General features: G+C 43.1%; 8 protein-coding genes across 20 annotated transcripts in view; 5 read left to right on the top strand and 3 right to left on the bottom strand.

The window, feature by feature from the left end:
- Window positions 1–2,455, top strand: part of LOC142655980 (nmrA-like family domain-containing protein 1) — a 5,603-nt gene extending 3,148 nt beyond the window's left edge. The window contains exons 4-5 of the mRNA XM_075830752.1: window positions 1,065–1,255; window positions 1,944–2,455. Coding sequence (XP_075686867.1) covers window positions 1,065–1,255; window positions 1,944–2,123 — 371 coding nt within the window. The 3' untranslated portion in view covers window positions 2,124–2,455. The remainder of the gene's footprint in view (window positions 1–1,064; window positions 1,256–1,943) is intronic.
- Window positions 2,456–3,381: 926 nt separating this feature from the next.
- On the bottom strand, window positions 3,382–14,966 carry CDIP1 (cell death inducing p53 target 1). Its single transcript, XM_075830753.1, has 5 exons — window positions 14,879–14,966; window positions 10,321–10,422; window positions 9,290–9,400; window positions 8,300–8,594; window positions 3,382–6,929 (listed from the first exon to the last, which is right to left on the bottom strand). The coding sequence occupies exons 2-5, from the start codon at window positions 10,403–10,405 to the stop codon at window positions 6,818–6,820; spliced, it is 603 nt and encodes a 200-aa protein (XP_075686868.1). The 5' UTR covers window positions 10,406–10,422; window positions 14,879–14,966; the 3' UTR covers window positions 3,382–6,817.
- Window positions 14,824–39,527, top strand: C6H16orf96 (chromosome 6 C16orf96 homolog). 4 transcript variants are annotated; one of them, XM_075830750.1, is made up of 18 exons: window positions 14,824–15,009; window positions 15,778–15,890; window positions 18,925–19,337; window positions 19,857–19,961; window positions 20,159–20,239; window positions 22,178–22,264; window positions 23,080–23,230; window positions 31,364–31,449; window positions 31,528–31,638; window positions 32,420–32,494; window positions 33,305–33,469; window positions 34,577–34,695; window positions 35,102–35,164; window positions 35,912–35,983; window positions 37,155–37,305; window positions 38,824–38,917; window positions 38,987–39,076; window positions 39,167–39,527. In XM_075830750.1, the coding sequence occupies exons 2-18, from the start codon at window positions 15,881–15,883 to the stop codon at window positions 39,313–39,315; spliced, it is 2,022 nt and encodes a 673-aa protein (XP_075686865.1). In that variant the 5' UTR covers window positions 14,824–15,009; window positions 15,778–15,880; the 3' UTR covers window positions 39,316–39,527. The 4 variants fall into 4 exon arrangements, with proteins under 4 accessions (XP_075686865.1, XP_075686863.1, XP_075686864.1 ...); XM_075830748.1 differs by having other exon boundaries at window positions 14,825–15,009; window positions 38,984–39,076; XM_075830749.1 differs by lacking the exon at window positions 14,824–15,009 and adding an exon at window positions 15,110–15,268 and having other exon boundaries at window positions 38,984–39,076.
- A 693-nt stretch (window positions 39,528–40,220) lies between these two features.
- On the bottom strand, window positions 40,221–43,338 carry LOC142655978 (UBA-like domain-containing protein 1). 4 transcript variants are annotated; one of them, XM_075830744.1, is made up of 4 exons: window positions 43,253–43,338; window positions 42,846–43,032; window positions 42,381–42,440; window positions 40,221–40,950 (listed from the first exon to the last, which is right to left on the bottom strand). In XM_075830744.1, the coding sequence occupies exons 2-4, from the start codon at window positions 42,963–42,965 to the stop codon at window positions 40,684–40,686; spliced, it is 447 nt and encodes a 148-aa protein (XP_075686859.1). In that variant the 5' UTR covers window positions 42,966–43,032; window positions 43,253–43,338; the 3' UTR covers window positions 40,221–40,683. The 4 variants fall into 4 exon arrangements, with proteins under 4 accessions (XP_075686859.1, XP_075686858.1, XP_075686860.1 ...); XM_075830743.1 differs by having other exon boundaries at window positions 43,246–43,306; XM_075830745.1 differs by having other exon boundaries at window positions 43,259–43,288.
- Window positions 43,339–49,190: 5,852 nt separating this feature from the next.
- MGRN1 (mahogunin ring finger 1) lies at window positions 49,191–62,556 on the top strand. 3 transcript variants are annotated; one of them, XM_075830742.1, is made up of 18 exons: window positions 49,191–49,302; window positions 50,914–51,004; window positions 51,857–51,975; window positions 52,927–53,015; window positions 53,104–53,250; window positions 53,369–53,486; window positions 53,773–53,839; window positions 53,967–54,010; window positions 55,402–55,449; window positions 56,773–56,841; window positions 57,121–57,280; window positions 57,445–57,554; window positions 57,641–57,822; window positions 57,910–58,027; window positions 58,611–58,656; window positions 58,756–58,842; window positions 59,345–59,388; window positions 61,154–62,556. In XM_075830742.1, exons 2-17 carry the CDS (start codon window positions 50,917–50,919, stop codon window positions 59,383–59,385), a joined length of 1,533 nt encoding a protein of 510 aa, XP_075686857.1. In that variant the 5' UTR covers window positions 49,191–49,302; window positions 50,914–50,916; the 3' UTR covers window positions 59,386–59,388; window positions 61,154–62,556. The 3 variants fall into 3 exon arrangements, with proteins under 3 accessions (XP_075686857.1, XP_075686855.1, XP_075686856.1); XM_075830740.1 differs by having other exon boundaries at window positions 49,192–49,306; XM_075830741.1 differs by lacking the exon at window positions 49,191–49,302 and adding an exon at window positions 49,359–49,481.
- An 11,753-nt stretch (window positions 62,557–74,309) lies between these two features.
- LOC142655975 (E3 ubiquitin/ISG15 ligase TRIM25-like) lies at window positions 74,310–78,857 on the top strand. The gene has a single exon (XM_075830739.1). It carries the CDS (start codon window positions 75,089–75,091, stop codon window positions 76,652–76,654), a length of 1,566 nt encoding a protein of 521 aa, XP_075686854.1. The 5' UTR covers window positions 74,310–75,088; the 3' UTR covers window positions 76,655–78,857.
- Window positions 78,858–80,799: 1,942 nt separating this feature from the next.
- IGFALS (insulin like growth factor binding protein acid labile subunit) lies at window positions 80,800–119,298 on the bottom strand. 4 transcript variants are annotated; one of them, XM_075830732.1, is made up of 6 exons: window positions 119,137–119,298; window positions 118,935–119,039; window positions 118,703–118,843; window positions 118,191–118,241; window positions 117,301–117,403; window positions 80,800–83,118 (listed from the first exon to the last, which is right to left on the bottom strand). In XM_075830732.1, the coding sequence occupies exons 1-6, from the start codon at window positions 119,296–119,298 to the stop codon at window positions 81,302–81,304; spliced, it is 2,379 nt and encodes a 792-aa protein (XP_075686847.1). In that variant the 3' UTR covers window positions 80,800–81,301. The 4 variants fall into 4 exon arrangements, with proteins under 4 accessions (XP_075686847.1, XP_075686849.1, XP_075686851.1 ...); XM_075830734.1 differs by lacking the exon at window positions 118,191–118,241; XM_075830736.1 differs by lacking the exons at window positions 117,301–117,403; window positions 118,191–118,241; window positions 118,703–118,843; window positions 118,935–119,039; window positions 119,137–119,298 and adding an exon at window positions 102,483–102,710.
- On the top strand, window positions 98,664–116,044 carry CCDC78 (coiled-coil domain containing 78). 2 transcript variants are annotated; one of them, XM_075830738.1, is made up of 15 exons: window positions 98,664–98,743; window positions 103,784–103,915; window positions 104,215–104,301; window positions 104,570–104,749; window positions 105,090–105,248; window positions 106,175–106,225; window positions 106,367–106,455; window positions 106,536–106,614; window positions 106,875–107,000; window positions 111,247–111,449; window positions 111,700–111,874; window positions 111,960–111,994; window positions 112,282–112,357; window positions 112,742–112,842; window positions 115,282–116,044. In XM_075830738.1, the coding sequence occupies exons 2-15, from the start codon at window positions 103,844–103,846 to the stop codon at window positions 115,403–115,405; spliced, it is 1,557 nt and encodes a 518-aa protein (XP_075686853.1). In that variant the 5' UTR covers window positions 98,664–98,743; window positions 103,784–103,843; the 3' UTR covers window positions 115,406–116,044. The 2 variants fall into 2 exon arrangements, with proteins under 2 accessions (XP_075686853.1, XP_075686852.1); XM_075830737.1 differs by lacking the exon at window positions 98,664–98,743 and adding an exon at window positions 102,414–102,794 and having other exon boundaries at window positions 115,282–116,043.
- Window positions 119,299–144,179: the final 24,881 nt, after the last annotated feature.

Genomic DNA, 144,179 nt, shown 5'->3' with positions numbered 1-144,179 from the left:
CAGCAAGCAGAGACCTTCAAAATGGTAACACCCAGAAGTTAAAAACTCTGTACATATTTAATACTTCCAGTTAAAGGTTCGTTACAATTGCACCCAGTCTAGATACCTTTTACCTGCACTGATACATTGTAACAAACTATGAGGAAAGCAATTTGTGCTGTTGACACGTGTAGTTTAGAGGGCGGTCTAGGGTATTTATAGTAGCAAACCCTCATCTGTCAGAAGTAATAAGTCACTGATGGCAAGCAGAGATCTTGAAAATGGTGGTGAACTGAAAAACAAAGTATATTAGAAAGGAGCAGAACTTGTCGTTCCACAATGATTGAGCTCGATTTACGGAAAACTAGAAAGTTCCATTAACCACTTAATGACCTCCAATTCACCTTTTCACAGTCGATGACAGCCGGGCTCCTGCTCCAACGGTAGCGATCGGAATTTCCTTCCCAGTGACTGCTGCATCTGAGTAGTTTAGAGGGGGCCCCCTCCGTCACCAATCGTCGGCATACAAATGTGATAGCGGGTCGCCGATGTGTTGCCATGGCAGCCGGGGGCCTAACAAAGGCCCCCAGGTCTCCCCTGGCTATATGCCTATGAGGCCATGCCTTCGGCACGTCCTAATAGATGCCTGTCAGTTTTACACTGACGGGCAGTGATGCTTTGGTGTACGAAGTATAGCAAAGCATTATATAAGTGATCAAAAGATCGCACCGTGAAGTCCCTGGTGGGACTAAAAAATGTTATGTGAAAAATTATTAATAAAAGGGACTCAGAAAAAAATAGAACCATTATTTTTAATATAAAAAGTAGTTTCAGTTAGGAAGTGTGAAGACTCGCCCTATATGGTATCCCCGCGACCGTAATCACCCAAACAATAAAGTTGGCATATTATAAAAACGGCGAGGTGAGCGTCGCAAAAAAACAAGTCCTCGTGTCGATGGGAGAATAATAAAGTTATTGCACTTTGAATGTGACGATGGAAAAACTCAAAAAATGACGCTGGGGGGAAGGGGTTAAGGTCGAGCGACTTTTACCTGCTGCAGTTTCACGACTCCATTTCTTTCCAGCCATGCCGATGGGGGACGTTCTCCTGGACGGGATGTCCGTAAAAGACCTGGGTGGTGTGGTAGTCAGCATCCTGAAGTCCCCGTCACCGTACAAGGGCAAAGACGTCGGACTCAGCACCGAGAGGCTGACGGTGGAACAATACGCGGCCATAATGTCCAAAGTCACCGGCAAGGACATCAAAGACGCCAAGGTGAGATCGGTCGATCGGTTCCTTCAATGATCAGCACATCTACCCATAACCGTTTTTTTTTAAATGTAAGCCCCTCCCTTATTTATGTTGGCCACGCCCCTATAATTTGTCTAGGTGGTTTGGCTTTTCTCAGAGTAGACAAGTGGAATTAAATGGCCGCTACGCTAAATGTAGGCTCTCCGTTATACAACTTTAATATTGTGACATTGTTTGTGCAGTTTTTTATGCTCCAGTCGCAACCGGAGCTGCATTCACAATTCTGCTGGCTTCCCGTTGGCTCTCGGCATGCAGGACTTACTGGTAAACCGTGAGATTTACGTAGAGCGGTGTTCTATACGCCCGTCTACAACCAAAACATGTTGCAGTAAGATGCGCCAAATTTGAGGCTAGCGTCTCAATAAGTTTGGCGCACCATTCGCTGGCATGCAGCACAGTTTAGATCTTCGTTTTGCTATGAGCAGGCGTAGATATTGCCGTCATTTACTTATTTCTGGCGTATTTTACGGTGTATGTCAGATTGATGGTGGTCTTGCCCCTCCCGCTAATCAATTCCACCTCTGGGAAAAGTGGCACGAGAAGCAAAAAAAAAGCAAGTCAAATTTCGCAAGTGTGTCATTCGTCGTAATTTGCGACTTTTTCAATACCGGTTTTGTAGCAAATTCCCTAAACCTGTATGTGTTACCTGCAGATCACCCCTGAAGCGTATGAGAAGCTCTGCTTCCCCGGAGCCGGAGAACTGGCCAACATGTTCCGATTTTACCACATGAAGCCTGAACGCGACGTGGAGCTCACCTTAAAACTCAACCCCAAGGCCAAGAAATTCCAGCAGTGGATGGAGGAGAACAAGGAGGCGTTCAAGGACTTGTAAACTAATTTATGGGACCTTCCCTGCAAGGGGACAAGAAAGGAATGTGAAATACCAGAAAACATTTGGGCAGATTCAGCAAAACTAGTGCATGTATCCATAGCGACCAATCAGATTCGAGCTCATTTCTCAGATGACCTGTGGGAAACATGAAAGCAACAACCTGATTGGACGATATCGGCCACTCTTTCTATACACTAGTTCTGTTGAATCTGCCCAAATGTTCTCTGGACTATAACTGTCAAACACTGAACTGTAGAAATCCGTGAACCGGTCTGTCAGCCAGCGGCCCGTTTTCTATATTTTGTTAATAAAATAACTTTACTGAATCCTGACACTGGCGTCTGTTTAAAAAAAATGTAAGAGGTGGCAATTGCAGCGGGGCCTCAGAGCACCGAGTCATCTGTCCATAGCAACCAATCGGATTTCAGTTGTTTTTTTGGAAAATGAAAGCCGCGATCTGGTTGGTTGCTATGGATAAATTCTCCATTTTAACAAAGCCCATAACTGCCAATCAGAGAGCAGCTTTCATTTATTATACTTTACAAACAAAATGTAAAGTGGACTCTGATTGGTTGCTGTAAGTCACCAGGCCGCATATCCACAACTAACCTTGTTGCTCCTAGCAACCAACCAGAGCAGCTTTAGGAATGAAGTTGAGCCTAGATTGGTTGCTATGGGTAACCAGGCCAGCTCTGGCAGGGAGTTTGAGCGCTTTCCCTCCATGTGAGAACCGCTGTCCACACGCCCTATTAGGGCACATGGACGTCATAGAGGCTTAAGGGCGGTCTGATCCATTGACCTTTCATGGTTGGTCATCACTTTGAATTGATGCCATATAATACTAGTGGAAGGAGCCCTACATCTCCCACAATGCTATGCAGCAGAGTCTAATATGTGGGAGGGTTATGTCTGGTCTCCAGGAAACTGCGGCTTCATCTACGTCTAGGCCATTAGCGGGTGTCCTTTTACAACCTCTATGGCTGCCAGTATAACTCCTACAGGGCTAGTCACCCAGCTTTCCTAGGACTCTATAGACAGACTTGATGATCAGAGTGACCTAAACTCAGGCGGACAGATCACCGGGCATCTAGACAAGCATGCAGGACTCTAGGAAAGCTGAGTGACCACTACTGTGGGAGCTGTATGGGCAGCCATATTTGTAGTCACCCAGCTTTCCCAGGAACTGATGAGTTGTTAGACGTTACTTGAGACGGTCGTGAAATAAATACGATCTATATGAGAAAAAAAAATAAGAGTCTTAAGGTCAGTAGTGGTTTAATGCTTTAACTTCCTATTAAATAAACCGTGGACATAGTTACGAGGATCGGACGCCACAACCTCTGCGTGGCCTGGAGGAAGTCACACAAGGGTTAAATTGGCAAAACTAGATTTTTTTATTTTGACCTCTTATTCTGCTGGTGATGACATCAAGGCGTTTGGAAGATCTGCCGCCGAGGTGTAGAAGCGTGACTACTGCCACATGCACAGCGCCGGTAGCCCATGCCCAGCGCTATAGGAGAACAGCCGTGCTGCGGCCTATTAATATAGACATTGACCCTGGCCAAGTACATAAGTTGTTTTAGTGAAGCAGGGAGATAAGCGGCTGCCAGGCGCCACTTTTCCCAGGAGGTAAATAAAAGATCAGACCAGGAAAAAAAACCTTGTCAGATCCTTATTCCCTGACAGCAACCAAGGGTTGGGGCGAGGCCTTGGACATCAGAAGATTAGTGGATTCCAATGAAACCCCCCAAAAATCTGTCTATAGACAGTTTAATTCTTCCTTTGCACAATGCTTCACCATTTTTCTGAAGATCTCTGCCTGCTGTCAGTGAATGGAAACAGCGTAAAAACTTGTCCTGATTGTGTCCAAGTGACACACAGGTACAGGGCTTGGGACAGTTGGTCAGCTTAATATGATCAATGTTTTCATTCACTGATAGCAAGCGGAGATCTTTAGCAATAATGAAGAATGGTAACACCAAGCATATTAAAAAGCTGTATAACGTTTCATTAAGGGGAAGCCTGTACGACCGCCGCCCCCCCCCCCCCGCTGTTGTGTCTCAGCTTTTCCGTAGAACGTTATCTGAGAAAACTAAGAAAAAATAGGAGCGTTGTCCCAATTAAGGACGAACTTCGTTAGTAGAAGATGTTCCGCAGCGATTACTACTTGTATGCAAAAAAATCTAAAATTTGCGGCAAATCGGCAAAATGCACAAGCCTTACACGCGGCTATAGATGGGCAAACCTGAGAAAATTAGAATTCATTCCATTACACCCGACGCCTGCGCTGACAGATTCATAAAACGTCACGATATAAAAACAAAAACTAACGACGCCGATAATTAAACCGCCGCAGGACGTGATGTCCCCAGACGCGGCTTTTCCAAGAAACGCAACCCGATTCTGTACAGGAAAACCAGCCACGGAAGCAAGTTCCATATATAGTGTCTTATATATACAATGAATAAACTATACTACTCAATGAGATTCAATTAAAGAATGGTGTGCCCCCCCATAAGATGCAAAGAAATGGAACATTCCAAATAGGTAAGTACAGACCAAGGCAGCAGGTGTATGCAGTCTCGCAGGATTGTGCCATGCACTGCAGGAGAAGGGGGGGATTTAGAGTTTGACACTTTCATTTTCACAAGATGCTAAGCATAAATTATTAGTGTTTCCAGTAGATCCTGTCAACCAGCAAATCTTCAAGAGGAAACTTTCTCAAGGACCGATCCCTTTAAAGAGGTTCTCCACCCACTTTTAGGAAAAAATCTGATTAATAACGCAGTAGCAAGACTGGGAACGGCCGAGCTGCTTTTCGCCTTCGCTACCGCCAGCCCCGTGCCACGCCAGTTATGAATCATTTGAGATGATCTAGTTGCTATGGATACACTGCATAACAACCAGACTGATGAGGTTGTCAGGCAGCATAACCAAGCAACCAGTCTCTCTCAGATTACTAAGGTTTTGAGCTCAAGCCTGAATTGGCAAAGGAGCAGCTTAGAGGGACCAGATTTTTTATTTTATTTTATCTTTTACTGTTGAGTAATCAGATTTTTGGCAAAATAAATTTAAGGAGGATGTCACTAGGTCATAATTTGAACTGACCTGAATATCGTGGTCTCCCTGATTCCAGCGCGGTTTTTCTTTTTTTTTCTGGACCCCCCCGGTCTGGAGATATGGCCCACTATTGTGTTGGCTCCCTATATGCTGTAGTTAGCCAACAGGGCATGAACTGTCTTCAAGCTGCCTCATGCTGATTGGTCAGCATCAGAGGCAGGGAAACTAGCTCCACCCCATTGGCTAACTACAGCAAATAAGAATATAGGGAGCCAGCACAAAAGGGAGCCATATCTCCGGAACAGGAAGGTCAAGGAAATAAACAGTGCGGGAATCGGGGAGACAGCGCTATTCAGGTCAGTTAACCAGTACAACTTATATGAACTAATGACCGATCCTCTTTTAAAGAGGCGGTCTCCTAAACACAACCCCCTTCCATGTCATTAGGACATATGGATGTCATAGTAGGAGGTTGATTTATTAGCCAGAGCTCTACATGGTCGACCGTACAATTGTATGGCCAGCTGCAGGTGCGGTGAGAGATCGCCGGGGGGTTTCTGAAGCCGGTCCGGCCGTGATCAGTTTATCGTCAGTCCTGCTTTAATTGAGACAACCCCTTTAAGTGGAGAATTCCTTTAAATGGGTCCATCGACTAAGGCTGTATTATAGGATACACTAAATAGCCCTGGAAAGAGTCAATGAAGGACTGGAATAAAGGCGCAAGTGAGCATACATGGCGGCCCTCCTCTCCGGGATGAGTCCTCAGCCAATCAATAGCGCCAAGCAGGATCATAGCGCGCACCGGACTCCTTGAGAACATCCTGCCTAGGAGTCCAGGGAGTAAAAGCTGCTACAACAATGGAGGGTGGAGGGCACGGGATGTCAATCACAATATGGTAGACTTTACGCCAGACCCCACTGGCACTTTGATGGATGACGTCCCGTTGACAGGTTCCCTTTAACAAAACGACCTAAAACCGTCATGAGGTCGGTAAATCACTGTAGTCTTCCCATAAACGTGTAGCGGCGACGTCCTATAACTATGCACATGCAGCCCGTTATATTCTTCCCATGAATGTCATGTACAACCTCCGGAGCTCCGCCTCAATCCACCGTTCTACAATGTCCTATGGACCGAGCAGCCAAAACAATGACCAGACCACCAAGACATGAAATCATATTCGGACCGGAAAAGGCAATGCATAAATAATAGCACCCCCCTCCTATCCTTCAGTGCCCTGCTTCACAGCTAACAGAACGGATTCATATCATAAACTAAAATGTACGACATAAGCGTGAATGATCCGATAAAGCCTTCACGCCACCGGCCTTGACACACTTGGGTAGAGAAGTCATTCAGCACTAAGGTGAGACGGTAAATATGACACTTTGCACCCCCCCCCCATGTGTGAGTAATCCTAATAAGCGTTACATGTCCTATTCAATGACGACCACCAGGGGGAGACACGCTATGAGCATCAGTCTGACATGAATTCTTGCTTCATTTTCAATGGAGACCGCAGAATATTGTACCCAGTCTTAGAATTCACGGCTTCTTAGTGTTGATGTGCGGACGGAGGACGAGATGAGATAGTAGCTCTGAGATGAACGGGATGCGGCACCGGAGGTCGTCATTAGCCCATCCTCCGATAAGTGTAGATGTACGCCTTGCAGTTGGGGCAGGTGTGGGTCACATCTTTTAGGTCGTTGATCATACACGGGATGAGACAACAGCCCAGGTCACATCTGAAAAGGATGAAAATATTTAGATAGGTCTTCCTAAACCCCCCACTAAGTCCTTGAGGCACCTGAAAACAAACAAGATAACCATATGGGGATAATCACTGAGGCTGCAAGAGCACTCATAGAAACACTGCCACCTTGTGCTAGGCTGAAGATCCTGCAATGATGACAGTGCCACCTTGTGTTAGGCTGGAGATCCTGCAATGATGACACTGCCACCTTGTGTTAGGCTGAAGATCCTGCAATGATGACAGTGCCACCTTGTGCTAGGCTGAAGATCCTGCAATGATGACACTGCCACCTTGTGTTAGGCTGGAGATCCTGCAATGATGACAGTGCCACCTTGTGCTAGGCTGAAGATCCTGCAATGATGACAGTGCCACCTTGTGTTAGGCTGAAGATCCTGCAATGATGACAGTGCCACCTTGTGTTAGGCTGGAGATCCTGCAATGATGACAGTGCCACCTTGTGTTAGGCTGAAGATCCTGCAATGATGACAGTGCCTCCTTGTTTTAGGCTGGAGATCCTGCAATGATGACAGTGCCACCTTGTGTTAGACTGGAGATCCTGCAATGATGACAGTGCCTCCTTGTTTTAGGCTGGAGATCCTGCAATGATGACAGTGCCACCTTGTGTTAGGCTGGAGATCCTGCAATGATGACAGTGCCACCTTGTGTTAGGCTGAAGTTCCTGCACTGATGACACTGCCACCTTGTGTTAGGCTGAAGTTCCTGCACTGATGACACTGCCACCTTGTGTTAGGCGGAAGTTCCTGCACTGATGACACTGCCACCTCGTGTTAGGCTGGAGATCCTGCAATGATGACACTGCCACCTTGTGTTAGGCTAGAGATCCTGCAATGATGACACTGCCACCTTGTGTTAGGATGAAGTTCCTGCACTGATGAGACTGCCACCTTGTGTTAGGCTGTAGTTACTGCAACGATGACACTGCCACCTAGTGTTAGGCTGGAGATCCTGCAATGATGACACTGCCACCTAGTGTTAGGCTGAAGTTCCTGCAATGATGACACTGCCACCTAGTGTTAGGCTGAAGTTCCTGCAATGATGACACTGCCACCTAGTGTTAGGCTGAAGTTCCTGCAATGATGACACTGCCACCTAGTGTTAGGCTGAAGTTCCTGCAATGCTGCCACTGCCACCTAGTGTTGGTCTGACGTTACTGCCCAGATTCTGACATCCCCTACACTCCCCATTGCTTGCATACCCATGAATACAGACTGAGCTTACAATATGGCTGCCTCCGCTGTCTGGATGTAAGCGGATAACTCCTCTGGTCCAGTGACCCCTCCACAGACTTAACACTAACCTAAAACGAGACCACCCCCTCCCCCACCCGGCCCCTTCACTTACCCTACAAAGCAGCAGAAGCAGCACAGCAGAAAGTTCATAAGCCCGATCTCGTGGGTGATTTTGGTGATAATGGGCTGCTGGCAATGTGGGCACACCGTCTGTACCGGGGATCCCTGGAATATTTCTCCCTGCAGGACGGTGACTGTAGTGGTGGTGGCGGAGGCGGGACTGGCGCCAGGTGGAACAATGACTGTAGTGCCATGTGCACCAGGGGACGGAAACTGCTGTGGATACGGGCAAGTAGGTGGTGGGTAGTAGCCCATAGGTGCATAAGGCCCAGGTGGAGGGAAATAACCTGGAAGAGAAGAAAGGGTTAATCACCTGGTCAATGCAACCAGTACCACCCGACCTCACCCTCTCTAGCATTTCCAAAAACAAGGGGCGCAGCACTTGCTAAAGAATCTGAACCCCCCAATATGGGATTTTTAGGAAGCACCATGGAGTCCAATGGAGCTGTACTAACTGCGGAGGGGTTGGGGTGATTTTCTGGGAACCAGCTCTGTACGCAGCTCTCCTGCCAGTCTCTGGGGGAGGGGCTGTACGCCACCCCTGAGGACTGTATTCCTGTCCATTGTTTCCCCATGTAGCGTCTCAGGGCGGTAGGAGACCCATTAAACCCTCGGATACACCCATTATATGTTTCCAGGTAGGTCAGAGATAAGCGGCTTCTGCGTTCCCATCTATCCATTCATTAACTCCGCCCCCTGATTGCCACGATCCACTCATTAGCTATGATCATTTAAAGGGGAACTCCAGTTTATTAGATTGTGACCCATATACAGATGTGTTTTGTATCTATCTATCTATCTGGGACCCAATTATTGACTCAGTGCCCCCTCTACAGGCCAGAGCGGTGAGTGGCACCCACTATAGAGAACACCACAGGACAGGGGCACGCAGTGATCTCATTGGCTGGCGCTGCTTCACTTGATCCCTTTGCTCCAGACAATTTCCCTTAAGTTTTTTCCATATAGAATATTTGGACGTCACCTGGACTTGGGACAATGTAACCTGGATTTGCTTCATACGGAGGGGGTCCTGAATCTGGGGGTACGAATGGCATGCCGGGGGGGTAGGCGCCTGCAGGTTGTCTGTTGTGATCTACAAAACAAGAAAGAAAGGAGAATATAAGAAAAGTGCAGGAGACGGCGTGTATTGGACGTGTTTCTGCTGCGTTTTACGTGCCGAAAAACCCGTGCTTTATGCTTCCTATTGACATCGATGGAAAAACGCATTGTAGCGCATACGCGTGCGTGTTAAAAAAAAAACTGCGTCGTGTAAAAAAAGAAGAATCCGGTCAATTCCTGCCGCGTAAAACCCCCCGCGCCTAATTCCCATAGTCAACGGGAGTCCTAATTACGCATTAAAAAAAACACGCCGAAATCACGTCAAAAAACGCCTATTTTAAAAAGTGCTTTACAAAAAGCGCTAGCGTTTTTGACGCGTTTGCACGTAGTTTTTTTTTTAGCCCCGTGTGAACAAGGCCATAATATAATAAAGGGGTTGAAAAGTTCTGCAGCGTTCTAACATACTTTGTGTTTCAAGATCTCTGCTTACGGTCAGTGAATAGGAACCTCTAGAAGTCCTAATACTTCTCACAGCTGAGAGGTTTTTTTACAATGGTATTCGGTCTAAAAACAAAAAAAACCTGTAGGAGGTAAAGATTGTAATAAACGATCAGGACAGGAGAGATTTGTGCCGCGGATGTGTTCACCTCACAGAGGATTGTCTAGACTGGATACAATTGTAACAGACCCTCAGCTGTGAAAAGTGTCAAGTTATGTATCTTCAGTCCGTTTCTGAATGTAAACAATGAATACTTCCGTTCACTGACAGCAAGATCTTAAAAATGTTGAGGAACTGAAAGCTGCAGAACTTTCCTTCTACAACGATCACGATTTACTTTGAATGTGGAGACGTTGAGGTTTCTGGGATCGACAATAATCTGCAAGAAATATAAACCCGGTCATATAACACTATGGAGAATCCCTCGAAATAAACCGGTGACTACCCCACTGTACCTTCCATGTTGGGTGATCCATGCTTGTCCTCCAGCAGCGGAGCTGTGGGACCCCCGGGATAAGGAGGGGGAGGGTCACTCGCCATTTCTTAAATCAATGTATCTGGTAATGAAAATAAACGGTGTGTATGTTACACCCACTGTCACATCCCCCGCATGCCTGTCCACATGACAGCCCACAGGCACCCTGGAAACTAGCGATGCCAACCACAACCACTTAGGGTTTCCATTATTCCAATGTAGAGAGTGCGGTCAGATAGGAAAGTGCTAGAATGGGCGACCCGGGATCATATCTGTGCCGCACCCCTTCTTCAGCAGCCACATGGTGCACTCCTGCTCCCCCCTCACTATACAATGGAATGTTCCGTGTCTGACAGCAGCGCAGCAGCCGCCGTGATAAAAGGGATTTTCTGGTGTTCTGTAAATTCATTCTATAATGTCCTTTGTATTTTAATTTTTCATAATTTCTGCTTGCTGTCAGTGAATGGAAACATATTATACATGCAGAGGCTGAAAACCTGCATGGTCTTCACAATCCTCTGTGAGGGGAACACATCAACGGCATAAATCTCTATCCAGTCCCGGCAGTTGGTTATCTGGGTGTCAACAAGAATATTTCCATTCACTGACAGCAAGCCAATATATCTTGAAAATGGTAAGGAAATGAAACTGCAATTGCAGATCTTTTCATTATACAATAATTAAGTTTTATATTAAATCAGAAAACCCTATTTAAGGGGATGGAGCGGTGATTACCCCACATTGAGATCCATAACACTACACTTAAAGGGGTACTCCATCACAGACACGTATTTTACATCCATGTAATATGCCATCAATTCCCAACCCCGACCCTTTTGATGAGGCGACCACCGCACCATGTAGGACTAAGGTCAAAGAACCCCCATTCTCCACCTAGGTGCGGGTCCCAGAACTGGGACTACTCCTTTAATGGCAGAGCCCCAAACCCTGGGATGAGATGATATCCGAACACTATAGATGTAAAAAACGCTGCGCACATTACCGGACTGTGGACGGAAATATAAATAATTAATATTCCCCACAACTTCCGTATTATGACAAAGTCCACAAGACGCCTCCAGCAAACAAATGGTTAAATAGAGGATTTATTTATTTATTTTTCCTTGATCAGCAAATATTTTTCCAATATATATGACATGGTCCCCAGATAGTGTTCTCTGTTATCAGCCACTGCCCATGTATGGTCACGCTGTATGATATGTATAAAGACGTTCCTACACCCAGGCCCCACCGAGCACAAACACTACATCTCCCACAATGCAATGCAGCCGTGAGTATAAATAGAGCACAAGCCTCCAGATTTATTACTACAGGTCATGACGGATACAGCAGAGGCCTGGGGGGGGGGCGATACCCCGGTCACTCGTCTCATGACTTTATTATGTCTCTAACTGGGAAAGTTGGGGACAGACAAAAGTCACATAACAGCTCCTTAAAGGGTTAACACTCAGCTTTCCCAAACTGGAAAAACAGAAAAGCTGGGTGATACAGAAACAGAGACAAGACTAATGAAAGTCACCACCTCGGGGAAGAGCTGAGGGTTTGTTATGGTGACAACAAGCAGCGGAGACCGAACACGTGACAAGTATGTAATTATACAAACACAATTCAGCCCGTAACCAGAGCGACCGCAGTCAGAGCCGCACAATGGCGCCAGGAGCTGCCGATCACCCATAGCGGCCCGGCACTATATAGAAGAGCAAAGGAGGAAATAAACCCCACCGAACATCAAGGTTCACGGGTGCAAGAGCCACACAGTGGGGGGGTTCATGAGGTCTGGTAGATCCCAATAAAGCATTCAGCAAGTATCAGGACTACAACACAGTGGATAAAACGCAGCTCCGAGGTTACATCCTGTATTATACTCCAGAGCTGCACTCACTATTCTGCTGGTGGAGTCACTGTGTACAGACATTACATTACTTATCCTGTACTGATCCTGAGTTACATCCTGTATTATACTCCAGAGCTGCACTCCCTATTCTGCTGGTGGAGTCACTGTGTACAGACATTACATATCCTGTACTGATCCTGAGTTACATCCTGTATTATTATACTCCAGAGCTTCACTCACTATTCTGCTGGTGGAGTCACTGTACATACATTACATTACTTATCCTGTACTGATCCTGAGTTATATCCTGTATTATACTCCAGAGCTGCACTCACTATTCTGCTGGTGGAGTCACTGTGTATATACATTACATTACTTATCCTGTACTGATCCTGAGTTACATCCTGTATTATACTCGAGAGCTGCACTCACTATTCTGCTGGTGGAGTCACTGTGTACATACATTACATTACTTATCCTGTACTGATCCTGAGTTATATCCTGTATTATACTCCAGAGCTGCACTCACTATTCTGCTGGTGGAGTCACTGTGTACATACATTACATTACTTATCCTGAGTTACATCCTGTATTATTATACTCCAGAGCTTCACTCACTATTCTGCTGGTGGAGTCACTGTGTACATACATTACATATCCTGTACTGATCCTGAGTTACATCCTGTATTATTATACTCCAGAGCTTCACTCACTATTCTGCTGGTGGAGTCACTGTGTACAGACATTACATTACTTATCCTGTACTGATCCTGAGTTATATCCTGTATTATACTCCAGAGCAGCACTCACTATTCTGCTGGTGGAATCACTGTGTACATACATGACATTACTTATCCTGTACTGAGCCTGAGTTACATCCTGTATTATATTCCAGAGCTGCACTCACTATTCTGCTGGTGGGGTCACTGTGTACATACATGACATTACTTATCCTGTACTGATCCTGAGTTACATCCTGTATTATACTCCAGAGCTGCACTCACTATTCTGCTGGTGGAGTCACTGTGTACATACATTACTTATCCTGTACTGATCCTGAGTTATATCCTGTATTATACTCCAGAGCTGCACTTACTATTCTGCTGGTGGAGTCGCTGTGTACATACATTACATTACTTATCCTGTACTGATCCTGAGTTACATCCTGTATTATACTCCAGGGCTGCACTCACTATTCTGCTGGTGGAGTCACTATGTACATACATTACATTACTTATCCTGTACTGATCATGAGTTATATCCTGTATTATACTCCAGAGCTGCACTCACTATTCTGCTGGTGGAGTCACTATGTACATACATTACATTACTTATCCTGTACTGATCCTGAGTTATATCCTGTATTCTACTCCAGAGCTGCACTCACTATTCTGCTGGTGGAGTCACTGTGTACATACATTACATTACTTATCCTGTACTGATCCTGAGTTACATCCTGTATTATACTCCAGAGCTGCACTCACTATTCTGCTGGTGGGGTCACTGTGTATATACATTACATTACTTATCCTGTACTGATCCTGAGTTATATCCTGTATTATACTCCAGAGCCGCACTCACTATTCTGCTGGTGGAGTCACCGTGTACATACATTACATTACTTATCCTGCACTGATCCTGAGTTACATCCTGTATTATACTCCAGAGCTGCACTCCCTATTCTGCTGGTGGAGTCACTGTGTACATACATTACATTATTTATCCTGTTCTGATCCTGAGTTACATCCTGTATTATACTCCAGAGCTGCACTCACTATTCTGCTGGCTGATATTGGAAACCGTCAGCAAGCTTGTTTACTGACATCAATGACTGCTTTGCTGAGCTCCTACAATGCAGAGGGGCAGTTCGTTTTACATCAGATGACTGTTTTATGCCGGCTGTGAGGAGTGTCCCAGAATGTAAATCACCATTAGTAGCTTTATGCAGACACTGAACAAGCAGGCGGTTACTGGGAGATTTCAGCTCCGCAGGATATTGTGAACAACCTGCACGTCTGATTGGTTCATCAAAAAGGTATTCAGCGATGTCCTTTTCTTAGGATAAGCCATCAATGTTTGAATGATGGGGGTTGAACCCCTGGGACCCCCACCAATTAGCAGAATTAGGGGGCACCTGTGTCTGGTATTGCTAGTGAATGGGACCGGGCAGCAGTACATGGCATAGCCGCTCATATAAACGGGGTGCTGCGCCTGGGTAGGCAGTGAAGCGGACACCCCCCAAACGCCTTTTGTCTTCTGATCGGTGGGGGTCCCCTCAACACCAATTGCAAGTATTATGAATTCATTTGGTGATCAGTCTATATTCAACACAAGCCATAATAAGGTCCATAAACATCAGCTATTCTGCTTGCTGATGGTTTCCAGGTAAAAATAAATTTGTTCTACACCACAAAGAGTACAAAAAAATAGAGAATTGAAATGCGCTAAACATGTCTGAGAGACAGAACATGCTGGGAGTTGTAGTGTCCATGTTTATTATGTGAATTCCATATTAAAATAAACATAGCAGCGTAACATACAAAAAACAGCAATGATGACAGCAGCAGTGACAGCAATAGTGACAGCAATAGTGACAGCCCCCCCCCAGTCTATATATGAGGCGGACATATAATAACGGCCCATACACCGGGGACAGAGACGTCCGCGCAGCCCCCGCACTCACCTCCACTCTCCCCGGCTGCCGCTGCTACTGCTCCTGTTTACTCCTCGCACTGCACATTGGGATCTGTAGTCCCGCCCCTCCATCCTCGAACTACAACTCCCGGTGGCCAACGGGCACACTTCCGTTTCCAGGTATAATCAGGCTCATTTACGAACAGTGGCGTTTTTTTTTATTGAATAACTTTATTGTCCATTGCTTGTTACATTAACACTATTATCCATGCTGTATAAATCAATAATAACTTATTATATGACACGTCAGCACTGACTGTTCCAACTTGCCATAGAGATAGAAAAAAGAGTTTTTTGACGTGTTGCCAAGGGCAACTGCACCATTGCCTTTAATTCACTGGTTTTCTTAGATGAGGCCTAGCGTCGTTACTGCAAATGGGTTCGTTTGCAGGACTTGTCGTATAGAAGACGATTGCTGAAAAAGCGCATTTAAAGGCGCATGTGGGAATCATTAGGACCCCACGAAACTAAAAAACGAAAGTGCCCGTATACTTGAGCGTCGGCGGGCTACAGAAATTTCCAATAAAATGCTGCGCGCCCGGGTGTCCATATACCCTTATTCTAAAAGGTGGCGGTTTCCTTTAAAGTAAACGACTTGAATACCATATAAGCTGCCGTACGATTGGTTGCTTTACAGCCAATCACAGCGCAGCATGCAGCTGCCAACGTTCAAATTCCAACCCCATAAAATGTGAATAATTGTAACGAAATTTGATGTTTTAGGGCGTAAGTCAACACCCTCATTAACGAATTCAGGCACCCGGATCGCATATAATAATACGTCCGTTTTTAAAAATAGCGTCATGGGGGCACATACTTATATCATTGCAGGGAATGAATGTACTTTGACATCCTGTAATCCTGATTTTGTTCGAATTACTTTCACAGACGCCAAAAGTTATGGAACGTATAAGCTGTACGTACAACCGGACGGATCGTGGATGGCGTTTTGGCGGCCGGTGCGTTTATTAGTCCACTTTTGTGCTGTAAAATGTCATCAGGTATGTAACAGCGTTAAAGCGTGGTGGGTAAAGGGGGCGTTAACCGCTAAGATGACGTGTACGATTAGAATAATTACAATCGGCGCTTTTGAGAGTCGCGGCTTGTAAAGGTTTCCACGCCGCTGTCCCAAAGATGCGATCGCGAATCTTATGGTGCGCTAAAAATGTGTGACTGTAAAATCGTGTTGTCTAAATATAATCGTGCAATGGGGTTGACATGGATTGCTACACGTTAAAAACCGCCTATATTTAGAATTACCCATCCTGGTCATGTGACCGTAATCGCGATAATTATCTAACGCCTCCTTACGAGTCATCCTAAGCGCGTATGGATGCAGGCGTATAAAGTAACAATGTCCCCGCGCCCTCCTGGTGTAGCCCCGCAATATTTCCATTGCAAAGATTCGACCCTAAATGCTGAAAGTAGTGTGCCCCTTTAAGGCTACGCATACATATAGTAATTCTTCTAATCCCTTGCTTTAAGGCTATGTTCACACACTTAGGGTATGTGCACACACACTAATTACGTCCGTAATTGACGGACGTATTTCGGCCGCAAGTCCCGGACCGAACACAGTGCAGGGAGCCGGGCTCCTAGCATCATAGTTATATACGATGCTAGGAGTCCCTGCCTCTCTGCAGGACAACTGTCCCGTACTGTAATCATGTTTTCAGTACGGGACAGTAGTTCCACGGAGAGGCAGGGACTCCTAGCGTCGTACATAAGTGTGATGCTAGGAGCCCGGCTCCCTGCAGTGTGTTCGGTCCACTACTTGCGGCCGAAATACGTCCGTCAATTACGGACGTAATTAGTGTGTGTGCACATACCCTTAGCCAAAAACGTCTCAAAATACGGAGCTGTTTTCAAGGGAAATTAGCTCCTGATTTTCAGACCTTTTTTTAGCAACTCACATTTTTTGCTGAGTTTTTTACGGCCGTTTTTGGAGCTGTTTTTCAATAGAGTCAATGAAAAACGCCTCCAAAAACCTCTCAAGAAGTGACATGCACTTCTTTTTCGTGGCCGTTTTTTACGCGGCCGTTTTTCAAAACGGCCGCGTAAAAAACGCCTCGTCGGAACAGAACGCCGTATTTCCCATTGAACTCAATGGGTAGATGTTTGTAGACATTCTGCTTCAGATTTTTTTCGGGCCATTTACGGCCCAAAAAATGGCCGAAAATAGCCCGTGTGAACGTAACCTAAAAGTGTATAAGAAATAAATCTATAAAATAAAATAAATTCACAAAATATGATTGCACGCCATTAATAAATTTGGCGCATTTTACGACTCCTCTTGCCCTTGTCCTATTCAAAACCGTAGATCGAGACCTAATAAAGTGTCTAAAACATAATAAATTTGGCGCACCCCAATTATGCCACTTTTTGGCGCATTTTTATTCAGGCGCATTTTTTCAAATCAAAATCTAAAGTAAGACAGGAACTACAAGTACAAGCATGTCCTGAACGATATACAGAGGCGTGACTTGAAACACCAGGGGCCCAATGCAAAATCTAAAACGGGGCCCAAACTTACTATGCGCTATTTAGGGTATGTTCACATAGATTATTTTCGGCCGTTTTTCGGGCCGCAAACGGCCGAAAAATCGGAAGCAGAACGCCTCCAAACATCTGCCCATTGATTTCATCGGGAAAAACAGCGTTCTGTTCCGATGGGCCGTTTTTTTACGCGGGCGTTTTGAAAAAACGACGTGTAAAAAGATGCCCGGTAAAAAAAAGTGCATGTCACTTCTTGAGTCGTTTTTTTCGAGCCGTTTTTCATTGACTCCATAGAAAAACAGCTCCAAAAACATCCGTAGAAAACGCTGCGAAAAACGCGAGTTGCTAAAAAAAACGGCTGAAAATCAGGAGCGGTTTTCCCTCCAAAACACCTTCGTATTTTCAGACGTTTTTTAGTCACTGCGTGTGAACATACCCTAATACAGCACTGGACCCCTGGGGTTCAACAGCAAGAGGTTATAACAAGATCCGTCAGCATGTGGTAGTGACAGGATCCGTCAGCAAGTGTTAAAGGGCACCAGTCTATTTTTTTTCTTCTGGCCCCATTAGGGCTAAAACGGAGTGATGTACTAATATATATATATATATATCGCCTCTCGTCCGCTTGCTACGTGCTGACTGAATGCAGAGGTCCATTATGCAATGTGTTACAGGGCAGGAAACGTGGGGTTAAGTTACCAGCAGCAGAGGTAGCAACAGGGACATAAACACTAGACCAGAAGTGTCCTCTACAGATTACCAGGCGTTTCTTGGTCTCTTAGCAACCAGTGAAAACTTCCCGGCACAGTCCGGGAGTCAGCAGGCATGGCTGGTTTCGAGGGTTGCTAGGAGGGTTCAATGTGGGACAGAATGAATTCCAGCATGCATGAGCTAGACTGAAGAGCTTGCACTCTACGTACAGCTATCTGGAGACACCTGCCGCCTCTGTTTCTTCATCAGGTAAGCTATTGAGATTGACCTGCTGTTTATGGATCCGAATTAGCTCTAATTCTTCCATAATTTCCTGATCTTATCTGGACACCTCACACGTGAATCAAAGCCATCCCTGAGATCCCCGCAGATCCGGCTGCTGAGACCCCCGATGATCAGATGATCTCTCCGAGGGAAGCTGCCGGTGGCCAAACATCTCCCCTACCGATCAATGATCGACCATGTAAAACATTAACACTTTGAGTCCTCCTGAGCGGTGGCTGCTCTTATCAGGGAGTCCGAAGAACGGGGCTTTATGATGTCCATGTGCCCTAACAGGGAATATGTAAAGAGGTTGTCCTGAGTGGACAACCCCTTTAAGTGTCACCGCATCAATTTGAGTACATCTCCCCTAGCGAATAGATGTGTTGTGATCGTTGCGGACTTCTGATGGAGGAGCACATGCGGTTTGTAGGTTCATTTATGGGTCACGAAGTTGTGGTGTCTACACGTTCCTATACAATGAAGATGTTTTTTGAGGATCTTCTGCTGGGTTTCTGTTTTCTGTATATTGGGTATTTACGCCAGTCTATTTTTTATTTCCTTTAGACTCCGTCTTCTTCGCCATGTCGGGCTCCGTGTCCTTCAAAGAGCTTCTGAACTTGGCTATAGGTTCTCCAGAACTTGGGGCCGTCAACTTCAACGCACTTTACTCCTTGCTCTATGGCCTCCTGGAACACCTGCAGGTTGAGGACGTACGGAGGAAGTTGTCCCAGGAGGAGAAGGAGTTCATACAGCCGGGGCAAATAAATGTGGACGACTCCGAAAAACCATCCACGCTATTCCACCATCTGCAGGACAAGCTCTCTCAGATGGAGGCCAAGCTCCAACACCTAGATGCTCTACCCAGCTCCGCCAGTCTTCTACAAGCCAGTCAATCCCAGAAGAGGCCTGTAGAGGAGATGTGGCAACTAATGCAGCTCAAGAAGAAGACCGAGATGAATGAAGATGGAGTCAGCAAGGTGAGACATGGACATCTTCTGTCTCGTATGTTAGGAGCAAGGGTGGACATGCCCTAGAGAAAGCCCCAGAAGCTGCTAAGGGTCCCATAGAATGGCACCATAGCTTAGATTGGCCACATGCCCCTATGCCGTAGGCATTGTGAACCTGAGCAGGGTCCCCAAACTTGTGAGGGAATCGGCCTGAGGATCACGCCGCCCTACTCACCACAAAAAGCAACCTGGGTCAAAAAGCAACCTGCGTTTAGACCCTTGACCCTAGTGACCAGGACACCTCGAATGTTATTGGGGTTTCTTGGTGGAATAAGGAAATACATCAAATAAGTAGGTTGATCACAAGACTCCTAGTCATATTCTCATGTAGCAGAGCTAAGCTTGTTCATTTATTAAAGATGAGTTTGTCACTTGGCAGAGCTCATGTTGATATCACAATGTCTCATCTGTGGTTTTCCATAGGACTGTAGGTCAACTTTTTAAGACGAGTCCTGTAAGTAACCGCTTATATCTATATTCCTCTGCTAGGCCATGAACGCCTTCCAGGAACTACTCAGCACGTTCAACACCCTCAGGCAGGCCAACGACTTGATCCAAGAAAGACTGGCGTCTCTCGGTGACCAAGTGTCCAAGGTGAGATCCCAGGCGACATTATAAAATCAACGAGACTCATTTCACAGATGGTCGTTCCTCAGGGGCCGGCGGATCAAGAACTGGAGACGTTGTGTGAGGAACAAACACAAACAATCCAGCCCGGCCGATGCATTTTCTCCTCTGAGGGATCTCGTCAGTCGGACGCACCACGTCTTATGGTCTTTATTTTTTTACAGATAAATATCCGGGAGGTTGAGAGGAGACTACAAGACCTGGATGGGAGGACTCAAAATATCCCCCTGCTAGAAGACAAGCTGGTAAGAGCCCCCAGGGAATGGCAGGATTATATACCAGACACACGGTTGAGGAGTCCCGCTTCTAAGTTATCCCAGATGCTGGGTGACAACCACTAATGGCCGCAATTGTGTCACCCATCCGTCCATAGGCCAGAGCAGCACATTAGTCTTCTGTTTTATGCAGATTTCCATCTACCGCCCTGTCTTGGTAAGTGTCAGTCTTCACTGTAATGATAGCATTGTATTCATGAATTTGGAGCTCAGGATGAACAGAGCTCAAGGTCCTGTCCATATAAGAGGAAAATCTGCGTATCTGTGCCTTCAGCCTATAGAGGCTCCTAGATTAGACTTTTTTTTTTTAAGATGACCCTATAAATCCCTCTTACTTCTTAATTCTTTACTTTCTATATGGGGTGTGTGGTCTATATGGGGTGTGTGATCTATATGGGGTGTGTGATCTATACGGGGTATATGGTCTATATGGGGTGTGCTGTCTATATGGGGTGTGCGACCTATATGGGTGTGTGGTCTATATGGTCTATATAGGCTGTATATTGTCTATATAGGGTATGCCATTTATATGGGGTATGTGGTCTATATGGGGTGTGTGGTCTATATGGGGGGTGTGGTCTATATGGGGTGTGTGGTCTATATGGGGTGTGCGGTCTATGTGGGGTATATGGCCTATATAGGATGTATATTGTCTATATAGGGTATGCCATTGTTATGGGGTATATAGTCTATATGCAGTGTGTGGTCTATATGTGGTAGATGGTCTATGTGGGGTGTGTGGTCTATATGGGGTGTGTGGTCTATATGGGGTGTGCGGTCTATATGGGGTGTGCGGTATATATGGGGAGTGCAGTCTATATGGGGTATATGGTCTATATAGGATGTATATTGTCCATATAGGGTATGCCATTTATATGGGGTATATAGTCTATATGCAGTGTGTGGTCTATATGTGGTATATGGTCTATGTGGGGTATATGATCTATATGGGGTGTATAGTCTATATGACGTATATTACCCCCTGACGAAGCCTGGTGCAAAACGCGCGTTGGGTTTTGGACAGTGTATGGGCAGTCACGATGGCTTATGGTGGGTGAGGTCTCTTGTGATGCACGGTCTGAGTCTGGACAAATTATTGCCATTGAATAGGTGTTACCATGACTCTATGTAGAGTCATCTTTGTGCATATAGTGGATATAAGTACAAGGTAGGGTATGAGATTTAGTGATTCTGACCTATGTCACCACCATATATGTCCTGCCTTACGATTATACACTGTCCTCTTCCTGTATTATTTTTGTACATGTGTTTTTAAATGGTATGTACAACTATTTTGTGTCTGAATAAAGAATTTTATACTTTTTGCTACATTGGATGGATTACATTTATTATAGCATTGAGGGAAATTTTGTCAGTTTATTTATGACGTATATGGTCTATATGGGTGTGTGGTCTATATGGGGTATATCAACAATATGGGGTATAGGGTCTATATGGGGTGTGTGGTCTATGTGGGGTGTATAGTATATAGGACGTATATGGTTTAAATTAGGTATATGGTCCATATAGGGTGTATGGTATGTATGGGATTTATGGTCTATACGACATATATAATCTAAATGGGTTGTGTTGTCTATATGACGTATATGGTCTATATGGGGTGAATGGTCTATATGGGGTGTGGGGTCTATATGGGATTTATGGTCTATATTTGGTATGAGGCCTATACGGGGTATATGGTTTATATGGGGTGTGTGGTCTATATGGGATATATGGTCTATATTTGGTATGAGGCCTATATGGGGTATATGGGGTGTGTGGTCTATATGGGGTATATGGGGTGCGTGGTCTATATGGGATATATGGTCTATATTTGGTATGAGGCCTATACGGGGTATATGGTTTATATGGCTTATGCAATTTTATGATCTTTCCTTATCGTTACAGGAGAATTTGCAGAAAAAGCTTTATTCTTATCCCGAGCAGTCTGACCTGGTGACCTGGCCATCACTACATGATACTATGACCAACAAGGTAGAAGTATATTATATATACAGTATGTATATATTATATGTATATTGAGTTTTGAATTGCAAATATTTCTGAAGTCTTTATTCACAAATGTTGCAGGTAAATGTGGAATTAAAGAGGACCAGCAGCTCTCCTGACATGTCTGTTATAGTAAGTGCTTGTATTCCTCAAAGGCATCGATTTTTTTTTTAAATATTTTTTTTTAGAGCTCAATGTTCCTCTGTTAATCCTCCTGGAAATGTATGAATAAACTGATAACTAGGTGTTACTATTCCCCTTGTCAATGGAGTGTGTCCCTATGAAGTCTGACACTGTCCAAACGGTGCAGAGAGTATCAGACTGTGCAAGGACACACCTAATTGACAAGGGGAATGGTAACCCAATTGTCAATTTATCCATATATTTCCAGGAGGAATAATAGAGGAACTAGATGCACCAGAATTGTTATTTCATGGAAAATACAAGTATTTACTAAATCAGACATGTCCGGAGACATTTATACTTTATAAGATCATTTTCTCTGTATTCGAAGAGATTTTCTGGGGGCTAAAAAGACTGTAAGAAATAGACGACCATTCACTCCAATGATCATCTTAACTATAGGAGCGACTCCCCCACCGCAAACTGCTGAATAGTGGAGAACGGCTCCTAGTTTCTATGTGGGCGACTCGATATAAGAAGGTGTTTTCATTGTATTTAACTGATCACTGATTCCCATTTTGGAATTTCCATGGTAACTGTAATTAAAAAAAAAAAACGGCAAAGACATTTCAGTGCCATTCATTGTGTAAAACGTTATATTCCTGCATCATCGACAGAGTTCAGACTGGGCCCTCAGCAATGAAACGAAACAGCGCAACGTCAAAAGAATCATGAACGGCCTGGGAACCCTCCCTGCAAGACATGAAGGTCTGGAGAGCCGGGTACAGGATATCGAACAGGAGCTGAAGCGGCTGGACCTAGAAATGGGTGCGTGACAAAAAACAATGTACAATAACTAAATGTGAGCAAGGGACATGGCTGTCATTTTGCAAACCTATTCCGACACTGTTCTGACAAATTAAGCGGAACATTTTTACTCTACCAGCACTAGAGACTGCAATACTGCCCCCTATGTACAAGAATATAACTACTATAATACTGCCCCCTATATACAAGAATATAACTACTATAATACTGCCCCTATATACAAGAATATAACTACTATAATACTGCCCCCTATATACAAGAATATAACTACTATAATACTGCCTCTATATACAAGAATATAACTACTATAATACTGCCCCTATATACAAGAATATAACTACTATAATACTGCCCCTATATACAAGAATATAACTACTATAATACTGCCCCTATATACAAGAATATAACTACTATAATACTGCCTCCTATATACAAGAATATAACTACTATAATACTGCCCCTATATACAAGAATATAACTACTATAATACTGCCCCTATATACAAGAATATAACTACTATAATACTGCCCCTATATACAATATAACTACTGCCCCCTATATACAAGAATATATCTACTATAATACTGCTCCCCATATACAAGAATATAACTACTATAATACTGCTCCTATATACAAGAATATAACTACTATAATACTGCCCCATATACAAGAATATAACTACTATAATACTGCTCCTATATATAATAATATAACTACTATAATACTGCTCCTATATACAAGAATATAACTACTATAATACTGCTCCCTATATACAAGAATATAACTACTATAATACTGCTCCCTATATACAAGAATATAACTACTATAATACTGCCTCCTATATACAAGAATATAACTACTATACTACTGCCCCTATATACAAGAATATAACTACTATAATACTGCCCCTATATACAAGAATATAACTACTATAATACTGCCCCATATATACAAGAATATAACTACTATAATACTGCCCCTATATACAAGAGTATAACTATTATAATACTGCCCCTATATACGAGAATATAACTACTATAATACTGCCCTTATATACAAGAATATAACTACTATAATACTGCTCCTATATACAAGAATATAACTACTATAATACTGCCCCTATATACAAGAATATAACTACTATAATACTGCTCCTATATACAAGAATATAATTACTATAATACTGCCCCCTATATACAAGAATATAACTACTATAATACTGCCCACTATATACAAGAATATAACTACTATAATACTGCCCCCTATATACAAGAATATAACTACTATAATACTGCTCCTATATACAAGAATATAACTACTATAATACTGCCCACTATATACAAGAATATAACTACTATAATACTGCTCCCTATGTACAAGAATATAACTACTATAATACTGCCCCCTATATACAAGAATATAACTACTATAATACTGCCCCCTATATACAAGAATATAACTACTATAATACTGCCCCTATGTACAAGAATATAACTACTATAATACTGCTCCTATATACAAGAATATAACTACTATAATACTGCCCCCTATATACAAGAATATAACTACTATAATACTGCCCCCTATATACAAGAATATAACTACTATAATACTGCCCCTATATACAAGAATATAACTACTATAATACTGCCCCCTATATACAAGAATATAACTACTATAATACTGCCCCCTATATACAAGAATATAACTACTATAATACTGCCCCCTATATACAAGAATATAACTACTATAATACTGCCCCCTATGTACAAGAATATAACTACTATAATACTGCCTCCTATATACAAGAATATAACTACTATAATACTGCCCCCTATATACAAGAATATAACTACTATAATACTGCCCCTATATACAAGAATATAACTACTATAATACTGCCCCTATATACAAGAATATAACTACTATAATACTGCCCCTATATACAAGAATATAACTACTATAATACTGCCCCTATATACAAGAATATAACTACTATAATAATGCCCCTATATACAAGAATATAACTACTATAATACTGCCCCCTATATACAAGAATATAACTACTATAATACTGCCTCCTATATACAAGAATACAACTACTATAATACTGCTCCTATATACAAGAATATAACTACTATAATACTACCTCCTATATACAAGAATACAACTACTATAATACTGCCCCTATATACAAGAATATAACTACTATAATACTACCTCCTATATACAAGAATATAACTACTATAATACTGCCCCCTATATACAAGAATATAACTACTATAATACTGCCTCCTATATACAAGAATACAACTACTATAATACTGCTCCTATATACAAGAATATAACTACTATAATACTGCCCCCTATATACAAGAATATAACTACTATAATACTGCCCCTATATACAAGAATACAACTACTATAATACTGCTCCTATATACAAGAATATAACTACTATAATACTGCTCCTATATACAAACATATAACTACTATAATACTGCTCCTATATACAAGCATATAACTACTATAATACTGCCCCTATATACAAGAATATAACTACTATAATACTACCTCCTATATACAAGAATACAACTACTATAATACTGCCACTATATACAAGAATATAACCACTATAATACTACCTCCTATATACAAGAATATAACTACTATAATACTGCCCCTATATACAAGAATATAACTACTATAATACTGCCCCCTATATACAAGAATATAGCTACTATAATACTGCTCCTATATACAAGAATATAACTACTATAATACTACCTCCTATATACAAGAATATAACTACTATAATACTGCCCCTATATACAAGAATATAACTACTATAATACTACCTCCTATATACAAGAATATAACTACTATAATACTGCCCCTATATACAAGGATACAACTACTATAATACTGCTCCTATATACAAGAATATAACTACTATAATACTACCTCCTATATACAAGAATATAACTACTATAATAATGCCCCTATATACAAGAATATAACTACTATAATACTGCCCCCTATATACAAGAATATAACTACTATAATACTGCTCCCTATATACAAGAATATAACTACTATAATACTGCTCCTATATACAAGAATATAACTACTATAACACTGCTCCTATATACAAGAATATAACTACTATAATACTACCTCCTATATACAAGAATACAACTACTATAATAATGCTCCTATATACAAGAATATAACTACTATAATACTACCTCCTATATACAAGAATACAACTACTATAATACTGCCCCTATATACAAAAATATAACTACTATAATACTGCCCCTATATACAAGAATATAACTACTATAATACTGCCCCTATATACAAGAATATAACTACTATAATACTGCCCCTATATACAAGAATATAACTACTATAATACTGCCCCTATATACAAGAATATAACTACTATAATACTGCCCCTATATACAAGAATATAACTACTTTAATACTGCCCCTATATACAAGAATATAACTACAATAATACTGCCCCTATATACAAGAATATAACTACTATAATACTGCTCCTATATACAAGAATATAACTACTATAATACTGCCCCTATATACAAGAATATAACTACTATAATACTGCCCCCTATATACAAGAATATAACTACTATAATACTGCTCCTATATACAAGAATATAACTACTATAATACTGCCCCTATATACAAGAATATAACTACTATAATACTGCCTCCTATATACAATAATATAACTACTATAATACTGCCCCTATATACAAGAATATAACTACTATAATACTGCCCCTATATACAAGAATATAACTACTATAATACTGCCCCTATATACAAGAATATAACTACTATAATACTGCCCCTATATACAAGAATATAACTACAATAATACTGCCCTTTATACAAGAATATAACTACTATAATACTGCTCCTATATACAAGAATATAACTACTATAATACTGCCCCTATATACAAGAATATAACTACTATAATACTGCTCCTATATACAAGAATATAACTACTATAATACTGCCCCTTTATACAAGAATATAACTACTATAATACTGCCTCCTATATACAATAATATAACTACTATAATACTGCACCCTATATACAAGAATATAACTGCTATAATACTGCTCCTATATACAAGAATATAACTACTATAATACTGCTCCTATATACAAGAATATAACTACTATAATACTGCCCCCTATATACAAGAATATAACTACTATAATACTGCCCCTATATACAAGAATATAACTACAATAATACTGCCCTTTATACAAGAATATAACTACTATAATACTGCTCCTATATACAAGAATATAACTACTATAATACTGCCCCTATATACAAGAATATAACTACTATAATACTGCTCCTATATACAAGAATATAACTACTATAATACTGCCCCTTTATACAAGAATATAACTACTATAATACTGCCTCCTATATACAATAATATAACTACTATAATACTGCGCCCTATATACAAGAATATAACTGCTATAATACTGCTCCTATATACAAGAATATAACTACTATAATACTGCTCCTATATACAAGAATATAACTACTATAATACTGCCCCCTATATACAAGAATATAACTACTATAATACTGCTCCTATATACAAGAATATAACTACTATAATACTGCCCCCTATATACAAGAATATAACTACTATAATACTGCCCCCTATATACAAGAATATAACTACTATAATACTGCTCCTATATACAAGAATATAACTACTATAATACTGCCCCCTATATACAAGAATATAACTACTATAATACTGCCCCTTTATACAAGAATATAACTACTATAATACTGCCTCCTATATACAATAATATAACTACTATAATACTGCGCCCTATATACAAGAATATAACTGCTATAATACTGCTCCTATATACAAGAATATAACTGCTATAATACTGCTCCTATATACAAGAATATAACTACTATAATACTGCTCCTATATACAAGAATATAACTACTATAATACTGCCCCCTATATACAAGAATATAACTACTATAATACTGCTCCTATATACAAGAATATAACTACTATAATACTGCCCCCTATATACAAGAATATAACTACTATAATACTGCCCCCTATATACAAGAATATAACTACTATAATAATGCCCCTATATACAAGAATATAACTACTATAATACTGCCCCCTATATACAAGAATATAACTACTATAATACTGCCCCCTATATACAAGAATATAACTACTATAATAATGCCCCTATATACAAGAATATAACTACTATAATACTGCCCCCTATATACAAGAATATAACTACTATAATACTGCTCCCTATATACAAGAATATAACTACTATAATACTGCTCCTATATACAAGAATATAACTACTATAACACTGCTCCTATATACAAGAATATAACTACTATAATACTACCTCCTATATACAAGAATACAACTACTATAATACTGCTCCTATATACAAGAATATAACTACTATAATACTACCTCCTATATACAAGAATACAACTACTATAATACTGCCCCTATATACAAAAATATAACTACTATAATACTGCCCCTATATACAAGAATATAACTACTATAATACTGCCCCTATATACAAGAATATAACTACTATAATACTGCCCCTATATACAAGAATATAACTACTATAATACTGCCCCTATATACAAGAATATAACTACTATAATACTGCCCCTATATACAAGAATATAACTACTTTAATACTGCCCCTATATACAAGAATATAACTACAATAATACTGCCCCTATATACAAGAATATAACTACTATAATACTGCTCCTATATACAAGAATATAACTACTATAATACTGCCCCTATATACAAGAATATAACTACTATAATACTGCCCCCTATATACAAGAATATAACTACTATAATACTGCTCCTATATACAAGAATATAACTACTATAATACTGCCCCTATATACAAGAATATAACTACTATAATACTGCCTCCTATATACAATAATATAACTACTATAATACTGCCCCTATATACAAGAATATAACTACTATAATACTGCCCCTATATACAAGAATATAACTACTATAATACTGCCCCTATATACAAGAATATAACTACTATAATACTGCCCCTATATACAAGAATATAACTACAATAATACTGCCCTTTATACAAGAATATAACTACTATAATACTGCTCCTATATACAAGAATATAACTACTATAATACTGCCCCTATATACAAGAATATAACTACTATAATACTGCTCCTATATACAAGAATATAACTACTATAATACTGCCCCTTTATACAAGAATATAACTACTATAATACTGCCTCCTATATACAATAATATAACTACTATAATACTGCGCCCTATATACAAGAATATAACTGCTATAATACTGCTCCTATATACAAGAATATAACTACTATAATACTGCTCCTATATACAAGAATATAACTACTATAATACTGCCCCCTATATACAAGAATATAACTACTATAATACTGCCCCTATATACAAGAATATAACTACAATAATACTGCCCTTTATACAAGAATATAACTACTATAATACTGCTCCTATATACAAGAATATAACTACTATAATACTGCCCCTATATACAAGAATATAACTACTATAATACTGCTCCTATATACAAGAATATAACTACTATAATACTGCCCCTTTATACAAGAATATAACTACTATAATACTGCCTCCTATATACAATAATATAACTACTATAATACTGCGCCCTATATACAAGAATATAACTGCTATAATACTGCTCCTATATACAAGAATAGAACTACTATAATACTGCTCCTATATACAAGAATATAACTACTATAATACTGCCCCCTATATACAAGAATATAACTACTATAATACTGCTCCTATATACAAGAATATAACTACTATAATACTGCCCCCTATATACAAGAATATAACTACTATAATACTGCCCCCTATATACAAGAATATAACTACTATAATACTGCTCCTATATACAAGAATATAACTACTATAATACTGCCCCCTATATACAAGAATATAACTACTATAATACTGCCCCTTTATACAAGAATATAACTACTATAATACTGCCTCCTATATACAATAATATAACTACTATAATACTGCGCCCTATATACAAGAATATAACTGCTATAATACTGCTCCTATATACAAGAATATAACTGCTATAATACTGCTCCTATATACAAGAATATAACTACTATAATACTGCTCCTATATACAAGAATATAACTACTATAATACTGCCCCCTATATACAAGAATATAACTACTATAATACTGCTCCTATATACAAGAATATAACTACTATAATACTGCCCCCTATATACAAGAATATAACTACTATAATACTGCCCCCTATATACAAGAATATAACTACTATAATACTGCCCCCTATATACAAGAATATAACTACTATAATACTGCCCCCTATGTACAAGAATATAACTACTATAATACTGCCCCCTATATACAAGAATATAACTACTATAATACTGCCCCCTATGTACAAGAATATAACTACTATAATACTGCCCCCTATATACAAAAATATATCTACTATAATACTGCCCCTATATACAAGAATATAACTACTATAATACTGCTCCTATATACAAGAATATAACTACTATAATACTGCCTCTATATACAAGAATATAACTACTATAATACTGCCTCTATATACAAGAATATAACTACTATAATACTGCCCCCTATATACAAGAATATAACTACTATAATACTGCCCCCTATGTACAAGAATATAACTACTATAATACTGCCCCCTATATACAAGAATATAACTACTATAATACTGCCCCCTATGTACAAGAATATAACTACTATAATACTGCCCCTATATACAAGAATATAACAACTATAATACTGCTCCTTTATACAAGAATATAACTACTATAATACTGCCCCCTATATACAAGAATATAACTACTATAATACTGCCCCCTATATACAAAAATATATCTACTATAATACTGCCTCCTATGGACTAGCATATAAGCACCAGTTTCCTCTGATTGCAGGTAAGATGGGGGTTCCTGAGGATTTACTTCAGCAGCTGCGGAGCCTGAGACAGGATGTGGAGAGTCTTTTCTCTGAGAATAAGAAGGTCGGTGTCTGGAGATGTTCCTCGTGATTCCTCGGCGCAGTCTTCAGTAGCTTTACCTTTACTTTTCATCACTTTCAGGACAAGGTGGACATGAATGCTCTCAGGAGTGGACTCCATGACCTGAATATGGCTCTACAACGTCTCGACACCAAAACTGACAAACTGGCCGCAGATCTGTCCGAGACCGCGGTGAGGAAGCAGAAAGGACAGGGTTAATAATGGTTGTAAGGTGGGAGCAAGAAGCACAAGCAGCAACGGTACATCCGCGATAATGGCCTCAACACTGCCATAATGACCAACATTATAAAATAATCTCTAGGGGGCAGTGTGTTGAGCTGTGTATCTAATCCCATCATGTGTGATACTGTCTGTTGAGCTGTGTATCTAATCCCATCATGTGTGATACTGTCTGCTGAGCTGTGTATCTAATCCCATCATGTGTGATACTGTCTGTTGAGCTGTGTATCTAATCCTATCATGTGTGATACTGTCTGCTGAGCTGTGTGTCTAATCCTATCATGTGTGATACTGTCTATTGAGCTGTGTATCTAATCCTATCATGTGTGATACTGTCTGCTGAGCCGTGTATCTAATCCTATCATGTGTGATACTGTCTGCTGAGCTGGTGTATCTAAGCCCATCATGTGTGATACTGTCTGCTGAGCTGTGTATCTAATCCTATCATGTGTGATACTGTCTGCTGAGCTGTGTATCTAATCCTATCATGTGTGATACTGTCTGCTGAGCAGTGTATCTAATCCTATCATGTGTGATACTGTCTGCTGAGCCGTGTATCTAATCCTATCATGTGTGATACTGTCTGCTGGGCCGTGTATCTAATCCTATCATGTGTGATACTGTCTGCTGAGCTGTGTATCTAATCCTATCATGTGTGATACGGTCTGCTGAGCCATGGATGTAATCCTGTCATGTAATGCTGGTCTGATACAATAATAACATCTCCTTGCAGACGCTTCAGAGTCAGATTGATGAGCTGGAGAAGAAGAAGTTGGATCGGGAGGAGTTCATGCTGGAAGTGAATCTGGTGAGGACGTGTTTTGGGGTCTCAGACATCATTAGGTGGTAGACCATGATCAGCAGAACTAGAGAGGGGGCTCTGGTCCTAAATGAACTGGCACAGGGTATTTGATAAGCTGTGGTGGTCCTCTAGATGGACAATCTCCGGCCATATATCTGGCCCTGGTCTCAGTTATTGAGACCTCAGATCACCTTCACAGATCTTGAGGGTCTTATACTCCAGTCACATCCAGAGCTGCCAGAAAGAGCTGAGTGGGGAGATTGTGAGTGGCGGAATGACAGTAAAGCAGCTCTGTAAGAGCTAGCATGGCTGACTGTGGTCACTGTCAGACAGCTACTTCCTGTCCCCAGAAAAGTAAATACCTGAAATACAGAGTAGAAATACATGGACAAGATCAGGGGAGTAACTAGAGAATGCTGGACCCCATGCCACTCTTTTAAATGGGACCCCCCCCCCCCCAAGCATGGACTTCAAGATCAGACCCCAGATCAGACAAAGAAAAAGGCGTCTACCCACCGCCCCGGTTTTCATGTCTTTAGGACCCAGTCCCCACACGCTGCCACATCGGGCCCCGATGCACAAGGTCGTGACGCCGGGCAGTGCAGGACGTTGTATGTGGTGCAGCGCAGACCTTGTGTGCCAGGGCCTGATCTGGCGGGCTGTAGGGAACCAGGACGGGCCCGGTTGGCACGGAGATTGTTATGTTACCGCACAAGATGGTTGGTAAAGACCACGGGAATGGGCGGGGAAGGGCAATGGTCAACATGTTTACGATAAGTCGCAGTGAAGACGTTTTCCGCTCCATCTTATTTGCAGAAAGCTGACAAACGGGCGCTGGAAACCAAGGTGGGGCACGCTCAGCTGGAGGCCGCCATCGGTGACGTCAATTCCGTACTGGAGGATCTGATCAAGAAACTGGCGGCACAGGAGTCCGAGTGGCAAAACATGCTGGCCAAGCTGCTGGCGGGACTGGAGGCCAAGGTAACATATATATATATATACACACGTACACTTATATACACCCCTGATACCGGCACAACATAGGGTCAGGCCTTGCGGGAAGTGAAATGATTACAACGGCCATGAAAATAAGAAACACCTTTCAATAAACTTTATTTATATTTTGTCCATCTCCATCCACCTCTGGGCCCGTGTCAGCGGCAGGACGGGCCCGTGTCAGCGGCAGGACGGGCCCGTGTCAGCGGCAGGACGGGCCCGTGTCAGCGGCAGGACGGGCCCGGAGGTGGATGGAGATGGGCGCGCGGCTCTCGAGCCTCTCAGCAGCTTCTATGGCTGAGACCTTTGTCCCGGGATCCAGTTGAGCAATCGTCAGATCACTAGGAAACACGCTGAGAGTTGTGCTTTCATGGGGGAGGGGCAGATACGGAATCCATACAAATAGGCCCCATGGATAAAGCAAAACAAAACACTGTTATCTATAAGAACAATCCACGTCATCATAAAGCAATGACACGAGAAGGAAGGGAACCATGGCGATAGCAAAAGGGATGAGATTAGCACAAACCTCGCCTGAAATGCTCTGTGCTGCTGGGAACCCAGATGATTGTCTTCTTTCTCCTGTTTGTTGTATTACACTGTCCCTGTCACATGCCGCCCTGTCCTCATTAGTGCCTCCTACAAGATCAGCACACTCCTCTGCTGAAATGCTCTGTGCTGCTGGCAACCTATATTCCATTATTATGCCCCCACACACGTGACACTGCGCCCTGGCACATGCCGCCCTGTCCTCACTAACATCACCACATGAGTGTAAAGGTCACAAGATCATCACACTCCTTCCCTGATATACTCTGTGCTGCTGGGACCCTCAGGGACTTTAACTCAATCTGTAATCTTAAACTTGTCTTCATTCCCCTCATCATGATACTATCCCCGTCCTCACTAACATCATCATATACGTCAGTGCCCCCCGCAAGATGAACACACTCCTCTCCTGAAATACTCTGTGCTGCTCCTTCCACTGTGTATCTCTGACTTGTCCCCTTCACATGACATTGTGTCTACAAGCTGGAGCGTCTGTTGTGCTGCGTGTAATGTGAGGGTCTCTTGTCCCCCTGTAACTTCTAGTTGAGTTCCTCAGACTTGGATTCTGTATATAAAGACCTGGAGGAGCTCTGGAGGTTCCTGAAGAAGCATCTCAGCTCCAGCCAAACCTATGATCCAGACGGGGCAGCGGGCTTCAGGAAGTGAGTGGCTGGAAGCAATAAGGGGGCACTGCTGCCCCGTCTATGGGGGAGGGGCCTGTAGCTCTATTCAACCTGAGCTTCTTGATTTAGGAATAAAATTCCAGAATTACAGTGAAGACTGACACCTTCACAATAGGAAAGAGGGAGAAGGACAGGTGTAATTCTGTTTAAAACTGCAGGTACATATGTGATCTGGGTCTGTGGAAAGCTGGGTGACTACCCCGATAAGATTAATTATCACCCAACACCTGTTACCCAGTCAGGGACTAAAATATGAATCTTCTTCACACAAGAGGCGGCGCAGGGGCTAAAACTATTATTATTATATGAAGAGAGAGGAGAGAAGTGCAGATATAGAGGCCGGAGAGGAAACTGCCGAGTCCTGATCATTATTATCACCCCACAGGAAACTGTTTGAGAGAGTCAAGTGCATATCCTGCGACCGTCCTGTAACCATGGCAACCGGACCGTCAGTATACAAACATCTATCTATCTATCTATCTATCTATCTATCTATCTATCTATCTATCTATGTCATATCTATCTATCTCATATCTATCTATCTATCTATCTATCTCATATCTATCTATCTCATATCTATCTCATATCTATCTATCTATCTCATATCTATCTATCTATCTATCTATCTCATATCTATCTATCTATCTATCTATCTCATATCTATCTATCTATCTATCTCATATCTATCTATCTATCTATCTCATATCTATCTATCTATCTATCTATCTATCTATCTCCTATCTCATATCTATCTATCTATCTATCTATCTATCTATCTATCTATCTATCTATCTCATATCTATCTATCTATCTATCTCATATCTATCTATCTATCTATCTCATATCTATCTATCTATCTATCTATCTATCTATCTATCTCCTATCTCATATCTATCTATCTATCTATCTATCTATCTATCTATCTATCTATCTATCTATCTATCTATCTCATATCTATCTATCTATCTATCTATCTATCTATCTATCTATCTATCTATCTATCTATCTATCTATCTATCTCCTATCTCATATCTATCTATCTATCTATCTATCTATCTATCTATCTATCTATCTATCTATCTATCTATCTCCTATCTCATATCTATCTATCTATCTATCTATCTCCTATCTCATATCTATCTATCTATCTCACTTTTTAGATTGTAGATATTTACATGAATATCTTTTTTTCCAGGCATCTTGTTACTGTTCGTTCTCTGATCCCCCGGAATCAGACAATCAGCGGTGACTACAGCAAGAATTCGGGGTGTGTGTTCCGCTGCAGTTGGAGGAAGAGTGATTCTATTACTTATCAGTGACATTAGGGGCGGAGCTGTGACAACTTCCCATTCATAAAAAGAGGATGGCTGTCAGCATTAAACTACACAGCTACACCTCTCATGGGAGCTTAGGGTTGCCTGCTGTCTAAGACCGGGTTCACACATGCAGTTTTTGTTGCAGTGTTTCAGTTGCAGAGATGTTCATTCTAACCCCTTCACTGCCGTAGACCACCAGAGATACAAACACTAAGGCCCTGTTCACACAGAGTTTTTTTGCAGGCAGAAAAAAATCTGTCTCCGGTTTCCTTTAGGAATTCTGAGGCAGATTTTGAACTGCCAGCGCTTACATTTCTGCATTTTCACCGCGTTTTATGCTCGTGCCTGTTGGATCTAATGCAAAGGCCGCAGGTGAAAAAAACGCTAAAAAATGCGTGCCGCAGGTTTTTCCTGCCTCCCAATGATTTCAATGGGGGGTGAGAGTCGGTAACGGCTGGAAGAAAGAAAATACCGCTATCATTTTCCGCGAGCAGCCGACAACCGCTCAGGAATAAAGAACGCACCTGCCTCATAGCGAGATTAAGGTGGCGATTTGGGCCGTTTTTTGGTGCTAAATCAATGCGGTTTCCCTGTCAAAATCAGCGCCAAACAAAATTCAGTGTGAATTGACCCTTCACTGCCCCAGACCACCAGGGAGTTTGTCATTGGCCTCTCTAGTACAATAGACCACCAGGGATATCTAGATAATAATAAGACAACTTCCCTCTTTTATCTGACTGGTATTTTATGGCGACCCGGTCAGCGAGTTATAATGGCAGCCATATTGGCGATCACCCAGCTTTCCCAGTGACAGATATAATTACGGAGCAGCTGCTGAGTAGATTTTTTAACATCTTAATGGACGACTCAATAACATATCTACTAGGTATATGTTTTATGGGGGGCAGTGACACTAGTGCAGGTCATTATTAGGAATCGCCGGCCCCTGGAGACAGAGCGTCAGCGGAGGGGAATCTGACACATCTATAAATAGGTGACTGGAAATAGTCAGCACTTCTCTCCCTGTATACAGGACCGCACAGACTATAGGGGACCTCACACAAGAGGAGCTGGGCCTGTCTGCTGTATTAACCCTTTATTCATGTGGACTCTTCTTTCCAGAGATCCCCCGCACGTGTCAGACCCCGAGTTTCAGTACAATGAGCCCCCGAGACCCCACACATCCTGCTCACTCCACCGAAAGACAACCCGCAACCAAAACCTCACCACTGTCTACCCGTATGGCGACCCCGGGCAAGTCCAGTACAAGAATGTAAGTGAGGACGACATCGACAGGAGGTTATAACCATGCAGGTCTCCATCTAGAAGTGTCCATATGATAGATAGATAGATAGATAGATAGATAGATAGATAGATAGATAGATAGATAGATAGATAGATAGATAGATAGATAGATAGATAGATAGATAGATAGATAGATAGATAGATAGATATGAGATAGATAGATAGATATGAGATAGATAGATATAGATATGAGATAGATAGATATAGATATGAGATAGATAGATAGATAGATAGATAGATAGATAGATAGATAGATAGATAGATAGATAGATAGATAGATAGATAGATAGATAGATAGATAGATAGATATGAGATAGATAGATAGATAGATAGATAGATATGAGATAGATAGATAGATATGAGATAGATAGATATAGATATGAGATAGATAGATATAGATATGAGATAGATAGATAGATAGATAGATAGATAGATAGATAGATAGATAGATAGGATATGAGATAGATAGATAGATAGATAGATATGAGATAGATAGATAGATAGATATTAGATAGATAGATAGATATTAGATAGATAGATAGATAGATATGAGAGAGAGAGATAGATAGATATGAGAGAGAGAGATAGATAGATGATAGATAGATAGATATGAGAGAGAGAGAGAGAGAGAGAGAGAGAGAGAGATAGATAGATAGATAGATAGATAGATAGATAGATAGATAGATAGATAGATATGAGAGAGAGAGATAGATAGATAGATAGATAGATAGATAGATAGATAGATAGATAGATAGATAGATAGATAGATATGAGATAGATAGATAGATAGATAGATAGATAGATAGATAGATAGATAGATATGAGATAGATAGATAGATAGATATGAGAGAGAGAGATAGATATGAGATAGATAGATATAAGATAGATAGATAGATATGAGATAGATAGATAGATAGATAGATATGAGATAGATAGATAGATAGATATGAGATAGATAGATAGATAGATAGATAGATAGATAGATAGATAGATAGATAGATAGATAGATAGATAGATAGATAGATAGATAGATAGATAGATAGATATGAGATAGATAGATAGATAGATATGAGATAGATAGATAGATAGATAGATAGATATGAGATAGATAGATATGAGATAGATAGATAGATAGATAGATAGATAGATAGATAGATATGAGATAGATAGATATGAGATAGATAGATAGATAGATAGATAGATAGATAGATAGATAGATAGATAGATAGATAGATAGATAGATAGATAGATAGATAGATAGATAGATATGAGATAGATAGATAGATAGATAGATAGACAGATAGATAGACAGACAGACAGATAGATAGATAGATAGATAGATAGATAGATAGATAGATAGATAGATAGATAGATAGATAGATAGATATGAGATAGATAGATAGATAGATAGATATGAGATAGATAGATATGAGATCTTGTCTGTTATTTTGATATATTCCCACTTCTCCTTGTCTTTATATCACAGTCTGAGTTTGACTTGATGGGGATTGATGGTGTGATGTATAAAGGACGGATGGACAGGAGCTTCACCACTTACATTCCCGAGAGGGACACCCCAGGTGAGTGTCAGCTCTGCAGCCCAACTTTTACCATTGATTCTGGATTGACCCGTCTCTTCTTCTCAGCAGTGAAAACTCCGCAGCCGCCATACAGGATCACGATGGAAAGAGCGCGTTCCGCTACCCCCCACCACAGGAACTCCAGTGCCCCCACCTCACGTAAGCCCCACAACTTAAAGGGCCACTAACCCTGTAGTCAGCAGCTTATAAGAGAAGCATCTATATAAACTCGTCTCTCTCCCCTCACAGGGCCTTCTAGTCACTCTGCGCGATCGTCCCGCACGCTACAAGCGCCATCTGCCACAGACGCAACGCAGCCCACGTTTCACGTGCCCTCAGCCACAGAGACCACAGATATTCTGCAGCAACCAATCAACGTCGAGACGCAAGCGGTCTGACCTATGATGGGACCTACAAAAACAGGCTATCATTCCCACCGCCATCCCCGCTGCCACCCTCTGCTGGGCATCTACCCCTGAGACTTTATAACAAGAGTTTTTTATTTACTGTGTATGGAATAAACCTTGATTCCTCCCGTCATACAATAAATGCACAATTCAACGGACACATGAGCAAGTCATGTACGGGCGTTGACGGGCAGATGGGGCCTCAGCTTTCCTACAGTCCTGAATGGCAAATCTACCTAGTTATTACGGATACATATCCCACTGTTGTATTTCTGCTTCACTGGGTAGATTTGCCATTCAGGACTCCAGGAAAGCGGGATGGTAGCCATGTCTTTCATGTTTTTTTAAACAATCCAGGGCAAGATATAGTTTAATACTCTGTTCAATGACTCAATACTTGGGTCTCACTGCCCAAAGTTTAGACAATTAAAGGAGACCAAGCAGAAGATATTTATAAAAGTCCACGTCGTGCACATTCACAATGTGAAAACCATTTTTCCGTATCTTACTTCTAGGCTGAGATATGATCATTTGAAGTTACAGGCCCAAAGCCTGAGGCTGCACTACTGAGAGATTCTGATAACACGTCCTCGTCTGATTTCTGTCAGGTTTAGTGTTGCCATAGAGACCTTGCATGGATCTACATCCCCATCAATGTTCACATATTTACACACATCACATTCTGTGCCAGCTAGGATGTAGATATTGATGTGGTCATTAGTATCTCTCAGTAGTGCAGCCTCAGGCTTTGGGCCTGTAACTTCAAACCATCATATCTCAGCCTAGGAGTAAGATATTAAAACAATTTTTTCACATTTTTCATTTACCCTAGACGGGCTTTTGTAAATTCTTCCTTCTGGCATCGGGTGGAAGAAAGATCTGAGTGACAGGTCACATGTGTAAAAGATTAAAATATTTATTGTCGTCAACTCTTATAAACGCTATAGGAACGTCTGTATTAAATGACATCGAGGGGTTAAATGACATCAAAAACACAAATCCCTAAGTTGTAAGCTCCGCGAAAAAGATGTCGAGGGCTGAAAATGCTCTGCCCCAGCATACTATGAGGTATGGCTGACGTCCCGGGCGCCTCTGCCGTGTGGTTATCATGCAGAGCGTCTATTGAGTGAAGGAAGGAGCCTTGGGTGGAGGCCGGCGGATGGAGAGGTGCAATGCTCTGCAGGCAAGTGAGGTAATAGAGTATCAGAAGGAAGATCGCTGCCACCGTCGTATTGCTAAGGTGAGATCCCTGCCAACTCCACGGAGAAATACTCTGAAGGTCGTTGGCAGTTCAGACGGCTGAATAAAGTCTACACGCCCCATCCTGCCTCCTTCTTGGTTTTGTCAGTCTTTGGCGCCTCATCTCTCGGCTTCGGCCGCTGGGTTGACGTCTGCTCCTCCAGTGTTATTAGAGCGCTGTGCCGCTCCAGGGAAGGTCATGCCCATAGCAGGCTTCTGGCATCTGGTGTGATGGGGGAAATGGCTGCTGCCACCTCCATGTTGGAGTGGTGGTGACGTGGCCAGGGAGGAGAGGTATCCGCTTTCTGAGGTCTTCAGACGGGAGAACATGGTGAGGGTGTCGGGAAAGTTGGGAGGGGTCGCCGGGGTGTTGGCAGGAGTCCCCATCTGAAGAGAAAGGGATTGGTGATGATAGGGCCTCAGTAGCGGTGGTGGGCGCAGGTGCTGCCCACATTCCCAGTCAATATAAGGCTATGGGTTATTTAGCCTCTGGATGAAAACAAGAATGTTCCCATTCACTGACAGCAAGCAGATAGAGGAGTTTGAATAGCATAAAGTAGGCTGTGCATTATGTAGTCATCAAAGGAAAAGGGACATGTCAGTTGTTGTGCCTGCGGCTGTCAGGGCATGATGGGAGTTGTAGTTCCCAGGATGCAGACTACTGGGCTATACAATATCTCATACGCCTTTTTCCCATGATGGCTCCATAATACATAGACTACGTTGTGGTATTCAAACTTCCCTCTCTGCTTGCTGTCTTTGAATGGGAATATTCTTGTTTACATCCAGTGGCTGAATAACCCATCCTGAATACTTAGTCCCTGTTCACACAGAGTTTTTTTGCAGGCAGAAAAATCTGCCTCAAAATTCGTCTGGAATTTCGAAGCAGGTTTTGACCTGATTGCACGCTGTTTTCCGCATTTTTCGGCCACCGCCATTGAGCGCCGCAGGCAAAAAAACGCAGAGAAAAACGTATTGATGTCAATGGGAGGTGAGGGATGAAAAGGCCTGAAGAAAGGGCATATCACTTCTTTTCAATGGGAGGCGATTTCTGCATTTTTTTGCCGCAGTTTCTGCGGCAAAAAACTCTGTGTGAACAGGGCCTTAAACAGCTGAAGGTTTGTTACAAATGTATCCAGTCTAGACAATTCTCCATGAGGTAAACAGATTGGACTCCAGACTGATACACTTTACCTGCACTGATACATTGTAACAAACTAACAGGAAAGAGATTTGTGCTGCAGATGTGTTTAGCTCATAGAGGATTGTCTAGACTAGATACATGGTAACAAACTCTCAGCTTTGAGAAGTATTAGATCTGTGAAGATTTTCATCCTCTGATTATAAACTAGAAGAGTTCTAGTTACTGACAGCAAGCAGAGAATAGTGAGGAACTGAAACACAAAGTATATTGTCCAATGATTTACAGAAAACCGGAAAACACACTTAATGTTGAGAAACTTTGGTAACACTTGGACCGTCTTTCACCAATCTGGAGTTGCATCATGTCCGGTTCTCCATTCACATCCAGAGCTGTCCTAAAACTGTCAATCTGTCAACATTGTAAGTGCAGCTCTTGATGTGACTGGAGTAAAATGTCAGACACACCCCTAATCTGCTGTATTACATTGCCGGAGATGTATTTTGTCAATTATCAGTTGACTGCTGTAAACACATTATCTCCCACAATGCACTACAGCGGAGCATGCTGCAAATACCTACAAAAAGACTAAAAACGTAACGCACATTTCCCTGCAGTCAAGTACAAGCCCCTCCCCCATCAGCGCATGCTACTACCCCCATCATCTCCAACTTACCATCTGGTGGTGCGGTATATACGGGTGATTGGTCTCCTGGAAGAAGGCGCTGAGAGCGGTCTATAGAGAGGAGACAAACACGAGAAAGTCACCTGCTGGTCTCTTCCATTCACTTGTCCTCCATTACGGCTCCCACAAAGCTGGTCACCCAGCTTTCCCAGAATCCTGAATGGTAAACAGGTCTGATTATACAGCTCTTCTCTGGTATATCTGAACAGATCTGTTGTTCCGGATGCTTGGAAAGTTGGATGACGACCCCTGTGGCTCTGTAATGGCGGCCATATTAGTTGTCACCCAGCTTTCCCAGAGTCAGATATAATGGAGGAACGGCTAAATAGACATTTTACAGCTTGAGGAATGCTGGGAGTTGTAGTTTCCCAATAGCTGGCGAGTGGTGATATCTGCTAAAGACCAAACAGCGAAAATGTCACATGACCGGGCACCGGAAGCGCCTGCCGCCCTCACCTCATACTGCCAATGTGCGGCCCGTAACAGCTGCTCGGCCTGGTCAGTGGCGCATCCGGCCGCCAGCACAAACTGAGACACCAATAGCTGCTGCTTCAACTGTTCGATGTCACCGGACATCCCGACGGGCGTGACAGCCGCAGCGCCACGAATGCCACCACAGAGTCCCGGGTCACTGTTCTGCGCTCTAACACGAAAAAAAAGACACAAAATCAAATTCGTGAGACAAATATAAGATCCATTCTACGGGCGGCGCACAGGGCGCTGCCATCTACCACACAAAACGGCGCAATACACGGCGCCAACGGGTTACACGTAGACTACAATGAGGGGGGAGGACATACAAGGCTGCACACAATCCTGTGAAAACGGGGGATATATATTTATAAACACAACGCACAACGCACACTCACTGCCTCCCGTACAGCTGCCCATCAGCCAGATACAACCCCAAGGAGGCGGGGACGAGCAGAGCATGATGGGAGCTGTAGTTTTATCCCACGGCAGGGTCAGCGTTCTCGAGTGCAGGAGCTGTCCAGGGATTTCCATATTGCGGGGAGATGCCAGAATTCACACAGGGCTCTACCTATCACACGTCTGTGGTACGACCCAAATCCTGTCAATACAATAATGATCAGCCATCCGACCGTCAGCGGCGCTCACGGACGAAAATCATTTTGCCATCGTTGGGAGCGGCGCTATTATATTTTTGCGTAGTAAATGCACGGATTATCAGCACCCGCAGTGATTATTGGGTGAAATAGTGACCCGTCTCTGTTCAGCTCAGCAGGGGTTAATAATTAGGACGGCAATGACGCTGCGTACAGGACTGGGGAAGTTGTACTGTGCAATTATAAAAAGGACATTAATGATTTCCGGTCCCCTCTGCTGATGTCTGTTTCAGTAAATCCTTGTATTCCTCATGAAATAATTTTGGAACATATTTTCTTAGAACTTTCCATTGTGTCGTTCCTCTGTTATTCCTCCTGGAAATTTATAAATAAATGAACAACAGGGTGTTACTATTCGCCTTGTCATAGGGGCGTGTCCCCACACAGTCTCACTGTCAGCCCTGATTGGACAGTGTCAGTTTGTGTAGGGACACACCCCCAACTGGTAACACCCAGTTTTCAATTTATTAATACATTTCCAGGAGGAATAACAGAGGGACGGCACAACGTAGAGTTCTAAGAGAAGATGCTCCAGAATTGTTATTTCCTGGGGAATAGCATTGTTTATGAAACCAGACATGTCAGGAGAGGTGACCGGTCCTCTCAAGAAGTTGTACTGTGCGTTTTTACAAGGCGTAGCAGTATTAATGTTATAAAGTGCCCAAAAAAGTGTAAAAAGCACATTAAACGGACAAAGAGCAATCCCACAAATATTCAGGAGGAAGGGTCCCATGAGAAGTTGTACTGTGCATTATTACAGTTGTGTAATTGTACAGCATGAGAAGTTGTACTGTGTATTGGAAGATGCAACTTGCAATCAGTGACCAATGGGCTGCATATCCTGGAAGGAGTGGCACTGTGCACACATGCGGTTAATGACAATACCGCATATGTAATAGGAAGTTGTACTGTGCAATTTTCACACTCACCGCATGTTCTGCTCAGGCACGAACTACACGTCCCGGCATGCAGCGCTTTGTTTGTGTACTGAGATCATCACGAGACCTCAGGTCTCAGCCAATAGCAGCGTTAGCTGTGGCAGTGTCAGACCATATAAGGTAAACAACCCTCTCACCAATAGCATGAGCGCACCGGGCGGTGTAGGCGTGGCTTGGCGGTGATGGACAGGTCAGGCCAGGCAGTGTGTATTGTATGTGGAGGTTTCCTGGGTTGGCCAATGACGTCATTCTGTAAGGCTGGCAGTGCCCTGAGTGACATCACTGCTGCTGCCTCTGCCATGAGGACTGTTTACAGTGTCACATAGAATAACAGTCACACATCAGACCGCCATTCACTACCAGGGCGATCGTCTCAGCCGCCATTTACACGCAGACACATTCCAGAAAGCGTAGTTGATGAAAAGCCGCACCAGTCGCCATGATCACGTTCCGTTGATTGCGATAATCACGACTCCATATTAGCAGATGTCGCCATGGTTACACGAATGAAGTGACACTTTAAATATCCGATTGGGGAATTGCACTGTAAGCGATTGCTTCAGATACATTCCCCAACATACGATTTAAAGGGGAACTCTACCCAAAGCCTCATAGTTCAGCTGATTCCGCAGGTAACCCCAATACCCCCCCCCTCCATATTGAGAAGAGTTCAGGAAGCTGAGGTATGAGGAGCTGTTTGTGCGGCTTTAGTCCCTGTGCTGCATGTGACAGAGGAGTAGTCACTGGGGATCCTGTCGCCAAACAAGATGACGGATCTGCTGCCATAGACAACCAATATTGCAAGGCTAGAAGTACTGCAAGAACATTCACAACTCTACTGGGTCTTATTGGAAACAGTCAGCAGGTTTGTAGACAGACACCCTCTCAACAGCTGTAATGTAATGGGGACAGCTAGCATTTCCTGCATCAGATTATTGTACAGTGCCTGCTGTCAAGATGAAGCCTCCCAGAATGCAAATCCCTAGAATAAGCAGGAAATGCTGGGAGATTTTATCTCTGAAGTTAGCAGAATAGTGAGTGCAGCTCTGGAGTATAATACAGGATAAGTAATCTAATGTATGTACACAGTGACTCCACCAGCAGAATAGTGAGTGCAGCTCTGGAGTATAATACACAATGCAACTCAGGATCAGTACAGGATAAGTAATGTAATGTATGTACACAGTGACTCCACCAGCAGAATAGTGAGTGCAGCTCTGGAGTATAATACAGGATAAGTAATCTAATGTATGTACACAGTGACTCCACCAGCAGAATAGTGAGTGCAGCTCTGGAGTATAATACACAATGCAACTCAGGATCAGTACAGGATAAGTAATGTAATGTATGTACACAGTGACTCCACCAGCAGAATAGTGAGTGCAGCTCTGGAGTATAATACAGGATATAACTCAGGATCAGAACAGGAGAAGTAATATAATGTATGTATACAGTGACTCCACCAGCAGAATAGTGAGTGCAGCTCTGGAGTATAATACAGGATGTAACTCAGGATCAGTACAGGGTAAGTAATGTAAAGTATGTACGCAGTGACTCTATCAGCAGAATAGTGAGTGCAGCTCTAGAGTATAATACAAGTTGTAACTCAGCATCAGTACAGGAGAAGTAATATAATGTATGTACACAGTGATTCCACCAGCAGAATAGTGATTGCAGCTCTGGAGTATAATACAGGATATAACTCAGGATCAGTAATGTATGTACACAGTGACTCCACCAGCAGAATAGTGAGTGCAGCTCTGGAGTATAATACAGGGTGTAACTCAGGATCAGTACAGGATAAGTAATGTATGTACACAGTGACTCCACCAGCAGAATAGTGAGTGCAGCTCTGGAGTATAATACAGGATGTAACTCAGGATCAGTACAGGATAAGTAATGTAATGTATGTACACAGTGACTCCACCAGCAGAATAGTGAGTGCAGCTCTGGAGTATAATACAGGATGTAACTCAGGATCAGTACAGGATAAGTAATGTAATGTATGTACACAGTGACTCCACCAGCGGAATAGTGAGTGCAGCTCTGGAGTAGAATACAGGTTGTAACTCAGGATCAGTACAGGATAAGTAATGTAATGTATATACACAGTGACTCCACCAGCAGAATAGTGAGTGCAGCTCTGGAGTATAATACAGGATGTAACTCAGGATCAGTACAGGATAAGTAATGTAATGTATGTACACAGTGACTGCACCAGCAGAATAGTGAGTGCAGCTCTGGAGTATAATACACAATGTAACTCAGGGTCAGTACAGGATAAGTAATGTAATGTATGTACACAGTGACTCCACCAGCAGAATAGTGAGTGCAGCTCTGGAGTATAATACAGGATATAACTCAGGATCAGTACAGGATAAGTAATGTAATGTATGTACACAGTGACTCCACCAGCAGAATAGTGAGTGCAGCTCTGGAGTATAATACAGGATATAACTCAGGATCAGAACAGGAGAAGTAATATAATGTATGTACACAGTGACTCCACCAGCAGAATAGTGAGTGCAGCTCTGGAGTATAATACAGGATATAACTCAGGATCAGTACAGGAGAAGTAATATAATGTATGTACACAGTGACTCCACCAGCAGAATAGTGAGTGTAGCTCTGGAGTATAATACAGGATATAACTCAGGATCAGTACAGGATAAGTAATGTAAAGTATGTACGCAGTGACTCTATCAGCAGAATAGTGAGTGCTGCTCTGGAGTATAATACAAGTTGTAACTCAGCATCAGTACAGGAGAAGTAATATAATGTATGTACACAGTGATTCCACCAGCAGAATAGTGATTGCAGTTCTGGAGTATAATACAGGATATAACTCAGGATCAGTAATGTATGTACACAGTGACTCCACCAGCAGAATAGTGAGTGCAGCTCTGGAGTATAATACAGGATGTAACTCAGGATCAGTACAGGATAAGTAATGTATGTACACAGTGACTCCACCAGCAGAATAGTGAGTGCAGCTCTGGAGTATAATACAGGATGTAACTCAGGATCAGTACAGGATAAGTAATGTAATGTATGTACACAGTGACTCCACCAGCGGAATAGTGAGGGCAGCTCTGGAGTATAATACAGGATATAACTCAGGATCAGTACAGGATAAGTAATGTAATGTATGTACACAGTGACTCCACCAGCGGAATAGTGAGTGCAGCTCTGGAGTATAATACAGGGTGTAACTCAGGATCAGTACAGGATAAGTAATGTATGTACACAGTGACTCCACCAGCAGAATAGTGAGTGCAGCTCTGGAGTATAATACAGGATGTAACTCAGGATCAGTACAGGATAAGTAATGTAATGTATGTACACAGTGACTCCACCAGCGGAATAGTGAGTGCAGCTCTGGAGTAGAATACAGGTTGTAACTCAGGATCAGTACAGGATAAGTAATGTAATGTATGTACACAGTGACTCCACCAGCAGAATAGTGAGTGCAGCTCTGGAGTATAATACAGGATATAACTCAGGATCAGTACAGGATAAGTAATGTAATTTATGTACACAGTGACTCCACCAGCAGAATAGTGAGTGCAGCTCTGGAGTATAATACAGGTGTAACTCAGGATCAGTACAGGATAAGTAATGTAATGTATGTACACAGCGACTCCACCAGCAGAATAGTGAGAGCAGCTCTGGAGTATAATACAGGATGTAACTCAGGACCAGTACAAGATAAGTAATGTAATGTATGTACACAGTGACTCCACCAGCAGAATAGTGAGTGCAGCTCTGGAGTATAATACAGGATATAACTCAGGATCAGTACAGGATAAGTAATGTAATGTATGTACACAGTGACTACACCAGCAGAATAGTGAGCGCAGCAATGGAGTATAATACAGGATATAACTGAGGATCAGTACAGGATAAGTAATGTAATGTATGTACACAGTGACTCCACCAGCAGAATAGTGAGTGCAGCTCTGGAGTATAATACAGGATGTAACTCAGGATCAGTACAGGATAAGTAATGTAATGTATATACACAGTGACTCCACCAGCAGAATAGTGAGTGCAGCTCTGGAGTATAATACAGGATGCAACTCCGGATCAGTACAGGATAAGTAATGTAATGTATGTACACAGTGACTCCACCAGCAGAATAGTGAGTGCAGCTCTGGAGTATAATATAGGATATAACTCAGGATCAGTACAGGATAAGTAATGTAATGTATGTACACAGTGACTCCACCAGCAGAATAGTGAGTGCAGCTCTGGAGTATAATACATGATGTAACTCAGGATCAGTACAGGATAAGTAATGTAATGTATGTACACAGTGACTCCACCAGCAGAATAGTGAGTGCAGCTCTGGAGTATAATACAGGATGTAACTCCGGATCAGTACAGGATAAGTAATATAATGCATGTACAGAGTGACTTTTTTTTATTTAGAGCCCCACCGGTTATAGCTCAGCAAGGAACAAGTTAATATGAACCAAAAACTAATATACCAACCACTAGACATAACAAAATATCACACTACACCCTGCAAACCCAACACCGCTACATCTCCAAGCTTATAAAGAGTTAACCAGTTTAACACCAGAATACGCCATTCCAGTCTTCCCCCTCAATTTTTCACGCTTATGGTACGGTCTAAGGCATTGTTTTCTTTGGTGACGCCAGTCAGCCGTGAGAATGTCGCGGTGCATCTTGGAAATGGTAGTTATTTTGCCCCCTTTACAGAGCATTAGGTGCCGCTGACGTCAAGACGTAAGAACTACAACTCCCAGTAGTCATTGCGGCTTAGCGGTGGATTCTCAGGGATCTTTAGAGGAAGGAGGCCCAGGAACCGAAAACAAGAGGAACGTAGGTACAGTAATGCCGTGTGGGATGTGCCGGGAGCCGGGTGTGCGGTGTCTGTGGACCGGATGTGTCTCTATATGAGCAGTGTATGTGGGCCGGACGCTCACTGTGTGTCCCCAGGGTTCTGAAGCTGCTGTGGGACTACGAGTCCCAGCATCGTCCCATAAAGAACCGGGATTACGGTATTCAGGGATGATCCACTGTAATATACTGATATGAGAGCCTGTGTCCGGGTCCTGCTGCGGGTACATTCAGACGGCGCGGTCTTCTTACGTTTTCTTCCTTTTTTCGAATTCGCAAGAACCTTTGCGTTAAGACTGCATCGTCTGAATACTCCCTAGGTATAAAAGATTTGCCGGGGACTGTATGGTGAGCGATTAGATTGGGTAACGCGATGGTCCTGTCCGCAGTCGTCGATGTCATCGCATAATAAGCCACTGATGGCTTGCTGTCAGTGAATGGGAACATTCTTGTTTACATCTAGAGGCTGAAAACATGCACAGACCTAAAACTTATCACAGCTGAGAGTTTGTTACAATTTAGACAATCCTCTGTTACAGATTGATACATCCTGCTCTGAAACATTGTAACAAACTATCAGAGTGGGAGAGAAATTTGATGTAACTGATCGTATACCCCTGTTAGAGCCAGGACTGGCCACGGATGCCCCAATATGAGTGCCAGACCCATAAGTCCCCCCCCTCCTTGATTTAACATTTACATTCACTGACAGCAAGCAGTGAACTTTAAAAGAAGGGAGGAAGTGAAACACAAAGTATATTAGAAAGTTGTAAAGCTGGATGAGACTTTAGTGTAGCATTACCCATCACACTTCTTAAAGGGGAAGTCCAGCCAAAGCCGACCCTCTGACCGGTGACAGGTACATGCGAGGGGATCGCTGGAGTGTGAGCGCGGACCACCACTGGTTTCCAGAAAGAAGGGGGTGCAGCGACCTGTAGAGCTCTGCCACCCATTAAAGGGGGATTCCTATATAAGATCTATGTGTGGCACATCCACGGAAAACTCCACAAATGTCTGAGATTTAGCCATAAATTATTCATCAATTAACCCATTAGGGTATGTTCACACGGCAGCGTCCGTAACGGCTGAAATTACGGGGCTGTTTTCAGGAGAAAACAGCTCCGTAATTTCAGCCGTAATGGCATGTTGAGGCGCTTTTCGCTGCGTCCATTACGGACGTTAAATGGAGCTGGTTTTCCATGGAAAACGGCTCCATTTACGTCTGAAGAAGTGACAGGCACTTCTTTGACGCGGGCGTCTTTTTTACGCCACGCCTTTTGACAGCGACGCGTAAAACAAATGACCGTCGGCACAGAACATCGTAAGACCCATTCTAATGAATGGGCAGATGTTTGCCGATGCTTTTGAGCCGCATTTTCTGACGTAATTCGGGGCTAAAACGCCTGAATTACGTCTGTAAATAGTGTGTGTGAACCCAACCTTATAGATGCGGATCTCAGCCCTGGACATGCCGGGACTCCTGACCCGCGACCCACCTCATCCAGGCCCAGTAATAAATGGAGAGGCGGCCGTGCTGCGTTCTCTGGCCGGGTACCTTCTATCTGATGTGTTGTCCTTGTGTCTTACTCACAGATCATGGGGGCAGTCTGGGGCCGGAGGATCGCCGGGGTGGAAGACATTGACATCCAGGCCAATTCTGCCTATCGCTACCCCCCCAAATCTGGTGAGTGCCGGCTCTTCTCTACAGCTCCGGGTGATCGAGGACATCGGGTTATAACGTTCTCATGTCCTGATATTCCAGCTGCATGATAGACGGACATTGTGGTAGTGTGTGCCCTGTACCACACACACACACACACACACACACACACACACACACACACATCAGATGCTGATGGCAAGTAGGCGGTGATTTCCCATTACAGGAGCGGAGATCTGCCAGTCACGCTGCAGCTCCACCCACATTCAGCTGCTCACTTTGTAAACATTGGGGACTAGACCGGATCGGGCAGTACAGGATAAGTCCTTTATATACTCCGCTGTATTACACTCCTTTTTGAGTGGCTTTTCTGGAATTGTAAGCGTTTTAATTTGTATTCAAGGTGTTGTCCGGGCAGGGGGCGATTTTTGTTTTATACTGACGACCTCTTCACAGGATCGGTCATCAGTATATGATCGGTGGGGATCGGACACCCAGACACTGCACCAATCAGCTGCTCTGGCTGCCTCCGGGATGTTCTGCAGGGATCAGTGCCGGAAGCGGGAGGCTCCAGTCACAGTATAGCGGCCGTGTATGCACTGGAGGAGGAGCAGAGGAGCAGCACGGCCGCTATACTGTGACTGGAGCTCCCCCTCTCCCCCCATAGCTTCCAGTGCCCGGAGGAGGCTGGAACAGCTGACCGGTGCAGGGTCCGGGTGTCAAACCCCCACCAATCATATACTGATAACCTGTCCTGGGGAGAGGTCATCAATATAAAATACAGCCCCGAACCCGGACACCCCCTATAATGGTTTTTTCCAACTGTTTATTTGATTATTATTATTTTTTTGTTCTTTTTATTACTTTTTCTTCCAGGTAACTACTTTGCTAGTCATTTCTTCATGGGGGGAGAGAAGTTTGAGACCCCACATCCTGAGGGTTACCTGTTTGGGGAGAACAGTGACCTCAACTTCCTTGGGAACCGTCCTGTTCAGGTAACGTGTATGTGCAGAGCCCGTCTATGTGTCGTCTTAGATCATATGGTCGTCATAGAGGGAGGACTCCAGCCGCCCCTGCATAATAGACGCCGTTCCTCTGAATGTTATATTATATTACACTTCTTCCCCTCTAGCGGTTTGCCGGGGGTGGGAACGGCGGCTCCATCCTGATAGGAGATGTCTCCGATGTTCTGTTTTCTATAAATAAAGTTTTATCTTTGTAGAATTACGTTTTACGACTTTAAGATAATTTTGTTTTTCAGTTCTTTACCATGTTCAAGATCTCTGCTTGCTGACAGTGACTGGAAACACTCCTTGTTTAAATTGAGGCTAAAAACCCATCCTGCTCACACAGGTGCGCAGCTTGCTTCAAGAGAGCTCTGATACGTCGTAACGCACCCTGCACCTGTGTGAGCGGGCTTAGGTCAGGATGTGTTTTGCTCCTTTGGATGTAAACTACAATGTTCCCATTTAAAGAGGACCGGTGCCATCTCCTGACACGCAAATACTTGTATTCCCAATGACATGCCAAGTCTGGAGCATCTTTTCTTAGAACTCTGCGTTGTATCGTTCCTCTGTTATTCCTCCTGGAAATTTATGAATAAATTGACAACTGTACCATTTATCTTGTCAAAGGTGCGTGTCCCCACAAGTCTCGTTCTGATTGGACAGCATCAGATTGTGTAGGGACACCCCCCCCCCCCCCCAACTGGTAACACCCAGTTGTCAATTTATTCATACATTTCTAGGAGGAATAACAGAGGAACGGCGCAAAAAATATCTTCCAGAATTGCTATATTATCTGGAATGCAATGTACTTAAACGGACGTGTCGGGAAAGGCGACAACTCCTCTTAAATGACGGCAAGCGGAGAGCTTGAAAATAGTGAGAAAATGAAAGTACATTAGAAAGTGGCAGAACTTTTTCATGATTTTCTTCTCTTGCCAGTTCCCATACCTGACGCCAGCCCCCCATGAGCCGGTGAAAACACTACGCAGTCTGGTGAACATCCGTAAGGATTCCCTGCGCCTCATCAGGTAACGCACGGCGTCCCTCGCATGGCGCTGCCCCTGCTGGACTGTCACACGTGCTCGTGTTGTGGTGATGACTTCTGTGTGTTTCCAGATACAAGGAGGGAGCGGACAGTCCCTTGGAGGATGGAGGAAAACCCCGAGTCTTATACGGTTTAGAGTTTACAGTTGATGCGGACGCTCGTGTGGCGATTACGGTTTATTGCCAGGCCAGCGAGGAGTTTGTAGGAGGAATGGCGGTGTAAGTAAAACCGTGGCTGAATCCTGCAGTGACCTCTACTGGCTGAGGGACGTTACTGCCGTCTCCTGAAAAACCAACGACGTTCTATGATCCGATGTTCTCACTTCATCCCTAACAGGTACAGTCCCCGCAGCCCCGCGCTACAGTCCCAGACGGTCTATTATAAGCGAGGACTAAGCCAGCACTTTTCTCTGCCAGCATTTAAAATGGACTTCAATGACTGGAAGGATGAGGAGGTGAGTGCTGCAGAACCTCTTGTCTTGCTGCGGAGGACCCCTTGACTGCTGGGACCATTACGTGTTTTCCCCTATCACTTAAGTGGAGCGGTTTTGCATTTCGCTGCATGGCTCGGTCCCCCGCCCATTCATTTTTGGGGTTAGTGGGGCCCCAGAAGTAGGAGCCGCACCGATCAGGAAGAGATGGCATGTCCTAGTGATGTGTCACCACTTCTTAAGGCGGGAATACCCCTTTAATGCCCGTTCTAGTGCAGTCTGATACTGATGTCTTAATTTTTTTGCCCAGCTGAACTTTGACCTTGATAAAGGGGTGATTCCTCTGGTCATCCAGGCTGTCGTGGCTGAGGGCGGAGGTAAGAATAACTGCGCTGGGATCTGAGCTCCGTGTAGATCCTCTAAATAGAGATGATTGGGGGAAGGGAGAGCGGGATTATAATGACTTGTGTAGCATTGGGTGACTATCCTCTCTCCTTTATACAGAGGGATCGGGACATGCTCATGTTCTCTTGGCTTCATTTGAGAAGGTGAGAAACCGGATCACGACCCCATAACCTCCTGAGCTCCCGCCGTCACCGCTCATGTATCTGGGGGGGGTTGAGCTCCTCCATATTACTCATCATGTTAAAGAGGCTCTCTAGATGTCTACACGGTTATAGATACAGATCATCTCCTCTACACCGTCCTATAGATAAATCCTATTAATAGTCGTCTTGTGCCCTCTCCCTCCCCCTCCCCGGTGCCCTCCCCCTCCTCGGTGCTCTCCCCCTCCTCCCCTGTCGTCTCCTCTCCCTCCGTCTCCTCTCCCTCCGTCTCCTCTCCCTCCGTCTCCTCTCCCTCCGTCTCCTCTCCCTCCGTCTCCTCTCCCTCCGTCTCCTCTCCCTCCGTCTCCTCTCCCTCCGTCTCCTCTCCCTCCGTCTCCTCTCCCTCCGTCTCCTCTCCCTCCGTCTCCTCTCCCTCCGTCTCCTCTCCCTCCGTCTCCTCTCCCTCCGTCTCCTCTCCCTCCGTCTCCTCTCCCTCCGTCTCCTCTCCCTCCGTCTCCTCTCCCTCCGTCTCCTCTCCCTCCGTCTCCTCTCCCTCCGTCTCCTCTCCCTCCGTCTCCTCTCCCTCCGTCTCCTCTCCCTCCGTCTCCTCTCCCTCCGTCTCCTCTCCCTCCGTCTCCTCTCCCTCCGTCTCCTCTCCCTCCGTCTCCTCTCCCTCCGTCTCCTCTCCCTCCGTCTCCTCTCCCTCCGTCTCCTCTCCCTCCGTCTCCTCTCCCTCCGTCTCCTCTCCCTCCGTCTCCTCTCCCTCCGTCTCCTCTCCCTCCGTCTCCTCTCCCTCCGTCTCCTCTCCCTCCGTCTCCTCTCCCTCCGTCTCCTCTCCCTCCGTCTCCTCTCCGTCTCCTCTCCCTCCGTCTCCTCTCCGTCTCCTCTCCCTCCGTCTCCTCTCCGTCTCCTCTCCCTCCGTCTCCTCTCCGTCTCCTCTCCCTCCGTCTCCTCTCCGTCTCCTCTCCCTCCGTCTCCTCTCCGTCTCCTCTCCCTCCGTCTCCTCTCCGTCTCCTCTCCCTCCTCCTCCTCTCCGTCTCCTCTCCCTCCTCCTCCTCTCCGTCTCCTCTCCCTCCTCCTCCTCTCCGTCTCCTCTCCCTCCTCCTCCTCTCCGTCTCCTCTCCCTCCTCCTCCTCTCCGTCTCCTCTCCCTCCTCCTCCTCTCCGTCTCCTCTCCCTCCTCCTCCTCTCCGTCTCCTGTCCCCTCCTCCGTCTCCGTCCCCTCCTCCGTCTCCTCTCCCTCCTCTCCGTCCCCTCCTCCGTCTCCGTCCCCTCTCCCTCCTCCTCCGTCTCCTCTCCCTCCTCCTCCTCCTCCTCCGTCTCCTCTCCCTCCTCCTCCTCCTCCTCCGTCTCCTCTCCCTCCTCCTCCTCCTCTGATGCTTCTCTTCTTTGCAGCACGTTGATGGCAGTTTCTCGGTGAAACCTCTGAAACAGAAGCAGATCGTGAGTAATAAGATTCGTTCTATGTCTGACATGTCCGTCCTGGGATGTATTTTTACTACGGTCCACAATGTAATGTGTGTGGGGGTGACTGACCGACTGACCCTAGAGGTCTCCAGGCAGGATCCTTTGTTTTTCCTAGAAATAAGCATCACAAGTGGTACCTGGCAGCCGCTTATCCCACATAATAATAATAATTCATGCTTGACTGAGACAAGTGTACATTATTATAGGGGAGTCCTCTTACAGTTATTATTAAAGGGGTCTCATAAATAAATCCCATAGACCATAAAGGTGGGTACTGACCAGCGGGGGTTGTGTATGATACAGGTGGGGGCGGTACTGACCAGCGGGGGTTGTGTATGATACAGGTGGAGGCAGTACTGACCAGCGGGGGTTGTGTATGATACAGGTGGGGGCGGTACTGACCAGCGGGGGTTGTGTATGATACAGGTGGGGGCGGTACTGACCAGCGGGGGTTTTGTGAATGATACAGGTGGGGGCGGTACTGACCAGCGGGGGTTGTGTATGATACAGGTGGGGGCGGTACTGACCAGCGGGGGTTTTGTGAATGATACAGGTGGGGGCGGTACTGACCAGCGGGGGTTTTGTGTATGATACAGGTGGGGACGGTACTGACCAGCGGGGGTTGTGTATGATACAGGTGGGGGCGGTACTGACCAGCGGGGGTTGTGTATGATACAGGTGGGGGCGGTACTGACCAGCGGGGGTTGTGTATGATACAGGTGGGGGCGGTACTGACCAGCGGGTTTTGTGTATGATACAGGTGGGGGCGGTACTGACCAGCGGGGGTTGTGTATGATACAGGTGGGGGCGGTACTGACCAGCGGGGGTTGTGTATGATACAGGTGGAGGCAGTACTGACCAGCGGGGGTTGTGTATGATACAGGTGGGGGCGGTACTGACCAGCGGGGGTTGTGTATGATACAGGTGGGGGCAGTACTGACCAGCGGGGGTTGTGTATGATACAGGTGGGGGCGGTACTGACCAGCGGGGGTTGTGTATGATACAGGTGGGGGCGGTACTGACCAGCGGGTTTTGTGTATGATACAGGTGGGGGCGGCACTGACCAGCGGGGGTTTTGTGTATGATACAGGTGGGGGCGGTACTGACCAGCGGGGGTTTTGTGTATGATACAGGTGGGGGCGGTACTGACCAGCGGGGGTTGTGTATGATACAGGTGGGGGCGGTACTGACCAGCGGGGGTTGTGTATGATACAGGTGGGGGCGGTACTGACCAGCGGGTTTTGTGTATGATACAGGTGGGGGCGGCACTGACCAGCGGGGGTTTTGTGTTTGTTACAGGTGGATCGCGTCAGTTATTTGCTGCAGGAAATCTACGGCATAGAAAACAAGAACAACCAGGAGACTAAGGTAATTCTGTGCGGTCTCGTCTATCGTATAACATAGTAATGCTGCTGAATACTGTAAACGACGTGCGCAGCGTGGGACCAACGGACACCTTGTATAAGTGGAGGCCATTACTGATAACAGCCAATCAGGTTGCAGCTGTTATATTTCTGTGACCTGACCGGTTGCTATGGGAATCTCCTCCAATTTTCTTAAAGGGGTTTTCCATTATTTTACATTGATGTCCTGATTCTGCTTTAGGTATTTTCCACTTTGTGACTCTCTAACCCTCTGTCTCCGCAGCCCTCAGAAGACGAGAACAGTGACAACAGCAACGAGTGTGTCGTGTGCCTCTCCGACCTGAGGGACACCCTGATCCTGCCCTGCCGACACCTCTGTCTGTGTAACTCGTGTGCGGACACCCTGCGCTACCAGGCCAACAACTGCCCCATCTGCCGACTGCGTGAGTCACCGAGGTCACCGCCGGGACCCGTTTATATCGTCTTAACACGTCCTTAAAAACCAGGAACCAGACAGACTTTGATATCAAGGTTCCCCAATAAACATGTACCCCCCTCCCCCCACCACCCTCTCATATAATTTACAATCTGTTGTGGCTCTTTGCAGCTTTCCGCGCCTTGCTGCAGATCCGTGCGGTGCGGAGGAAGCCGGGACCCCTGCCGCCCATCTCCTTCAGCCCTGTCCTGGCCCAGACTCTGGACCATGATGACACCTCTGTAAGTGTCCGGCGTCAGTGCGGAGGGACATCTGACGGTTGTTATGAGGCTCCATCCTCATTATATTGTGTTTTTTCCTCTCGTAGGCTGCAGATAACATCCCTCCAGGGTTTGAACCCATCTCCCTGCTAGAGGCTCTGAATGGGCTTCGGTCTCCCCCTGCCAGCGCCCCCTTATATGAGGAGATTCCTTACAGCGAGGGTCTACCTGCCCGGGGACCTACAGACAACTCCCTACATAAAAGCAAAAACATAAAGACCCCCGATAGGTGAGCGCGGCCTCTGGTCTATTTCTCATCTCCTCTGTTTATCTCGCTCAGATCTGTATTAACCCTTTCCCCTTCCTCGTCCTACAGCGGTCTGAGATCTCCCTCCTCCCCCATCCATGAAGAGGACGAGGAAGTGACGGGAGTTTGTGACAGTGAGAGGCCGGAGGTGCTGGGGTCCCTGAGCGGAGACTCTTCACAGACCGAGGTGGGTATAATTCTCTGCAGTAGCAATAGTCTCGGTAGGATGCCGTCTGCTCCAAGAGGTGTTCGGCCCTGTTCACACGGCGGATTTTGCGTGGCGGATCTCGCCGCAAAATTCGCTGCAGAATTATTCCTGCCGTCAGCACGAAGATTCCTCCTCCCATTGACATCCATAGGAGGTTCGGGCAGAATCCACCTGAAGATCGAGCCGGACGTTTCTTTTTGCCGCTAGCTGAACAGATCTAGCGGGAAAAAGAAGCGTCCGACTCTATTGATATTAATGTGGCGTAATTTTGCGGCGGAATCCGTGGCAGGTTGTGTGAACTGGGACTTAGGTGGCGTTACAGAGAGCGTCGTCTCCATTCTAGGGGAGAGCTATTTTGGATAGTTGCCAACAGTCCCTCTTTTAGTGGAACTGTCCTGTGAACTGAACTACGAAAGGCGTGTGGTTTATGCAAATTTATTTCAAAAGGTGGCAATTCGGTCCTGGAAAGAACGGGGTTAGGGCTTAAAATATCACGCAATTTGGGATTGAAATGTTGGTAAGTATGGCACATGCTGCTGCGTAACTCTTCGCTGTTTTGCAGAATATCTCCTCTGACGACACACCTGAGATCGTCTCCGAACATCAAGGTAAGAAGAAGCCTCCACCGTCCTTACACCAACAACGACTTAACCTCGTTTTCCGCTTCTACCTTACACATCCATACACTATGTACTTCTCCTCTATAGAATCTCAATCGCAGTCTCCAATTGACGAGCCGATCGAAAGCCCAGAGCCCCAGGAGCTGAAAGAGGACGAAGCCCAAGACTCTTCCGGTGAGCCCTTTCTGAATGAATTGTATGTGTGCATATAAACAGCTCTGAATAGTGGTTTTGTTGTCACGTTGCCGTGTGTTTTTCATGGTGGGGTCTCTACAGCAGCCTTGTAAGCAACTCTGTGTCAAAACTATGAATGAAGCAGATCTCTCTCCCCTACCCCAGCTTCAAATCTCAGCACCATTTAGCTGTAGAATTACATAGACCGTGGTGGACACAAACCAAAATCTTTGTCTATGGCTTCATTCACACAACTATGTGAAAGATCCCTGTAAATGTTATGCCTCTAAACCAGCTCACTGTCATTGGCTATAGAAATGATTATGAAGGGAAGTTGTGGTTTTGATTGACAGTTCTTCTGTATCATAATATTAACGCTGACTCGACCATTGCACACGTCTTTCTATCATTCTGTCTGCCTGGTGTCCTGTGTTATCTGGTGGTTGCTATAGTTTATATGTATTGTGCTGACACATGTATTTATCTTCTGTGTTCATTGCAGCGCTGGGTCCCGATTCCTGTTCCATTGGGATTGATGAGTGATAGGTGAGAGGCTCCTGTGTTATGTATGTAGGAGACTGGAGGATGGGGGGGTTGATAGGCTGCTGTAAACTTCCAATGGGCAGATCAATGGCAATTACAGTTCGATGAAGATATTTTACCAAACAATTTGTTCAGAAATCCCTCTAGTCCAGCAATAATAAATCTAGATATAATCACTGTGTACATACATGACATTACGGATCCTGAGTTACATCCTGTATTATACTCAAGAGCTGCACTCACTATTCTGCTGGTGGAGTCACTGTGTACATACATTACATATCCTGTACTGATCCTGAGTTATATCCTGTATTATACTCCAGAGCTGCACTCACTATTCTGCTGGTCAAGTCACTGTGTACATACATTACATTACTTATCCTGTACTGATCCTGAGTTACATCCTGTATTATACTCCAGCGCTGCACTCACTATTCTGCTGGTGGGGTCACTGTGTAAATACATTACATTACTTATCCTGTACTGATCCTGAGTTACATCCTGTATTATACTCCAGAGCTGCACTCACTATTCTGCTGGTGGAGTCACTGTGTACATACATTACATTACTTATCCTGTACTGATCCTGAGTTATATCCTGTATTATACTCCAGAGCTGCACTCACTATTCTGCTGGTGGAGTCACTGTGTACATACATTACATATCCTGTACTGATCCTGAGTTATATCCTGTATTATACTCCAGAGCTGCACTCACTATTCTGCTGGTCAAGTCACTGTGTACATACATTACATTACTTATCCTGTACTGATCCTGAGTTACATCCTGTATTATACTCCAGAGCTGCACTCACTATTCTGCTGGTGTAGTCACTGTGTACATACATTACATTACTTATCCTGTACTGATCCTGAGTTATAGCCTGTATTATACTCCAGAGCTGCACTCACTATTCTGCTGGTGGAGTCACTGTGTACATACATTACATTACTTATCCTGTACTGATCCTGAGTTACTTCCTGTATTATACTCCAGAGCTGCGCTCACTATTCTGCTGGTGGAGTCACTGTGTACATACATTACATTACATTACTTATCCTGTACTGATCCTGAGTTACATCCTGTATTATACTCCAGAGCTGCACTCACTATTCTGCTGGTGGATTCACTGTGTACATACATTACATTACTTATCCTGCACTGATCCTGAGTTACATCCTGTATTATACTCCAGAGCTGCACTCACTATTCTGCTGGTGGAGTCACTGTGTACATACATTACATTACTTATCCTGTACTGATCCTGAGTTACATCCTGTATTATACTCCAGAGCTGCACTCACTATTCTGCTGGTGGAGTCACTGTGTACATACATTACTTATCCTGTACTGATCCTGAGTTACATCCTGTATTCTACGCTAAAGCTGCGTTCACAATGCTGCAGGTTTCGGTGCTTAAATCTCCCAGCATTGCTTGCTTTTTCCAGTTTCTGCACAGATCTTGTTCTGGTGAATTGCTGGGACGTGTCATTTTTACACCAGGCCGTTATATTAATTTCATATAGGAAGACGTGAATTACTCACCTGCATTACAGAAGCTCAACTTAGCTGTTGGGGGTGTTTCTGTCCTCAATCTTGCCGACTGTTTCCAGTATGAACCAGCTGACTAGTGAGTGCAGCTCTGGAGTATAACACAGGCTGTAGGATCAGTAGAAAATAAGTAATGTATGTACAAAGTGATTATCATTTTTATTTTTTTTTAATGTTCATGTACCCTGTATAGATTTTTGTTTCTTTTGCCTCCAGATTTTACTTCAACCAAATCATCGAACAAATTCCTTCTCCCTGCCCCCCCATACGGTTCTCCGCACTGGGGTAGTCCTGGTTGGGGCTCAATCTCTTCTCCAATCATCTACATTCCAGAGGGGCTTGTGGCGAGGCCCCCACATTGTATCTCTGTGGCCGTCAGGCAATCTACACTACAACGTGCCAGGCTGTATATAAATGTCAGTTTTTAGTGCCCGCTTGATGTGCCATGTGACAGCATATATTGTAACTGTGCCAGCCTTGTGTGTGCAGCGGTGAGCATGGCACGACGTGTGCCAGCCTGCATGTTTGCATTGCAATGTCTACATATTGGTAGCAGGGGGCTCGGATATCCTCTTCACAGGGAGGCCGGTGGCTAAGCTGGCAGCTGATCCGCTCTCCTGCACTTTGACGGTGACCATGGCCGCCGCTGTGCCGCTCTGGCGTCTCCCTGTAGGGATCAGCCCCGGACTCCATATAACTAAAGATACGTCCCAGGTCGCCCCTATATAGTCCTGTGTACCGAACACCGAGGCAGCGGATGTGACGTCCTACCCAAAATTCAGAATGTAGCCCCAAGACGTAGGACGCCATGTTTTTAGTGTGTTGTTGGCGCTAAATATATGAGAGTATTGGTTTCATGGCATAATATGGCTGCCTCTAGGACCTCGAGGCGTCGTCTTCTGTAAAGTTTGATTCGGCTTTTTCTTTGGTGGTGTATTTTATTTTTTTATTCCCTGGGTGAAATCCAAAATGGCCGCCATGAACGCTTCCACCCGTTTGCAGATCGCTGAATGCGGGGATGTAGTGTTGCATAATTAGGCAGGTGACCATCCGCAAAAACCTTGGTGACCATCCCTGCAGGGACACTAATGGCGGCCATATTGGTTGTCACCCAGCTTTTCCAAAAACAGCTTCAACGAAGAAACCAGTGAATATTTAACTACTCGACAGAAGTCGACGACGACCAAAGGCTTTATTCTTACAGGACGATGTCTTTATATTCGAGTTGGGGTACACCTGAGGCTTGGGGGACACAACGTCGCCTGCAAGTCGCAGTAAAATGGTTGCAATCCCAAAGCTCGCACTACTTCAATGTTTACCGATGAGGAGCAAAAAAAAAGTTGTGATCTTCCGTTGCAAAAAAAAAAATCTGCCGCGAGTTGCGGGAAAGACGAAACTTTTTAGCCATGCCGGCGACGCTGAAGTGGCACAGCCCAGAGGCACGAACTTAAGCGCTATTAACCCTTTGACTGATTCAATTTGACCACGATGGGATTAACCCCGTGTACCGACCATTTGACCGTTAATGCTACAACTCCGGAAAATGACGGTTTTTAAAAATGATTTTTGTTCATTTAATGAGAATATGATGTAATAAAAGAATAAATTCTTGACAAAGATTCGATTCGACGACGTTTCTTATTTTGGAGTGAATGAGTCTAAAGGCTGGAGCTTCAGTCATGGCTTTGTCCAATCACGTTCACTGTTGCTTAGTTATAAGTATGTGGTCACATGACAGGCCAATCAGCTGTCAGCATGTAGAGGAAGTGACTCAAGTTGGCAGGGGCGGAGTTTCTAATGAATATTCATGAGCAGACGTGATCGGCAGCGATGAATTCATACCCAAATCTGTTCAGAGCCGTCCACATGGATTAGTGGCCCACAGAATGCCATGAAAACATCCCCCGGCCATAACGCTGCTGCCACCGACTCGTGTTCTTACAGCAACAGTTGTGGGGAGTTTGTTCTCTGTTTCTCGCCCGACACGACAACGTCCATCCGTTCCATGAAGCAGAAAACGTGACTCATTGGAGAAGACCACCCTTTACCAATCATCGGGGGTCCAATTCCGATACTGCTGCGCAAAGTGAAGCCGTCTTTTTTCCGCTGCACCTTTGTTACATTAGAGCAGTGACCGCCCGTCTGCTTCGGAGCCCCATACGCAGTCCGGTTCGCTGATCTGTTGTATTAGAAACGTCTGGTCGCCCCCTGGTTGATCTTCACAGTGAGCTGCTCCACTGTAGCCTCTCGCTCGGCCCTCGTGCACCTTCGTAGCCGACGTTCACCTCTCACATCAATAGCGCGTGGTGCGCCGCAGTTTCCACAACGGTTATTCCCAAGGGCACCATTTGTCCACTCACGATACACGGTCACCACAGCAGCTCGCGAACAGTTCACAAACTGCGCTGTGTGAGAAATACCGCCGCCCTGGACCGAAAGCCGATAATTATCCTTTATTACAACTCTGATAAATCGCTTCTTTTACCCATGACCGCGAGTGACTTGTGATTAGGCAGCCGACCGCACCCCTTATATACCCACCGAGCCCACCACACATTACTTCCTACATGGGCTACGCGCTGCTGACGTGTGTAATATACTGCAGCTGTAGATAAACCATCCAATAAGGAGATGGCCCTTTCTGCAGTGAGAGATAAGTAGTGCCTGTGTAGCGCCGCTCATCTCTGTATGATTGTCAGGTTCTTTCTTATCTTTTGTAATTCATGCAGGGCAGTGATTTTGGGCGCTGCTCACATCAAGTTTTCTACTTACAATTCATGCAAAGTATTCAAAAAGTTGTCTTCTATGAGCAGCATGTGGGCCGAAGATATTCACACTTGAGATAAATTTGCTTGTTGTCACAGCGCGGGGTGTAGACCCACTGGGCCGTACCGCGTAGCAGCTGGCCAACAAGGTACGAAACAATGTCTATAGTTCAGAACGGGTACCTGAGGCAATGTAGACAGTAGCGGAAGCACAACTTGACTTTCACAGCAGGTGACACCGTGGATGCAGCGGAAGACTCGACATGACTTTCACGGTAGATACGATCGCACGGGATACCGGGTACAGGCAGCAGGAACGGGTAACACTGGGAGACCATTTGCAAGACAAACTTAGGTATACAACAACGCTCAGGCAAGGAACCAGTGGGCAGAGCCCCTAATTATAGTCCAGCAGCCATTTTGGCTAATTATGGTTGGTGACAGCTGGACGCGTGCTGGCCCTTTAAGGCCGTGCGCGCGCCCTGCGGGAAACAGTCTGAGGTCCCGGAAGAGAGTGCCGGCGTCTCCCTGGAGGGAGCTGACGCCGTAAAGACAGATGTCCATGGGTGGGGCCGTCAGAGGGTAAGTCTGAACGACGGCCCACAGCCATAGACGTTACAGTATCCCCCCTCCTCTTGGGGCCAGTGCGGGAGAGAAATTTCTTCACGAGGACAGGAGCATCGATGTTCTCCTCTGGCTGCCAAGAGCTCTCCTCTGGACCAAATCCCCTCCAATCCACCAAATAAAACGTCCCTCCTCCCACTTTCTTCGTGGCCAGGATCTCCCTCACTTCGAAAGTTCCAGATGAACCGCCAGGAGCCACTGCGGAACAAGGAGTCCTGGAGTAGCGGTTCAGGACCACGGGTTTCAGCAAGGAGATGTGGAAGGAGTTAGGGATCTGGAGGGTAGGAGATAGTCGAAGCTTGTACGACACAGGATTGATCTGTATTAGAATCTCGAAGGGTCCAAGAAACCGGGCAGCAAACTTGCAAGATGGCACCCTCGGGTGGATATTCCTGGAAGACAGCCAGACCTTTGTACCTGGAAGAAACTGGGGAGGCTCTCGTCTTCTAATATCTGCCTTTCTCTTCATGCGGTCCACCGCCAGCAGAATAGAAGTTCGTGTCTGCTGCCATATCTGCAGAAAGTCCCTGAAGGTAGAGTCGGCTGCAGGCACCTTGGACCTAGTAGAGCCAGGCAGGGGTATTCGAGGATGTTGGCTGTAGACTATGAAGAATGAACTGGAGGTGGTGGACTCACTGGTATGGTTATTATAGGAGAATTCTGCCCACGGGAGCAGCTGCACCCAGTCGTCATGCCGGCTGAAGACAAAGTGCCGCAGATAGTTCTCCATAATCTGGTTAACCCTTTCGACTTGTCCATTGGACTGAGGATAATAAGCTGAGGAGAAGTCCAACTTTACAGATGAGTAGGCCGCAGAGTGCTCTCCAGAACGTAGAGGTGAACTGGACCCCTCGATCCGAGACAATATCCAGAGGCAAGCCGTGCAGACAGAAGATGTGTTGTATGAAGAGGTCAGCCAGTCGAGCAGCAGAAGGCAGGCCAGTCAGGGGACCAAAATGAGCCATCTTAGAAAAACGATCCACCACCACCACCCAGATCACACTGCATCCCGCAGAGAGAGGCAGATCTGTGACACAGTCCATAGCAACATGCCGCCAGGGGGCATCGGGCACAGGCAGTGGTTGGAGCAGACCGGCTGGTCTGGAGTGGGCAACTTTGTTGGCTGCACACACCGTACAGGAGGAGACCAAGTCCATGACGCCTTTGGGCAGCGTCGGCCACCAGAACTGACAGGCAATTAGGTCTCGGGTCTTACGGGCACCCGCGTGACCTGCGAACTTGGAACTGTGACCCCAGCGAAGGATTCTTCATCGGTCAGCCAGACGTATAAAAGTTCTTCCCGGAGGAATGTCTCTAACCTTCAGAGAGTTAACAGAGTAGATACAGGAAGGATCGATAATATTCTGTGGGGACTCCACAGTGTCCTCTGTCTCAAGTTGGAGAAAGGTAGAAAAAACACAAAGCGCACAATAGTGCGTGACACTGTGATTTTACACGTGTGAACAAGGTTCTAAATACGCTCACCTGGTGGGGTTATGCTGGGAGCATAACATCCAGTGTAACAAATTCCACTTAGGTAGCCTCCACGGTAGATTGGTGGCAGGATCAGCTTGCAGCATAGGACCCGGTTTGAGAACTTGAAGTACAAAGTCTCAATAATGAATGAAGGAATAAAAGCAAAAAAGCCAAAAAAACGGGTGTCTTCTATGCGCTATTGATCAATAGGATCTTCCAAAGGACGTGTATTCCAAGTTCCTCAAGGATAACGGTATAGTCGGTGTTGAAAGGATTTATTGATACAAGAAGATATAAAAGCACAACTGTTTAACAATGAACAGTTTCGAAACCGGACCGGTTTCTTCCTCAGGTAGTATGTAAATGAAAGGGTGGGGTGTCGGTTAAATAACCAAGTGAAAGGTCAATTAAAAACAAGAACTACCGGGTCAGATACACAAATAAAAACACCAACTCAAATTACATATCAGAGTGTACATATGATTACAGTCAAAGTAAAAAAAAAAATATAAAATATATGATATATATGAACTATGTACAAATGTCCAATGAAAGATGATTCATTTCTGTGTGTTATGCTTGGAATATGTCCAGCTGTTGAAAACATCCTGTATTAAACGGGATTGAACGTATACATATATACCAAAAAAATGCACATACATAATTGTATTATTTTAAAATGTATATATTATAAATAAGTTTAAAATTTAATAGGGTTAAAAGGATATTTATAAAAAGAAGAATGATTTTAAAAAGGGGAAAGCTTAAAACATAGCTTCCTTTCTGACTATTTTAGAGTCTATGTTAGTTAATTTCCTGAATATAATTGTCCTAAAGAAAACTCGGGCTACAGGTGGAGTACCATTCTAGTAATCGTTATTTCTGGACGTGATATTAAAGATAGATTCTCCTTTTGCTCATTTTATTCAGTTTGTCTATTTTGCTATACAAATTCGTAAATACCAAACTAAGATAGTTTTTGTGCAGATTCTATATTGGTACACACATATATATATATATATATTTTTATAAATGATGTGCGCATAACAATACTATTTTCGTCAAAAGTTATAATAGTGCCAGTTTTATCATTGTACTGGTCTTGGTGTTACTCACAAATGATCAAAGTTTGGTGGTTTTGATTTTTAGTATCAAACAGATTATTTCTTTCGATACGATCTTTACCACTTGTTGAGGAGCTTTGTATATGTATACACATATATAATTACATATAACGAATTTCCCATTTATTTCCATATAATGGGATTCATCTAAAGTAAATTCGTTATATTAAATTATCATCTCTGTCATTTCATTCAAACCTGCAGGTTTTAGGGTCTGCAATTTGTATATCCAAAAGATTTCTCTCTTGCACAGTGAATCATATCTGTCCGCTCGGTTGTCATTTATATGTTCAATTGGTGTAATATGGAAACAACTAAAGTCATTATTATGAAACAAAGTACAGTGTTTGGAGACACTGTGCAAGAGGAATTTTTTCTTACAGTTAGAACGATGTTTATTTAGCCGACAATGCAAGAATTGGATTGTTCTTCCTACATATTGTAGACCGCAGACACAGTCAATGAGGTAGATAACGTAATTTGACTGGCAATTTAACGGTGTTTCGATTTGGTACTCGTTTTTTGTTTGGTTTGATTTAAAAGAATCTGTGGTGCGTATACTAAGACAACATAAACATTTCTTTTTCCTGTATTTGGAGCTCCCCTTTAAATATGCACTTGAGGACATAGTATTTTGTTGGGGCATCGTTTGTCTTCCAGAAAAATTAATCTTACTCGGTGCTAAAATGTTCTTCATAGTTTTTGCTCTCTTAAAAGTAATCATTGGTTTTAAAGGTAGGCTATTTTTTAAAAACGGATCAGTGTGTAAAATGTACCAATATTTATTCATGATATCCTTGATATTTTTGTGTGCAGCGTTATATTTAGTTATGAAGTTGAAGGAGAAAAACTTTTTTATTTGTTCATCTTTCACTTTTTTTGTGTCTATTATATCAACAGCTTCAATACCATTTGATAGTATAACCTTAGGGGGCAAACAATCCTCTTGACTTAAAATCACTTTTTTTGTATGCATCAGAGAGGAGTTTTTTTGGATAATTTTTTTCTTTAAATCTTTTTTGTAAGATACGACTTTGATCGTTAAAGTCTTTGTTCGATGTACAGTTTTTACTAATTGGGAAGAGTTTATGGAAGAATGTACTAGGGGAATGATTAATAGATTATTATCTAAAAGGAAAATGTTATGTGTCAAATTGGCTAGTAGTATTGAAACTATCATAGAGAAATTAAAAATCTATTCCAAACATATTGATTTTCACCACATTAATCATAATATTAACAATAGGATTTTTAAAGCTGAACAAGAACTAATTGAGAAAAAAGCTAACAAATTGATTAGAGATAGAATAGACTACCAAACCAATCAAATTAGATCCTGGACAAAACACCCCTTTCACTATGTCCGCCCTGAACGAACACATACAACTAATAAAACTCTGCTACCTAATAAAACTCTGTTGCCTATCACTATTCCTCCTCAATCAGATTCCAAAAAACTTGAATTAGAAAAAAGGTTTGAGATGAGTCAGTCTCGTAGAATGTTTTTGAATAGCAAATTTAGTAAAGCAAACTATAGGAATACACCTAATTCCAAACCCCGACCTCTGGATAAAAATACTAAAAGCCTAAACCCTACCAATCTCACCTTCTCTGACTCGGTGGAAACTCAGAAATCACCTATATGGAACTTATTGATCGATATGTCTATTTTAACAGTCCATAATTCACCCGACAATTCCCCAACCAGAATTCAATTGGAATCTTCCTTTTCTCATCCCCCCAGTAAAATATTATCCCCTCCCCATTCAACACTGCCAAGTCCTGTTGATTGTTCTCTCCCCTTGGGAACTAATACTGCTGATTGTTCTCTCCCCTTGGGAACAAATACCATTGATAATACTAGAGCCGGGTCAAACATGTCTGTTCCATTCCTAGCGTCTGCTTTTTCAATTCAATTAGAAGAAAATCCACCTTCCAGCTCTCAAGTTTCCCCTTCCCCCCTTTTTTTAGATCCACTTCCCCCATCCAACCCACAGAAATGAACAATCACGCATTTCTTTCACCCCAAAAAAAGAAAGTACGATACAGAGGAACTAGAGGAGGTAAAAAGAAAAAAAGAATAATTACTCCTCCTACAAAACAAACCTCTATATTTAACCTTTCAAACCACATCCTAAATGACTCTGAAACATCCCCATTGAATAAAGGTTTAGCATTTTGTCCCACTGCCAGTGCAAATGGCTTTGATCTATTTTTAGATCTACATAGATTTACGAGGAAATTAACATTGCACAGACATTTCCAAATTACAGCCACAAAAAATAATCCCACTGACTCCGACAATATCACAAATACTAACACAATTTCAGATACAGAAATATCGGATATATTTAGACACACAGATCTAAAACCGGTATCTAAATTTTATCCTGTGGGTAACCAAGGAAATTTTATCAATACTTTCCATCATCTAGTCCTCAAGGATCTAGAGGAGCTAGATTCATACAAAATCCGTGGAAAAAATAACCTTACCTATAAAGAGAAAATAGCCCTAAAAAACCTCAAAAATAATAACCAATTAGTTATCAGATCAGCAGACAAGGGAGGGGGGACAGTAATTCAAAATGTTACAGACTACTATGAAGAAGCAATGAGAATTTTATCAGATGAGAACTACTATAGGAAACTCATAGTTAACCCTTTATCGACAATTTTGGAAGGCCTTAAAATCATGGTCAATCAAGCTTTCTCGAATAATATTCTTAATAAAAAAGAAAAAAATTATCTGATCCCGGAGAATATCAACATGCCCTTCTATTTTCATCTTCCAAAAATACACAAAAACTTAATTAACCCACCAGGGAGACCTATTATATCGGGTATGCAATCTCCCACCTGTCACCTCTCTCACTACCTAGATATAATTTTACAAAAATATGTGATAGAATTCCCAAGTTTTTTAAAAGACTCAACCCAATTAATTGTGGATCTAAAGACCGTTCCAATGAGGGAAAATCTATTATTTATTACTTTGGATGTTGCTGCACTCTACAGCAACATTGAACATGTATTGGGTTTGGAAAAACTAAAAATAAGACTGGAGAGGGATACGGAACTACTACCAATACAAATTGACTTTTTTTGTAGTAGTATGGAATTTATTTTAAAGAATAATATCTTTTCATTTGATCAGAAATTATATCACCAAGTAAAAGGCACAGCTATGGGGACAAGGGTAGCTCCTAGCTATGCAAATATCTTCATGGGAATGTTTGAGGAGGAATATATCTGGCAACATCCATGGGCAAACACCAATATCTTACTATTTAGAAGATTTATAGATGATCTGTTCTTAATTTGGGAAGGTGATCTTACAACAGCGACAGAGTTTTGTCAGATGCTGAACATTAATACCTGGGGGATAAATTTTACATTCAACATACAACCAATTGAAATCGATTTTTTGGATTTAACAATAGTCAAAACTACGAGTAAAATCATCACCCGTACCCACTTCAAAAAAGTGGATAGCAATAGCTATTTGGACTATAAGAGCAGCCACTATCATAAGTGGCTAAAAAACATCCCATATAGTCAGTATAAAAGAATTAGAAAAAACTGTACATCGAACAAAGACTTTAACGATCAAAGTCGTATCTTACAAAAAAGATTTAAAGAAAAAAATTATCCAAAAAAACTCCTCTCTGATGCATACAAAAAAACAGTGATTTTAAGTCAAGAGGATTGTTTGCCCCCTAAGGTTATACTATCAAATGGTATTGAAGCTGTTGATATAATAGACACAAAAAAAGTGAAAGATGAACAAATAAAAAAGTTTTTCTCCTTCAACTTCATAACTAAATATAACGCTGCACACAAAAATATCAAGGATATCATGAATAAATATTGGTACATTTTACACACTGATCCGTTTTTAAAAAATAGCCTACCTTTAAAACCAATGATTACTTTTAAGAGAGCAAAAACTATGAAGAACATTTTAGCACCGAGTAAGATTAATTTTTCTGGAAGACAAACGATGCCCCAACAAAATACTATGTCCTCAAGTGCATATTTAAAGGGGAGCTCCAAATACAGGAATAAGAAATGTTTATGTTGTCTTAGTATACGCACCACAGATTCTTTTAAATCAAACCAAACAAAAAACGAGTACCAAATCGAAACACCGTTAAATTGCCAGTCAAATTACGTTATCTACCTCATTGACTGTGTCTGCGGTCTACAATATGTAGGAAGAACAATCCAATTCTTGCATTGTCGGCTAAATAAACATCGTTCTAACTGTAAGAAAAAATTCCTCTTGCACAGTGTCTCCAAACACTGTACTTTGTTTCATAATAATGACTTTAGTTGTTTCCATATTACACCAATTGAACATATAAATGACAACCGAGCGGACAGATATGATTCACTGTGCAAGAGAGAAATCTTTTGGATATACAAATTGCAGACCCTAAAACCTGCAGGTTTGAATGAAATGACAGAGATGATAATTTAATATAACGAATTTACTTTAGATGAATCCCATTATATGGAAATAAATGGGAAATTCGTTATATGTAATTATATATGTGTATACATATACAAAGCTCCTCAACAAGTGGTAAAGATCGTATCGAAAGAAATAATCTGTTTGATACTAAAAATCAAAACCACCAAACTTTGATCATTTGTGAGTAACACCAAGACCAGTACAATGATAAAACTGGCACTATTATAACTTTTGACGAAAATAGTATTGTTATGCGCACATCATTTATAAAAATATATATATATATATATGTGTGTACCCATATAGAATCTGCACAAAAACTATCTTAGTTTGGTATTTACGAATTTGTATAGCAAAATAGACAAACTGAATAAAATGAGCAAAAGGAGAATCTATCTTTAATATCACGTCCAGAAATAACGATTACTAGAATGGTACTCCACCTGTAGCCCGAGTTTTCTTTAGGACAATTATATTCAGGAAATGAACTAACATAGACTCTAAAATAGTCAGAAAGGAAGCTATGTTTTAAGCTTTCCCCTTTTTAAAATCATTCTTCTTTTTATAAATATCCTTTTAACCCTATTAAATTTTAAACTTATTTATAATATATACATTTTAAAATAATACAATTATGTATGTGCATTTTTTTGGTATATATGTATACGTTCAATCCCGTTTAATACAGGATGTTTTCAACAGCTGGACATATTCCAAGCATAACACACAGAAATGAATCATCTTTCATTGGACATTTGTACATAGTTCATATATATCATATATTTTATATTTTTTTTTTTACTTTGACTGTAATCATATGTACACTCTGATATGTAATTTGAGTTGGTGTTTTTATTTGTGTATCTGACCCGGTAGTTCTTGTTTTTAATTGACCTTTCACTTGGTTATTTAACCGACACCCCACCCTTTCATTTACATACTACCTGAGGAAGAAACCGGTCCGGTTTCGAAACTGTTCATTGTTAAACAGTTGTGCTTTTATATCTTCTTGTATCAATAAATCCTTTCAACACCGACTATACCGTTATCCTTGAGGAACTTGGAATACACGTCCTTTGGAAGATCCTATTGATCAATAGCGCATAGAAGACACCCGTTTTTTTGGCTTTTTTGCTTTTATTCCCTCTGTCTCAAGTGACCTAGACAAGGCATTGGCCCTCACATTCTTGTCTGCAGGTTGGTAGTGGAGTTCGAACCGGAACCGTGCAAAAAACAATGACCATCTGGCTTGACGAGGATTCAGCCGTTGAGCCATCTGTAGGTAGGTCAGGTTCTTGTGATCCGTGAAGACCAGGATAGGATGAGCTGCTCCTTCCAGGAGGTGTCTCCACTCCTGCAGGGCCAGCTTGATGGCCAGTAACTCCCGATCCCCAATCGAGTAGAAAACCGCTTGGAGTAGTAACCACATACCACCGTCTTGCCTCTTGAACCTCTCTGGAACAAAAGTGCACCAGCACCAACAGAGGAGGCGTCCACCTCTAACGAAAACTGTAGGGATACATCAGGATGATGAAGAATAGAGGCTGACGTGAAGGCCTTTTTTAAGGTTCTGAATGCAACTTCCGCCTCTGGAGTCCATACCTTGGCATTCATACTCTTTTTAGTGAGGGTAGAGATGGGGGCTGTCAAAGAAGAGAGAGGGTATACTCTACCGCGAGGAGGGACGAATCAGAAACCAAGTCGATAGGACAAATGTATGCCCGATGTGGTGGCAATGTGTCTGGTTCCTTCTTGTTGAAGAAATCAGCGAACTGAGTAACAAGGAGGCAGCCCTGCCAATGACTGATGCGGAGAAGGCTGGGACTGATGGACATGCACCAGACAGCGGTCGAGACACTTGGGACCCCACTGGAGAACCTCTCCGGAGTTCCAATCCGGGACTGGGGCGTGTAGACGGAGCCAAGGCAAACCCAGCAGTATGGGGTTGATTGCCTTGGACAGGACATACAGGGAGATGAGCTCAGAATGAAGAGCTCCCACTTAATGGCTTGGTCACAGACAACACTGGGTCAGGCAGAGGTAGTCCATCTACCGAGGCAACAATCAACTGTCTCTCCAGCAAAATAGTGGGCAATTGAAGAAGATCCACAAGGTCCTGGCAGATGAAATTGGCTGCGGAGCCAGAGTCCAGGTAGGCAGAGACCGGATGAGGTCTCTCGCGAGCGACGATGGTCACAGAAATGATCAGTTTGGAAGAGAGTTCTCTATTAAACGCTGTAGCGCCCAGGGTTGTCTCCCCAACCAATCCCAGGCGTTGGGGTTTCTTTGGCCTCTGGGAACACAGACGCACAACATGGCCAGCGAGGCCGCAATATAGAGAGAGTCCAGAGGTGCGCCTGTGCTGTTTTTCTTGAACGAACAGTTTAAGCTGATTCCCCCCCCCCTGTATCGGAACCTCGGGGGCAGCAGAAGAATTAGGCAAGAGGGGTAGCTGGAAGTTGGGCGCCAGTCTAGGAAGCCGTCTCTCCTGTAGAATCTCTTGAGATCTCTCCCTGAGCCTTATGTCCACTCGGGTAGCCAGTAGATCGTCCAAGGCAGCTAGGAGATCTCGAGCAGCAAGTTCGTCCTTGATCTCAGGTGATAGGCCATGCCAGAAGGATGCCACCAAGGCCTCATTGTTCCAGGACAATTCTCCTGCCAGAGTCCGGAACTGGATGGTGTATTCGCCCATGGAGGCGTCCTCCTGGCGCAGGGTGAAGTGGATATGGCATTGATTCAGAAACCCCCTGCACGAACGTGCGTCTCCATGCAACCGAGGTGGCAATGGCAGCGAGAAGCGAGGATCCAAACTGGGACTGCCAGGAGGTGTAGCAGGAGGGTAGATCGGAGGAGCTTGAATAGGAGCGGTGAAGGAAGTAGCTAGCGCCCCTAGCTGCTGTGCCATGGAGTCTACTGCCACAAAGAGTTGATCCTGTCGTGCTTGCAGATCCTGCAGGTCCGCTTGCATGGCTTGGTGGGATGACAGGCCCTTGACTTGGCCAGCGGGGTCCATGGCCTGAGCGTACTGTCACGGCGCGGGATGTGGACCCACTGTGCCGTACCGCGTAGATGAAGGTACGAAACAATGTCTATAGTTCAGAACGGGTACGTGAGGCAATGTAGACAGTAGCGGAAGCGCGACTTGTCTTTCACAGCAGGTGGCACCGTGGGATGCAGCGGAAGACTTTCTCAGCAGGTACGATAGCACGGGATACAGGGTACAGGCAGCAGAAACGGGTAACACTGGGAACTGGGAGACCATTTGCAAGACAAACTTAGGTATACAACAACGCTCAGGCGAGGAACAAGTGGGCAGAGCCCCTAATTATAGTCCAGCAACCATTTTGGCTAATTATGGTTGGTGACAGCTGGACGCGTACTGTCCCCTTAAGGCCGTGCGCGCGCCCTGCGGGAAACAGTCCGAAGACCCGGAAGAGAGTGCCGGCGTCTCCCTGGAGGGAGTTGAGGCCGTGAAGACAGATGTCTATAGCCGTGGCCGTCAGAGGGTAAGTCTGAACGGCGACTCCCGGCCATAGACCTTGCACTTGTATAGTAAACGGATAGACAAAACATAGTGTGACAATCCCTTCCAGGGCTGCAGGAGTTAATAACTTAGTGTCAGGAACTCTCCGCCCTTCTTATGTAAATAAACTTTTTTCACTTTCGATTCCTGCTTTTACTTACTACAATGGCGTCTGCTGATCTGAGGGATGAGCTGAACTGCTCCATCTGCCTGAGTCCCTATACAGACCCCGTATCCCTGAGATGTGGACACGACTTCTGCCGTCCGTGTATTGTGAGGGCGCTGGATGCACAGGAGGCAGCTGGAGTGTATTCCTGTCCTGACTGCAGAGCAGAATATCCGGAGCGTCCGGCCCTGGAGAAGAACAGGAAGCTGGGTAATATAGTGGAGCGTTTCTTCTCTTCTCACCCTGATATGGAGGAGACCAGAGTCTTCTGTATTTACTGCACCAAGTCTCCTGTACCGGCTGTGAAGTCCTGTCTGCAGTGTGAAACCTCCATGTGTCATGAACATCTCGTAGCCCATAACAAGTGGGTGAACCACCGTCTAATTGGACCTACTTTGTCATTTGTGGATAGAAAATGCTCCACGCACAATGAGATCCTGAAATACTATTGTCCTATAGACGCCGCCTGTATCTGTGTGTCCTGCTGGGTGGCCGGTGATCACAAGGGACATGACGTGGAGCTACTGGACGTGGCGTCTGTGAAGGAGAGAGAGAAACTGAGACCTGTCACTGAGAGACTGAACTCTGAGAGAGAGGAAGCTGGAAGAAGAGTCCAGAATCTAAAGGATCATGGGACAGAACAGGAAGAGAAATCAGCCGGACTCACTAAAAGAGTGACTGGTCTGTTTGCTGATATCAGAGAGAAGCTGGATCATCTAGAAAAGACAGTCCAGGATGAGATTTCCAGACAGAAGGATCAGGTGTCACTCTCAGTCTCTGATCTGGTCAGAGAGGTGGAGCTACACAAGGATGAGCTGACCAAGAAAATTAATCGATTTGAGGGATTATGTAATATCACTGATCCACTGACCTTCCTACAAGAAGATTTAAACCCTGGTGACATCAGTGATGGGAGCTGTGATGTCATCGGTCATGTGAAAGATGCTCCGTGTTTGGATGAAGGGATAGTCTCACAGTTATTACACAGGGGACTGTTACACTTTAATGATCTGAAGATCAAGAGACAGTTCTCAGTGATGGAGAAATCAGACATATTACTTGATATACACACGGCTCATAATAACATTACTATATCACCGGATCTCAGATCTGCTTCTTGTGCCGCTACATCACGGAGGAGACCCAATGGGCCCAAGAGGTTTCATTCTCGTCAGGTCTTAAGCTCCAGAAGTTTCTCCTCTGGGAGACATTACTGGGAGGTGGATGTGAGTCAGGCGAAGAAATGGATCATTGGAGTGGCCGGGGAAAGTCTAGAGAGGAAGGTGAACGGAAATGAATCTTTTATTGGTTATAATGAGAAGTCCTGGGGTATGTTGATAATTGATGAATGCTTTGGAGTGCGTCATAACAATATCTATAAGGAGCTGGTATCAGACTCTCCTGTGGAGGTCGTCGGGATCTATCTGGATTATGAGGCCGGACGTCTGTCCTTCTATCAGCTGTGTGACCCCATCAGACACTTACACACCTTCACCGCCTCCTTCTCCGAGCCGCTCTATGCCGCTATGTATCTGTTTGAAGACTCCATCATTACAATTATGTAATAACAAAATGACTACTCTACAGCCGTAAAGTGAATCCCCACCTTCTATCATTTTCAGGTCCGATATTCGGATTCATTTCTTAATATCTGTTTATAGCGGTTCAATATCTTTCTGTTTTAAACCCTTCCCGACATTTGACGTATCCATATGCCAAAGTCGGGTAGGGGAAGTATGGAACGGGCTCACGGAGTGAGCCGCTTCCATACTTCCGCAATGCAATCTCAGGGTGGGGATGGTTGCTAGGGCTGCCTGGGGGCCTAATGAAGGCCCCCAGGTCCACCATCTTTGTGCTCCCATTAAGCCCTGCTTCTAGCCTGTCGGAATCACGATATACTGCAATACATTAGTATTGCAGTATATCGTGCAAGCGATCCAACAATCGCTGATGAAGTCCCCTAGGGGGACTAATACAAAAAGTAAAAATGAGTAAAATTAAACTGTTTTTTATATAAAATAAAAATTAAGTTAAAAAAAAAAAGACATTTCCCCCTAGAGCATAGTAAAAAAATAAATAAACCTAATTAGTATCACCGCGTCGGTAAAAGTCTGAACTATTACAATATATCATTATTTAATTTGCACGGTGAACGACGTAAAAAAAATAAATTATTGTAAACACCAGAATCTCTCTTTTTTTTGTCACCTAATCTCCCACAAAAAAATGAAATAAGTGATCAAACTGTCGCATTTACACCAAAATGGTATTAAAAACGACATCTTATCCCGCAAAAAATAAGCCCTCATACCGCTTAATCGACGGAAAAATCAAAACGTTATGGCTTTTGGATTGTGGGGAGGAAAAAACTAAAATGAAAATCTGAAAAAGGGCTGTGATGAGAAGGGGTTAATGTTACAGAGCTCCAAATCCCCTTCATTGACCTAGATGTAAAAATTACATTCTGAATACCACCAGCCACCACCAGAGAGTGCTCAGGAGCTACCTGCATACTGACCTATAATGGAAATTAATGCATAAGCTGTATGCAGTAAATTCCTAAGCTCCCCCTAATGGTGACTACAGGTAGCCAGAATATTATCTTCTGTTCATTTGAATAGGAGCAGTACTGCAGCTCGGCCGCTATTCTGGACTGGAGCCATCTGCTTCCGGCATGGACATCCGGCAACCGAGGCAGCTGATCGGTGCGAGGTCCGCGTGTTGGTCCCCCACCGATCATATACTGGTGGCCTATCCTGTGGATAGGTCATCAAATGTCCGCGCCCGGACAACCCATTTTAATCTGCAAAGAATTCCTCTCCGTTATTCATTGGATGGAGACAGCCATTAATTCTCAAAACATAAATCCATCTTTGCAACCAAATTTTTGTTATTGCTACAATGCATCTAAAATGAAAAATATAACAACTTTGCGAATCGTCTTGATTAAAAATGCCCTATCGTTTTGCATATACAGCTCCTATGCAGACCCGTATCTCCATGTTACCAGACAACAAACAAACCCTTTGTAGTCTGATCCTGCGCTCATACTCCCTTTCATCTTTTTTGCTAACTTACTATATGCAGATTAGCAAGAAGTCGGGGACAGATCGGAGGAATGATGACAGCAGGATCAGACTACACAGTGTTTGTGGTCTGTTACCATGGAGAAACATAGGTCTGCATAGGAGCTGCATACGCAAAACTATAAAGCTACAAAAGGTGGAAATAGGCTTTAGCGTTTAAAAGTAGAACTATATAACCAGATTAACAAAATATATATATATATATATATATTTCCCACTGCCTCCGATAATCCAGAAAATCTAATAATACAGCACAGAACTGCAATAAAATGTCAATCACAAGACCAGAAGCAAAATCAATGAGGAACTTGATTAAAACACAATGAGTTTTTCTAGATTTTTCTGTGACCATCTGATAATCCAGAATATGATTGTCTGAAATGAAACACCAGATATAAGGAACTTTGCTGTATATGTAACGTGTTCCCGCTGCTGTATTACGAGGAGGGGCTGGGGTTTATCTTGATGTAAACAGATCAGTATATATTATATTTCCTGTGATTTCTACGTTCTTGTTCACTTTTCATCTATTAAGATAAAATAAAAGATAATTCTGATGTTGTCGGTCAATTTCTGGAGACGACCAATGAGATCCGATCGCTGACATTGTTTAATGGCTGTTTGCGAAATTTCTTTTTATTTCAATTACTACAGACGGCCAGTAGGGAACTTTTACTTTACCACAGTGTGATGGTGTTATGTCACTGCAGTGGTGGAACTACTACCATAGTGGCTTCTAGGGGGGGCCGCACTCTCAGGAGGGACCCAGCCTGCCTACTGTGGCAAAGCAGAGAGACACAGGATTCTGCGGACTTGCTCCATCTGTCTGAGCCTCTATACCAATCCCGAGATCTCCGTGTGTAGGCTATATGTCAGATCGTGTTATAATCGATCACCTCGTATGATTCGATAACGGAAAATTCTTTGCACAGTAGGAGCCCCTGAAATATTATTGCACAGAGGAGTCTTCATTTATCTGTGAGTCTTGCTGGGGCTCTGGCAACCATGCTGGGCACAAGGTGGAGCTCTTGAATGTAGCTCCTGGTAAGAAGCAGAAACTGAGAAACATTATCAAGAAAGGAGGCTGAGAGAAGAGTCCAGAGGCTGCAGGATCATTAGGTGGAAAGACAGAACAGCCATTGCTTACAAGAAAGTGGCCGATCCCTCTGGAGATATCAGGGAACAGGTGGACGCTCTAGAGCAGAATGTCCAATGTGAGATCTCCAGACAGGAAGATCAAGTGTCACTGTCAGTCTCTGATCTGATCAGAAAGCTGGAGATACAGAAAATGTCGATATCCTGGTAAATTGAGCAGAAGAGCATTATAATATTAATGATCCCTTAACTATGATGAAAAAAAGCCCTAAACATCGATGACAATTTGTGGGCTTTGTGATGTTCAGTGTCTGGATGAAGGACAGTCTCACAGATCTTACACGGGACTGTTACGCTTTGCTGATGATCTGAAGTTGAAAAAACAGTTCTCAGTGATTGAGAAATCGCTCGTATTACTGGATTTAGACAGAGCTCATGATTAAATGTTTATATCACAGGATCTTAGATCTGCTTCTTATACCGCTACATATACCGATGGGCCAAAGTGGTTCAAATCCTGTCCGGTTTTAAGCTCCCGCAGATTCTGCTCTGTGGAACATTAGTGGGAGGTGGATGTGAGTCGGGTGGAAAGATGACTGATAGGGGTGACCAAGGAAAATCAAAAGAGGAAGGTGGACGGAAACAAACCTTTTATTGGCCTTTATGACAAATCCTGGACCGTGTGTTCCTCCAAAAGACTTGTCAGGAGCTATCTGTACTATGAGGCCACTTTGCAAATTGTCTTTTCTAAAAATGTCCTAGTGTTTTGTGTATACAGCCCTTAGGCTGACCTATGTTTTTACGTTGTTCCAGACTACTCCAACATTACCCACAAAAGTGCTCTTTTCATTTTTTTTAAAGAAACAATCAATAAAACAGAATAAAATAAACACACACTCCTCTTCTATATGTGTCTCGGGATCAGAAATTACCACCATCCTTCTCACAAACCTCCGCATAGGCCTAACTGGCTGTAAAGCAACTGGCTGCAGCAGGAGCTATCCCACACTGCTCTGTCTGCAGTAGGAGACTAGGCATGCTAAATTCTGCCCCACCACCCATATGCCAGCTCAAAATCGAAGACATCAGGAGTATAATTTAAATTTGTTTTTCCTTCTGTTTACTTTTATCATTAATTTCTAGGTATACTCTTCCTTTAAGCTACACATTTAAAGCACATATCTTTATAGACATCGGAGCTTCCTGATACAGAGCCACAAATCTACTGCATATGCAGTTACAATATAAAATTCCGGCTACTTGCAGCCACCACTGTACTATACAGTACTGTATACATTTATATATTGAGATAAAAAAAACAGTATGCAGTGAACTCCTAAGCTCCCCCTAGTGGTAGCTGAAGACCAACAGAATTGTATTATTTATATTCTATAGCTATTTAGGGGATTTGGAGTTCTGTATCAGAAATATATATATATATATATATATATATATAAAGATATTTAGCATTTTTAGTCCATCTCTAAGATGCCCAAATGTTAAGAGACGATAAGAAAACAGCACCACAATTGGAAGACAATGGAATTTTTTTATGTGCATATAGTTCAGTAAAAGTCTGTGCACTATAAAAAAAAACTTCTATAAAAGCACCTGCTGCATTGTATATTAGTATATCCGTCTACCAGGAACCTACACCACAGACTAATGTATAGAAAGCTTTGATGGGTATACTTGGGGCGGGGTAGTTGGATCATGAATGGTGGCCGGCGTCCATTATATGTTTATATACCGTAACAGAATATTACATGTTTTCCTTACCTGCTTTGCACCACCTATATTCACTGTTACAGTCTGGTTTCTACCTTATAGGAACATGTGGCTGCTATATATCAATGACATATATTTTCATACAGTTACGGGACAACTAAGCTCCACCGAGAGTAGGAAACATTTATAGGGTCAACTAAAAACAGGGAATTTTTACATTTCCGAAAAATGATCAAGCCTTGTGTCCTACAGAGGTGTCATCCCTGTAATAACTGGGGACAAATCACCCCGGGGTTGTCACCCTCAAGGACATTGAGAAAAATGTTCATCATTTAAATCACGTAAGTCCTGTCCTACAACCTGCGGAGGGCTAGCACAGGTGATGTTGTTGTAGATGTAGCTGGGAGGACTGGTATCGTAACCTTCTGACACCGACTGTACCACTCTGGGGACAACGGTGGCATTACTTAGGCAGAAATCTCTTAGGTCGTTGAGGGAGCAGCCACAATCCCAGTGGTTTCCGTGTAACCACAGTTGTTGGATTGGAGAATTTATGAGCGAGGAACTAACAGCGATGGTTTTTAATGGGTTCCTTTGAAGGCTGAGATACCGAAGATGAGAAAATGGCTGAAAAATGTCTGTATCAACAACATTCAGCTGATTGTCCGAAAGGTCAAGCCATTGTATCCTCTGAAATGGACTAAAGGTCTCTGAAGAAAGGGTCTGCAGTTGGTTGTTGGCCAGAAGAAGGTAGGAGAGATCTTTCAGTCCCGTGAAGGATCTAGCCGAGAGTTGACTCAACTTATTGAATCTGAGGTCCAGTTCTAGTAGATCTTGAAGGTCAGAAAAGCTGTTGTCATCAATAACCGAAATGTCGTTCCGCTGGAGAAAAAGCCTCCTAAGATTCGAGAGGCCTGAGAACATGTGAGGCTTTATCCTACTGATACAACTGTTCTCCACGTGCAAGCTATGAAGCTTTCCAAGACCTCGGAAGGAATGTTCGTAAAGTGTTTTGAGGCAGTTCCCCGACAGGTTCATCACGGCCACGTTTAAAAGTCCTGTAAATGCTCCCGGACGGATCTCCTGAATGATGTTGTTATTTAAAGACAAAAATTCAAGTTGACCAAGGCCTTCGAATACCCGTTCAACGAGGGTCCTGAGCTTGTTGTAACTAAGACTGAGCTCCTCTAAAAATTGTAGGTCCTTGAAGACTCTAGGCCTTAGGCTGGTAAGAGAATTGTTGGACAATCTAAGAACATGGAGACTTAGTAAACCGGCAAAGGTGTCCTCCGAAAGGGCAGGCAAACGATTTTGTGACAGATCTAACCATCGGAGAGACTTCATGCCGAAGAAAGCTCTAGATGCAATTGTGGAGATGATGTTGTGGTTCAGATAAAGCTTCTGAAGCTTGTGTAATTTTATAAAAATGTGAGCTTTCAACCCCCGTAACATATTCCCACTTAGGTCCAACTCCTTCAGTTCCACCAAGCTGATAAAAAGTGGGAAATGGACGTAGGTCAAGTGGTTTCCGGCCAAAATGAGCTCTCTCAGGTTCGGTAGGTCATGAAACACGGTGTCCGGCAAGGCCGCCAATGAATTCCAGCCCAAGTTTAGGTACCAAAGGTTGGAAAGACCTGCGAATAATCCATCTTCAATTTTTGTAAAGTAATTGTTGTTGAGGCTCAAGGAAATCAAGTTCTGAGTGTGAAGGAAAGTGTTAGGGGCCAAATACTTCAACATATTTCTTTCTAAGTGCAAATGGGCTAAAGCCTGGAGGCCATGGAGGGCATGTTGCTCCAGCTTAGTTAAGTGACTGCTCTGCAGGTTAAGAAAGTCCAGCTGAGATACATTTTTGAAAGCTTCGGTCGGCACGGCGGTGAAGTTGTTATGGTCCAACCATAAAGCTCGAACATTTGTGGGCAGTAGATCCGGAATACGGGAGAGGTTCCGGGAGCTGCAGAAGACGCTGAAATCTTCATTGTAGTCGTAACTGCAGAGACAAAATGTTGGACATTTCGGCTCTGGAGGTGATGAAGTTGTTTCTCCTTCTGACGGCCGGGACTCTGAGGCCACACAACTCCCTGTGACAAAACGGCAGAAAAGGATCACGGCCACAACCTCTGTGGGGAAGAAAATCAGAAATGGAGTAAGACAATGAGGTCAGCAAGACTATGGAGATGAGCACTATATTGAAAGAGGAGGCTGATGGGTAAAGGTGAAGAACCATAACCCCGCAACCCTTAACCCCAACCCACAGTGTTTTGGAACCAGTCTATCTGACCTGACTTACATGACTAGAGCGATCACCAGTGACTCCAGCCAGCTACATTATCTACTGAAGTCTGAGTTTCCCGCCTCAACACAGGTTACTGCTTTGTCTGCCCCCATGCTTTACACTGTAGCTCTGCTTGTTCAGATTGGCTGCTGTGTACAAACACAGACTCAGAGGTAAGCCGGTACATGACAAGCTGATCACACTTACAGCAAGGACAGAAGATTATACGCTACAAGTGGCTAAATCACCAGGTGATTGCTGCATATAGGTGGGAGGGGTCTCAATAAGGAGGAGGAGCCTAGAAAGCGGCTGCAAATTTTGCAATGTTGATTATGCAGTGACTGAAGCCTGTTATTAAAGGTGAGTGGAGGGGCTTACGGCCCCATCAAAAACAAACGGGGCTCCTAGTTCTGGCCAGCCTCAAGTCGAATACATCCAACCTGCATGACATGGAAACTGGTCCAATCAATGCCCCTCCCCACGCTGTATACCACAGCCCCTCCCCACGCTGTATACCACAGCCCCTGCCCACGCTGTATACCACAGTCCTGCCCACTCTAAATCACCCTAATGAAGAGTAGGAGGGGATATGTACATAATGATGAGTGCCCAAGGGATCAAAATCCAAAATATTTCCCTGAATTGCCCTCCTGTGTAAAGTCGGCCATCTTGCTTGACACACAGCTTTCCCAAAAACAGTCATAACTAAGGGATATATGTGTAAACTTGGCAGACGACGTCCCTTGGACGGGTGATATATATATATATATTCGCGGGTGATGTTTCTGCACGGATATAAACATGCCGAACGTTATTACATTATGAGACAATATTCACCATTCACTCCTGAATTTTGGGAAGGTGTCAAAAACCGCTGGCATCGCGCCGCCTGCTCCTGACTCAGCATGTTATGTGAGCCCGCGGGAGGGAATATGGGGGGGGGGGGCGGCACGTAGGATTTTTATTAACCCTTTAAAGTTGCCTAATAATTCTGCAACAGAAACTCTCAAGATGAGATAAGAAAGGATGCAACTTATCGTCTATGACGAGCTCCTCAGCGGCGGGAGGATGGAGCTCCTTAGGGGTGATCTGCCAGGTAGACTCTAAATGTGCCCCCTCCACCGTCTACATAAAGGTGACCATGCGACTTGTATGGGACCCTGGTGGGGGGCTTCTAGGCTCAGGTTGGCCCTATCCCTCTCTCCCATAGGTGGCGTTACCCCTTTAGGTTCTGTTTCATGGGCGGTAAGTGCCATAAATCGGACGCAGGCGGTGACCCCATTGGGCCCCCTTGGCCTTCCTGAATGTCCCTGTGTATATTACACACTATATATGGATCCTGGGCAGCACAATTTATATAGACCAGTGGTATCCAACTATATTATGTTACCCCATATTTCTGGGACACCGATTTTTTTTTCCTCCGTCCCGAACCCCAAGTTATATGGAACGTATATACATCACATAACCTTATAATGCATTCAGCAAGCACGTATAGTATAAAGTGCGTGTCCCCAGCAATGAATGAGTTAACAGTGGGCACCTTGTGAGCCGCACCCTGAAAGGGACATCATCAGCAGGTAGACCTGGGCACAATCCCCTCTAGTAGCGCCAGGGTAGTAAGGAAGGGCCATGGCGTTACCAGGTCTCCCACATTTTCCAGGCGCTGTCCCAGTCCGCCCTCAGCCCCTGGACATAGATAATAGGGCGTATCCTCCAGGATCGGAGGGGTTATGAGGGTCACCTACCTGCACCTGTAGGTCCCATACTGACTGTCACATAGCAGAGTGGACGCGGCTACTCCTGGGTCACTGCTGGCACTGAGCAGGGTGATAACAGCGAGCGCTCCTGGCCAGCTACAAATAGGCAGGGTCCTGGAAAGCGCTCGCCTTATAAACCCTGTCACCGCTGGGGAACGGGGAATGCCAGGTTAACACATTGGTTACTAGGTGGCTGCCTATTCATAGCTCATGATGTCATAGACGGGGGAATTCACATAGAGACGTGTCCTGGAAAGACTCGGCATAGTTAACCCGTTCACTGCCTGGAAAAGGGGGGGGGGATAGGGGGTGAATTGTAACTTACTGATTAACCCATTCACTACTCGGACGCTACACTACGCATGTTCCTTTAAGGAAAAAGCTTCATGGATGGCAAAGATACAAAGTATGGCAGCCAATGACCCCTGTTCCAATAAAACGTTGCTATTTTCCCATAAAAGATCCAGATCTTATTAACCCATTGATAACCAATAACCTACAAAAATGTTTTTATGTTTTGTCATCAGTAATTCCCTATATATTTGGAATGAACTCACTTTTCGGGCAACTTTTCTTATTCAGTATATCATTTTTTTTTTTGTAAGCATTTAATGGAAACTGTCAGCAAGCTGCTGGATCTTTTTGCGTAGATCTATTTAGTCCTTTGAGTGTGTAATGATGTTCTGCTTTGAATGGGTTGTGGATCTAATTGGTTTATTAACCCCTTGATACCCCCTACAACCTGACACAATAACACAGGAAGACCCAACGCAGGTATTAAATATTCATATAGAAATCGGACTATGTAAATGGTGACGTGAAAACGATCATCAGGTCTTTGCGCGCTGCGCTACGTATTCACACCAGACACAAGCACAATAAAAGTAAATATTTCATATGATTCGTTAACAGCAGCTATCCTGCTTACTGACGGGTTCCACGTTGTTTTGTTTTTTTCTTCACACAGTAAAAACAAATGACTAAATAAAAGAAAACAGAAATGAAGGTTATTAGACAGATGACGGCTGCTCGCTGACTATACGAAAAACATCTTAAAGCTGCAGCCTACAATATTTAGCTATATTACCAACCGCAAATGTTAGAAACAAGTATATACGCGACGTGCCGACACTGATCATACAGGGGAGCCCCTTATATCATGTATACAGCACAAGAGGGGGGCAGATCAGACACAGTGATATGTAGCCAGCAGACAGTATCACACAGGATAGGATTAGATACACAGCTCAGCAGACAGTATCACACATGATAGGATTAGATACACAGCTCAGCAGACAGTATCACACATGATAGGATTAGATACACAGCTCAGCAGACAGTATCACACATGATAGGATTAGATACACGGCTCAGCAGACATTGTCACACATGATAGGATTAGATACACGGCTCAGCAGACAGTACCACACATGATAGGATTAGATACACAGCTCAGCAGACAGTATCACACATGATAGGATTAGATACATGGCTCAGCAGACATTGTCACACATGATAGGATTAGATACACGGCTCAGCAGACAGTATCACACATGATAGGATTAGATACATGGCTCAGCAGACATTGTCACACATGATAGGATTAGATACACGGCTCAGCAGACAGTATCACACATGATAGGATTAGATACACGGCTCAGCAGACCGTATCACACATGATAGGATTAGATACACGGCTCAGCAGACAGTATCACACATGATAGGATTAGATACACAGCTCAGCAGACAGTATCACACATGACAGGATTAGATACACAGCTCCGCAGACAGTATCACACATGATAGGATTAGATACACGGCTCAGCAGACAGTATCACACATGATAGTGTTATGGAATAAATATATGTATAATGTATCTGGGGCCTCAATGAGTGCAATGCTGAAGAGAAGAACATGTATTAGAATATATGTTGGGTATTATTGAAAGGTAATGGAATAGATTTGCAGACATTCTGTAGATAGTAGAAATTGGGGCCCTACAAGGACTTACCAGACACAAAGGAGTCTGTTTATATGATGTTTGAGTTTCGGGCATACAGCTAAGATAGATAAGGACCAGACACCAGATTAACAACTAGATATAAGAACAATGTACATAGAGACATAAATCACGAGGGAAGAAACCACAAGAATGTAAATGATTCATGTGTGTCTGCACGTACTCATGTGATATTTTTACTATATAAACTCTGTGTCTCTGCAAATAAAGTCAGAAGGATTTTTACCTTGAGAAACGTCTCAGTGTATCTGTTGCTTCTCCGAGCTCGCACCCCCCCACCTGATTTGAACCTGCATGGAGATCAAGGCGTAACGTGACTCAAATTGCGATCACAGAAATTGGCGCCCGAACCAGGGACTTGACCAGAAGGACGGCACCCCACCTAGGGGATCTCCCGGGACTTGAATGGCGACCACCCGGACGAAGGAACGTGCAGACCACTGCTGCAGCAAGGTAAGAAGACTTAATTCTTACAAACTCTGCTCTGCACCTTCCTGTCTGGTAGGTCACCTTCCCGGTAGTACTCCTGAGGGATAGAGGGGCCACATGAGGGTATTTTTAGTGTAAAAATCTGGTCAAGTCTATATGTAATCCTACCCTCAGGATAAAGTGCCTGATCTCCATGACAGTATTTGTATGAATGTTGTAGAAACCCAGTTTTGTGTCACAAATGCATTTTAGAATAAGGAAATTGTTTTTGGAAAAAAACTTCCGATAATCCGGCAAATTACCAGAAACATGTGTACATGCTTCAGGTGACTACGGGGATTATGATAGGCTAAATTTAAGCCCGGAAATCGAAAATTTTGTGCAATCTGATAATCCGGAAAAATGCCGAAAATGTGTGTACAGCATTGAGGTACTTGCGGAGATTATCATGCACTGATTTTCAGCTCAAAATTCCAGAATTTTGTGCAATCTGATAATCCGGCATGTCAAAAGAACAGCTTGATTTTACGTTTGCCTTATTATTTGGATCAGGAATATTTGTCATATTACTGTTATGGTGTGGAGGATATCTCCTTGAGTGGTGTTTAAAGTGAATAAGAAGAAAGTAAGCTAGTTATAAAAGGAATTTAATTCTCTGGCCAGAGTAGAAGAAGGTTTAAAAGGGTTTTGAGGGGATAAGTAACTGTATAAAATAGGTGAGAAAGGTAGTGTGGGACTTTCCCTAACAGCCAATAGCCATAGTGTTTGTTAGTGAAGATAAAAACTGAGAGAGAAGGGTAAGAGTCCCCTCCATCATAGCAGGGCTATGGGAAACAGTCACGGCAAACGAGAGTTTGAGGTATGGCATATGGGTGAGCAAGCACCTGTTAAAAGGGTGTAAGCTTACTAGGGGATCGTAAATCCAGAAATTCACCTATCAGGAAAACTACCCCCTACATAACTTAGGGTCTGCCTATAGGCGACCACTTATAACTAGACAATGGGGAACTGGTGTCCCTATTAAGTACGGAGACTAGAAACTGTCTAAAATAGATGAGAATGGAATTCATCTGTCAGTAGCTAGAATCTGTAACAAGAGTACGAGATGAGCACCCCAAAGGACAAACCGCCAAACAGGTAGTAGCAGAAAGAGAAGGTAAAAAGGCAACGCAGGGAACAAATAAATAAATAAATACAAAAAAAATAAAAATTAATGAAAGCATGTGGTCTAGAATCCCATGGACGGTTAGACGCAGGAAAATGGAATGAATGTTGTGACACAAAACGTGGATGGCTGAAAGATGAAAAGTGTCAGAGGAAATTCATATTTTATAAAGTAAAGTTTAAAGCAAAGGAAGTGATAGAAGTAGTAGCTGTTTTAAAGTTGCAAATGACCTTATAGTAAATTCCCATATGGTATAATTTAGAATCAACTAGTGTGATAAGAGAAGGGGGAGGTGGAGAACAGCTGCTAGTGAGATAAGAAATGTCATCTTGTTCTTGAAATGAATGGACACAACATTAAATGCTGATATAGATATTTTGTATGACTTTGTGTCATATTGTATGTATTAGAGAACAGGACCAGCAGACGCCCGGTAATGGCGTCCGTACCTCATGTTGAGTGTGTCCTCATTGTTGGTGGGAAACCCCCTGCGTACTGTGTTTCCAATGGGAGAGGCTGCCCCCCCCCCTGCCCCTGATGTGGCCACACCCGGCCCATCCAAATCAGTATGAAATAATCACCTTGTTAATTTTGTCATTTGTAGTGTTTTTTCTATTTACAGAAGTTCCAGTCTAGTTCACTGATGAAACAACACGTCATCATAATATAGAGATGGTGGCCGTCAGATTGTACTGTTAAACATTAACGTAGATAATTCCTATACAATGGTGTGATAAATGATTGCAGATACGTATGTTGTTTTGCCGGCATTGAAAGTGTTAAGTTGTGAGAAGTTGTGAGAAGTTGTGAGAAGCTGTGAGTGTGTGACCCCCCTCCCTCTCCCCTGTAGTGTGCTGTGTTTGGGAGGAGGAGGAGGGGGGGCTGACTGGGTGCAGTCTGCAGGGCTGATGAGACAAAGGGATTTCAATATGCACTGCTGAGATATATATATATATATATATATATATATCAGTAATGTCTACAAACCGAAATACATTTCTTGTCTTTTGCGCAAGCGCTGTTGGTTATAAAAGTTACGATATTTATGTGTTATGATGTGATCAGATTTCATGTGTTTTGATAATTCAGATGTATTAAACTACAGATACGGTGAGACACGGGGGTTTTGAAAATGTATGTGCCCCCACCGTTATACTGTTTATTGGTTTGCAGTAATTAATGTTATCAGAGATAATATTTTCTGTTTTATTGAATAACTAACTACAATTGTTCTGTTTTTGATTTCACACATGAGTTATGTCATTGTAAAGATCAAATGTTTGTCAGGAAAAAGTCATTTTTGTTTCAGGCTGTTGTACATTACAGGGGGTTAAATTAGTGTTATGTTGAGATGTAGTTTTGAACTCTGCTACATCACTCTCGCAGAGTCCACAAAGGGGGGAAGGGTGAAGGAACTGATCAGGTACAATTTTAGTTTATGTGTAAGAGACCATCCCCCTCCAGCAAAGTTACACAGGAGGCGATGTGACGTCACTCACACGAGTCTTTATGGATTTAGATGAGGGAGAAGGCAAAACAAAACTTGTCTGGACATTGTTAATTTGATGTAAAGTTTTTGGGAATGTTTTATTTTTATTTGTTTTTGTATTAATCAAGTATTTGTAGAACCTGATAAAAGTGAGATTCTCAAAATATTTTGGATTATCAGCTGAATGAGGAGGAGTTGTGTTTGGTAGCGGCTTGTGACACCAATCCATGGAGTACCTCTACGCAAGCATATACTTTGTACTGTACTGAACAAAATGGACATGCCACTGCAGTTCTCACACAAAGTCATGGACCACAGCAGCGCCCGGTAGCATATTATTCAGCTAGACTAGACCCTGTGGCCCGAGGTTCCCCATCATGTGTGAGAGCTATCATTGCTGTAAATTCAATGTTAAACAAGGCCTCAGATTTGGTCCTGGCATTTCTAGTCCAAGTTTTGCACCACATGATATTACTGCTATTTTTACTCAAGTACAGCTGAAGCACTTGTCAACAGCAAGATATCTAAGATTAACCTGTGCGCTTCTTCTTCCTGAGCAGGTCACACTCCATAGCTGTACTACATTGAACCCAGCTACCTTACTGCCTTTGGAGCAAGGGGGAGAAGACGTAGGTAAAGTATGGTCACAATTTTTGTCTGAAACTGATGAACATGATTGTATGGCCCTTATGGCCCAGGAAACAGTGGGGTTCGCACATGTAATAGATACCCCACTCCAAAACCCAGACCTAATACTCTTTGTGGATGGTTCAAGGTATTGTGTAGAAGGATCTTTTCTTACAGGATATGCAGTAACCACCGAAGATGTAGTCCTAGAAGCAGCCTCCTTACCAGCGTCCCGCTCAGCACAAGAAGCGGAGCTTAAGGCCCTGGCAGCAGCATGCCAACATGCAGAAGGAAAGACAGCAAATATATACACTGACTCTCGATATGCTTTTGGGATTGCACACGATTATGGCCCCATATGGAGGGCAAGACAATTTTTGACCTCTGCAGGTACACCTGTAAAGAATGCAGACTTTGTAAAATACTTGATGGAGACCCTGATGTTACCCACAGAAGTAGCAGTAGTAAAAATTAAAGCTCACACTAAGGTGAGTTCACCAGAGACAAAAGGGGAAATGCCCTGGCAGACGAAGCGACAAAGCAAGCATCACAGAAGCTACCCGTGTTAGCAGCCGTATGTCAGATAAACGATCCAGAGGAAACAAGACCAGCTGTAAGCCCGGAACTACTGCAAAAACTTCAAGGACAAGCAACAGAAGAAGAAAAAGACAAGTGGACGGCCCAAGGAGCAACGCTACGAAAAGATGGCCTCTGGCAGTGCCAGAATAAACTGTGCCTGCCTAAGACAATGTTCCCAATGATGGCCCAGATAACACATGGAGAGACACACCAGTCAAAAACGGCAATGATGGACTTGGTAAACAAGGTGTGGTATGCCCCAGGGTTTAGTGTGATGGCCAGCAGTTTTACACAAGGATGCATGATCTGTGCAACACATAATATTGGAAGAACTGTAAAAGTACCACAGAAGCACACACCCAGACCTATATATCCGTTCCAGAGACTACAGATAGACTATATTCAACTACCCAAAGTTGGTACCTATGAGTATGTGCTTGTTTGTATTGATCTCTTTTCAGGATGGCCAGAAGCTTTTCCAGTAACCAAAGCTACAGCCGTAGCCACAGCAAAGAAACTGATCAACGAGGTGGTGTGCAGATATGGAGTTCCAGAGGTGATCGAGAGCGACAGAGGAACTCATTTTACGGGTGAAATCATGAACCATGTGTTGTCAGCTCTAGGCATAAGTCAAGCCCTACATACACCATACCATCCACAAAGTAGTGGGAAGGTTGAGAGACTAAATGGGACTCTCAAATTGAAAATCCAAAAAGCAATGGTAGAAACCGGGAAACCATGGACCGAGTGTCTACCATTAGCCTTGTTCTCAGTAAGATACACGCCCACAAAAAGAACAGGTCTCAGCCCATATGAGATCTTATTTGGGTCGGCTCCCAGATTAGGATGTTATTTTCCACAGGTGCTCCAAATGCAGTATGGTAGACTAACAGATTATGTATAAACGCTGAACAAACAATTGACCAAGGTGCATGCACAAGTATTTGCTTCCATTCCAGGTCCTGATTCAGTTGAAGGGACGTATAAGCTAGAACCAGGAGATTGGGTCGTTGTCAAAAGACACGTGAGGAAAAGTCTAGACCCAAGATTTGACGGACCGTTTCAAGTCCTTTTCAAGTCCTACTCGTTACAAGCACCTCAGTGAAGCTCGAAGGAAAGGCAAGCTGGATTCACGCCAGTCATTGTAAAAAGGTTCTTCAGCCAGAAGAATGAAGATCTTTGCGGTTGTTGCGGCGGTTGTTGCGTGTGCTCTTATACAAAAAGGCAGAACTGCTACTCCTGTACACGTAATCAGTACAGAATCACTGGAACAGTTCAGGACAGGGTGGGCGAATGCCACAGTGGATAGAAAGGAGGGTAACTACACCTGTAAGGCCAATGCCCCGTGTTATACTACAGATGTGACTACAACCGAAGGGACTTGGAGAAAAGGACCACATGGAGGGACTGTGTACCTTCACATAGACAAAACAGCCAAAATTAGCATACAAGAAGAGACGGCTGTTGTTTTGTTGTTATGAACCAGATTTACAGTATCTACAGAAATATACAACCAGTAAAAATAGAAACGAAATGATAAATAAGACTTATGAAAGATGCAACAAGGAGAGGCTCAACTCTACGATTGTAATAAAAGAGACTGATGGGATGATATTATGTATGAATAATAGCCAAATAAGAAATAGAAGATATTTTGTATTCTTGATAACAATTTTAAGAGATAGTTTTAAGCCACATATAAGAGTACAAAGTCTGGAAAGAATCGCACACACTTGTAAGAGCGCTGTAACCCAACAGCAGAAAGAGAATGTACACTTCAATATTTCCTTCCCTGAATCCCCCAGCTGTCATAGACAAAAAAAAGAGAATGGCATGACCCGCTATTAGGAGGGGTAGGAACGGGATTAGGAGTATTGAATGGTATACAGTTAGAAACAGTTATGAACAAATGAAACTCAGTGGGAGACGACACATCTACTGCATTAAGGATAGGTGCGTCATGGTTACCTACTACCTTTGCCATACAACAGAAAGGGTTAACTATAGATGAACTGTTTCTAAATGTTTTTAATGAAAGTATGCTAACCGAATATAGAACATTACAGAATGTATCAACTTTTGTAAATTGGACAGTATGTACGCTTAAAACGATGTGGCAACAAGAACAGATGAATAATTTTAAGAATAAATTGTTTAGTAGTCATGTTAGGCAATGGACAGACATTCTGCCCGTAGGAGAGAGAAATGATACGTGGTTATTGTTCCAGCCTGAGTATACTGAGTGTACACCTAGATGGTGTGCAGGAAGACTAATAGCATTCAATGTGAAAAATCCTACTCTATTATGCAAATTTATTGTTATGCCAATGGTAATGATTGATCCGGTGACATTATTAGGACAATATTGTATCCTGGAAATGAAAGGAACACTCATAGATTCTCAAAATAAGACAAGGAATATAGATTTATGCCAATTAACAGAGCAAGGATATGTATGTAATGAACAGTCAGGGATATATGAACCCTGTCTAATGCAGCACCAGGATAATGTATGCGCACTCACTATAATCCCAGAAGCTAACCTACAGGTATATATTGAAGTAGGTCCACAGCATGTATGCTTAATAACTAACAACAAGCAGACCCTTAGCCAGTTTAATCTCATAGGACCATTTTCAGGATGTCTATACAATGTGACGCATTTGACTTGGGGGAACCAAACTATAGTGTTCCTGCCTACTTTAGAAGAAATAATGTCCACTGTATGGGTACCTGAACCTTTGCCCTATGGAAATTTTAGTTTGCCACTGGAAGAGTTAAAACAAGTGTTACAAAAGTCTAAAGACGTAAAGAAATTGATAGCAGCCCATAATGTAACTCTAAGTAAAGTGAAAGTATTGGCTACAATAGCAGCTAAGGAAGTAATACATTTATCGTCAGCAATAAAAGATGCCAGTGCCCATCACTGGTATGACATATTTACAGGATTTTCCCCCACTGCCACTAAGATACTGCATGTGTTATTCCAACCCTTGATATGTTTCATAATATTGTTTATATTGCTTACATGTTTTAATTGTTATGCATTTTGTAAAATAAGGGAAGCATTCAATCAGAGGCCTATACATTATGATGAAAGAGTGTTGTGAGATTACCCCACCTACATACCTGTGTGAATCAAGTGAAGAAATGGATCGAAGCCTTGCTATCAGGAGATAGAAGTAGCATTGGAATTTAGGTGTTGGTAAAATCACAAAAGGAGGGATTGTTATGGAATAAATATATGTATAATGTATCTGGGGCCTCAATGAGTGCAATGCTGAAGAGAAGAACATGTATTAGAATATATGTTGGGTATTATTGAAAGGTAATGGAATAGATTTGCAGACATTCTGTAGATAGTAGAAATTGGGGCCTTACAAGGACTTACCAGACACAAAGGAGTCTGTTTATATGATGTTTGAGTTCTGTGCATACAGCCAAGATAGATAAGGACCAGACACCAGATTAACAACTAGATGTAAGAGATAAGAACTATGTACATAGAGACATAAATCACGAGGGAAGAAACCACAAGAATGTAAATGATTCATGTGTGTCTGCACGTATTCATGTGATATTTTTACTATATAAACTCTGTGTCTCTGCAAATAAAGTCAGAAGGATTTTTACCTTGAGAAACGTCTCAGTGTATCTGTTGCTTCTCCGAGCTCGCACCCCCCCACCTGATTTGAACCTGCATGGAGATCAAGGCGTAACGTGACTCAAATTGCGATCACAATAGGATTAGATACACAGCTCAGCAGACAGTGTCACACATGATAGGATTAGATACACAGCTCAGCAGACAGTATCACACATGATAGGATTAGATACATGGCTCAGCAGACAGTATCACACATGATAGGATTAGATACACGGCTCAGCAGACCGTATCACACATGATAGGATTAGATACATGGCGCAGCAGACAGTATCACACATGATAGGATTAGATACATGGCTCAGCAGACAGTATCACACATGATAGGATTAGATACACGGCTCAGCAGACCGTATCACACATGATAGGATTAGATACATGGCTCAGCAGACAGTATCACACATGATAGGATTAGATACATGGCGCAGCAGACAGTATCACACATGATGGTTTGAGGGCAGCGCAGCACGTGGCTCGAGTGGGCATAAAATGGGTTCAGTTGTCGCCAGGTCATGTCTCCTCGGACAGAGATAGTCCCGACTATAACCCCAGAAATTCACTTGTTGAGTCTTTCAATTGTCCAAAGTCCGTTTGATTTATTTGTGATTTGGGCGGCGTCTCGGTCGGTTGTGCGGCCTCTGGTGGCTCCGCGGTCATTGCCCTGAGGACAGTTGTCTGCTCGTCACAATATACAGGTATCCGGAAAGTTGTGTTTATAATGAAGACCTAAAGCCGCAGCTCCAAATACAAACACTGTCACCACCATAACAAAGGGTTAATGTGACCTGTGTGAGCTGGAGGAAGGCAGTGACACGACCACCTCCTGACGTCACCGGGGTATATGAGGGCTCCAGGGATGGGGGGACTTGTCATTGTTTGCTTGTAAGAAGCGGAGCGGCACACAGAAGTATCAGGGTATGTTCACACGGCCTATTTACGGACGTAAATCGGGCGTTTTTGACCCGAATTACGCCCGAAAATAGCGCCTCCATAGCGCTGACAAACATCTGCCCATTGAAAGCAATGGGCAGACGTTTGTCTGTTCACACGAGGCGTATATTTACGCGCCGCTGTCAAAAGACGGCGCGTAAATAGACGCCCGCGTCAAAGAAGTGACCTGTCACTTCTTTGGCCGTAATTAGAGCCGTTATTCATTGACTCCAATGAATAGCAGCGCTAATTACGCCCGTAATTGACGCGGCGTTCAAGCGCCTGCACATGCCGTTACGGCTGAAATTACGGGGATGTTTTCAGGCTGAAACATCCCCGTAATTTCAGCCGTTACGGACCCCCGCCGTGTGAACATACCCTTAGGCTGGGTTCACTTGACCTATTTTCAGATGTAATGGGGGCGTTTTACACCTCGATTTACGCCTGAAAATACGGCTCCAATACGTCGGCAAACATCTGCCCATTACTTTCAATGGGTTTGCCGATGTTCTGTGCCGACGACCTGTAATTTTATGCGTCGCTGTCAAAAGACGGCTCGTAAAATTACAGCCTTGTCATAGAAGTGCAGGGCACTTCTTGGGACGTTTTTGGAGCCGTTTTCTCATAGACTCCAATGAAAACAGCTCCAAAAACAGCCGTAAAACACGCCGCAAAAACGCAGCGAAATACGCGAGTTGCTCAAAAAACTGCTGAAAATCAGGGGCTGTTTTCCCTTGAAAACAGCTCCGTATTTTGAGACGTTTTTGACTCTACGTGTGAACATACCCACAAGGTATGTTCACACGTACACGTCCGATACGCCTGAAATTACGGAGCTGTAAATTTCAGGAGAAAACAGCTCCTGAATTTCAGCCGTAACGGAATGTGCAGGTGTTTTTCGCTGCGTCCTTTACGGACGTAATTGGAGCTGTTTTTCTATGGAGTCCATGGAAAACGGCTCCAATTACGTCCCAAGAAGTGACAGGCACTTCTTTGACGCGGGCGTCTATTTTACACGCCGTCTTTTGACAGCGGCGCGTAAAACAAAATGACCATCGGCACAGAACATCGTAAAGCCCATTCAAATGAATGGGCAGATGTTTGCCAGCGCATTGGGGCCGTATTTTCGGACGTAATTCGAGGTTAAAACGGCAGAATTACGTCCGTAAATAGGGTGTGTGAACCCAGCCTTAGAAACACACTGCGGATCAGCGCCACCTGCTGTCAGACATGTGGCATAACAGCTGAGCTCCAGTACGTACACACGCAGCGCTTTACACTGTGGATTTTCCGCAGCAGAATGTTACAGTAGCAGCAAAGAAATATGCAGAATAGAAGCGCGGAAACTGACTTTGCGGGGCAGATTCTCAATGTCTCTCTCTATGTATGGAGGAAAAAAAACACTGCACACCAGGGGGCAGCATAGTGGAGGGGGCAGCGTGGTGGAGGGAGCATCGTGGTGGAGGGGGCATCGTGGTGGAGGGGGCATCGTGGTGGAGGGGGCAGCATAGTGGAGGGGGCAGCGTGGTGGAGGGAGCATCGTGGTGGAAGGGGCATCGTGGTGGAGGGGGCATCGTGGTGGAGGGAGCATCGTGGTGGAGGGGGCATCGTGGTGGAGGGAGCATCGTGGTGGAGGGGGCATCGTGGTGGAGGGAGCATCGTGGTGGAGGGGGCATAGTGGTGGAGGGGGCATCGTGGTGGAGGGGGCATAGTGGTGGAGGGGGCATCGTGGTGGAGGGAGCATCGTGGTTGAGGTGGCTTCGCGGTGCAGGGGGCTTCGCGGTGGAGGGGGCAACCCTATGGAGATGCTGTGGCCCGACCTGAAGACTGATCCTCGGGCAACACATCCTGGAAATATTCATGATATAGAACACATTTACGGGAAGGATTGCTCCACAGTTCCTCCATAACGTTCGGTAAATCTTCTTCACAGCCTCAGGAAACGTTTGGGGGAGGTGATCGCTGGTAATGGGATCTACAGGTTATTACATTCAAGGGTTCGCTTACGTTTTCTCCCTGCGCTGCGGATATTTACTCCATAAGAGACATGAACAGGACGACTCTGTGTGTTATTGGTTTAGTTACATTATAATTGTGACTCCGAGAACAATCAGGACACGTTGTATTAGTAATCGATGCAGAAATCCAGGTCATTCCAAAGGGTTCACTTACTTTTTCTTGCAACTGTATATAGGTACCATGCTGTATGGCGCTCATATATTGGCACTATGGGGTATAGTTATTTGTACATTGTACAACAGTGCACCATATGGGGAGGGGGCGTCAACAGAAGGTACCGCACAGGGCACCATCCAACGTGAGGCCTGTCCTGATGGGGGGAGTGTCTGTCAGCAGTGTGCTGACAGATTCCATGTGGTCTCAGAAGAATCAGAGGCGACTGGAGTATAAGAGAGGATGTAACTCGGGATCAGTAAAGTATGATGAGGGTTATTGTTCTTCACTAAAATTATCCGCTTGTCTATAGACGGGACAGATGTACAGAAATCATGATGGGCTTTGGTGAGAGCGGCGCGGGTCTCCCTGGTACACGGCGGTGGATCCTGGAACGCCCCGTGTTTACACAAGATCAGGGTTAGGGTTAGATAAAGAGCTGACGAGGCCGCGGCACTTCCAGGATTTTTAACGGAACAAAATGTTCCTGGGAGGGTGATCTATAGACCTACTGTATGTATACAAGCAAGGACACGCCGGCCAATATACGGGGGAGCAATGATTTCGAGGAACAAGTGACCAGACCAAATATTGCTGCATTATTACAGGGAAAATAGAAATACAAGCGCCATAAAGTAAGATGTGATAAAACTGAGAGGAACCTAGAGCCGCTGATAATATAGAGACATCCAAGAGGAGCGGCTGATATCAGTCACATATGATGTAATGTCTCTGGAGGATATAATAGTACTGGAGTGATATAAGAGGAGTGGCTGATATCAGTCACACATATGATGTAATGTCTCTGGAGGATATAATAGTACTGGAGTGATATAAGAGGAGCGGCTGATATCAGTCACATATGATGTAATGTCTCTGGAGGATATAATAGTACTGGAGTGTTATAAGAGGTGCGGCTGATATCAGTCACATATGATGTAATGTCTCTGGAGGATATAATAGTACTGGAGTGATATAAGAGGAGCGGCTGATATCAGTCACACATATGATGTAATGTCTCTGGAGGATATAATAGTGCTGGAGTGATATAAGAGGAGCGGCTGATATCAGTCACATATGATGTAATGTCTCTGGAGGATATAATAGTACTGGAGTGTTATAAGAGGAGCGGCTGATATCAGTCACACATATGATGTAATGTCTCTGGAGGATATAATAGTACTGGAGTGTTATAAGAGGAGCGGCTGATATCAGTCACACATATGATGTAATGTCTCTGGAGGATATAATAGTGCTGGAGTGTTATAAGAGGAGCGGCTGATATCAGTCACATATGATGTAATGTCTCTGGAGGATATAATAGTGCTGGAGTGATATAAGAGGAGCGGCTGATATCAGTCATATATGATGTAATGTCTCTGGGGGATATAATAGTACTGGAGTGTTATAAGAGGAGCGGCTGATATCAGTCACATATGATGTAATGTCTCTGGAGGATATAATAGTGCTGGAGTGATATAAGAGGAGCGGCTGATATCAGTCACACATATGATGTAATGTCTCTGGAGGATATAATAGTGCTGGAGTGATATAAGAGGAGCGGCTGATATCAGTCACACATATAATGTAATGTCTCTGGAGGATATAATAGTGCTGGAGTGTTATAAGAGGAGCGGCTGATATCAGTCACATATGATGTAATGTCTCTGGAGGATATAATAGTACTGGAGTGATATAAGAGGAGCGGCTGATATCAGTCACATATGATGTAATGTCTCTGGAGGATATAATAGTGCTGGAGTGATATAAGAGGAGCGGCTGATATCAGTCACATATATGATGTCATGTCTCTGGAGGATATAATAGTGCAGCAGCGTTATAAGAGGAGCGGCTGATATCAGTCACACATATGATGTAATGTCTCTGGAGGATATAATAGTACTGGAGTGATATAAGAGGAGCGGCTGATATCAGTCACACATATGATGTAATGTCTCTGGAGGATATAATAGTACTGGAGTGATATAAGAGGAGCGGCTGATATCAGTCACATATGATGTAATGTCTCTGGGGGATATAATAGTACTGGAGTGATATAAGAGGAGCGGCTGATATCAGTCACACATGATGTAATGTCTCTGGAGGATATAATAGTACTGGAGTGTTATAAGAGGAGCGGCTGATGTCAGTCACACATATGATGTAATGTCTCTGGAGGATATAATAGTGCTGGAGTGATATAAGAGGAGCGGCTGATATCAGTCACACATATGATGTAATGTCTCTGGAGGATATAATAGTACTGGAGTGTTATAAGAGGAGCGGCTGATGTCAGTCACATATGATGTAATGTCTGGAGGATATAATAGTGCTGGAGTGTTATAAGAGGAGCGGCTGATATCAGTCACACATATGATGTAATGTCTCTGGAGGATATAATAGTGCTGGAGTGATATAAGAGGAGTGGCTGATATCAGTCACACATATGATGTAATGTCTGGAGGATATAATAGTGCTGGAGTGATATAAGAGGAGCGGCTGATATCAGTCACATATGATGTAATGTCTCCGGAGGATATAATAGTGAATAGAAATGATGTGTAATGTCCCTTTAAATGATATCTTTACATCGCATTTTAACGGAAGGCTCTTTTGTCAGCTGATCGCATCTTCTACGGGACTGTAAAATCATCACTGTGTAAACAGGACGTGCAGCCGACATGATCGATCCCGTCGGTCCCCTACAGTACAATGATTGCTCCATGTAAATGGAGCCAAACGAGTGCTGATCGACGTGCTATATCGCCAGTCGGAGCTCGTTTTCTGGCAGAGATTTCTGCCGGTGTATAACCACCCATATACTCTAGTCACATCCAGAGCTGCATACACGATCCTTCTGTCTGCTGCTTGGAATGTTAGTACTGTTCTGCTGAGGTTCCATAACCGGATTCCACTTTGTTACATTGCGTTGCAGTAGATGTAGTGGAGTACCTGAACTAGAAGGGGATGCAAACCTACAGAATTCTGAATGCAGCTTTGGATATGATTGGTTAATAAGTTGTTTTTGCCTCCGCTGTATTAGAGTACAGCTCAGATCAGTGACTCGGCTGAAGTTGCATTCTCTGACAGTACTAAGAGGTAGATTGAAATTCATCTCCTGTCTCATCAGAGTCTCAGGCTCCTGCCTTATCCACCATGCTTTATACTGCTGCACAACTTGTTCAGATTGAGTTTATGCACAAGCTCACTACAAGCACAGAAGGAGGTTGGTGCATAGAGAGCTGGTACCCTCACAATGGGGCAGCGGGTTATTTACCAATGGACCAGGCCGATGCAGCACACGTTCCATACGAGCCATGAATGAAGCAAACGGCAGGACTCTCCTACAGATAGTGACGTAACGCCATAAAAACGTCCGCACGTCATTCTGTCTTGCCCATTGATAACCTTTTGAACTTTTGTAACCAGTATAGGATGATGGTCATCCCTCGCCTGTTCAGGGACATATGACCTTAATGTACGGAAACACCCGACCCGATATCTACGCCCCGAAGGTAAAAGAGGTCAAAGAAATATTGATTTTCCCTTAAAGGACATTCCGCACAATACAAAAGTGCAAAATAATAAATGCCCCCCCCCTTCATTATTGAAAATGTAAAGTCTGACAAGATGGTCGCGGCCAATGCTGGGTGGGATTTGTTGCTGCGTCTTGACTGGAGTTGGAGTAGACTTTCCATCACTCGGGATATAGATTCAATTCAGCGCCATAGCATTGTACCTAAACACCCAGGCAGCGTGGCTTAGGGGGCGCATCCCGTCACCAAGCACCAGGGTCCTACATACCCCACCTGACCCTCTTAGCTGTGCCCATGATTCAGGGGCACCCAAAAAAGACTAGAATCGAAGTGATCGGTCGAGTACGGCCATGACAGGTGTGACCGATCCCAAAGAATCCTGTCTTATAATGGAGTCCTACAGGTTTCCGGTGTCTTCAGCTCTGTCCCTTTAAATTATTTACCGATTGCTAAGCAACCCACTCTTAGCTGTTCCTAAAAGCATGTGACTGCGTTTCCTAGGTAACCAGGCAGAACTGAATCACAGGCCTCCGTGTGTGAAACGCAAGCCACTTCCTGTTTCTGGTTATAACAGGAAGTCATCGTTGCTTAGTAACCATAAAGCAACAGTAGCACTTTGAGACTTGAATACAAGCTGTATTACGTATATATATCCTTCTCTATGCGTATAATATATCCTGACAACTATCAGCTATTCATTATAACAGTGTTTATGACATTTATTATATACTATAAATCAGTGGCAGGCAGTCAGGGCATGCTGGGAGTTGTAGTTTTGCGACAGCTGGTGAGCCGCAGGTTGCAGATCACTGCTATAAATGCTATAGGTCATCATTACCTGTCACATATTTCATTTTTTCCTTCTCCACATTTAGCTTTGGTGACGTCACCGTGCCTTTAATTATTCCAGTCCCTCCATTGTGTCCCTCCGGTGCTGCAATCCTCGTATTCCCCTCCCATCACTGGGGAGTCGCGGGCTGTAAGCGCACCAGGTCTCCATAGTTACCCCTCTCCCTGCTGTAAACATATCCAGCCCTTGGTGCATTGTCCTTCTCTGATCCCTGCTCCTTTCTGTGTGACAACCATGGACTCCTCTGAAGACAGGGACTTCTCTCTGAAGGAACAGGTCAGGCAGCTGAGCAACGAGAATGTGAGTAGATCACAAACAATCTCCGGCTAAAAACGTCATTAATATTAAGTCATCGCTAACGGTTATTACAAAAAGTGTGGGGGATGGTGAAAGAAACTTTTATGGCGGCTCATAGAAGATAAAATAAATTCAGTCTCGGAAAGTCTGAATCCTGATCGTGGGGACTGCAGCTGCAGGGAGATTTCTTTCCATGGGCTTCCTGCAGGATCGATTAGTCATGTCTGCTCTGTATGGATGGGGACAAGGGGCGCAGCTATATGCGGTATAGAGATTGAAGTTGCACCTGGATCCTGGTCTGCGTAAGCGGACCGAGAGGCCCCTCTGTCACATAGGACAGCAACATAATTAATGGTAGGTGGGGGTCCTATTACAGATTTTATATTGGGCCCCGGGACTCCCAAGTTATGAGATGTGTAAAGTTTCTCCCAATCAATACCATAAAAATACATACAAATACTATTGGTAGAAGAAAACCCACAGAAGTGGTCATTATGTAGTGTGAAATGCGTGAGTTGTTGGTTTACATGTAATGCATGATTGATTAGTCATGTCTGCTCTGTATGGACGGGATACAGGCAGGGCTCTCTGTGGAGCTCTTTCGTGGTACATACTAACCCCTTCGTCAGGACATATTTCCTGAAGGGGTCAGTAATTTCCCCAAAACGTGTTTCATTGTAGGGTGAATGGGCATCCATTCTTTACACCTCCATGTCCTCCAGATAGTGGGTCTGGGTCCTGGTTAATAAGTCGAAAGGTTCCTCAGCTATAGCAGAAACCACGTAGTGATATGTCCCATACCTGGAGACGTGCGATATACACCCAATCACATCCAGTTCTTATTACATAAAGTAGGAGGTAGATCCTTCTGGGCTCTCCTTCATCTCCAACATGGACATCCTGAGGACCTCCACAGCTGGGGGCGCTCTTCTATGCTGCAGCATATTTAGTTTTGTCCTGAACGATCTGGGTTTCATCCTTCATCCTCTCAGGTTCAGCTGCTGGATCGCAACGAGAGACTGTACGCCAAGCTGACCGAACTGCAGGACAAGATGGGGAAACTTGCGGGGTCCAAGACGGATCTGTCATCAAGACTGGTGCTTAGTGAGGAGGAGAAGCTGAAGGTACAAGAGACACCAGTAATATGTTTTATGGGTCCTAGAACTGGGTCGTTTATGCTCTAGAACTCTCATATGTTATAGAACCCTGTTCTAAATGTTCGGGAACCGGGGGAGCAGAGTTAGAAGTGCCTCATTTTACTCAAAGCCTAAAAGTTGAGCTCCACTCCCTGTGTACCACCCTCACGGGGGTCCAGGAATGAGATATGAGGAGCTGTTTGGTGACATCCCGTGACATTGAGAGTCACTGTGGTCACCTATAGACAGGACACCTTCACCCCTGTAATATTTTTCTTCCTCTACAGATTTCTAAGGAGTTGATTGAACTTCAGATTGAAACCAACAAGATCAGGGAGCACTACGAGGAGGAGACATTTGAACTCAAGAACACGGTAAGTTGGACTTGCTGTAACGGAAATCAACTCTCCATGACTTCCTGCTGGGCTTCTGCTCATATACAGAAGCCAACCTGAAGAAGCAGAGCTGCAGTGTAAAGCTTGGGGGGAGAGCAGCATCCTGAGCTTCTGATGAGACTGCTACGGATTCCAGACTACCTTAGACCCCAATAGACAATGCGGCTAAGCTGGAGTCACTGATCACTCCGCTACACATCACACATGTTCCCATAGGCCCCCTAACTACATTCTGCCTTCCTTGTAGGTTTTGGCACTGGAGAACCGGCTGATGACCGTGGAGCTTCATAAGGAGAAGTTAACCGGAGAGCATGAGGCGTCGAAGGAACGTCTCCGATCTGTGGAAATGAACCGTAAAGAGTTGGCTGATGAGTACATTGTTTTGAAGAGTAATTACCTGGCTCTGAGCAAAGAGCATGAGCGTGAGGTGAGGAGGACTATGCCTACAATCAGTCCACAAGTTATAGTGCACCCCCCTGCTCCTTACTGCTCTGCTGCTGTGTCAGTTTGAACTGTAGTTTTGGGATTCTATTCGTGAACCAGTACTATCAGGATGAACAGAGCTATAGGCTCAATAATCCAGGAAAGGTTAAATAGATATATCTCTGGGACCTCATGGAATAACGTTCCAAGGCATCGCTTCATTTTTTTTCTATAATCTAATGACCTTTTAGTTCAACGACCTTCATAGCAATTATCTCCCAGATCTTCCATATGTTTGGATTTTTCTGCTAATGTCCTCACTCCTCTGCATCCTCTCCTGACAGGTTACCAAGAACGATGAGTTGAGCATGGAACTTCTCAATCTGGTCAACCGAGAGCAAAATGACACCTACACGCAGTCTCGAGCTCTGGTCAACGAGGCCACAGCAGAACTGGACAGGGTGCGAAACATGGTCAACCGCCTGTCAGCGCGTAAGATCAAGGTACTTGGGTCACATTCGCTTTATTGCCTATAATGTAATAGCAATGATAATAGTCACCTCTCTGCTCTAGCTTAAAGGGGCTTTCCACCTAAATGTGTTTTTTCTGTCTGATAAACGGTTGACATGTAGAACTTTTTTGCTGCTTAAATGGGTTGATCCATCAGGATAACCGCCATCCAGATGTCCAATCAGGGCAGATGGAAGTAATAGACGCCGTCCATGTATTACATTATTCATCTGATTGGCCTCCGTGTAATACCACATTTCACCTGTGGTGGCCACTGCAGGCAAAATGCATAGCTGATCCCATCTAGGCAAAATCTGCTGTTTGTCCGGGTCTTGGCGGCGATCATATTAAGGGTTGATTGTGATGCGACATCCCCTTTAAATCAATCTTTTTGACCATACGAATTCCACGTCTAACTAAATTACTCCGGAAGAGCTCTTTTTCTATTATATACCAAATCTGATTGTAGCAGCTGCTACAGTTCATATGTCCTAACAGGGGCTCTTGTAGTGAGACACCCCCTTTAAACTGAGAAGGGTTTGTAGAAAGTATCACAAGTAAAATTTGTTTCAAATTTAAACTTAAAGGGTTTGTCTAGTTGAGAAAACCCATGGTCATACACCCTATTAGGGAATTCCGGGATAATAGAGGGGCAGTCCTCTGTTCAGGAACCTGATCTCTAGACCAGAGTGGATAGCGGTTACATAGAGCGTCTCTGGAGGACCTGTCCTGTCCGCATTGCACAGACAACACATTGATATGAATGGACACGGTGTAATGCTTCATTTCCCCTGTGGTGGCGCTGCAGGGAAACTGAACACTTACTGCCAGGTTTCGGTACAGATCACAGCTGATCGCAGGAGGAGACTTTGTGAGCAGCGAGCAGAGAAAAGTAATTATAAAAATTATGCTTTTTCAGCCTGAAGAACTGGTCGCCTCGGAGCATGAGCGGAAAAAACTGGAAAGAAACGTAAGTTGTGACTTCACCTTTGGTCATAATTGCTGTTATTTTTTTCTACGCCATTTCTGACAACGTCCATGTTAGCTGTCGGCTGGGGCGTTCTTCCTCTGTCTCTACATCTTTAACACTTGGACATTTGTGTCTTTGCAGCTTCTCGGGAACCAGGATGAAATCAAGGAAGAAATTGAGAGCATGAAGAAGATCCACAACACCCAGCAGCAGAAGTTAGAGGAGCGAGTGTAAGTTCTACTGACGTTCACGTCAAGATCCGTACAATCCGCCAGAAGACGTCTGTCTCATATGTTATGTCTAACCTCAGGATCGCCATGGGCAAGGAGCTCCAAGAAGCTAAAAGAGCCATTCGCAACACTCAACACAAGATGGCGGAACAGTCTGCGGTGAGTGCCGGCTCTGAGGTACCAATATAACTTGTTTTCGCCTTTGTATTGGGTTTGGTTGATTAATATCAGTCCAGTAATCTGGAAAATATGCTTCTCCGATACCCAAAGTATTGGATTTTGAAGATATTTTTTGGATCGGGCCAAATAATGTGAACATAAACATCAATGGAAATGGTCCCTGGACATGTTTTATACAGAAGTTTACATTGTGTTACACCGAGGAGACAGGGTATGAATATAGTATGTCTCTTCCTCAGGTTCTCTTGACATCTCAGGGTCAGTTGAAGGAAATTGAAGCTGAAAATTCACGTCTCCAGATGCAGCTGAAGGAGCTCAATGAGGAATATCGCTCGCGCCTCAACCGCTATATCCAGGATCTTGCTGTAAGGGGTTCTTATACTAGAGCTGCTCATAAGTGTTGGATGGTGGTGGGGTTGTGAGATTATGGCGGGATGAAGGAGACAATATAGGATGATGGTGGGATGTAGGATGATGGTGGGATGTAGGAAGATGTTGGGATGTAGGATGATGGTGGGTGTAGGATGGTGGGATGTAGGATGATGTTGGGATGAAGGATGATGGTGGGATGTAGGATGATGGTGGGATGAAGGATGATGGTGGATGTAGGATGATGGTGGGATGTAGGATGATGGTGGGATGTAGGATGATGGTGGGTGTAGGATGATGGTGGGATGTAGGATGATGGTGGGATGTAGGATGATGGTGGGATGAAGGATGATGGTGGGATGTAGGATGATGGTGGGATGAAGGTGGATGTAGGATGATGGTGGGATGTAGGATGATGGTGGGATGTAGGATGATGGTGGGTGTAGGATGATGGTGGGATGTAGGATGATGGTGGGATGTAGGATGATGGTGGGATGTAGGATGATGGTGGGTGTAGGATGATGGTGGGTGTAGGATGATGGTGGGATGTAGGATGATGGTGGGTGTAGGATGATGGTGGATGTGGGATGATGTTGGGATGAAGGATGATGGTGGGATGTAGGATGATGGTGGGATGTAGGATGATGGTGGGTGTAGGATGATGGTGGATGTTGGTTGATGGTGGATGTAGGATGATGGTGGGATGTAGGATGATGTTGGGATGAAGGTGGATGTAGGATGATGGTGGGATGTAGGATAATGGTGGGATGTAGGATGATGGTGGGATGAAGGATGATGGTGGGATGTAGGATGATGGTGGGATGTAGGATGATGGTGGGATGTAGGATGATGGTGGATGAAGGATGATGGTGGGATGTAGGATGATGTTGGGATGTAGGATGATGGTGGGTGTAGGATGGTGGGATGTAGGATGATGTTGGGATGAAGGATGATGGTGGGATGTAGGATGATGGTGGGATGAAGGATGATGGTGGATGTAGGATGATGGTGGGATGTAGGATGATGGTGGGATGTAGGATGATGGTGGGTGTAGGATGATGGTGGGATGTAGGATGATGGTGGGATGTAGGATGATGGTGGGATGTAGGATGATATTGGGATGTAGGATGATGGTGGGATGAAGGTGGATGTAGGATGATGGTGGGTGTAGGATGATGGTGGGATGTAGGATGATGGTGGGATGTAGGATGATGGTGGGTGTAGGATGATGGTGGGATGTAGGATGATGGTGGGTGTGGGATGATGGTGGGATGTAGGATGATGTTGGGATGAAGGATGATGGTGGGATATAGGATGATGGTGGGATGTAGGATGATGGTGGGATGTAGGATGATGGTGGATGTAGGATGATGGTGGATGTAGGATGATGGTGGGATGTAGGATGATGTTGGGATGAAGGTGGATGTAGGATGATGGTGGGATGTAGGATAATGGTGGGATGTAGGATGATGGTGGGATGAAGGATGATGGTGGGATGTAGGATGATGGTGGATGAAGGATGATGGTGGGATGTAGGATGATGTTGGGATGTAGGATGATGGTGGGTGTAGGATGATGGTGGGATGTAGGATGATGTTGGGATGAAGGATGATGGTGGGATGTAGGATGATGGTGGGATGAAGGATGATGGTGGATGTAGGATGATGGTGGGATGTAGGATGATGGTGGGATGTAGGATGATGGTGGGTGTAGGATGATGGTGGGATGTAGGATGATGGTGGGATGTAGGATGATGTTGGGATGAAGGATGATGGTGGATGTAGGATGATGGTGGGTGTAGGATGATGGTGGGATGTAGGATGATGGTGGGATGTAGGATAATGGTGGGATGTAGGATGATGGTGGGATGAAGGATGATGGTGGGATGTAGGATGATGGTGGGATGTAGGATGATGGTGGGATGTAGGATGATGGTGGATGAAGGATGATGGTGGGATGTAGGATGATGTTGGGATGTAGGATGATGGTGGGTGTAGGATGGTGGGATGTAGGATGATGTTGGGATGAAGGATGATGGTGGGATGTACGATGATGGTGGGATGAAGGATGATGGTGGATGTAGGATGATGGTGGGATGTAGGATGATGGTGGGATGTAGGATGATGGTGGGTGTAGGATGATGGTGGGATGTAGGATGATGGTGGGATGTAGGATGATGGTGGGATGTAGGATGATATTGGGATGTAGGATGATGGTGGGATGAAGGTGGATGTAGGATGATGGTGGGTGTAGGATGATGGTGGGATGTAGGATGATGGTGGGATGTAGGATGATGGTGGGTGTAGGATGATGGTGGGATGTAGGATGATGGTGGGTGTGGGATGATGGTGGGATGTAGGATGATGTTGGGATGAAGGATGATGGTGGGATATAGGATGATGGTGGGATGTAGGATGATGGTGGGATGTAGGATGATGGTGGATGTAGGATGATGGTGGATGTAGGATGATGGTGGGATGTAGGATGATGTTGGGATGAAGGTGGATGTAGGATGATGGTGGGATGTAGGATAATGGTGGGATGTAGGATGATGGTGGGATGAAGGATGATGGTGGGATGTAGGATGATGGTGGATGAAGGATGATGGTGGGATGTAGGATGATGTTGGGATGTAGGATGATGGTGGGTGTAGGATGATGGTGGGATGTAGGATGATGTTGGGATGAAGGATGATGGTGGGATGTAGGATGATGGTGGGATGAAGGATGATGGTGGATGTAGGATGATGGTGGGATGTAGGATGATGGTGGGATGTAGGATGATGGTGGGTGTAGGATGATGGTGGGATGTAGGATGATGGTGGGATGTAGGATGATGTTGGGATGAAGGATGATGGTGGGTGTAGGATGATGGTGGGATGTAGGATGATGGTGGGATGTAGGATGATGGTGGGATGTAGGATGATGGTGGGATGTAGGATGATGGTGGGTGTAGGATGATGGTGGGTGTAGGATGATGGTGGGATGTAGGATGATGGTGGGATGTAGGATGATGGTGGGATGTAGGATGATGGTGGGTGTAGGATGATGGTGGGTGTAGGATGATGGTGGGATGTAGGATGATGGTGGGATGTAGGATGATGGTGGGATGTAGGATGATGGTGGGTGTAGGATGATGGTGGGTGTAGGATGATGGTGGGATGTAGGATGATGGTGGGATGTAGGATGATGGTGGGTGTAGGATGATGGTGGATGTGGGATGATGGTGGGATGTAGGATGATGTTGGGATGAAGGATGATGTAGGATGATGGTGGGATGTTGGTTGATGGTGGAATGTGGGTTGATGATATGATGAGCATAAAATGTGGGATGATGGTGGGTTATAGGATGATGGTGCGATGTGGGATTACAATAGGTTTTAGGATGATAGTGGGATGAATTGAATTTGGTGGGATGTGTGATGATGATGATGGGATGATTGTGGGTTATAGGATGGTGAGATGTGGGAAGATGATGGGATGATGGTGGGTTATAGGATGGTGAGATGTGGGATGATGATGGATGATGGTGGGTTATAGGATGTTGGTGATGTAGGATTATGGTGGGATGTGGAATGGAGGAAGGAGATTCAGGATAATGTTTAGATGTGCTATTACGGGGGGTTGTAGGATGACAATGAAATGTTGGAATGTAGGATGATGATGAAATGACGATAAAATGTGGGATGATGGTGGGTTATAGGATGATGGTGAGATGTGGGATTACATTAGGTTTTAGGATGATAGTGGGATGAATTTGATGGGATGTGTGGTGGTGATGATGATGATGGGATGATGGTCGGTTTTAGGATGGTGAGATGTGGGATGATGATGGGATGATGGTGGGTTATAGGATGTTGGTGATGAAGGATCATGGTGGTTGTGGGATGGAGGTGGGAGATTCAGGATAATGTTTAGATATTGGATTACGGTGGGTTGTAGGATGACAATGAAATATTGGGATGTGGGATGATTTTGGGAGGACAATAGGATGTGGGTTGATGGTGGGTTATAGGATGATGGTGAGATGTGGGATTACGGTGGGTTGTAGGATGATAATGGGTTGATGGTGGGATGCGTGATGATGTGGTGATGACGATAGGATGTGGGATGATGGTGAGATGTGGGATTACGGTGGGTTACAGGATGATAATGGGATGATGGAGTGTGCGTTGATAGTGGTATGTGGGAAAATGATGGATGATAATCATTTTACTTTGATTTCCCTAACTCCCCCTTGTAGGATTATGTGGATGGGAATTTGAGAAATGGAACAGGAGGTAAAATGGACCCAGCTCGCATGAAGCATTATGTGGACAGCATGCTCAGCGACATCAAAGCTTCTCACCGGTCTAGGGAGGAGCAGCTGGCGACGGCGGCGCGGCAGTACAAGAAAAGGATGCAGAACCTCATCCGGAAACATGAGAGTCTAATGATTGCTTATCGGTAACAGCTCTGAACATGACGACATCCAACAAATGAGACTGAAATGTGGCCCTGGGCAGAAATCCCAGCGGGGCCCAGTATGGTCCCTGAATCTGGCACCATTGTCTACTTCCCCGAGATAGCTTATCTTTCCCCACTCCAAGTATGCCCAAAATGGTTATCCATGGCATTATGGGGGTTGTAGTCCCACGCTGGAGCCCTATTGTTCACAATTACACAGTGTGATGATGTATTTCCTATCACTTTCCAGCATGCAGAGGGAGCAGATCATGGCTCTGGGGAACAATGACGTTGACCCTGGCCCCCCTGAACATCATTTCTCTATCACTGACCCTGATCTACAGTCCCAATCCACCCTGGAGTTAAACCGACTGAGAGAGGACAAGGCGCGGCTGGAATCACAGATCCAGGATCTGAAGGAGAAGGTCGGTGCGTTAGATGATGAATCGCGGGGGGTGGAGTTACCTGTAATTATTATAATGATTCATTGTTCTCTCTTTTACAATGCAGAGAAGAATAAATGACAATGCAGGTTCCAATCAACAGTAAGTAAGAGGGGGAGGGGAAATTAAAGGGGGTCTATAACTGCGGAGAAGCCGCGTGACAGCTTCAGAAAACCCCTTAAAGGGGTTGTCCACTTGAGATGCTCTTTCCAGCACCCAGGGTGCTCTCTATTACATCCATATGGACAATCCCTTTAAGCTATAGTACATCTAACAGCTAAGGGAACTATCAAAAAAATTATAGGTTTGGGAAACGGGACATGTGACCCTCTCCCTGAGCGGAGGGGCATCCCTACATATGATGTGACGTGTCTCCCTTTGTTCTGCAGACATCGCAGCCAGATGAGTGAGGAGAACTGGGCAGAGATCAGAAAGCAACTGAGAGAGTTCACCCACAACACCCAGGTATATGCAGGGGTCACCGCATGGAATCTTAATAGGTGCAAAATAGATCCCGCCATCCTCTGTCCCCACCAGTCATCCAAAACCTGTTATATCGTCCTCCTTGACGTCCATGCACACGTATAACGGACCCGTAAGGTGAGTGCCGCCATGTGGTACTGTGTTCTATCCTGGAGCAATGCTATTAGCGGAGAGTACCCCTGTAATATACGGATATATAACACGGCAGGGAGGTGCCACTCCACCGCTAGAGCATGAGCCATTTCATTGGCATCTATCAGAGTAATGACGGGCAGGAGTATTACACCCAGGATCTGTGTTTCACTGCCGCATATTGCACTGGTTGAAACAGTTTACATCATGTGTTATTGTTGCCCCCCCCCCCAGGAGGATTTGGAGAAGGAGAGGAGTCAGCTGCTGGCGAGAGCGATGGTGGCGGAGGAGCAGGTAGCGGAGCTGCAGGAGTATGTGGATAAGCACTTAGGAAGGTGAGGAAAGCTCCATGTCCTCTTCATCCACATGCAGCTATGTGTTGTAAATGTTCAGCTGAGAAGTTTCTGAATTTTCTATAGATGTTTTTCCTTCTTAACAATAGACTGCCCTAAAAACGTACTGATTCTGAGATCCTGTATTATACTCCAGAGCTGCACTCACTATTCTGCTGGTGGAGTCACTGTGTACAGACATTACATTACTTATCCTGTACTGATCCTGAGTTACATCCTGTATTATACTCCAGAGCTGCACTCACTATTCTGCTGGTGGAGTCACTGTGTACAGACATTACATTACTTATCCTGTACTGATCCTGAGTTACATCCTGTATTATACTCCAGAGCTGCACTCACTATTCTGCTGGTGGAGTCACTGTGTACATACATTACATTACTTATCCTGTACTGATCCTGAGTTACATCCTGTATTATACTCCAGAGCTGCACTCACTATTCTGCTGGTGGAGTCACTGTGTACATACATTACATTACTTATCCTGTACTGACCCTGAGTTACATCCTGTATTATACCCCAGAGCTGCACTCACTATTCTGCTGGTGGAGTCACTGTGTACATACATTACATTACTTATCCTGTACTGATCCCGAGTTACATCCTGTATTATATTACAGAGCTGCACTCACTATTCTGCTGGTGGAGTCACTGTACATACATTACTTATCCTGTACTGATCCTGAGTTACATCCTGTATTATACTCCAGTGCTGCACTCACTATTCTGCTGGTGGAGTCACTGTGTACATACATTACATTACTTATCCTGTACTGATCCTGAGTTATATTCTGTATTATACTCCAGAGCTGCACTTACTATTCTGCTGGTGGAGTCACTGTGTACATACATTACATTACTTATCCTGTACTGATCCCGAGTTACATCCTGTATTATACTCCAGAGCTGCACTTACTATTCTGCTGGTGGAGTCACTGTGTACATACATTACATTACTTATCCTGTACTGATCCCGAGTTACATCCTGTATTATACTCCAGAGCTGCACTCACTATTCTGCTGGTGGAGTCACTGTGTACATACATTACATTACTTATCCTGTAGAGATCCTGAGTTATATCCTGTATTATACTCCAGAGCTGCACTTACTATTCTGCTGGTGGAGTCACTGTGTACATACATTACATTACTTATCCTGTACTGATCCCGAGTTACATCCTGTATTATACTCCAGAGCTGCACTCACTATTCTGCTGGTGGAGTCACTGTGTACATACATTACATTACTTATCCTGTAGAGATCCTGAGTTATATCCTGTATTATACCCCAGAGCTGCACTCACTATTCTGCTGGTGGAGTCACTGTACATACATTACTTATCCTGTACTGATCCTGAGTTACATCCTGTATTATACTCCAGAGCTGCACTCACTATTCTGCTGGTGGAGTCACTGTGTACATACATTACATTACTTATCCTCTACTGATCCTGAGTTACATCCTGTATTATACTTCAGAGCTGCACTCACTATTCTGCTGGTGGAGTCACTGTGTACATACATTACATTACTTATCCTGTACTGATCCTGAGTTACATCCTGTATTATACTCCAGAGCTGCACTCACTATTCTGCTGGTGGAGTCACTGTGTACATACATTATATTACTTATCCTGTACTGATCCTGAGTTATATCCTGTATTATACTCCAGAGCTGCACTCACTATTCTGCTGGTGGAGTCACTGTGTACATACATTACATTACTTATCCTGTACTGATCCTGAGTTACATCCTGTATTATACTCCAGAGCTGCACTCACTATTCTGCTGGTGGAGTCACTGTGTACATACATTATATTACTTATCCTGTACTGATCCTGAGTTATATCCTGTATTATACTCCAGAGCTGCTCTCACTATTCTGCTGGTGGAGTCACTGTGTACATACATTACATTACTTCTCCTGTACTGATCCTGAGTTATATCCTGTATTATACTCCAGAGCTGCACTCACTATTCTGCTGGGGGAGTCACTGTGTACATACATTACATTACTTATCCTGTACTGATCCTGAGATACAACCTGTATTATACTCCAGAGCTGCATTCACAATTCTGCAGGCTGAAATGTCCCGGCATCCCCTGCTATATTTGTTTTCTTTATACCAGACACTGTACAATAATCTGACGTAAGACAAATGAACTGCCCCCCCTGCATTATAGCAGCTCAGCTAAGCTGCAAGGGCGGTGTCTGTCCACAAGCTTCCTGACTGTTTCCAATTAAAACCAGCAGGATTGTGAATGCAGCTCTGAAGTGTAATACAGACTGTAATGTGACTTAATTTGATTATATATGTAAACTGCAGATGTACTAGATGAGTGCACTAACATGTATGTGGGGAGCCTTGTCTGCATTATGCTGTACGGTAAAATTGGCGCTGATTGTATTCGTTCACAGGTATAAACAGGAAATAATGCGCCTGAGGAAACTTCTGGGCAACGACGGACAAAGAGCCTTTAGCGCTGACGCTCCCCAGTCACTTCTTATTCGAGCTTCAAGGAGAAGCAGCCATGAGATGTGATCCCCCCTACTGGCTGTGAGCAGTACTGCACACTGGACTCTATATAGACTACATCAGTCAAGCTGTAGGACCTGAGGAAGATCCCACACTGTATCATAATCACTAGTGATCTGGGGTCGGAGGACTGTTTTACTCTTAAGAACTATATGAATGTAATAAATTATTTATTTTTACACAAAACATGGGATTCTAATAATTGAAAAGCTATTTATTATCTTTTTAATTCTACTCCATTAGGACACAACTATTGTCAGTGACTCCAGCTTAGTTGCATTGTCTATTGGGGTCGACGGTAGTCTGAAAGTCCCCTTCTCTCTCATCAGAGGTTTAGATTGCTGCTCAGTCCCCCATGCTTTACACTGCAGCTCTGCTTGTTCAGATTGGCTGCTCGACGCACAGCAGTACATGGAGAGATGATTTCTATTATAAATTACTACACCACCAGTGAGAGAGGAGTAGCAAGAAACTGATGCACATAGACTGGGGGAGGAGTCTAGATAAGGGGGAGGAGCTGGGAGGGTGGCCTGGAAAAAGGCTTCTCAGACCTTCCTACTTCCTAGTAACAGAATGAAGAGTCTGAAAATTTCCTAAAAGGGAATTTACCCTTAAAATAAATGATTAAATAAAAGTAAATCTAAGTCGTATTCTTCAGAATTTTCCAAGTTGTATCTATTTTTGGGAAAGCTGGGTGGCCAATCATCTAGCCGCCATTACAGCACTCTTAGAAGCTGTCACTCAGCTTTCTTAGGGTATGTTCACACGGCCTATTTACGGACGTAATTCGGGCGTTTTTGCCCCGAATTACGTCCGAAAATAGCGCCTCAATAGCGCTGACAAACATCTGCCCATTGAAAGCAATGGGCAGACGTTTGTCTGTTCACACGAGGTGTATATTTACGCGCCGCTGTCAAAAGACGGCGCCTAAATAGACGCCCGCGTAGAAGAAGTGACCTGTCACTTCTTTGGCCGTAATTGGAGCCGTTATTCATTGACTCCAATGAATAGCAGCGCCAATTACGCCCGTAATTGACGCGGCGTTCAAGCGCCTGCACATGCCGTTACGGCTGGTATTACGGGGATGTTTTCAGGCTGAAACATCCCCGTAATTTCAGCCGTAACGGAGGCCCTCGTGTGAACATACCCTGAGACTCCTGAATGGCAAATCTTCCTAGTTATACATCAACTGTTCCTGTATCTCTAAATAACTACCATTCAGGCACCTGGAAAAGCTGAGTGACATCTTCATTGAAAGATATCATGGCGGCTGTATAAGTGAAGGACACTGCATACAGGAAGTAACAACAAATTTAAAAAAAAACTTACCAAAATGTTCAGCGTCTCGGTAATTTATTGAAGCAAAAAATATACGGAACATTTTTTTGAGTGAATTTAAAAAAAGATTGTAAATTTTAAAATCAGAAAAATAAAAACCGGGAACGTTTATAAATACCAATAAAATTCTCAAAAACAGATATATTACTTTACATTTCATAAAATCTATGACATCACTGATCTTGTACTGAGCCTATATTATACCTCAGAGCTGCACTCACTATTCCACAGCTTCAGAGCTGAAATCTCCCAGCATTCCCTGCTTGTTCAGTGTCTGCACACAGAGCTTACTATAGTGATTAGCTGACATTACACCAGGAATTGTACAGTAATCTGATGTAAGAAAAGCGAACTGCCCCCCGACATTATAGCAGCTCAGCTAAGTGTTATAGTGTGTGTCTGATGACAAGCTTGCTGACTGTTTCCAATGACAAATAAATACCATGACCAGATGTGAATGTCCAGTGTCTTGTGTGGTCACACCTCAGTACCCGGCTCTTTGATTTTCGCAGCTTGCCGTATAGTTCTTATATTATAAGCCCAAGCTCTGTCTGTGCCCTCACCAATGATGTCACTGGGCACCCATGTGGGCAGAGGAAATCGTCCACTCACCACACGGGCATCGCTGGGCAGCTCTGCCAGCATCTTTTTCTCCAGCAACAGGAGCTGTGGGCAATAATTAAATTGTAATCCAAATATTATTTGCCCCATATAAAGCCAGAGGAACGGCAAGATGCCACCAGGAGAGGGTGCGCCTGCCAATGTGTGCCGGGCAATTGCTTAAATAGCAGCTCCTGAGTATAACATTATTAAAGGGTAACTAAACGTTCAACAAACTTCTGACATGTCAGAAGTTTTGATCGATGGTGGCCCGAGCACTGAGACCCCCACCGATCGCTAAAACGAAGCGACAGTAAAGCTCGTGTTAGCGCTCAGCGGCTTCGTTTCTGTTCGGCCTTTTCCGGGAAAGCCGATGTATCGGCGAACCGGCTCAGAGACTTTCCATTAATTCCGCACTCCGATACATTCATTTACGGAAAAAGCCGAACATAAACTAAGCAGCTGAGCGCTCACACGAGACCTTCTGCCGCTTCAGTTTAGCGATTGATGGGGGTCTCAGTACTCGGACCCCAACCAATCAAAACTTCTGACATGACACAATGACATGTCAGAAGTTTGTCGAACGTTTAAGTACCCTTTAATATTGAAAGCTCTCCATTTGGCTGAAATACTGATCTCCAAATCCCTCAGCAGACTCCAGGCTGCTGTTTACGGCAGTCCGTACTATGACTGCTACCGCCATATTACAGGCTGCATAAAACAGCAGCTTTTAAGTTTCCCCCAGTCCTGCATGAGTGATATCAGATGCCATGGAGTCCAATAATAACAGCACTTTTGGGAATTGCTATTTAATGTTCACCATAGAAGCGACCAGAAAGCAGGTGCCACTTACCACGCTGGGGGCCAGAAATATGGAGACGTTGTCACAGTCGTGCAGCTTCACCTGTGCGCAGAATACATCCTGTCATTACATCTTACACAGGCAGGAAATTCCATTAGTCTGGTGGCGGATTATCAAATGTTCTGGACTATTGGACTGCGGACAGGCAACCTCCAAGAAGACAGCGTGACCACCATCATACAGTCCTGTAGACGGGCTGGTACCACCTGCGTCACCAACACTCCCGCCGCTGAACACACAAAAATTACGCCAGTCCGACTTTATACCATGTCGGGTTTAAAAGTAACCACCAACCAAAGTTCTGCAACTTCCTAATATACTTTGTGTTTCAATTCCTCTCCATTTTCAAGATCTCTGCTTGCTTCAGAGAATGGAAATATTTTTGAGAAGTATTAGTTGTCGGCCTTTGGATGTAAACAAGAATGTTCCCATTCACTGACAGCAAGCAGAGACCTGAAGTCTTTCCTATAAGTGGTTTTACACATCAGGACTGCGTGCTTTACCTTCCACAGGTCCTCTCGTAAGTATGTGACCCTCCGGTGATATCCAGACCTCCAGGCGTAGAAGTAGGACAGACGCACCAGCCAGGGGTTCAGCTCGTACCCCATGGCAGGGAGGAACCCTCTCTTAGCGGCCTCCAGAACCTGCCGGGTAATCAGTGAGGAGACGGTCACTAAATATGGCGGCAACATCAGCGCAACTACATGACGTGATGTTAAGAACTGAGTATCTCACGATTCTGCCGTCCCCGGAGCCCAGGTCCGCCATCTTTCCCACACGCCCTTTCAGCAGCGTCATGACATTCTCCACTTGTTTGGCGCTGGCTGGCATGTAGGGCACCTGGGCACAAGAGAGAGAGATACCGTCATACAGTCAGGTCATAAAACTGTCCATCTGGAGGGGGTTCAAGGCCATTATATAAAACCAGACCCGTTACCTGTAATTTCAGTGGCACTTTTCGGAAGCCGGGCATCAGGACCAATGCCCAGACTGAGTACGCCGCCAGTCCAGTGCACCCTGCAATCTGCAGAAGCCCCCAACCTCCTAACCGTTTCCCCTCTAGCTCCGACACCACGTCCTGGGCGCCATCGTCATCCATTCCTGCAAAGTAAACCGCCTATTAGTATTCTGTACTCAGAGCGTTATCACTGTGTTATCTGTGGTGTTACATAGGACTGCAGGTAACATCTACTACATTATCTGTACTCAGAGAGTTATCACTGTGTTATCTGTGGTGTTACATAGGACTGCAGGTAACATCTACTACATTATCTGTAATCAGAGAGTTATCACTGTGTTATCTGTGGTGTTACATAGGACTGCAGGTAACATCTACTACATTATCTGTACGCAGAGAGTTATCACTGTTATCTGTGGTGTTACATAGGACTGCAGGTAACATCTACTACATTATCTGTAATCAGAGAGTTATCACTGTGTTATCTGTGGTGTTACATAGGACTGCAGGTAACATCTACTACATTATCTGTTCTCAGAGAGTTATCACTGTGTTATCTGTGGTGTTACATAGGACTGCAGGTAACATCTACTACATTATCTGTACTCAGAGAGTTATCACTGTTATCTGTGGTGTTACATAGGACTGCAGGTAACATCTACTACATTATCTGTACTCAGAGAGTTATCACTGTGTTATCTGTGGTGTTACATAGGACTGCAGGTAACATCTACTACATTATCTGTACTCAGAGAGTTATCACTGTTATCTGTGGTGTTACATAGGACTGCAGGTAACACTACTACATTATCTGTACTCAGGGAGTTATCACTGTTATCTGTGGTGTTACATAGGACTGCAGGTAACATCTACTACATTATCTATACTCAGAGAGTTATCACTGTGTTATCTGTGGTGTTACATAGGACTGCAGGTAACATCTACTACATTATCTGTAATCAGAGAGTTATCACTGTGTTATCTGTAGTGTTACATAGGACTGTAGGTAACATCTACTACATTATCTGTACGCAGAGAGTTATCACTGTTATCTGTGGTGTTACATAGGACTGCAGGTAACATCTACTACATTATCTGTAATCAGAGAGTTATCACTGTGTTATCTGTGCTGTTACATAGGACTGCAGGTAACATCTACTACATTATCTGTACTCAGAGAGTTATCACTGTGTTATCTGTGGTGTTACATAGGACTGCAGGTAACATCTACTACATTATCTGTACTAAGAGAGTTATCACTGTGTTATCTGTGGTGTTACATAGGACTGCAGGTAACGTCTACTACATTATCTGTAATCAGAGAGTAATCACTGTGTTATCTGTGGTGTTACATAGGACTGCAGGTAACAGCTACTACATTATCTGTAATCAGAGAGTTATCACTGTGTTATCTGTGGTGTTACATAGGACTGCAGGTAACAGCTACTACATTATCTGTAATCAGAGAGTAATCACTGTGTTATCTGTGGTGTTACATAGGACTGCAGGTAACATCTACTACATTATCTGTACTCACTGTGTTATCTGTGGTGTTACATAGGACTGCAGGTAACACTACTACATTATCTGTACTCAGAGAGTTATCACTGTGTTATCTGTGCTGTTACATAGGACTGCAGGTAACATCTACTACATTATCTGTACTCAGAGAGTTATCACTGTGTTATCTGTGGTGTTACATAGGACTGCAGGTAACATCTACTACATTATCTGTACTAAGAGAGTTATCACTGTGTTATCTGTGGTGTTACATAGGACTGCAGGTAACGTCTACTACATTATCTGTAATCAGAGAGTAATCACTGTGTTATCTGTGGTGTTACATAGGACTGCAGGTAACAGCTACTACATTATCTGTAATCAGAGAGTTATCACTGTGTTATCTGTGGTGTTACATAGGACTGCAGGTAACAGCTACTACATTATCTGTAATCAGAGAGTAATCACTGTGTTATCTGTGGTGTTACATAGGACTGCAGGTAACATCTACTACATTATCTGTACTCACTGTGTTATCTGTGGTGTTACATAGGACTGCAGGTAACACTACTACATTATCTGTACTCAGAGAGTTATCACTGTGTTATCTGTGGTGTTACATAGGACTGCAGGTAACATCTACTACATTATCTGTACTCAGAGAGTTATCACTGTGTTATCTGTGGTGTTACATAGGACTGCAGGTAACATCTACTACATTATCTGTACTAAGAGAGTAATCACTGTGTTATCTGTGGTGTTACATAGGACTGCAGGTAACGTCTACTACATTATCTGTAATCAGAGAGTAATCACTGTGTTATCTGTGGTGTTACATAGGACTGCAGGTAACAGCTACTACATTATCTGTAATCAGAGAGTTATCACTGTGTTATCTGTGGTGTTACATAGGACTGCAGGTAACAGCTACTACATTATCTGTAATCAGAGAGTAATCACTGTGTTATCTGTGGTGTTACATAGGACTGCAGGTAACATCTACTACATTATCTGTACTCACTGTGTTATCTGTGGTGTTACATAGGACTGCAGGTAACACTACTACATTATCTGTACTCAGAGAGTTATCACTGTGTTATCTGTGCTGTTACATAGGACTGCAGGTAACATCTACTACATTATCTGTACTCAGAGAGTTATCACTGTGTTATCTGTGGTGTTACATAGGACTGCAGGTAACATCTACTACATTATCTGTACTAAGAGAGTTATCACTGTGTTATCTGTGGTGTTACATAGGACTGCAGGTAACGTCTACTACATTATCTGTAATCAGAGAGTAATCACTGTGTTATCTGTGGTGTTACATAGGACTGCAGGTAACAGCTACTACATTATCTGTAATCAGAGAGTTATCACTGTGTTATCTGTGGTGTTACATAGGACTGCAGGTAACAGCTACTACATTATCTGTAATCAGAGAGTAATCACTGTGTTATCTGTGGTGTTACATAGGACTGCAGGTAACATCTACTACATTATCTGTACTCACTGTGTTATCTGTGGTGTTACATAGGACTGCAGGTAACACTACTACATTATCTGTACTCAGAGAGTTATCACTGTGTTATCTGTGGTGTTACATAGGACTGCAGGAAACACTACTACATTATCTGTACTCAGAGCTATCACTGTGTTATCTGTGGTGTTACATAGGACTGCAGGAAACACTACTACATTATCTGTACTCAGAGTTATCACTGTGTTATCTGTGGTGTTACATAGGACTGCAGGTAACATCTACTACATTATCTGTACTCAGAGAGTTATCACTGTGTTATCTGTGGTGTTACATAGGACTGCAGGTAACATCTACTACATTATCTGTACTCACTGTGTTATCTGTGGTGTTACATAGGACTGCAGATTACATCTACTACATTATCTGTAATCAGAGAGTTACCATTGTGTTATCTGTGGTGTTACATAGGACTGCAGGTAACACTACTACATTATCTGTACTCAGTGTTATCACTGTGTTATCTGTGGTGTTACATAGGACTGCAGGTAACATCTACTACATTATCTGTAATCAGAGAGCTATCACTGTGTTATCTGTGGTGTTACATAGGACTGCAGGTAACATCTACTACATTATCTGTACTCAGAGAGTTATCACTGTGATATCTGTGGTGTTACATAGGACTGCAGGTAACACTACTACATTATCTGTACTCAGAGAGTTATCACTGTGTTATCTGTGGTGTTACATAGGACTGCAGGTAACATCTACTACATTATCTGTACTCAGAGAGTAATCACTGTGTTATCTGTGGTGTTACATAGGACTGCAGGTAACACTACTACATTATCTGTACTCAGAGAGTTATCACTGTGTTGTCTGTGGTGTTACATAGGACTGCAGGTAACATCTACTACATTATCTGTACTCAGAGAGTTATCACTGTGTTATCTGTGGTGTTACATAGGACTGCAGGTAACATCTACTACATTATCTGTACTCAGAGAGTTATCACTGTGTCATCTGTGGTGTTACATAGGACTGCAGGTGACATCTACTACATTATCTGTACTCAGAGAGATATCACTGTGTTATCTGTGGTGTTACATAGGACTGCAGGTAACATCTACTACATTATCTGTAATCAGAGAGTTATCACTGTGTTATCTGTGGTGTTACATAGGACTGCAGGTAACATCTACTACATTATCTGTACGCAGAGAGTTATCACTGTTATCTGTGGTGTTACATAGGACTGCAGGTAACATCTACTACATTATCTGTAATCAGAGAGTTATCACTGTGTTATCTGTGGTGTTACATAGGACTGCAGGTAACATCTACTACATTATCTGTTCTCAGAGAGTTATCACTGTGTTATCTGTGGTGTTACATAGGACTGCAGGTAACATCTACTACATTATCTGTACTCAGAGAGATATCACTGTGTTATCTGTGTTACATAGGACTGCAGGTAACATCTACTACATTATCTGTACGCAGAGAGTTATCACTGTTATCTGTGGTGTTACATAGGACTGCAGGTAACATCTACTACATTATCTGTACTCAGAGAGTTATCACTGTGTTATCTGTGGTGTTACATAGGACTGCAGGTAACATCTACTACATTATCTGTACTCAGAGAGTTATCACTGTTATCTGTGGTGTTACATAGGACTGCAGGTAACACTACTACATTATCTGTACTCAGGGAGTTATCACTGTTATCTGTGGTGTTACATAGGACTGCAGGTAACATCTACTACATTATCTATACTCAGAGAGTTATCACTGTGTTATCTGTGGTGTTACATAGGACTGCAGGTAACATCTACTACATTATCTGTAATCAGAGAGTTATGACTGTGTTATCTGTAGTGTTACATAGGACTGCAGGTAACATCTACTACATTATCTGTACGCAGAGAGTTATCACTGTTATCTGTGGTGTTACATAGGACTGCAGGTAACATCTACTACATTATCTGTAATCAGAGAGTTATCACTGTGTTATCTGTGCTGTTACATAGGACTGCAGGTAACATCTACTACATTATCTGTACTCAGAGAGTTATCACTGTGTTATCTGTGGTGTTACATAGGACTGCAGGTAACATCTACTACATTATCTGTACTAAGAGAGTTATCACTGTGTTATCTGTGGTGTTACATAGGACTGCAGGTAACGTCTACTACATTATCTGTAATCAGAGAGTAATCACTGTGTTATCTGTGGTGTTACATAGGACTGCAGGTAACAGCTACTACATTATCTGTAATCAGAGAGTTATCACTGTGTTATCTGTGGTGTTACATAGGACTGCAGGTAACAGCTACTACATTATCTGTAATCAGAGAGTAATCACTGTGTTATCTGTGGTGTTACATAGGACTGCAGGTAACATCTACTACATTATCTGTACTCACTGTGTTATCTGTGGTGTTACATAGGACTGCAGGTAACACTACTACATTATCTGTACTCAGAGAGTTATCACTGTGTTATCTGTGCTGTTACATAGGACTGCAGGTAACATCTACTACATTATCTGTACTCAGAGAGTTATCACTGTGTTATCTGTGGTGTTACATAGGACTGCAGGTAACATCTACTACATTATCTGTACTAAGAGAGTTATCACTGTGTTATCTGTGGTGTTACATAGGACTGCAGGTAACGTCTACTACATTATCTGTAATCAGAGAGTAATCACTGTGTTATCTGTGGTGTTACATAGGACTGCAGGTAACAGCTACTACATTATCTGTAATCAGAGAGTTATCACTGTGTTATCTGTGGTGTTACATAGGACTGCAGGTAACAGCTACTACATTATCTGTAATCAGAGAGTAATCACTGTGTTATCTGTGGTGTTACATAGGACTGCAGGTAACATCTACTACATTATCTGTACTCACTGTGTTATCTGTGGTGTTACATAGGACTGCAGGTAACACTACTACATTATCTGTACTCAGAGAGTTATCACTGTGTTATCTGTGGTGTTACATAGGACTGCAGGTAACATCTACTACATTATCTGTACTCAGAGAGTTATCACTGTGTTATCTGTGGTGTTACATAGGACTGCAGGTAACATCTACTACATTATCTGTACTAAGAGAGTAATCACTGTGTTATCTGTGGTGTTACATAGGACTGCAGGTAACGTCTACTACATTATCTGTAATCAGAGAGTAATCACTGTGTTATCTGTGGTGTTACATAGGACTGCAGGTAACAGCTACTACATTATCTGTAATCAGAGAGTTATCACTGTGTTATCTGTGGTGTTACATAGGACTGCAGGTAACAGCTACTACATTATCTGTAATCAGAGAGTAATCACTGTGTTATCTGTGGTGTTACATAGGACTGCAGGTAACATCTACTACATTATCTGTACTCACTGTGTTATCTGTGGTGTTACATAGGACTGCAGGTAACACTACTACATTATCTGTACTCAGAGAGTTATCACTGTGTTATCTGTGCTGTTACATAGGACTGCAGGTAACATCTACTACATTATCTGTACTCAGAGAGTTATCACTGTGTTATCTGTGGTGTTACATAGGACTGCAGGTAACATCTACTACATTATCTGTACTAAGAGAGTTATCACTGTGTTATCTGTGGTGTTACATAGGACTGCAGGTAACGTCTACTACATTATCTGTAATCAGAGAGTAATCACTGTGTTATCTGTGGTGTTACATAGGACTGCAGGTAACAGCTACTACATTATCTGTAATCAGAGAGTTATCACTGTGTTATCTGTGGTGTTACATAGGACTGCAGGTAACAGCTACTACATTATCTGTAATCAGAGAGTAATCACTGTGTTATCTGTGGTGTTACATAGGACTGCAGGTAACATCTACTACATTATCTGTACTCACTGTGTTATCTGTGGTGTTACATAGGACTGCAGGTAACACTACTACATTATCTGTACTCAGAGAGTTATCACTGTGTTATCTGTGGTGTTACATAGGACTGCAGGTAACATCTACTACATTATCTGTACTCAGAGCTATCACTGTGTTATCTGTGGTGTTACATAGGACTGCAGGTAACATCTACTGCATTATCTGTACTCAGAGAGTTATCACTGTGTTATCTGTGGTGTTACATAGGACTGCAGGAAACACTACTACATTATCTGTACTCAGAGCTATCACTGTGTTATCTGTGGTGTTACATAGGACTGCAGGAAACACTACTACATTATCTGTACTCAGAGTTATCACTGTGTTATCTGTGGTGTTACATAGGACTGCAGGTAACATCTACTACATTATCTGTACTCAGAGAGTTATCACTGTGTTATCTGTGGTGTTACATAGGACTGCAGGTAACATCTACTACATTATCTGTACTCACTGTGTTATCTGTGGTGTTACATAGGACTGCAGATTACATCTACTACATTATCTGTAATCAGAGAGTTACCATTGTGTTATCTGTGGTGTTACATAGGACTGCAGGTAACACTACTACATTATCTGTACTCAGTGTTATCACTGTGTTATCTGTGGTGTTACATAGGACTGCAGGTAACATCTACTACATTATCTGTAATCAGAGAGCTATCACTGTGTTATCTGTGGTGTTACATAGGACTGCAGGTAACATCTACTACATTATCTGTACTCAGAGAGTTATCACTGTGATATCTGTGGTGTTACATAGGACTGCAGGTAACACTACTACATTATCTGTACTCAGAGAGTTATCACTGTGTTATCTGTGGTGTTACATAGGACTGCAGGTAACATCTACTACATTATCTGTACTCAGAGAGTAATCACTGTGTTATCTGTGGTGTTACATAGGACTGCAGGTAACACTACTACATTATCTGTACTCAGAGAGTTATCACTGTGTTGTCTGTGGTGTTACATAGGACTGCAGGTAACATCTACTACATTATCTGTACTCAGAGAGTTATCACTGTGTTATCTGTGGTGTTACATAGGACTGCAGGTAACATCTACTACATTATCTGTACTCAGAGAGTTATCACTGTGTCATCTGTGGTGTTACATAGGACTGCAGGTGACATCTACTACATTATCTGTACTCAGAGAGATATCACTGTGTTATCTGTGGTGTTACATAGGACTGCAGGTAACATCTACTACATTATCTGTACTCAGAGTTATCACTGTGTTATCTGTGGTGTTACATAGGACTGCAGGTAACATCTACTACATTATCTGTACTCAGAGAGTTATCACTGTGTTATCTGTGGTGTTACATAGGACTGCAGGTAACATCTACTACATTATCTGTAATCAGAGAGTTATCACTGTGTTATCCGTGGTGTTACATAGGACTGCAGGTAACATCTACTACATTATCTGTACTCAGAGAGATATCACTGTGTTATCTGTGTTACATAGGACTGCAGGTAACATCTACTACATTATCTGTACTCAGAGAGTTATCACTGTGTTATCTGTGGTATTACATAGGACTGCAGGTAACACTACTACATTATCTGTACTCAGAGAGTTATCAGTGTTATCTGTGGTGTTACATAGGACTGCAGGTAACATCTACTACATTATCAGTACTCAGAGAGTTATCACTGTGTTATCTGTGGTGTTACATAGGACTGCAGGTAACATCCACTACATTATCTCTACTCAGGGAGTTATCACTGTGTTATCTGTGGTGTTACATAGGACTGCAGGTAACATCTACTACATTATCTGTAATCAGAGTGTTATCTGTAGTGTTACATAGGACTGCAGGCAACACTACTACATTATCTGTACTCCGAGAGTTATCACTGTGTTATCTGTAGTGTTACATAGGACTGCAGGTAACATCTACTACATTATCTGTACTCAGAGAGTTATCACTGTGTTATCTGTGGTGTTACATAGGACTGCAGGTAACACTACTACATTATCTGTACTCAGGGAGTTATCACTGTTATCTGTGGTGTTACATAGGACTGCAGGTAACATCTACTACATTATCTGTACTCAGAGAGTTATCACTGTGTTGTCTGTGGTGTTACATAGGACTGCAGGTAACATCTACTACATTATCTGTACTCAGAGAGTTATCACTGTGTTATCTGTGGTGTTACATAGGACTGCAGGTAACATCTACTACATTATCTGTACTCAGAGAGTTATCACTGTGTTATCTGTGGTGTTACATAGGACTGCAGGTGACATCTACTACATTATCTGTACTCAGAGAGATATCACTGTGTTATCTGTGGTGTTACATAGGACTGCAGGTAACATCTACTACATTATCTGTACTCAGAGTTATCACTGTGTTATCTGTGGTGTTACATAGGACTGCAGGTAACATCTACTACATTATCTGTACTCAGAGAGTTATCACTGTGTTATCTGTGGTGTTACATAGGACTGCAGGTAACATCTACTACATTATCTGTAATCAGAGAGTTATCACTGTGTTATCCGTGGTGTTACATAGGACTGCAGGTAACATCTACTACATTATCTGTACTCAGAGAGATATCACTGTGTTATCTGTGTTACATAGGACTGCAGGTAACATCTACTACATTATCTGTACTCAGAGAGTTATCACTGTTATCTGTGGTGTTACATAGGACTGCAGGTAACACTACTACATTATCTGTACTCAGAGAGTTATCAGTGTTATCTGTGGTGTTACATAGGACTGCAGGTAACATCTACTACATTATCTGTACTCAGAGAGTTATCACTGTGTTATCTGTGGTGTTACATAGGACTGCAGGTAACATCCACTACATTATCTCTACTCAGAGAGTTATCACTGTGTTATCTGTGGTGTTACATAGGACTGCAGGTAACATCCACTACATTATCTGTACTCAGAGAGTTATCAGTGTTATCTGTGGTGTTACATAGGACTGCAGGTAACATCTACTACATTATCAGTACTCAGAGAGTTATCACTGTGTTATCTGTGGTGTTACATAGGACTGCAGGTAACATCCACTACATTATCTCTACTCAGGGAGTTATCACTGTGTTATCTGTGGTGTTACATAGGACTGCAGGTAACATCTACTACATTATCTGTAATCAGAGTGTTATCTGTAGTGTTACATAGGACTGCAGGCAACACTACTACATTATCTGTACTCCGAGAGTTATCACTGTGTTATCTGTAGTGTTACATAGGACTGCAGGTAACATCTACTACATTATCTGTACTCAGAGAGTTATCACTGTGTTATCTGTGGTGTTACATAGGACTGCAGGTAACACTACTACATTATCTGTACTCAGGGAGTTATCACTGTTATCTGTGGTGTTACATAGGACTGCAGGTAACATCTACTACATTATCTGTACTCAGAGAGTTATCACTGTTATCTGTGGTGTTACATAGGACTGCAGGTAACATCTACTACATTATCTGTAATCAGAGTGTTATCTGTAGTGTTACATAGGACTGCAGGTAACATCTAATACATTATCTAAACCCAGAGAGTTATCACTGTTATCTGTGGTGTTACATAGGACTGCAGGTAACATCTACTATATTATATGTTCTCAGAGTTATCACTGTTATCTGTGGTGTTACATAGGACTGCAGAATATAGAGGAGTTGGGAGCTCTACTACATTTTGTATATGTGGTGATTATAGGTTTATATTGTCGTGGTGATTTATCTTATCAGAGACTTGCACTTCTGTATTTCTACCATACACATAGTATATCACCATCCAGTCAGCACTGCCTCCTCCATTGCCTTCCGGACTAGAGGTCATGTGTCATAAATCGCTCACAACCCGTTTCCCGCCCAAACGTTCCCACAATCCCCTGCGCAGGCTGACAGCGGTCTGTCTGCCCCTTATCTTTACCCTATTGTTCTCACCATAGCAACTAGAGAGCGTCTCACCCCTCTTACCTGATCCGGGAGAACCGGAAGTGTGCTCACTTTATGACTGACGGGCTGGAAATATTGTTTGACATCTTCAGTTCCACGTAAGTTATTGTTCTTCAAGTTACATTGTGAAGTACAGTTTTATTTAGGTGATGATTCTATCTATCTATCTATCTATCTATCTATCTATCTATCTATCTATCTATCTATCTATCTATCTATCTATCTAATATCTATCTATCTATCTATCTCATATCTATCTATCTATCTATCTATCTATCTATCTATCTATCTATCTATCTATCTATCTATCTATCTATCTATCTATCTATCTCATATCTATCTATCGATCTATCTATCTATCTATCTATCTATCTATCTATCTATCTATCTATCTATCTATCTCATATCTATCTATCTATCTATCTATCTATCTATCTATCTATCTATCTATCTATCTATCTATCTATCTATCTATCTATCTATCTCATATCTATCTATCTATCTATTCAATTCAATTCAAAATTCAAAGAAGCTTTATTGGCAGGACCAAATACATATTAGCATTGCCAAAGCAAGTAAGAAGTAAGGGAATGAGGGATAGGGACTGAGGGATTGGGGGATAGGGACATATCTAGGGTCGGGGTTATACAAGTCCATGGCATATCATGTCTCTCTCAGTCTATGGCATGCAGTGACATATTGTGCCGCTGTGCCCACTGTGGTTTCCTCTTCACCCAGCAGGATGTAGAGTTTCTCTTGCTCTTCCATGGAGCTGAAGTCCGGTAAGAGATCAGAGAGTCTCCTGAAGTGAGTGTCCCTCACTGCTGAGTATTTGGAGCAGTGTAGCAGGAAGTGGGCCTCATCCTCCACGGCCTCCTGGTCGCACTGTTGGCACAGTCGGCTCTCCCTGGGCTTGTAGGTCTGTCTGTGGCGCCCGGATTCGATGAGCAGGTTGTGGGCGCTCAGTCTGTAGCGGCTCAGGATCTGTCTGTCTCTGGGGTTTGGCAGTTTCTCCAGATATGGCGCCAGTTTATATTCCCGCTGTAGACTCCGGTATATTGTCAGTTTCTGGGATGTCTTTATGTCGTTCCTCCAGTCACTGATATATTCCTCTTGGCCTTTGTTTATTGTCTTCTTGATTTCGGCTTTTGTGAGGCCGCGCTGGGTGACATTTTCTTCAGGCCGGGTCAGGGTGAGATGTTCTGGGGGGCCTGGTTTACCTAGGACCCCTTGGTGTAACAGGGCTTTATGGTGATAGGAACTTTGCCTGCTGCTGTGTAGATGGGCCCAGAATGATAGCGCCCTCTTCTGGATTGTGAGGTGTAGTGGGAATCTGCCCAGTTCTGCCCGACAGGCACTATTTGAGGTGCTCCGATGGACTTGGAGAAGGTGTTTGCAGAATTCTAGGTGGAAGATTTCTGTTGGGCTGGAATCCCACCTTGACCAGTCTGGGTATGTGTCCGGACCCCAGACTTCACTGGCATACAGGAGGATTGGGGAGATGATGGAGTCAAAGATTTTCAGCCAGACCGTCACTGGTGGTTTGAGATGATAGAGTTTTCGTCTGATGGCATAGAAGATTTTGCACGCCTTGTCTTTCAGAATCTCTATGGCTTGTTTAAAGCTTCCTGATTGGTTGATTTCCAGGCCCAGGTAAGTGTACCTGTCGGTCGCTGTGATTGTGGCGTTATTTAGTGTGAAGGTCGGGTGCCTGGGGGATTTTGAGTTTCTCTTCTGGAACACCATGATGTTGGTTTTCTTGGCATTGATGGGTAGTGCCCACGTGGAGCTGAATTTTTCTAGGATTTGCAGGTTGTCTTGGAGACCTTTCTCGGTTGGTGATAGTAACAGAAGGTCATCTGCATACAGCAGGAATTTCACCTGGGTGTCATGGAGGGCGAGACCTGGTGCTGAGGAGGATTCCAGAGCTGTGGCCAGTTCATTGATGTAGATGTTGAAGAGCGTTGGACTGAGGCTGCAGCCTTGTCTGACTCCTCGGCTCTGCTGGAAATCAGCCGTTCTTCTCCCGTTCACCTTCACGCTGCATCTGTTCTCTGTGTAGGAGCTTCTGATGACGTCATAGGTTTTACCTCCTATTCCGCTCTCCAGCAGTTTCAGGAATAGGCCCGGGTGCCACACTGAGTCAAAGGCCTTCTTAAAGTCCACAAAACAGGCGTAAATCTTCCCATGCTTTGTATTGTGGACGTGGCTCTTGATGAGGCTGCGCAGGGTGTAGATGTGGTCAGTGGTGCGGTGGTTTGGCATGAACCCAGCTTGGCTTTGGTGGAGGACATTGTGCTGGGTGAGGAAGCTGAGGATTCTCTTATTCAGGATGCTGCTGAACAGTTTCCCCAGGTTGCTGCTGACACATATCCCTCGGTAGTTGGCCGGGTCGTACCTGTCCCCACTCTTGTGGATTGGTGTTATAAGGCCTTGGTTCCAGATTTGCGGGAAGTAGCCGGCACTCAGCACTATATTAAATAGTTTGACTATTGCGGCCTATCTCATATCTATCTATCTATCTATCTCATATCTATCTATCTCATATCTATCTATCTATCTAATATCTATCTATCTATCTATCTATCTATCTATCTATCTATCTATCTATCTCATATCTATCTATCTCATATCTATCTATCTATCTATCTAATATCTATCTATCTATCTATCTATCTATCTATCTATCTATCTATCTATCTATCTATCTATCTATCTATCTATCTATCTATCTATCTATCTATCTAATCTATCTATCTATCTATCGAGTGAGCTGATATTTGCCGCTTTATCGGTGGGTCGACATCAACCTTCATTTTTCTCATTAATTTAGTTCGATTTTTCACATTTATTTCTATGAGATATATGGCGCAGTTTGCTGCTGCCGTTCATACGACTACATTAGCGTTATGTTATTCCATCATAGTGGATGTAGCCCGTTGTCTTTCTATAGTCATTTGGCTGCGATGCACCAGTTTCCGCCGCGTAGGTGAGGTAGTAGTCATCATCTCGCCTTATCTGTCCATTCGTTGTATTAGGTGACTGACTCCTCCATGCTGCACCCCCGTCTATTATCCGGGGTGAAGACCTACATAGGGACGTCCTCCGTGGTAATTGTGGGGGCTCCTGATACTCGTCCTTCTTTCTCATCTCCAAAAGTGGTATAACTGAGATGTAGCAGAGCTGAATGTGACGCTCCGGACACTTCTCCCATTTCTGTACTCACTAGAACCCCCACAAGCATTTCTGCCCCCCTGCAAATATCAAAGCGGTTCTTGAAGTCAGTCCCACTTTGCGAGGGGTCTTTCTCTAAACAGTCCCAGCTGCCCCCGGCCGTCATCTACTGGGGGTTTGGGAAGAAAAGCCAATACCGCCCCAAATCATGAACAAACCTCAGCTCTATTTATTTCTGGTTTACAGTCTGGTCCCAATCTCTCTGCAGTTACCCTGCCCCGACACTAGGTGTCACTCTCACTGCGTATATACAATTACACAGGACGATTTACCCAAAAATCTAGTAAGGTGGCGCCATACACTGCAATAATACAGATAAAATATATTTTTTATGATGAAAACCTTAATTTTTTTGGGGGAAAATATATGGGGTTGTCATGGCCCCGCCCCTTTTATTAACATAACTAAACATTAATCTAATATTAGATTGTCCCGGAGCTCCTCTGTGTCTCCTCCTTAGGACCACTCGCTAGACGCTGCGATCTGCAAACAGGCAAGAGAGAGGTCCTAAGGGGGAGGGCGACCAGTAGAATAAAACTCGAGGAAGTCTGGACTGACACACGAGGTCGCGTTTATTGATTTTTTCCATCTAAAGGATGGGTCAGAGGAAACTTTGACACAAATAAGAGTTTCGGGACAATCTCTTTTTACTTTTATGTGCTTTGACTGTGTTTTATAGGGACACCGGTCCTGTAGTAGCTTAAAATCACGATGCCAATATTGCTTAAAGGGGAATTCCACAGTAGGTTATTGCTTGACGTGGCGTAGCGATAGGGATCCCAAGTCCCCCGAATGATCAGTGCGGGGGTCACGCATTCATTCATTCTGTATGGGACTGTCGGAGATAGTCGAGTGTTGCACTCCGTTATCTCTGGGGTCCAATAGCGAATGAATGTAGCGGCAGCACGCACCCGGGACCACCACTCCGTTCATTCAGGGTACTCTGGACCCCCGTTATCTTGATCAGTGGGGGTCCCAGCAGTGGACCCCCAGCAATCAAACACTTAACACCTATTCTGTGCAGACGTAATAAGTTGATTTTGGTGGGATAACCCCTTTATGTAGGGACTCATGGATCCCCACTAATGACATCATCATGGATCCCCACTAATGACATCATCATGGATGGGTTAAAGGGAACCTCCACTTCAACTATGGCATTTAAATCACAAAAAGCGCATAAGACCCCCTTCATCACACCCCAAAATGAATACAGACCTCAGTCCAGACCCTCTAAATAAATACAGACCCCCTAAACAGATCCCAGACCAGACCCCTAAACAAATACAGACACCAGACCCCAAAAATAAAGATTATAGACCCCCTAAATACTTACCCAACACCAGACCCCCAAAATAAAGACCCCTGTGGAGAGGTTTTGTCAGAACGTGGGGCACCCAGGAGACTTGTTTGCTCTTCCGGAAGTCTAGGAGGTCTCCTTTTTTTCCCCAGGAGTCTCCGGATGGACAGTAGAGTCAATCATATCATATACTCCAGTCACATCCAGAGCTGCATCCACAATCCTGCTGGTTCCTTTTGCTTTTGCAAACAGTTTGCGATTTATCTACATGCCACATTCAGACATATTTGACCTTACAGCTGAGATCTAATTGCGGAAATGTCATCTGAGCTCCCACAAAGCATGTAACTGGAATCCAGCAGCATTGTAAGTGCAGCTTTGGCTGTGACTGGAGTATAACACATGATGTGACTCAAGGTCAATATGAGATTAGTAAAGTAATGCGTTGTTGTATATGGATTTATACCGTGACATGTTTTTAAAAGCGGACTTGTGTCCTCGATGGCTTCACCCTCTACTGTATTGTCATTCGTGAAGTAATTGGTTTGGATAATCCCCCGAAAACCTGAATTATCAAAATATTTGTTTCATTAGCAATTCTTTACCTTAATCCCCTTCCTAGGGGAGATAGGAGGAGGCACAATGGTGGGATTTAGTGACAATGGGTCGAGCTGTGTCCCCCGAGGGGTGAGCGGAGGATCCGTCGGGACTTGTCACCTGCAGATGGCTCTGGATCCTCGGCCACCATTTTGAGGGCCGGCTTTACCCTCTGGGGTCAGGGTTAAAAGTGACACTTCAAAGGAAATGAGATCCGTGAATATGTTTTGAAGCCGTCATCTGGGTGTGAGCGAGTCCGGTGACAGGACGGGGGGAGCCATTGTGATTTCAGGAAGTATAAAGGGGGAATTATTTATATGGTGCACATGACAAAATATGTCGCCATGGACACTGCTGAGCTAGACAAAGTCCACGGCTACAGCTTCTCATGCCACCATCACTGATCACGTGGACCACCACCATTCACCGTCACTGCCCCTTGAGTTAGGCCTCATTCAGACGGCGGTATGGTGACCGCATTTTAGCGTCTATATCACAGCCGCAAGACCCATTTCACTTGAACTCAAGGGGCCCATGGTCTTATCTTGTCTCATATTGAGGGACCTCTTCTAGGGTGACCCCCCCCCAGCAACAGACCAGAAATACCATTACGTTTATTGGCTCAGTGGTTTCCGTAACTCCCATAGACTAGAATACAGTGAGCGGCGGCCATCTTTTCAGGCTCCATGCACACGACCGTATTATCATCTTCTCTGAAATACTGTCCGTAAATACAGATCCGTAGCCATCCGTAACTTATCAGCAAATACCGTCCGTATTTATTGCATCCGTATATACGGGTCCGTAAAAAAAAAAAAAGGAGGCTGCAAATGATGTCACCAACATGTTGCATAGCAACGTTTCCATAAATACGGACAGTTTACGGATTTAGCCGTTCGTATTTACTGAAGCGCCCATAGACTTCTATGGGAGAGTCCGTGCCGTAATTACGGACAAGATTAGGACGCGTTCTATCATTTTTTTCAGCACGGACCCCCATCAGTAAAAATACGGAAAGGTGTCCGCGGCCAATAGAAATGAATGGGTCTGTAATTACGGATGAAATATACGGTCGTGTGCTGGGGCCTCATTCAATCTCTGCCTGGATGTGGGTCCTGAAGCCGCCTCACCAGGTGGATCGGGGTCAGGGGACTCCTGATCTCCCGACAAGTGGATCCCCCCCCCCCCACAAATATCTGTGTATTGATTATGGGCCGGGGTCACCCTGAGATCAGAGGATCCACCACATCTCCAGGACATTTACATCTCAATGACTCCATGTGAACGACCACCTGCCCTGCAGGACAAGTGAGGACATGCCCGACCTTTACCTGGAGACCAGCGCTGATGTCCGGCCCGGAGTGTAGATATAACTGTGACGTCCTGTTAATGACGGAGATACAGCCTGCTCACATATCAGTGATGTCTCGGTAGGGCCGCTCAGGAGACTGGGAAGGCTGGGTGACAACTATTGTGCGAGCGGTCATCACTGGCATGTCAGTCGTCAACCAACGTTCCCGGTCTCCTGAGCGGCCCATGTACGGGCTGGGGAAAGGTTCTTATACAGAATACGTTGCATCATTCAATGGGATTTATTTTTTATTTTTGGTAAAGGGTTCTAGATTCTTCAAGGCGTCATAACAGAGCCGGCCGCAGATACCCCATAACAGCCAGCCACAGATACCCCCATAACAGCCAGCCACAGATACCCCCATAACAGAGCCGGCCACATATACCCCCATAACAGAGCCGGCCACAGATACCCCATAACAGCCAGCCACAGATACCCCCATAACAGAGCCGGCCACATATACCCCCATAACAGAGCCGGCCACAGATACCCCATAACAGCCAGCCACAGATACCCCCATAACAGAGCCGGCCACATATACCCCCATAACAGAGCCGGCCACAGATACCTCCATAACAGAGCCGGCCACAGATACCCCATAACAGCCAGCCACAGATACCCCCATAACAGCCAGCCACAGATACCCCCATAACAGCCAGCCACAGATACCCCCATAACAGAGCCAGCCACATATACCCCCATAACAGAGCCGGCCACAGATACCCCATAACAGCCAGCCACAGATACGCCCATAACAGAGCCGGCCACAGATACCCCCATAACAGATCCGGCCACAGATACCCCATAACAACCAGCCACAGATACCCCATAACAGCCAGCCACAGATACCCCCATAACAGAGCCAGCCACAGATACCCCCATAACAGAGCCAGCCACAGATACCACAATAACAGCCGGCCACAGATACCCCCATAACAGAGCCAGCCACAGATACCCCCATAACAGAGCCAGCCACAGATACCACAATAACAGCCGGCCACAGATACCCCCATAACAGAGCCAGCCACAGATACCACAATAACAGCCGGCCACAGATACCCCCATAACAGAGCCGGCCACTTTGCCTCATATTGCACACTTACCTTCTCCACGCTCCCGCGCTGCGCTCCTCCTTTGTGTCACTGCTGTTATTTGCGATGTTCCTGAATTTGCAGCTCTCGTTTGTGAGCGTTTTTTCCTGTTACTTATACGGGGCCGTTCAGAGATTGTCGCGATTCAAACCAGTCCCCGTCCTCTCACCATCTACTGTCCCTCTCACACACTGGGGCCAATTTCATAGGAAGACATTTATCCTCTGTATGTTTTTGGCTTGTGGGAGGAAACCCACGAAAACACGGGGACAACAAACCAATGCGGTCTTACCACACGCTGTGATTTTTACGCAAATTTCCCGAAATCAAAGAAAACCTCTGCAATTTGAATAGACCCTAAATAAATTAGTGGCGCCGTGCAATGGAGGGAGGCCGGTCCTACAAATCTTCTCACACATATAGTCATACATATTCTCCATTATAACTGGTCTACTCAAATGACATTTATTTGCGCCATTTTCTCAGAGCAGTGTATATGTGGTATGAGCAGTATATATGAGCAGTATATATGTGGTATGTAGTATATATGAGCAGTGTATATGTGGTATGTAGTATATATGAGCAGTATATATGAGCAGTATATATGTGGTATGTAGTATATATGAGCAGTGTATATGTGGTATGTAGTATATATGTGGTATGTAGTATATATGAGCAGTGTACATGTGGTATGTAGTATATATGAGCAGTGTATATGTGGTATGTAGTATATATGTGGTATGTAGTACATATGAGCAGTATATATGTGGTATGTAGTATATATGAGCAGTGTATATGTGGTATGTAGTATATATGAGCAGTATATATGTGGTATGTAGTACATATGAGCAGTATATATGTGGTATGTAGTATATATGAGCAGTGTATATGTGGTATGTAGTATATATGAGCAGTATATATGTGGTATGTAGTATATATGAGCAGTGTATATGTGGTATGTAGTATATATGAGCAGTATATATGTGGTATGTAGTGTATATATGAGCAGTATATATGTGGTATGTAGTATATATGAGCAGTATATATGTGGTATGTAGTATATATGAGCAGTGTATATGTGGTATGAGCAGTATATATGAGCAGTATATATGTGGTATGTAGTATATATGAGCAGTGTATATGTGGTATGTAGTATATATGAGCAGTATATATGAGCAGTATATATGTGGTATGTAGTATATATGAGCAGTGTATATGTGGTATGTAGTATATATGTGGTATGTAGTATATATGAGCAGTGTACATGTGGTATGTAGTATATATGAGCAGTGTATATGTGGTATGTAGTATATATGTGGTATGTAGTACATATGAGCAGTATATATGTGGTATGTAGTATATATGAGCAGTGTATATGTGGTATGTAGTATATATGAGCAGTATATATGTGGTATGTAGTACATATGAGCAGTATATATGTGGTATGTAGTATATATGAGCAGTGTATATGTGGTATGTAGTATATATGAGCAGTATATATGTGGTATGTAGTATATATGAGCAGTGTATATGTGGTATGTAGTATATATGAGCAGTATATATGTGGTATGTAGTGTATATATGAGCAGTATATATGTGGTATGTAGTATATATGAGCAGTATATATGTGGTATGTAGTGTATATATGAGCAGTGTATATGTGGTATGTAGTATATATGAGCAGTGTATATGTGGTATGTAGTATATATGAGCAGTGTATATGTGGTATGTAGTATATATGAGCAGTGTATATGTGGTATGTAGTATATATGAGCAGTGTATATGTGGTATGTAGTATATATGAGCAGTATATATGTGGTATGTAGTATATATGAGCAGTATATATGTGGTATGTAGTATATATGAGCAGTGTATATGTGGTATGCAGTGTATATGTGGTATGTAGTATATATGAGCAGTATATATGTGGTATGTAGTATATATGAGCAGTGTATATGTGGTATGTAGTATATATGAGCAGTATATATGTGGTATGTAGTATATATGAGCAGTGTATATGTGGTATGTAGTATATATGAGCAGTATATATGAGGTATGTAGTATATATGAGCAGTATATATGTGGTATGTAGTGTATATATGAGCAGTGTATATGTGGTATGTAGTATATACGAGCAGTATATATGTGGTATGTAGTATATATGAGCAGTATATATGTGGTATGTAGTATATATGAGCAGTATATATGTGGTATGTAGTATATATGAGCAGTGTATATGTGGTATGTAGTATATATGAGCAGTATATATGTGGTATGTAGTATATATGAGCAGTATATATGTGGTATGTAGTATATATGAGCAGTGTATATGTGGTATGTAGTATATATGAGCAGTGTATATGTGGTATGTAGTATATATGAGCAGTATACATGTGGTATGTAGTATATATGAGCAGTATATATGGGGTATGTAGTATATATGAGCAGTGTATATGTGGTATGTAGTATATATGAGCAGTGTATATGTGGTATGTAGTATATATGAGCAGTATATATGTGGTATGTAGTATATATGAGCAGTGTATATGTGGTATGTAGTATATATGAGCAGTGTATATGTGGTATGTAGTATATATGAGCAGTATATATGGGGTATGTAGTATATATGAGCAGTGTATATGTGGTATGTAGTATATATGAACAGTGTATATGTGGTATGTAGTATATATGAGCAGTATATATGTGGTATGTAGTATATATGAGCAGTGTATATGTGGTATGTAGTATATATGAACAGTGTATATGTGGTATGTAGTATATATGTGGTATGTAGTACATATGAGCAGTATATATGTGGTATGTAGTATATATGAGCAGTGTATATGTGGTATGTAGTATATATGAGCAGTGTATATGTGGTATGTAGTATATATGAGCAGTGTATATGTGGTATGTAGTATATATGAGCAGTATATATGTGGTATGTAGTATATATGAGCAGTATATATGTGGTATGTAGTATATATGAGCAGTGTATATGTGGTATGCAGTGTATATGTGGTATGTAGTATATATGAGCAGTATATATGTGGTATGTAGTGTATATATGAGCAGTGTATATGTGGTATGTAGTATATACGAGCAGTATATATGTGGTATGTAGTATATATGAGCAGTATATATGTGGTATGTAGTATATATGAGCAGTATATATGTGGTATGTAGTATATATGAGCAGTGTATATGTGGTATGTAGTATATATGAGCAGTATATATGTGGTATGTAGTATATATGAGCAGTATATATGTGGTATGTAGTATATACGAGCAGTGTATATGTGGTATGTAGTATATATGAGCAGTGTATATGTGGTATGTAGTATATATGAGCAGTATATATGGGGTATGTAGTATATATGAGCAGTGTATATGTGGTATGTAGTATATATGAGCAGTGTATATGTGGTATGTAGTATATATGAGCAGTGTATATGTGGTATGTAGTATATATGAGCAGTGTATATGTGGTATGTAGTATATATGAGCAGTGTATATGTGGTATGTAGTATATATGAGCAGTATATATGTGGTATGTAGTATATATGAGCAGTATATATGTGGTATGTAGTATATATGAGCAGTGTATATGTGGTATGCAGTGTATATGTGGTATGTAGTATATATGAGCAGTATATATGAGCAGTATATATGGGGTATGTAGTATATATGAGCAGTATATATGTGGTATGTAGTGTATATATGAGCAGTGTATATGTGGTATGTAGTATATACGAGCAGTATATATGTGGTATGTAGTATATATGAGCAGTATATATGTGGTATGTAGTATATATGAGCAGTGTATATGTGGTATGTAGTATATATGAGCAGTATATATGGGGTATGTAGTATATATGAGCAGTGTATATGTGGTATGTAGTATATATGAGCAGTATATATGTGGTATGTAGTATATATGAACAGTATATATGTGGTATGTAGTGTATATGAGCAGTGTATATGTGGTATGTAGTATATATGAGCAGTATATATGGGGTATGTAGTATATATGAGCAGTGTATATGTGGTATGTAGTATATATGAGCAGTATATATGTGGTATGTAGTATATATGAACAGTATATATGTGGTATGTAGTATATATGAGCAGTGTATATGTGGCATGTAGTATATATGAGCAGTATATATGTGGTATGTAGTATATATGAGCAGTGTATATGTGGTATGTAGTATATATGAACAGTGTATATGTGGTATGTAGTATATATGTGGTATGTAGTACATATGAGCAGTATATATGTGGTATGTAGTATATATGAGCAGTGTATATGTGGTATGTAGTATATATGAGCAGTGTATATGTGGTATGTAGTATATATGAGCAGTGTATATGTGGTATGTAGTATATATGAGCAGTATATATGTGGTATGTAGTATATATGAGCAGTATATATGTGGTATGTAGTATATATGAGCAGTGTATATGTGGTATGCAGTGTATATGTGGTATGTAGTATATATGAGCAGTATATATGTGGTATGTAGTGTATATATGAGCAGTGTATATGTGGTATGTAGTATATACGAGCAGTATATATGTGGTATGTAGTATATATGAGCAGTATATATGTGGTATGTAGTATATATGAGCAGTATATATGTGGTATGTAGTATATATGAGCAGTGTATATGTGGTATGTAGTATATATGAGCAGTATATATGTGGTATGTAGTATATATGAGCAGTATATATGTGGTATGTAGTATATACGAGCAGTGTATATGTGGTATGTAGTATATACGAGCAGTGTATATGTGGTATGTAGTATATATGAGCAGTATATATGGGGTATGTAGTATATATGAGCAGTGTATATGTGGTATGTAGTATATATGAGCAGTGTATATGTGGTATGTAGTATATATGAGCAGTGTATATGTGGTATGTAGTATATATGAGCAGTGTATATGTGGTATGTAGTATATATGAGCAGTGTATATGTGGTATGTAGTATATATGAGCAGTATATATGTGGTATGTAGTATATATGAGCAGTATATATGTGGTATGTAGTATATATGAGCAGTGTATATGTGGTATGCAGTGTATATGTGGTATGTAGTATATATGAGCAGTATATATGAGCAGTATATATGGGGTATGTAGTATATATGAGCAGTATATATGTGGTATGTAGTATATATGAGCAGTGTATATGTGGTATGTAGTATATATGAGCAGTGTATATGTGGTATGTAGTATATATGAGCAGTGTATATGTGGTATGTGGTATATATGAGCAGTGTATATGTGGTATGTGGTATATATGAGCAGTGTATATGTGGTATGTGGTATATATGAGCAGTGTATATGTGGTATGTGGTATATATGAGCAGTGTATATGTGGTATGTGGTATATATGAGCAGTGTATATGTGGTATGTAGTATATATGAGCAGTGTATATGTGGTATGTAGTATATATGAGCAGTGTATATGTGGTATGTAGTATATATGAGCAGTATATATGTGGTATGTAGTGTATATGAGCAGTGTATATGTGGTATGTAGTATATATGAGCAGTGTATATGTGGTATGTAGTATATATGAGCAGTTTATATGTGGTATGTAGTATATATGAGCAGTGTATATGTGGTATGTGGTATATATGAGCAGTATATATGTGGTATGTAGTATATATGAGCAGTATATATGTGGTATGTAGTATATATGAGCAGTATATATGTGGTATGTGGTATATATGAGCAGTGTATATGTGGTATGTAGTATATATGAGCAGTGTATATGTGGTATGTAGTATATATGAGCAGTATATATGTGGTATGTGGTATATATGAGCAGTATATATGTGGTATGTGGTATATATGAGCAGTGTATATGTGGTATGTGGTATATATGAGCAGTATATATGTGGTATGTGGTATATATGAGCAGTATATATGTGGTATGTGGTATATATGAGCAGTATATATGTGGTATGTGGTATATATGAGCAGTATATATGTGGTATGTAGTATATATGAGCAGTGTATATGTGGTATGTAGTATATATGAGCAGTATATATGTGGTATGTGGTATATATGAGCAGTATATATGTGGTATGTAGTATATATGAGCAGTATATATGTGGTATGTGGTATATATGAGCAGTATATATGTGGTATGTGGTATATATGAGCAGTATATATGTGGTATGTAGTATATATGAGCAGTGTATATGTGGTATGTAGTATATATGAGCAGTATATATGTGGTATGTGGTATATATGAGCAGTATATATGTGGTATGTGGTATATATGAGCAGTATATATGTGGTATGTAGTATATATGAGCAGTGTATATGTGGTATGTAGTATATGTGAGCAGTATATATGTGGTATGTAGTATATATGAGCAGTATATATGTGGTATGTAGTATATATGAGCAGTGTATATGTGGTATGTAGTATATATGAGCAGTATATATGTGGTATGTGGTATATATGAGCAGTATATATGTGGTATGTGGTATATATGAGCAGTATATATGTGGTATGTAGTATATATGAGCAGTGTATATGTGGTATGTAGTATATGTGAG

Source organism: Rhinoderma darwinii, chromosome 6 (assembly GCF_050947455.1).
Source record: "Rhinoderma darwinii isolate aRhiDar2 chromosome 6, aRhiDar2.hap1, whole genome shotgun sequence".
In the NCBI taxonomy this organism is placed as follows: domain Eukaryota; kingdom Metazoa; phylum Chordata; class Amphibia; order Anura; family Rhinodermatidae; genus Rhinoderma; species Rhinoderma darwinii.
Note: the sequence above shows the minus strand (reverse complement) of the source record. Positions and strands in the feature narration are given on the sequence as shown.

What these genes read in the sequence shown, in the direction of transcription:
- IGFALS (XM_075830732.1), bottom strand. Translation starts at nt 119,298, where the DNA reads ATGGATGACGATGGCGCCCAGGACGTGGTGTCGGAGCTAGAGGGGAAA. An exon ending in AAGTGCCACTGAAATTACAG is followed by an intron (nt 119,040 to 119,136) that starts GTAACGGGTCTG and finishes TCTTGTGCCCAG; the next exon opens with GTGCCCTACATGCCAGCCAG. An exon ending in GCTCCGGGGACGGCAGAATC is followed by an intron (nt 118,844 to 118,934) that starts GTGAGATACTCA and finishes ATTACCCGGCAG; the next exon opens with GTTCTGGAGGCCGCTAAGAG.
- CCDC78 (XM_075830737.1), top strand. Translation starts at nt 102,729, where the DNA reads ATGGACTCCTCTGAAGACAGGGACTTCTCTCTGAAGGAACAGGTCAGG. An exon ending in GCAAAGAGCATGAGCGTGAG is followed by an intron (nt 104,750 to 105,089) that starts GTGAGGAGGACT and finishes CTCTCCTGACAG; the next exon opens with GTTACCAAGAACGATGAGTT. An exon ending in TGTCAGCGCGTAAGATCAAG is followed by an intron (nt 105,249 to 106,174) that starts GTACTTGGGTCA and finishes ATGCTTTTTCAG; the next exon opens with CCTGAAGAACTGGTCGCCTC.
- C6H16orf96 (XM_075830748.1), top strand. An exon ending in TGGCGGGACTGGAGGCCAAG is followed by an intron (nt 33,470 to 34,576) that starts GTAACATATATA and finishes TGTAACTTCTAG; the next exon opens with TTGAGTTCCTCAGACTTGGA. An exon ending in CTCCAGTGCCCCCACCTCAC is followed by an intron (nt 39,077 to 39,166) that starts GTAAGCCCCACA and finishes CTCCCCTCACAG; the next exon opens with GGCCTTCTAGTCACTCTGCG.
- LOC142655978 (XM_075830743.1), bottom strand. Translation starts at nt 43,280, where the DNA reads ATGGGCAGCTGTACGGGAGGCAGTGAGTGTGCGTT. An exon ending in GGAGGCAGTGAGTGTGCGTT is followed by an intron (nt 43,033 to 43,245) that starts GTGCGTTGTGTT and finishes TTTTCGTGTTAG; the next exon opens with AGCGCAGAACAGTGACCCGG. An exon ending in ATATACCGCACCACCAGATG is followed by an intron (nt 40,951 to 42,380) that starts GTAAGTTGGAGA and finishes CTTTCTCTTCAG; the next exon opens with ATGGGGACTCCTGCCAACAC.
- CDIP1 (XM_075830753.1), bottom strand. Translation starts at nt 10,405, where the DNA reads ATGGCGAGTGACCCTCCCCCTCCTTATCCCGGGGGTCCCACAGCTCCG. An exon ending in TTACATTGTCCCAAGTCCAG is followed by an intron (nt 8,595 to 9,289) that starts GTGACGTCCAAA and finishes CTTCTCTTCCAG; the next exon opens with GTTATTTCCCTCCACCTGGG. An exon ending in TGCTTCTGCTGCTTTGTAGG is followed by an intron (nt 6,930 to 8,299) that starts GTAAGTGAAGGG and finishes CATCCTTTTCAG; the next exon opens with ATGTGACCTGGGCTGTTGTC.
- LOC142655975 (XM_075830739.1), top strand. Translation starts at nt 75,089, where the DNA reads ATGGCGTCTGCTGATCTGAGGGATGAGCTGAACTGCTCCATCTGCCTG.
- MGRN1 (XM_075830742.1), top strand. Translation starts at nt 50,917, where the DNA reads ATGGGGGCAGTCTGGGGCCGGAGGATCGCCGGGGTGGAAGACATTGAC. An exon ending in GATTCCCTGCGCCTCATCAG is followed by an intron (nt 53,016 to 53,103) that starts GTAACGCACGGC and finishes GTGTGTTTCCAG; the next exon opens with ATACAAGGAGGGAGCGGACA. An exon ending in GAGACTCTTCACAGACCGAG is followed by an intron (nt 58,028 to 58,610) that starts GTGGGTATAATT and finishes GCTGTTTTGCAG; the next exon opens with AATATCTCCTCTGACGACAC.